This window comes from Lathyrus oleraceus, chromosome 4, assembly GCF_024323335.1.
Source record: "Lathyrus oleraceus cultivar Zhongwan6 chromosome 4, CAAS_Psat_ZW6_1.0, whole genome shotgun sequence".
Taxonomy (NCBI): Eukaryota; Viridiplantae; Streptophyta; class Magnoliopsida; order Fabales; family Fabaceae; genus Lathyrus; species Lathyrus oleraceus.
In genome coordinates this window covers 245,702,857-245,847,035 of record NC_066582.1, presented here as the reverse complement: position 1 = coordinate 245,847,035, position 144,179 = coordinate 245,702,857, and the positions used below count along the sequence as shown (strand labels likewise).

The 144,179-nt window shown below is 36.7% G+C and overlaps 3 protein-coding genes and 1 pseudogene across 3 annotated transcripts; 3 read left to right on the top strand and 1 right to left on the bottom strand.

The window, feature by feature from the left end:
- Positions 1-65,643: 65,643 nt before the first annotated feature.
- On the top strand, positions 65,644-74,697 carry LOC127136892 (uncharacterized). Its single transcript, XM_051063403.1, has 8 exons — positions 65,644-65,699; positions 65,784-65,813; positions 73,373-73,520; positions 73,614-73,771; positions 73,858-73,978; positions 74,072-74,242; positions 74,319-74,381; positions 74,480-74,697. The coding sequence occupies exons 1-8, from the start codon at positions 65,644-65,646 to the stop codon at positions 74,651-74,653; spliced, it is 921 nt and encodes a 306-aa protein (XP_050919360.1). The 3' UTR covers positions 74,654-74,697.
- Positions 74,698-77,246: 2,549 nt separating this feature from the next.
- Positions 77,247-79,828, top strand: LOC127074857 (WPP domain-interacting protein 1). Its single transcript, XM_051016255.1, has 2 exons — positions 77,247-77,897; positions 78,821-79,828. The coding sequence occupies exons 1-2, from the start codon at positions 77,516-77,518 to the stop codon at positions 79,504-79,506; spliced, it is 1,068 nt and encodes a 355-aa protein (XP_050872212.1). The 5' UTR covers positions 77,247-77,515; the 3' UTR covers positions 79,507-79,828.
- Positions 79,829-113,994: 34,166 nt separating this feature from the next.
- LOC127074856 (SUPPRESSOR OF ABI3-5) lies at positions 113,995-122,040 on the top strand. The gene is made up of 16 exons (XM_051016254.1): positions 113,995-114,182; positions 114,518-114,622; positions 114,830-114,870; positions 115,155-115,983; positions 116,065-116,136; positions 116,229-116,321; positions 116,400-116,479; positions 116,601-116,739; positions 116,927-117,014; positions 117,086-117,177; positions 117,288-117,360; positions 117,830-118,005; positions 119,053-119,224; positions 119,767-120,699; positions 121,187-121,365; positions 121,673-122,040. Exons 2-16 carry the CDS (start codon positions 114,575-114,577, stop codon positions 121,847-121,849), a joined length of 3,192 nt encoding a protein of 1,063 aa, XP_050872211.1. The 5' UTR covers positions 113,995-114,182; positions 114,518-114,574; the 3' UTR covers positions 121,850-122,040.
- A 10,529-nt stretch (positions 122,041-132,569) lies between these two features.
- Positions 132,570-133,242, bottom strand: LOC127136891 (uncharacterized; annotated as a pseudogene).
- Between the last annotated feature and the right edge of the window lie 10,937 nt (positions 133,243-144,179).

The window sequence follows — 144,179 nt, the reverse complement described above, 5'->3', positions numbered from 1 at the left end:
CATCTTTCCCACCACCACATCCCTAAATCACAAACTCCATTCACGAATCCTTCTCCATTTTCCGCCCTCTTCCTAACCACGGTTTCAGTTTTCTCTAATCTCTATTTCAAAATTTTAGACATTTTTGCAGGTACGAAAATGCCCCCAAGAAGGATTTTGACAAGAAAGCAACAAAATGGACGAGACCCCGAGGCCATGGAAGACGAGAACCCGAAATCCAAACCCACAACATTGTCTTCGACAATCCAGAGCAAGAGCAAGAGTATTCAGTTTATAGAAAGCAAAAGCTCACCCCTACCAGGTATATGTGCGAACAGACCCTTATTGAGTTAGGCCTTAAAATTGAAGTTGACAGGATGTTCCATGTACGGGGATGTTGGAATTCATGAGCCTCGAAGCGCCGACCTATGAGCGTATCACGCTCGAATTCTTGAGTACACTCGAATTCCAACTGGAGAAGCGGTGGATTAACATGACGAGGTACTACTACGGCACTCTCCGATTCCGCCTTTTTGACAGTTATTGTAAGACCCCAATTTTGAGCCCTAAGATCCCTCATGGCCCATATCATCTCATATCATGGCCTCAAGGATCATTGCATACCCTAGCTGTCCTCCTAGTGGGTGGTTGCCTTGTGGTTGATTTCTTGATCACCAAGCATACTTTGCATTTGTATATCTTTGCTTTCATATGTTTATCATCCAAAAAGTACAAAAATATTGTCAGTCTAACCTTGTTGCTTGCAGTTGAAGCAATCATCAGAAATTAGGTCAAAGTCAGTCAACAGTCAGTCAAAGCAATGGATGGTGGCCATTCTTGCAGAATTTGGGCACCATGATCAATAATCAAGAGTTCATACAACTTGGGACATCATTTGAAATCAAGGTCTCAAGGAATCAGGGTTTGGAATTCATCAGAAGTGGTTCAATCATCCAAAACCCTAGAAAAGTCAAACTTGGTCAACTGTGGATTTAATCAATGATTTGATGGATAGAATTGATTTGAAGGAGTTCATTCATGCTTATACAAGCCTCATCTATCATGTCAAACCTCATCATGGAAGAAAATCAAGTCAAACAGAAAATTTCCAGAAATAGAAAGTGGACCTGTAAATTCAACTGCCAAAAATGGAAACTTCTTGATCCTCAACTTACATCATGATACAAGCTTCAAATGAATTTTTGCCCAACATGAAAGTTGAAGATCTTGTTCTCCCATTTTCAAAAAGTCCAAGAACTCCCAAATCCCATGTGTGGTTGTCAAGATATGATCAAATCAATTTCAGAAATTTGTGAACTTCAAAGAGCCATATCTCATGAACCATAAGGCCAAATTTGGTGGGGTTTTTTCCTACAAACCACATTTTTCCTCCTCTTTCCAAAAATATAAATTTCATCCACCAAAACCTTACCATTCAAAATGGCATTTTTGGACCTATTTCATTTAAAATTCAAGTTTGACTCATAGTTGACTTTTTGATTCTTTGACTTTTTCTCACTTTGGCCAATTGGGAAATGTTTAGAATCATTTTTGAAACTTGCTCCAAGCCCTAAATCATGTTCATACCACCATTACACCACCATTTTGGACCAAAAATGCAAAAGTGGCAAATTGTGCAATTGGCTTCACATAAGCAAATCATGTTAACCAATTGATGTACAGACCCAAAACAGCATAAGTAATGATCATTGGCAGCTGGTTTCAAGGCCCATTCGACCAGCACATACACCTCCATTTTCCACATTTTCCAAATTAGCAAGAATGCAATTACTTCATTTTGAACAACACAAGTTAGCCAATTGACAAACAACAAACAGCAGAAGAAAAAGGTCTGTTTACAGCCTGTTTTCCAAGCCCATTCGTGCCAGCTTGCACCCTCCATATCCACTTTGGTACAAATTAGCAAAATGGCAATTGGTCTTCATTAAACAAAACTAGCTTAGCACATGGATTAGCAAGGATAAACAGTCACATAAAAACTCATTTGCTGCCAGATTCTAACCCTAGACAGCCTCCAACAGACCGAAAATACTCTGATTCTCTCAATTTGCAGTTGAACCAAAAACGATTTTCTGCACAAAATCCTCCAAACCCTCGAGCCTTCTTTGGTTCTCTTCATCATCCATCATCATTGCAAGCTCATTCCAAGTGTGAAATCCCAGCTGGAACTTCATCTTCTCACTCTGTTTTCACCAAGCTCCAACCATGGCCAAACACGATTTGGACCTTCTCAAGCATGGCTGAGCTAAAGGGCTTCAAGCATCCTTCATTATCAACCCTCAACTTCATCTGTTTGCACTCACAACATCAAATCATCCCTGTTTCCTCCCTTTCTTAAAAATCAAGTACTTTAGTTGCTTAAGTTCTTTGAACTTGCTTGCTTTGCTATTTAGCATTTGCTTTGAGGTATAAACCTTTCTTCTTCATGTAGTCTGGAGACCCGGTCTGTTACTTGACCGGGCAAACTGTCTGAAGTCCTCCTTAAGAGGCAATGCCTGTGTGTGTTTAAAATTGTCCCAAGCAGGAAAAGTCCTTCAAGTAAGGCAATTGGTGGAAGGTAGGGATAAGTAATCTATCCCCCACTATTCAGTGTGTCCTCTCCTTGCTCCCATTACATGGTTGAAGCATTGAGATAAATACTCAAGATCTATAGAGTCAATAATGTGGAGAGAGCTCCATCTTTCTGAGCTCCCACACTTTCTTATATGCTCTCCCTGATCAGGGATAGAAGCAATGAGGCACAACCCTCATCTCCTATTCATCTGCTTCACCTTAGCCTCTCAATGGCAAGGTTAAGAGCGACATTTACCTATTACAGTGGACTTTCAAAGTCAAACCCTCTTGTGTGAGCCCCCTTGTCTTGGCTATAGAGTGTGCTGTTTGATATTCATTGATTGATTGATTGCTTCATATGCACATGTTTGTGTAGCGGTGTATTCGTCGCTATATGATCTATCGATTAGACCATAAGCTAAGAGATACAATGAAATTTTCGAGTCGCCACCGCACTTTTATTTATCCAAAGGACTGGCTAAAAAGCGAACAAAAGCCTAAGAAGTTTTACACGTAGAAAACTAATAAAAAGATCAGAGAGTCTGGGTAAGGGGTAAATTACGCAATGGGAAGGTGTTAGGCACCCACCACGTCCTAGGTACTCCTAGGGAGCCCTTTTCACACTTGTTATGCTAAATTGTTATTTGTTATGACATAAAGATTGTGCAAACATGATTGGGATGATGAGAAAAGAATATACATTTTATTGGATTATTGGGTTAATTATTTTTGTGTTCGAACGGATGAACCCGCTGCCTACGTACCTTCCATCAAAGGTAAGGATCAAAACGCCGTAGTTCGGCTAAAAGATTTCCAAAAGTTGGTGGATTCAGTTTTAAACACAAGCACTGAGGCTTTTCATTATCAATGGGAGAACACTCGACCAAAAACAACATCCACCATGCGAGGATAGCTTCGACGTACTAGAGGGGTTAGCCCTGTTTGAAGTACGGAAGTCTTACTGTCGACTCACTAAGGATAGGCAAGATTTACATCAACCACAAAGATAATTGAAACCTATGGCTAATGTGAAAAGATTAACAATGGACAAAGCCAAAACAAGTGAATGAGTGAAGTTTGTGATTATGAAAGTGAAGTCAAAGTATGATTAAGATTGATTCAAAGAAGTATTATGAAATGGAGTTTGAAAAAAGAGTCAAGGACTTGAGTCCAGGTTTTTAGTTTGAAAACATGAAGATGTCTGCACAACACTTATGTCAAGTTTGAAATCAAAGTGTGAAGAAGTCTAGGACATAATGAATGAATGGATGAGGATGGAAAGTAAAAACTTCTTAGAGGGTTCACTTCTTGAAATCATATAGCAAATGATTCAAGTGTGTCCTTTGGAATAGAAAATAACAAACAAACAAAGCAAGCAAAAGCGGATATCGGATGCCAATCACTGGTCTTATACCAATCTCCTAAAACAAAATGGGATATCAGAGGCCACTCAATGGTCTTACACTAATCTCCACAAGCAAATAAATAAAAGCGGATACCGGATACCAATAGATGGATTTACACCAGTCTCCTAAAACAGAAATAGGATATCAGATGCCACTCAATGGACTTACACCAATCTCCTCAAAAGAAAAAACAAGAAATGGGATATGAAATGTGGAAGTCAACTGCCAATCTGTCTGGACTTAGGTTAACCCCACAGTATGGTCCTAGGAAATCCAATGCCACATCACTGGGACTTATAATGGATCCTCACATACAAGAACAAAAGCAACAATATGATCACAGGAATGCAAATGCCAACTTACAGGGACTTATAATTGCAACCTCTCACACAAATAGATAAACAAACTATGATCACAGGAAAGCAGATGCCAACTTACAGGGACTTATAACTGCAACCTCACATACAGAAGCTAAACAGATCAAATTATGATCACAGGACAACAGATGCCAGCTTACAGGGGCTTATAACTGTATCCTCACATACAAACAAATGAAACAGAAGATATGAGTGACCAATGAGGTCTTACACTCTATCCTTCCATGTCATAGGAGCAATGGCCAAAAGAGATGGACTTACAATTGTCCTCCATGGGCAAACAACAATAATAAAAGCCACACAGACAAATGATATGATCATGCACTAATGGCAATTGATGATGATGATAAATGCATAGCATACAGTCAAGCAAGTGCACATGAAGCAATCAATCAACCAATGAATATCAAACAGCACACTCTATAGCCAAACAATGGGGGCTCACACAAGAGGGTTTGACTTTAAAAGTCCACTGTAATGGGTGAAGGTCGCTCTTAACCTGGCCATTGAGGGGCTCAGGTGAAGCAGATGAAAAGGAGATGAGGGGTGTGCCTCATTGCTTCAATCTCAGATCAGAGAGAGCATCAAAGAAAGTGTGGGAGTTCAGAAAGTAGGAACTCTCTCCACATTATTGACTCGATTAGATCTTGGGTATTTATCTCATTGCTTCAACCATGTAATGGGAGCAAAGAGAGGACACACTGAATAGTGGGGGATAGATTACTTATCCCTACCTTCCACCAATTGCCTTACTTGAAGGACTTTTCCTGCTTGGGACAAATATAAACAAACACAGGCATTGCCTCTTAAGGAGGACTTCAGACAGTTTGCCCGGTCAAATAACAGACCGGGTCTCCAGACTACATGAAGAAAAAAGGTTTATACCTCAAAGCAAATGCTAAATAGCAAAGCAAGCAAGTTCAAAGAACTTAGGCAACTAAAGTACCTGAAAAAGTCAAACTTATTAGTAAACAAGTCAACAGTTTAGATCAAAAGGAAATGAATCAAACAGTTAAATCAGAGGGACCAATGTGCAAAGCACAAGACTCAAGTCACATGAGTCACACCTACAAAACAAAGGTTAGCACAATATACAATTCAACTCAAACAAATTTGAATGGTCTTTGAGGCATTGGGGCTTAACCTGAAACAAACAGCTCAATTGTAAGCTTACAAGACCACTAGGACTAGCCTAGGGTCAAAGGTGAAAGAAAAAAGTCAAACAGCAACGGAAAGTCAACCCAATTCATGTTCAAACATTTGATAAGCAATCTCAATTGGATTCATAATCAAATCATGTACCAATGTCATTTCATACACAAGTGAATGCAAAGCATGGCAAGAGAAGCACACAAAAGGTCAACAGCAAGACCTCATTCAAAAGTCAACCCAATCAATTTCAAAAATCATGAAATAAATCACACTCAATCCTAACATCTAACACAGCAAGCATGTCAAATTTCATGGCATTTGGATGAAAGGAAGGCATTCAAGTAAAATCATGAAGTCAAACCCAAATTCAAGTAAGCATGGTGAAAGTCAACAAGCATGGGTCAACTTCAAAAAATCATATCAATTTGAAAACAGAAGAGAAATGAATGAGATTAACACCAATGCAAAGCTCAAAAAGTCTAGTTATCACATATGAAATTTCATGGTCATGTGATAAGATTTGAGAATTTCACAAAAGATTTGGCAAGGCATAGCACAAAAAGTCAACAAATGACCAAGTATGGAAGAAAATTCTCAATCAAATGGAAAACAGCAAGATTAATTCCAAGAAAATTCATACATCAATTAGACATACAAGGGATCATTCATGCAAAATTTGGAGTCATTTGGATGTGGGGAAGTGTGTGAACAAAATTTGTGAAAATACATGATCATGGTATGACACCCAATGCAATACACAACTTCAGAAAATCATAACTCTCAATCCATAAATGATAAATGCACAAACTTTATATGGAAATGAAGGTCAATGTGTCTAGTTTCACCACAAAAAATTTCAAAGGCATTGGATATAACATGAGAATTTCACAAAAGGAATGGTAAGATGTATCATTTTGGCATACATGTTAAGAAAATAATTATCATTAAAAACCCAGCCAATGGAAAATTAATTAAAAATCATGATAAAATAGAGGACACATTCATGGACATGATGCAAAAAATTTCAGAATTTTTGGAGTTGAAATGGATGAGAAATTAATTGTTGAAGTTGAGTGATTAATGAATGGAACATGAACAAAATGGCATGAACAAGTGGTCAAACTAAGGTCAACCGATGGCAAACTTGTAATTCCGGGCTCATTAACCTAAACTACTGCGTTTTGGGGAAAGAAATGAAATGTTCCTATTGGCTCCCAGCCAATGGAACAGTAGCACGGCCAACAAGTTGAAAATTCGGAGTTTCACATGAACCCTTAGGGTTTTAGCAACCACATGGCATTTGCAAGCAATCAGCATTCATCAATTCAAGCAACAACATTCACATAGACAGCAGGAAATTCAAGTGTAAAGCTCATGAACAGCAGGGTTCTTTGGTTTTAAAAACAACAGCAACAACCATCATCATCATTCAAACAGCACCCAAACAACAGCAACATTCATCATTCACATAGATTTTCTGGACAATGTTCATGGTTTAATAGCAGGGCATGTTCATCATCCAACTTCAAAACAAACATTCAAATGCCAAAAGACAAACAGCATGGAAAATCACTGGACAGTTTAAGGTTTAACAGCATGGCAGCTCATGTATTCATCATCAATTTGCAGCATGGTTGATAGCATAACAACATTCATTTTCAAACAGCATCATCCATTGACATGAGCAAAAACATCCAGCATCAAACAATCGAGCATGGCCATAAACATTAACAGCAAAACAACATGATCATGGGAGTTTATCTGGATATAACATCAGGTTGGAACAGCAGCATTGGCATTCAGCATTCAAACTCATGTAACTTCATGCAATTGATCAAAATGAAGTCCAACAAACAAACTCAAAACAGCAGGGCAATGCATCAAGTTCATCATTCAAACAGCACCAGCTCCAAATAGCATACAGTGAAACAAATGATACTCAGGCAATCACCATTCAAACAAACAAAACACAAGAACCTTAAATTTCTGGAAATGAACTTAGGATTCTAAAACCTAACAGCATTCATCTTCATTATTCAAGCATCAATCACCAAATTATGAACCAACACCCACAATAAAACATGGTCATGAGCATTTATCAACAAGCAGCCTTAGCTAACAGCAAGACCACTCAAGCATGAGGAATTTCTGGACAGAAATAGGGTTCAAGCATCACAGCAGGATCATCATCTTCATGTAAGCATGAAAAATCAAAATGCTCAGAACTTAAAATTAAGTGCACCAATAGCATCATCTAGCAATAGGCAGCAAGAATATAGCATCAAAACTCATCAAACTAATGCAAGCATGGCAAATCGAGCAGAAATGCATTTGGATACAAAATAAGAAATTCCAGATTTCTTCAACATAATAGCACCATTTCAAGCAAGGCATAGCATTTCAGAATCAGCATTCAGAGACCTCTCATAAACATAACATAGCAAGGCATATAATGGAAGTCGATTACTTACTTGGTTTTGAAGAAATTGTTGAAACAGTGGTATTTTGAGGTTGCTATACTCGAACAGATGGCCTTTGTGCTTTGCAATGTTGAATACTTGAAGAAGGTAGGTTCAAGGATGCTTAGAAAACCTCGCAGCTCCAACTGCCATGGTTGTGTGCTTTGAAGAACAGGACATGAAGGGAAGGTTCCAGCTAGTGTTTGATGGTGGAAATGTGCTCAGAAATAGGTCTAGGTGAAGAATCAATCAAGGTTTGCTCAAGGGTCTTTGTTGTTTTGAGCAGAAAATCCCAGTATGCAAATTTGCAAGAAGGAGAGGGAGTGTATTTTCTGTCGTGTGGCTGCAGTCTCTAGGGTTGCAATTGGCAGAAGAAAGGTTTTATATGACCTGTTTATCACTACTTAATCAAATGGTAAGTTGGTTTTTGCTTAATGACATGATTTGCAACTTTGCTAATTTTGGACAAAGTGGAAAATGGAGGTGTGTTTGCTGCTTGAGTGGGCTTGGACATAGGCTGTACAGACTATGCAAAATGCTGTTTTGGTTGTACATATGAAATGCTGTACTGGTTTTGCTTTTTGAACCAAAATGCATAAAAATACCAACTTTGTACCTTGGTCCAAAATGGTAGTAACATGGTGATATGATGATGGTTTAAGGCTTGAGGCAAGTCACAAATAGGATATGAAACATTTCCCAATTGGCAAAATCAAGAAAAAGTCAAAGAAACCAAAAGTCAAAGTTTGGTCAAACTTTGAATTTAAATGCAAAAGGTCCAAAAATGCCATTTTGAATGGTAAGGTTTTAGGTCATGAAATTTATATTTTTGGAAAGAGGATGAAAAATGTGGTTTGTAGGAAAAAACCCCACCAAATTTGGCCTTATGGTTTGAGAGATATGGCTTGTTGAAGTTCAAAAATTGATGAAAATGATTTGATCATATCTTGACAACCACACATGGGATTTGAGAGTTCTTGGACTTTTTGAAAATGGGAGAACAAGATCTTCAACTTTCATGTTGGGCATAAATTCATTTGAAGCTTGTATCATGATGTAAGTTTAAGATCAAGAAGTTTCCATTTTTGGCAGTTGAAATTACAGGTCCACTTTCTATTTCTGGAAAATTTCTGATTTCACTTGATTTTCTTCCATGATGAGGTTGAACATGATAGATGAGGCTTATACAAGCATGAATGAACTCCTTCAGATCAATTCTATCCATCAAATCTCTGATTAAATCAACAGTTGACCAAGTTTGACTTTTCTAGGGTTTTGGATGATTGGACCACTTCTGATGATTTCCAAACCCTAATTTCTTGAGAACTTGACTTCAAATGATGTCCCAAGATGTATGAACTTTTGATTATTGATCATGGTGCCCAAATTCTGCAAGAATGGCCACCATCCATTGCTTTGACTGATCAATGACTGACTTTGACCATCTTTGACCTAATTTCTGATGATTGCTTCAACTGCAAGCAACAAGGTTAGACTGACAATATTTTTGTACTTTTTGAATGATAAACATATGAAAGCAAAGATATACAAATGCAAAGTATGCTTGGTGATCAAGAAACAAACCACAAGGCAATCTATCCACTAAGGGGAAAGCAAAGGCATGCATTGATCCTTGAGGTTATGATATGAATGATATGGGCCATGAGGGATCTTAGGGCCCAAAATTGGGGTCTTACAGTTTGCTTGTATGTTATGCATTTATCATCATCAATTGTCATTAGTGCATGATCATACCATTTGTCTGTGAGACTTTTATTATTGTTGTTTGCCCATTGAGGACAATTGTAAGTCCATTGCTTTGGCATTTGCTCCTATGATATGGAAGGATAGAGTGTAAGACCTCATTGGTCACTCATATCTTCTGTTGCTTTGTTTTTATGTGAGGATACAGTTATAAGTCCCTGTAAGTTGGCATCTGTTATCCTATGATCATAATTTGATCTGTTTGATTTGTATGTGAGGTTGCAGTTATAAGTCCCTGTAAGTTGGCATCTGTTTTCCTGTGATCATTGTTTGTTTATCTGTTTGTGTGAGAGGTTGCAATTATAAGTCCCTGTAAGTTGGCATTTGCATTCCTGTGATCATATTGTTGCTTTTGTTCTTGTATGTGAGGATCCATTGTAAGTCCCTGTAATGTGGCATTGGATTTCCTAGGACCATACTGTGGAGTTAACCTAAGTCCAGACAGATTGGCAGTTAACTTCCATTTCTCATCTTTGTTTTTTTTTCTTTTGAGGAGATTGGTGTAAGTCCATTGAGTGGCTTCTGATATCCTGTTCTGTTTTAGGAGACTGGTGTAAATCCATCTATTGGTATCCGGTATCCGCCTTTTATTTCTTTGCCTGTGGAGATTAGTGTAAGACCATTGAGTGGCATCTGATATCCCGTTTTGTTTTAGGAGATTGGTATAAGACCATTGATTGGCATCCGGTATCCGCTTTTCTCCTGCTTTGCTTGTTTGTTATTATTGATTGCTATTCCAAAGGACACACTTGAATCATCTGCTATATGATTTCAAGAAGTGAACCTTCTAAGAAGTTTTACAATCCATCTTCATCCATTCATCATTCATTATGTCCTAGACTTTTTCACACTTTATCTTTCAAATTTGACATAAGTGTTGTGCAAATATTTTCATGTTTTCTAACTAAAAACCTGGACTCAAGTCCTTGACTTTTTTCTCAAACTCCATTTCATAATACTTATTTGAATTGATCTTAATCATACTTTGACTTCATTTTCATAATCACAATCAATTAACTTCACTCATTCACTTGTTTTGGCTTTGTCCATTAATCTTTTCATACATGAGCTTTAGGTTTGATTTATCTTAGTGGTTGATGTTAATCTCACCTTCTGTCTTTAGTGATTGAATTGTAAGTCTTCCTTGCCTATTATAGGGTTAACCCCTCCCTGGCAGGTTGAAGCTGTTCTCACATGGTGGACGTTGTTGTTTGTATAAGGTTGAGTTTTCTCCCGTGGATAACGTAAGACCTGGGGTTTGTGTTTAAAATTGAACCTAACCCACTTTTGGAAATCTTTTAGCCGAACTACGGCGTTTTGATCCTTACCTTTGATGGAAGGTACGTAGGCAGCGGGTTTATCCGTTCAAACCCAATAATAAAAATTGTATATTCTTTTCTCATCATCCCAATCATGTTTGCATAATATTTTTGTCATAACAAATAACGATTTAGCATAACAAGTGTGAAAAGGGCTCCCTAGGAGTACCTAGGACGTAGTGGGTGCCTAACACCTTCCCATTGCGTAATTTACCCCTTACCCAGACTCTCTGATCTTTTTATTAGTTTTCTACGTGTAAAACTTCTTAGGCTTTTGTTCGCTTTTTAGCCAGTCCTTTGGATAAATAAAAGTGCGGTGGCGACTCGAAATTTCAATGTATCTCTTAGCTTATGATTTAATCGATAGATCATATAGCAACGAATACACCGCTACAGAAAAGTGGCGACTCTGCTGGGGATCGAACCTAGAATCCCTGGTTGTATTGCCTACTTTTCACCCTTGTTGTGATATATTATTATTTGTCATATGACGTATTTTTGTACGATTTGGGATAACTGTATTGATTGTAATGTGTGAATTGCTTGGTATACATTTGTTGTTTGCTTTGGTGATCTGTGAGATGAGTTCTGTACCCGAACTCGAGTGCTCTCTAGGATAGGAGAATGGCATAGTCTTGTCGACTGGTGTGGAGTAGTCCTTAGCCAGTTGACTTGCGAGCCCATTCACTTGGTGGAGGTCATGTTGAACTAATAATGTCACACAAGTTATTTGTGGTTAGGCATTATTCTTTCAATCATGTTCCGCAGAAGCCAAGGACCTTAGTTTACCAAACCCATCTTGGCCTATTTTTAGGACCGTAGTGCGGAGGTCGTTCAGATGTCAGTTCTGATACGATTGTTACGCGATACTACACTCATAAGAGTTTCTCTTGAGAATATTCTTGGAATACGAGTATTCGTTCCTCCGATAATATTCGAAAGATGGAACGATGATTATGGGAACCTCTGATAGAACATGTCTGGCAGGTTTAAACCCTAGTACACTCCCTTTGGGTGGTTCTTAACCGAGACTCCATGCTCGTGACTCTCAACAAACCCGTGATTCGTGGTTGAGTCGTTCAGACATTGTTAATATCAATGGATCCCGGATCAGGTGTAAAACCTAAAATCCACCAAAGCGGCTGGTTGATATTAAGAATGTCTGAACCGGTTCATGTACCGTTAATATCAATGGAACTTGGGTGTCGATAAGGTGAAAACCTAAATCCACCAAAATGGATGATTGATATTAGGGATACATAGAGCTTTCCCATGACCTTTGTTTGGTGTGCTTTGCTTGATCCTTGAGTGTGTTTGTTGCATTCACGCATTCATCCGCATTCATGTCATCAAAAAAGAAAATTTTCAAGGAACTCAAAGGAGTTTATCTGCAAAAAAATTCAAGACATGAAAAAACCGGGAAAATTTTTTCACCTGATATATCTGATGAGATATTCTCATGTAGGATCAAAATGCTTAAATGTTTCAAAGTTTGCAAATAAAACCCTCGGGTTCCTTTGATAAAAAACAAGCATATGCATAAACACTTCATGCATCATTTGCATAAGCAGGTGTTTTGTTCCGGTCTCCCGTCCTGTGGTCTGACCCTGCGATCTTCATTTATTTTGAAGACGCACTTTGCCGGTATTATACCAGAGCCATCTCTGCCAGATTTATGGATCGTTCTGAGCAAGAGGATTGTGAACTCGAGGAGGAATTTGCCAGACTAAGCACTGTTGATGGATTTATTCCTGGTTAACCGATCCCGGGCTGGCATTGGCTACTGTTCTGGGGCACTTAATGAGCACGGTTTGTTCACGAGTGGAGGATTCATCCATGATGATCAACCTGAAGAGGAAGCTGCTGCTATCATTGAAGAAGAAGATGCAGAAGATCTGAACAATTTTGTTATTCCTGGTGGTGTCTGCCACAATTGGGTCGCTGTGGATGTTCCTACAGTTATCCATAGATCAGAGTAATTGTTCATTTTGTTTAAAACCCTTCTCCCATGCCAAAAGGAGAAGTGATGACATTGTTGGCAAAGCATATATACAATGATATTTTCATTCAATTTTTGCATTGTTAAACATTTGTTTTTCCTTTGTTTTCACTTTTTGCTTTTCTTTATGAAATCAGTGATCACAAAAAACCACAAAAACAAAAAAAGCAATAAAAGCAAACATTTTTCATCTGCATAATGATTTGTTTGTCTAAATGCTGAAGTTTTTCTTAACCAAAATCACTATGCAGGTTGATCCTAAAACCCATTGAACATAATGATCCAACGCCATCTCCCAATTTTGAATTCCCTGTATTTGAGGCAGAGGAAGATGATGTTGAAGAGATTCCTGATGAGATTACCCGTCTCCTTGAGCACGAAGAGAAGATCATTCAGCCGCATCTCGAAGACTTGGAAACAGTCAACTTGGGGTCTGAAGATTGTGTTCGCCTGGTGAAGATTGGGGCACTTCTTGAAGAGTCTGTTAAGGAAGATTTGATCAGCTTGCTACGAGAATATTCAGATATCTTCGCTTGGTCATATGAAGACATGCCGGGTTTAGATACAGATATTGTGCAACATTTCCTGCCTTTGAAGCCTGAGTGCGTGCCTGTGAAGCAGAAGCTCAGAAGAACTCATCCAGATATGGCAGTGAAGATCAAAGAGGAAGTTCAGAAGCAAATTGATGCGGGGTTTCTGGTGACTTCGACATATCCTCAATGGGTGGCCAATATTGTGCCTGTTCCTAAGAAGGACGGAAAAGTCCGTATGTGCGTTGACTACAGAGATTTGAATAAAGCTAGCCCAAAAGATGATTTTCCTTTACCACACATTGACATGTTGGTAGACAATACAGCTAAATTCAAAGTCTTTTCCTTTATGGACGGATTTTCCGGATATAATCAAATCAAGATGGCACCAGAGGATATGGAGAAGACAACATTCATCACACCTTGGGGAACATTCTGTTATCGAGTGATGCCCTTCGGTTTGAAGAACGCCGGAGCCACGTATCAACGAGCTATGACTACCTTGTTTCATGATATGATGCACAAGGAGATAGAAGTTTATATTGATGATATGATTGCTAAGTCCCGAACGGAAGTTGAGCATATTGAACATTTGTTGAAGCTTTTTCAGCGTTTGAGGAAATTCCAGCTTCGTCTGAATCCGAACAAATGTACTTTTGGAGTCCGTTCCGGCAAGTTGTTGGGTTTTGTGGTAAGCGAAAGAGGTATTGAGGTTGATCCTGCAAAGGTCAAGGCAATACAAGAGATGCCCGCACCCAAAACTGAGAAGCAAGTCCGAGGTTTTCTTGGCCGCTTGAATTACATTTCCAGATTTATATCCCACATGACTGCCACATGTGCGCCGATATTCAAGCTCCTCCGGAAAGATCAGTCTCATGATTGGACCGAGGATTGCCAGAAAGCTTTCGACAGTATCAAAGATTATCTGTCTGAACCTCCGATTTTGTCTCCGCCTGTGGAAGGAAGACCTCTGATTATGTACTTGACAGTTCTTGAAGACTCGATGGGTTGTGTACTCGGTCAACAAGATGAATCAGGGAAGAAGGAGTTTGCTATCTACTACCTCAGTAAGAAGTTTACTGACTGTGAGTCTCGGTACTCTATGCTTGAGAAGACGTGCTGTGCTTTAGCTTGGGCAGCTAAGCGTTTGCGCCAGTACATGATAAATCATACCACTTGGTTGATATCCAGAATGGATCCAATTAAGTATATCTTCGAGAAGCCTGCTTTAACTGGGAGAATTGCCCGTTGGCAGATGTTGTTGTCTGAGTATGATATTGAGTATCGAGCTCAGAAAGCTATCAAAGGTAGTGTCTTGGCTGACCATTTAGCGCACCAGCCGATTGAAGATCATCAGTCTGTTCAGTATGACTTCCCTGACGAGGAAATTCTGTATTTGAAAATGAAAGATTGCGATGAGCCTACACTTGATGAAGGTCTGGAACCTGGTTCCAGATGGACGATGGTGTTTGACGGCGCTGTTAATCAATATGGAAATGGAATTGGGGCAGTAATTGTTAATCCCCAGGGATCGCACATTCCGTTTACAGCAAGGCTAACTTTCAAATGCACGAATAATATGGCGGAGTATGAAGCCTGTATTATGGGACTTGAAGAATGCATTGACTTAAGAATCAAGTATCTTGATGTCTATGGTGATTCAGCCTTGGTTGTCAATCAGATCAAAGGTGAATGGGAGACGAATCAACCAGGTCTCATCCCATACAGAGATTATGCAAGGAGAATTTCAACTTTCTTCACAGAAGTTGAATTTTATCATATTCCTCGAGAGGATAACCGGATGGCAGATGCCCTTGCAACGCTTGCTTCCATGATTGTTGTCAGATGGTGGAATGATGTTCCCAACATTACTGTGATGCGCTTGGATAGACCCGCTCACATATTTGCAATTGAAGAAGTGAAAGATGACAAGCCTTGGTATTTTGATATCAAGAATTTCCTCCAGAACCAGGTTTACCCGCCTGGGGCATCTGTGAAGGATAGGAAAACTTTGAGAAGGTTGTCAGGCAGTTTCTACCTCAGTGGTGAAGTGCTGTACAAGAGAAATTTTGATATGGTTTTGCTCAGATGCGTGGATAGACACGAAGCAAACCTGTTGATGACTGAGGTCCATGAGGGTTCATTTGGTACTCATTCCAATGGACATGCCATGGCTAAGAAGATGTTGAGAGCAGGCTACTATTGGCTGACAATGGAGTCTGACTGTTGCAAGTATGTGAAGAAATGTCACAAGTGTCAAATTTATGCGGATAAGATTCATATTCCTCCGACACTCCTGAATGTGATTTCATCACCATGGCCTTTCTCTATGTGGGGAATTGACATGATCGGCATGATTGAGCCGAAAGCGTCCAACGGACATCGATTTATTCTCGTAGCAATTGATTACTTCACCAAATGGGTTGAAGCCGCTTCATACGCGAATGTGACCAGACAGGTGGTTGTGAAGTTTATCAAGAACCAGCTGATTTGCCGTTATGGTGTGCCAGAGAGGATCATTACTGATAATGGATCTAATCTGAATAACAAGATGATGGATGAGTTGTGCGTTGAATTCAAGATTGCACACCATAATTCCTCTCCTTACAGACCTAAGATGAATGGGGCTGTTGAAGCTGCTAACAAGAATATCAAGAGGATTATCCAGAAGATGACTGTCACGTACAAAGATTGGCATGAGATGCTGCCATTTGCTTTGCATGGATATCGTACGTCTGTACGCACTTCAACAGGGGCAACCCCTTTCTCTCTTGTTTATGGCATGGAAGCCGTTCTCCCAGTAGAGGTGGAGATCCCATCAATGCGAGTCTTGATGGAAGCCAAGTTGACTGATGCTGAATGGATTCAGAGTCGTTATGACCAGCTGAATTTGATTGAAGAGAAACGTTTAATTGCCATGTGCCATGGTCAGTTATATCAACAGAGAATGAAGAAAGCATTCGACAAGAAGGTCAAGCCTCGTGTGTTCCGAGAAGGTGACCTCGTGCTCAAGAAAGTTTTGTCTTTCGCGCCCGATTCCAGGGGCAAGTGGACTCCAAACTACGAGGGTCCATATGTTGTCAAGAGAGCCTTTTCAGGCGGAGCTTTGATGCTTACAACAATGGATGGGGAGGATTTCACTCGTCCTGTGAATTCAGATGCAGTTAAAAGATACTTTGCCTAAAAAAAAAAGTATATGCAAATGAAAAAAAGAAGAATGAAAAAAAACAGAATAGATCGCTAAGTTGAAAACCCGAAAGGGCGGCTTAGGCAAAAATGAGCGTCTCGGTGGAGAACCCGCAAGGGTAATCCAGGCAAAAATTAGAGACTTGAAAAAAAAAGATATATTTGCATCCCGCTAGATTGAGTACCTCACTCTGGGGCAATCTAGGCAAAAATTAGGGATTTGGCAAGTAACTGCATCCTGACAAGACTTTCTGTTCATCAGTCGTCATTTCGTCAGAAGATTCTCGATTCGTCGTCAACTGAAGCTTCGGATACATCGAGATTCAAATTGGTAGAGAAAGGATCATTATGTTCAATGTAGCCCTCTTCCAATATATATCACTGATTTCAAAATTGTACAGATCTATGGAGTCGTGCCATTTGCAGACTACCATTCCATCAAATCAATTTGAGCTTTTTATCCAATTATTTGCACTCTTATTTGTTTCAATTCAACAAATGTTTTGCATGTTTTAAATTGATAAAATGTCATTGTTTTAAACAAATCAAATCTTTTCAAATTTTTTGTTTTAAACAAAAGTGAACGTTCAAAGATTGAAAGGATACTCAAGAATATCTCAGTGCTCTCCCGAGGGTGGCATGATTCCCAACAGGTAAGACATTCGTTCATATTCCTGGTTTGGGTGGTATCTTCTTTCTTCAGATCTTTGTTGAGGTTGTTCCTCAAACAGAGTTGTTGTTGGGGCTGTTCCCCAGTACAGTTGCAAGTGATTTGTTGTTGAAGACTTTGTTTTCTCCAGCAGCAGTTTTCCCCTAGCATGGGTGTTTTCTTGAGAAGTTTCGGCAGTTAATGGTTTGTCATCCTGATGCCCCGTCACTTTCTCCAGTGGGTCGTATACCCCAGACTTTATTTGTCTCCTCAGCACAGTCATGAGTATAACTGATTGATTGATACTCCCCTCGGAGTCGCGAGTAGAGCTGTTATTGATATCCCCACCAGGGTTGCAAGTGGAGTTGTTACCGCTTTTTCCCCCCATGCAGTGTGCCAGCAGGATCTGTCTGTTTCCTCAGCACGATCGCTTTCTCTTTGAAGACTCGGTAAGTCAGTGGTTTGATACCCGGTACTTTACCTTTTCCCCGGCGAAGTCGTCTGCGGAATTATTGATATCTCTCCATCAGAGTTATTCTCTCCAGCAGAGCAGGATTTATTTTCCTACTCGATGTTTGTTTGGGTTGACATCCCAGTATTGCAACCATCTTTTCCTCAGCTTAGTCTGCAGATTGTTTGTTGTGGCAGTTTTGCTTGTTGAATACTCTTTCAATCCCCGGTATGGTCGGATGATGGCTCTAGCCTCCAGTGAACAGATTGGTTTCCTGACTGTTTGTGATCCCCAGTAGAGTGGCTTATATTGCAGAATCTACTTGTTGTGATCAGTTTGCTATGTGTATTTTCCCCAAGTGGAGTGGTTTGTTGCAGAATCTGCTTGTTTGATCTGTCCTCCCTCAGTGGGTTGTTCCCCAAGAGAGTAGCCGACAGTTTTCCCCAGTAGAGTTGCTTATGCAGTTAGATTCTATTTGGATGATATCATTCTCCCTCAGTGGGTTGTTCCCCAGCGGAGTTGTGTGGAGTTGCTTCTACAGCAGCTTGCGCTTGTGCTTACGCACTTTTGTTTCTCAGTTGACACTGGGATCCCCTGCAGATACTTTGGGATTTCTCTTGTTCCCCTACAGATTTGTCTTGGTGGCTGTTTGCCCGTTGTGACTTTCTGTACCCTGTTTGGGTTGTTTCCGGATATTTATGATTCTCTGCTTCTTCAGCAGTACCTGCAGATCTTTGCTTTACAGCATGTAGATCTCCGCAGATTGGCTCTCCAGCTGGTTTTTCCCCTGGAAGTATAATACCGGACGTTTGGTTCCTGAACCTGTTTGTGTTAGAACTGTCTGTTTTGTCAGCATTCATCAAACATCAATCACGCATATTCATGCATATTCATAAACATTCAGATATTCATGTTGCATTTCTCGCCATATATCCTTTGTTTGTCGTGTCTCCTGCTATGGTGATATAGATCTCTTTACAGATCTCCCCAAGCAGATGTCGGGTGTTTAAAATCTCTCCATATAGAGTCAACCCCATAAGCAGAAAATGTGTCTGTCTGTCCTTCTGCAGTTCCCCACTGAGATATATCCTCGTGGATGATGGTTTCTTCCGTTCCCTCCCAACACCTATATTGGGATGGATTTTCCTATTTGAGTTATATCCTCATTAGGACGTGTCTTGATTCAGTTTGTCTTTTCGGATTATTCCCGAATTGGCTATTTGTCAGATATCTTGTGTTTCCCAGTGGGTTGTTCCCCAGTGGAGTAGTTTTGGGCCTCTACCCTCATACCGGTAGTTATAAGTCCTACTTTTCCTGGCTTTCTTAACAGAATTTGTGGTTATGCACCTTTTATTCTCCAGCCAGAGTTTTTGGTTTTCTACCTATTACCCGGTAGTTGTAAATCCTATTTTCCTGCTCTCCAGCAGTTTGTGGTTTGTTATAACCCTATTTTGGTTTCCCGTGCGGATTTGTGATTTGTTCTATCCCCACGCGGAGTTTTTTGGTCTTCTACCCCGTATTCGGTAGATGTAAACCCTAATTTTGTGGTTATTTTCATCTAGTCTTTGATGTTGATTTTCCTTTGCTTGGATAAGTTGCTCAGATCAGCACTTATGTCCCTAGCAAGTCTTTTGCGGATAATTGCCGTATGCTAGCAATTTTATCCCCAGTAGGTCTTTTCACCGTATGCTCGTGATTTGTTCCCCGGATCATTGGTTGTATACCAATACATCCCCAGCTAGTCTTCTGTCGATAATTGCCGGATGCTTGCAATTTATCCTCAGCAGTTCGCCTTTCATTTACCCTTTTGACGGTAATGTATGTGGCTCCTTTTGATTGGTTATCATTATATACCTAATTTGGTATCCCGATGCCTTTCTGTTCGGTTGATTTATCCTTTGTTAACCCAGTAACCGGTTGCGGATAATCTTCCATGCGAGTGTATTATTCACGGTCTGCCGGTAATGAATAATATATCTCATGCACTCTTCAGTCGAAGCCTTTTGTGTTTCCCCAGTCGAGTAAGATTCGTTATTTCCCTTTGCGGAGTCGAATATTTCTTTGTTGTCGGATAATTGCCGGATGCTTGCAATTTATCCTTTGAGTTGTCTTTCGTTTACCCGGATGCTTGGTATCGATTGTCTCTCTTTTTGGTTAGTCACCTATTATATACCCAGTAACCGGTATCTTTGGTGTCTTTTCCTTTCGAGTGTATTATTCACGGTCTGCCGGTAATGAGTAATATATCTCATGCGCTCTTTAGTTGGAATCCTTTGTTGATTTTCCCCAACTGAGCAAGATTCGTATTCTTTGTAGAATCGAATGTCCATCCTTTAACCAGTTTGTGTTTTGGATGATGAGTGTTTTGGAAGTGAAATCCAATTCACGTTTTCGGTGGATCACCTATTATATACCCAGTAACCGGTATCCCTGGTGTTTCTTACCATTCGAGTATATTATCTACGTTCTGACGGTAATAGATAATATATCTCATGCGAGTGTATTATTCACGGTCTGCCGGTAATGAATAGTATATCTCATGCGCTCTTTAGTTGGAATCCTTTGTTGATTTTTCCCAGCTGAGCAAGATTCGTATTCTTTGTAGAATCGAATATCCATCCTTTAACCAGTTTGTGTTTTGGATGATGAGTGTCTTGGAAGTGAAATCCAATTCACGTTTTCGGTAGATCACCTATTATATACCCAGTAACCGGTATCTCTGGTGTTTCTTACCATGCGAGTTTATTATCTACGTTCTGACGGTAATAGATGATATATCTCATGCGAGTATCTTATCCACGGTCTGCCGGTAATGGATATTATACCTCATGCACTCTTTGGGTTTGTGTCCCCAGTTGAGTAAGATTCGTTTTCCCGTTGTGGATTCGAATGTCCATCCTGTAAGTCGATTTGCTTTTTCAAGCCCTCCTTTCGGATGATGAGTGTTTTGGAAGTGAAAACCAATTCACGTCTTCGGATCTTATCCTATAAACAACCCAGTAACCGGTTCAGGATAATGTTCCTTTCGAGTGTATTATTCACGGTCTGCCGGTAATGAATAATATGTCTCATCTGAGTATTCTATCCACGTTCTGACGGTAATGGATATTATATCTCATACGCTCTTGAGTCAATCTTTTGATTGTTTTCCCCTCAGAGTAAGATTCATTTTTCCCTATGGAATTGAATGTTCATCCTATAAACAAGTTTGCTTTTCTAGTTCTCTTCAGGATGATGAGTGTATTGGAAGTGAAATCCAATTCACGCTTTGGTCGGTCACCTATTATATACCCAGTAACCGGTATCCTTGGTGTTCCCTCCTTTTCTGCTCCCTATTATGACCTCGGTCCCCCTGTGGAGTCAGATTTTCCTGAGTTTGTTACCCGTATGCCTGGTAACATCTCATTTCTTTGGTGCTTCCTCAGTGAAGTTTTCCTGTTGCTTCTTCCCAGGAGTCAGCTTGTGTCTCTCCAATGGATTTATTTTCCTTTGGAATTCTTTTCCCCTGTGTGAGTTCTTCACTCCCCAGTGAGTTATCCTGTCTGTTTTCTGTTCTTCTAATCAGAGTCGTGTCTTGCTCACGTTATGTCAGTTTTATCTTCCCCAGTTTGGAGTCGTGTATTGTTCACACATTTCTTTTTCTTTTGTTTATCCCCATAGAGCCTTGTTAGAGTCTCTGTTCCTGGTGAGTGTACTACTCCGATGGATCGTCTTTTCTTCTGTGTGAATCATATTCCCCACAGAATTTGTGTCTTTTGCATACATACATTCGCATCATGAGGTCTCTTAGGGACCAAAATTTGTCTCATTACTGTTATTTAAGCCCATTCTACCGCGTCGAGTTGAAGGTTTCTAAACTTCACTTCTCCGGCTAGAATGACCTTAAATAGGGGCATCTGTAAGACCCCAATTTTGAGCCCTAAGATCCCTCATGGCCCATATCATCTCATATCATGGCCTCAAGGATCATTGCATACCCTAGCTGTCCTCCTAGTGGGTGGTTGCCTTGTGGTTGATTTCTTGATCACCAAGCATACTTTGCATTTGTATATCTTTGCTTTCATATGTTTATCATCCAAAAAGTACAAAAATATTGTCAGTCTAACCTTGTTGCTTGCAGTTGAAGCAATCATCAGAAATTAGGTCAAAGTCAGTCAACAGTCAGTCAAAGCAATGGATGGTGGCCATTCTTGCAGAATTTGGGCACCATGATCAATAATCAAGAGTTCATACAACTTGGGACATCATTTGAAATCAAGGTCTCAAGGAATCAGGGTTTGGAATTCATCAGAAGTGGTTCAATCATCCAAAACCCTAGAAAAGTCAAACTTGGTCAACTGTGGATTTAATCAATGATTTGATGGATAGAATTGATTTGAAGGAGTTCATTCATGCTTATACAAGCCTCATCTATCATGTCAAACCTCATCATGGAAGAAAATCAAGTCAAACAGAAAATTTCCAGAAATAGAAAGTGGACCTGTAAATTCAACTGCCAAAAATGGAAACTTCTTGATCCTCAACTTACATCATGATACAAGCTTCAAATGAATTTTTTCCCAACATGAAAGTTGAAGATCTTGTTCTCCCATTTTCAAAAAGTCCAAGAACTCCCAAATCCCATGTGTGGTTGTCAAGATATGATCAAATCAATTTCAGAAATTTGTGAACTTCAAAGAGCCATATCTCATGAACCATAAGGCCAAATTTGGTGGGGTTTTTTCCTACAAACCACATTTTTCCTCCTCTTTCCAAAAATATAAATTTCATCCACCAAAACCTTACCATTCAAAATGGCATTTTTGGACCTATTTCATTTAAAATTCAAGTTTGACTCATAGTTGACTTTTTGATTCTTTGACTTTTTCTCACTTTGGCCAATTGGGAAATGTTTAGAATCATTTTTGAAACTTGCTCCAAGCCCTAAATCATGTTCATACCACCATTACACCACCATTTTGGACCAAAAATGCAAAAGTGGCAAATTGTGCAATTGGCTTCACATAAGCAAATCATGTTAACCAATTGATGTACAGACCCAAAACAGCATAAGTAATGATCATTGGCAGCTGGTTTCAAGGCCCATTCGACCAGCACATACACCTCCATTTTCCACATTTTCCAAATTAGCAAGAATGCAATTACTTCATTTTGAACAACACAAGTTAGCCAATTGACAAACAACAAACAGCAGAAGAAAAAGGTCTGTTTACAGCCTGTTTTCCAAGCCCATTCGTGCCAGCTTGCACCCTCCATATCCACTTTGGTACAAATTAGCAAAATGGCAATTGGTCTTCATTAAACAAAACTAGCTTAGCACATGGATTAGCAAGGATAAACAGTCACATAAAAACTCATTTGCTGCCAGATTCTAACCCTAGACAGCCTCCAACAGACCGAAAATACTCTGATTCTCTCAATTTGCAGTTGAACCAAAAACGATTTTCTGCACAAAATCCTCCAAACCCTCGAGCCTTCTTTGGTTCTCTTCATCATCCATCATCATTGCAAGCTCATTCCAAGTGTGAAATCCCAGCTGGAACTTCATCTTCTCACTCTGTTTTCACCAAGCTCCAACCATGGCCAAACACGATTTGGACCTTCTCAAGCATGGCTGAGCTAAAGGGCTTCAAGCATCCTTCATTATCAACCCTCAACTTCATCTGTTTGCACTCACAACATCAAATCATCCCTGTTTCCTCCCTTTCTTAAAAATCAAGTACTTTAGTTGCTTAAGTTCTTTGAACTTGCTTGCTTTGCTATTTAGCATTTGCTTTGAGGTATAAACCTTTCTTCTTCATGTAGTCTGGAGACCCGGTCTGTTACTTGACCGGGCAAACTGTCTGAAGTCCTCCTTAAGAGGCAATGCCTGTGTGTGTTTAAAATTGTCCCAAGCAGGAAAAGTCCTTCAAGTAAGGCAATTGGTGGAAGGTAGGGATAAGTAATCTATCCCCCACTATTCAGTGTGTCCTCTCCTTGCTCCCATTACATGGTTGAAGCATTGAGATAAATACTCAAGATCTATAGAGTCAATAATGTGGAGAGAGCTCCATCTTTCTGAGCTCCCACACTTTCTTATATGCTCTCCCTGATCAGGGATAGAAGCAATGAGGCACAACCCTCATCTCCTATTCATCTGCTTCACCTTAGCCTCTCAATGGCAAGGTTAAGAGCGACATTTACCTATTACAGTGGACTTTCAAAGTCAAACCCTCTTGTGTGAGCCCCCTTGTCTTGGCTATAGAGTGTGCTGTTTGATATTCATTGATTGATTGATTGCTTCATATGCACATGTTTGCTTGTATGTTATGCATTTATCATCATCAATTGCCATTAGTGCATGATCATACCATTTGTCTGTGAGACTTTTATTATTGTTGTTTGCCCATTGAGGACAATTGTAAGTCCATTGCTTTGGCATTTGCTCCTATGATATGGAAGGATAGAGTGTAAGACCTCATTGGTCACTCATATCTTCTGTTGCTTTGTTTGTATGTGAGGATACAGTTATAAGTCCCTGTAAGTTGGCATCTGTTATCCTATGATCATAATTTGATCTGTTTGATTTGTATGTGAGGTTGCAGTTATAAGTCCCTGTAAGTTGGCATCTGTTTTCCTGTGATCATTGTTTGTTTATCTGTTTGTGTGAGAGGTTGCAATTATAAGTCCCTGTAAGTTGGCATTTGCATTCCTGTGATCATATTGTTGCTTTTGTTCTTGTATGTGAGGATCCATTGTAAGTCCCTGTAATGTGGCATTGGATTTCCTAGGACCATACTGTGGAGTTAACCTAAGTCCAGACAGATTGGCAGTTAACTTCCATTTCTCATCTTTGTTTTTTTTTCTTTTGAGGAGATTGGTGTAAGTCCATTGAGTGGCTTCTGATATCCTGTTCTGTTTTAGGAGACTGGTGTAAATCCATCTATTGGTATCCGGTATCCGCCTTTTATTTCTTTGCCTGTGGAGATTAGTGTAAGACCATTGAGTGGCATCTGATATCCCGTTTTGTTTTAGGAGATTGGTATAAGACCATTGATTGGCATCCGGTATCCGCTTTTCTCCTGCTTTGCTTGTTTGTTATTATTGATTGCTATTCCAAAGGACACACTTGAATCATCTGCTATATGATTTCAAGAAGTGAACCTTCTAAGAAGTTTTACAATCCATCTTCATCCATTCATCATTCATTATGTCCTAGACTTTTTCACACTTTATCTTTCAAATTTGACATAAGTGTTGTGCAAATATTTTCATGTTTTCTAACTAAAAACCTGGACTCAAGTCCTTGACTTTTTTCTCAAACTCCATTTCATAATACTTATTTGAATTGATCTTAATCATACTTTGACTTCATTTTCATAATCACAATCAATTAACTTCACTCATTCACTTGTTTTGGCTTTGTCCATTAATCTTTTCATACATGAGCTTTAGGTTTGATTTATCTTAGTGGTTGATGTTAATCTCACCTTCTGTCTTTAGTGATTGAATTGTAAGTCTTCCTTGCCTATTATAGGGTTAACCCCTCCCTGGCAGGTTGAAGCTGTTCTCACATGGTGGACGTTGTTGTTTGTATAAGGTTGAGTTTTCTCCCGTGGATAACGTAAGACCTGGGGTTTGTGTTTAAAATTGAACCTAACCCACTTTTGGAAATCTTTTAGCCGAACTACGGCGTTTTGATCCTTACCTTTGATGGAAGGTACGTAGGCAGCGGGTTTATCCGTTCAAACCCAATAATAAAAATTGTATATTCTTTTCTCATCATCCCAATCATGTTTGCACAATATTTTTGTCATAACAAATAACGATTTAGCATAACAAGTGTGAAAAGGGCTCCCTAGGAGTACCTAGGACGTAGTGGGTGCCTAACACCTTCCCATTGCGTAATTTACCCCTTACCCAGACTCTCTGATCTTTTTATTAGTTTTCTACGTGTAAAACTTCTTAGGCTTTTGTTCGCTTTTTAGCCAGTCCTTTGGATAAATAAAAGTGCGGTGGCGACTCGAAATTTCAATGTATCTCTTAGCTTATGATTTAATCGATAGATCATATAGCAACGAATACACCGCTACAGTTATCATGAGCTTTCTGTTGAGGAGTTGGCAGGTATTCTTCGACTCCCACTATATGGACCGGGTGCGGTCCCTAATGGGTTTTGTCCAAAATATTTCTGGACGGCCATCATTGGGAGGACTGCTTACACCTCAAAAGGTGCAAAAGCCTCCGACATCCAGAACCCATGCTTTTGCTAGGCCCAAAAAGGGTTGGCATACACCCTGTTTGGACGGGGTGATAGCACGAGTGTGGCAACTCAACGGGAGTTATTATTCATGTATTCGATGGCATAAAATCGGGCCATCAATATTGTTGCCTTTGCAGCCGATTACTTGGGGAGAGTTGTCTGGGAAGACTCTGAGGGTATTTTTATTGGGGGCATGATTACCCAGATTGCTGAACATTTCGGGTATCATGCGATTTTGCTTAAAGAAACCCTGATCGCAGGTAAGACAAAAGTATATATGGAAGCTCTCATCCAGCAAGGTATGATTTCTGTTGCACATGACTACTACTTTGTTTTGATTCATAAACACTTTATCATTGCGCTGCCTAGTCCTGACAGCGTGAGTATTGCAGATTATGCAAATTGGTTACATGTGAGTGTTGACCCTGATACAGAGGAAGGCTACATAGCTAAGAATTTTGTTGCAGGTGAACATGTTGCAGGTGAACATGTTGCAGGTGAAAAGATAAACGAAGAGGAGGAGCCTCAATAGCAGTTTGTACCCCCGCCTCATGAGCCATTCCATTAGGGCTCCAGATCATCATCCATGAATCACGACCAGTGGGCATGGGTACAAACTGAGCTCGGTGACCTGAGAACCGAGCAATCAAGACAAGGCATCGAGCATGCTCGACAAGGGGTGGTGTTGGATGAGATGAACCTGATGATGCGATAATTGATGTTGCATTTTCCACTCCGCCTCCTCAATAGAGCACTGTGAGTTCCCCTCCTTCTACCTTGTTCTAAAACATTGGGGCCAATGTTTAGTTCAAGTGTGGGGGAGGTGTTATTTTACCATTTGTTTTGTTTATTTTATTGTTTTGCATTTGGTTTGTTTTTATTATTGGGTACTATGTGTTATATGTATTTCAGGTTCTTGGTATTATTGTTGGATTAGGTGATGACCACTAGCGGTGGTGGATGAAATGATCACTTCACTTACTATTGCTTGTTATGAAGGATATTCCCAAGAAGTCGGTACTACTGAAGAAAAGATTGGATGCAACGTCTAAAGCTCAACTAATGCAGGTTCCCTATGCATTTCGAATTGAGTAAGAAGTCACACCATACTCGAAGTACTGTGGATGTTGTCAAACTTTACCTAACATGGTGAGCGCATAAAAAGCCAAACACATTTGTCATCATGAATGATATTCAACTATGTCTTTATCACTCTAACTTTGCGTAGGTTCACTAGGAATATCACTGCATATATACACACACTGAGACACTTTTTTGAATAATAGCCTTGAGCCTTTCTATCCATCCCTTTAATATTATCCATTGTTAACCCCGTTGATCCTGTAGCGGAGTTTTCCTTACCTTTAGGTTTATTGACTAAACCAAAAGTCAACATACAATTCGAGTTGCCACCGCACTTTTATTTGTCCAAGGGAAACGCTAAAAAGCGAACAAAAGCCAAGTAAGAAGTTTTTCAAATCAAAAACTAATAAAATTGTCAGAGATCTGGGTAAGGGGGTTTGTTATGAAATGGGAAGGTTTTACGCACCCAAAACATCCTTAGTACTCTAAGGGAACCCTTTTTGCAAATATGTGTTGTAGGTTGGTATTTGTGAAAATATTTGTACAAAAGATTGAAGGGATGAGAAAAGAATAGATTATATTTACAAATTTTGTTGTTTGAATGGATGAACCCATTGCCTACGTACCATCACAAAGGAGGATCAGAACCTCGTAGTTCGGGGTAAATCTCAAAGATTGGTGAATTGATTTGATCAAAAGCCTTAAGGTCTTTTGTTATCAAAGGGAGAAAACTCAACCTAAACCAACAATCCACCATGTGAGGAAGACTTCAACATGCTAGTGAGGGGTTAACCCTATAATAAGCATGGAAACCTTATAATCCAATCACTAAGGATGAGGTGAGATTTACATCAACCACTATGACAACTCAAACCTATGACTAATGTTTTTGAAAAGTTTTAACAAGTGGCCATTGGAACCACAAAACAACTTGAAATGAGTTATATTTACAAGTTGGACTTATTTACAAAATGAAGTCAAAGTTGGATTAAGATTTATTCACAATGAGTATTGATGAAAATGGTTTTGAAAAATCAAAGGCTTAAAGCCTAGGTTTCTAATTTGAAACAAAGCCAAAGTTTAGAAAAAGATTTTGGCTTGGTTATAGTGGGGAGAAGAAGAGAAGGGCTAGTCCTAAAGCATACAAAGATAAGAGGGGAAAGATAAACCCTTGGAGTTCCTTTTCTTGAAGTCATAGAGATGACTCAAGATGCTCCTTTCCTCTGGACTTAGCACACAAACAAGCAATCAAAAAAATTGAGCTCAAGCTCCTAGGATCTCCATTTGGCTTGTCTCTTAACTTGGCTACTCATGACAATGGTTCTCTTTTCACAATCTCAAGATGGGATCCCTATCACACAAGAGCAAGCATCAAAAAAGTTCACAACACAATAAGGGGAATGGACAAAGAATAAGTTTGAAGGAGAAGTCCTTTGAGATCAACATTGAGTTTTAGCATTCTAAAGGCATGAGGCCTAGTTGCTCTTCAACAAATTTAGCATTCTAAAGGCATGAGGCCTAGTTGCTCTTGGACTCCTTTAAGCATAGGTAAATCCTAATTCTAAGTCCTTTCTCCTTTTTTGCATTTGGTTCACACAAAACAAACACAAAGCAAACACAAGATAGTAATATATTTATATACAATAATGAGCTCAAATGAGCAAAAGAAAAATGACATAAACATAAAATATGTGCTCAAGTGAGCAAAGTGAAAAGCAATATGAATAATGAACAAGAAATAAATGACATTAAAAGTAAATGACAAGAAATTAAATGCTCAAATTAAAGTTAGTAATTAGTGAGGTTATGTTAGCTTGTCATAAGACAATGTAGCGCTATGTTAAGCAATCGTAAGTGGACTAATGTAGTAGTCACACCTATCTGAGTCTGGTCAATAAAAATATAGGCAAAGAACACAAGTTAGAGATCATGACTAGTAAGCCAAGCTCCATAAACTTGCCATGCCAAAACAAAAGGGGAAGGGCCTTGTATTATCTTTAGGTTATTTGCTTGACCAAAAAGCAACCTATCTTGGACACAAAACAACTCACTTGATCATGGATCAAGTTGAGTTTGGTTTGGATCAAAGAAGGTTAAACCTCTCATTTGTCAAGACCAACCATAAGAACTTAACTCATTGGCCATTGATGGAGAGAATGGGATGAAGATGAAAGGGAGGGGAAAAGAATACATCAATCAATTCCAATTGATCAAATATGGATCAAACCAACATCAATCAACACCAAACAGAAAAGAAATGAAGATTACAAGTCAACAAGTCAACAATATTTTTTTGGTATTTTTTTGAATTAAAATAAAATGCAAATAAAAAATAAACAAATAAGGTCAAACCTCAAATTCAATTCAAATCAACTTCAACAAGTCCAATTAAATTCTCATAGGTCCAACATGGTCAAACAAAGTTTGACTAATTTTCTCACAAATTTTTGAAACCAGAAAGTATTTAAAAATAATTAAAAACAATTAAAAATAGCACAAAATGGACTAAAATCTCAAATAAATCTCAAATCAAATAAGAAATTGATGAGACTATTTTTCATTGATTTATCATGATCCATAAATGCTAGGAAAATATTTTTGGATTTTTCAAAAGTCAGAAAGTATTTTAAAATGAATTAAAACTATTAAAAATCAAATAATCCATGAAAAGCATCAAATGAAGTCATAAAAATAATTAAAAATCAAAATATGAAACTAGATTTTTCAAGAAATTTTTTGGAATTGGTCTCATATTTTTATGACTTCAAATAGTTTTTTATGAATTTTTGAAAATAAAAGGAATTAACTGAAAATAAAATGAAAATAGAAATAATGGAAAAAACCAGCGCCATATGATGGATTCATTAATTGACGTGGCAAGGCTGAATGGTTCAGATCATGGAGAACACGCTACATCCAAGTCAAACGCGCCACATAAGGTATTAAATGAAGTAAACACAATGGATGCACACGATTAAAACGTGAAAACCAGATCCAAGGGCCGTGAAGGCGCACACGTGGTGATGGTGGTGGAAACCACCATCTTCTCCGGTGGAACAACAACCTCCGACCACCAGTTGCAGGAAAATGAAATTTAATAAAAATAAAAAACAAAGCCATGGAAATGAAGCTCGTGTGATGGAGATCACCACTGTATCCATGGATCTTCATCACTCTTCCTATATTGAGAGAAATGTGAAGTGGAAGATCATGGTGTTCAAACTGAAAGTTCATGAAATGGAAAATTGAAAGCATCATAAGCTTGCCTCAAGTGTGAGGACTTCAGAAAACCTCACAAACACAAGAATGCTACATTGAAATGAGAGTTCTAAATCCAAAAAGTTTGAAGGTATACCTCTGAATTGAAGCACTTCAGGCCACGAAACCTTCAAGATCTTGGCTCCTCTTTGCTCTAGGGATGCAGTGGAAGTGAAAGGCTAAGGATTTAAGATTTGAAGATCAGCTAATGATGCTGAATTTCAAGCTTGAAAGTGAGAAAACTTATGAAAAATTCCTTTGGTATGGCTATGGTTTCAATGCTGCAGTAATTCAGATCTCCAAAAGGTTGATGAATGAATTAGAGGGAGCTGTTATTTATAGCTGAAGGTGGCTGTGCATCACACTTCCCTCGTGTGCATGAAATTTGAACTTTGCTTGCATGGGCCTGTGCAAGCGTGTAGCAGGCCCAATGATGAATGCAAAAGCTTGTTAAGATCAAGTGAAAAGGATTTGGACGTGCATATTGGACTGAAACAACTCGCATACCAAGTTATAACATGAAATGCCAAAATGCACATAAATGGAAAGGTCTTTGAAACTCCCAAATGGTAAGTCCAAAAGAGCATTGTGAGTAATGGTTGGAAATCCCTTGAAATAAGGAACAAAAGTTATGTTCGGAAAAAATTCATTTGGTGTTTTCAAATTAATGAAAACTGGCCTGGAAGATCCAAGTACAAAACATATTCAAAGTACTTTGAAAAATTTCCCCAAAAGTAAGCTTAATCAAACCCCTATGTTTTCATGATTCAAGCTTCAAATGGAAAAACCTCCAACATAAAAGTTGTATATATTTTCAAGATTATCAATTTAGACTCAAAGTTTGCATCATTTGGATTTTCTATGACAAAGTTATTGGCACTTGAAGTTGGGTACTTTTTCAAATTCAATGAATTAGGTCCAAGATGACCTATAATGTTTTGTATTATCACATGTGTTTATTTTAGGATTATGAAATTTTTTCCAACATAAAATTTGAATTAGACATCTCAAGATTTCCAATTAATTTGGTCTCACCTCAAAATCATAAAAAATAAGGAAGTTATGCCCTTGGTAAGTTGACCCAAAATTAGGGTTTCAGTCAAAATGACCTATAATTCTTTGAAATGAATGATGACCTTAAAAGTTTAAAATGGATTTTTGATGAACATGAACGTTGTTCATATGGTTCTTAGTAACATTTTTTATATTGGGGTCATCTTCATTTGACAAACACATCAAAAGTTATATCTCAATGGTGCTCAGCTTAGTCAGATGACTTGACTGGTCAACCTTTCAAGGCCAAACTTCCAATCTTGATGAATAAATGATTGAGGATCCTCAAACAAGCTCACATATGCATAAAATTATGAATTAGAGAACTTACCTTGATTAAATTTGATCATAGGTTGAGATTACTTCATGGGCAAGGCACAGTCAAAGCATAGTTGAATTAGGGTTTCCTTGGGAAACAATCCTCAAGCCCTTTGGGTTATCTTGATCAAATTGGTAAATTGAGACACTTGGGAGACATATATGATGATTAGGAGCTTTATGGACCATTGTCATGCTTTTTCTCATCTTCATCTAGCCATTTCATTGGGCTTAGGAGCCTCCTAAGAGCATTGGAACACATGATCACTTGAGCTTCAAAACAAAAAGAGTTAGTGACATATTTTTGTGCTTTTGGTTAGTGGATCAAATAAGAAAAGCAATAATATACAATACAAGCATGCTTGGTGGTCTCAAACCACTCACACAAGTCCCAACCCTAGGGTTAAGGAGCCAAACATGCTATGATCCTTGAGGCAATGCACTTGTGCAATAACATGATGCCATGAGGGATCTTAGGGTCAAAATTAGGGTCTTACAGATGCCCCTATTTAAGGTCGTTCTAGCCGGAGATATGAAGGTTAAAATCTTCGTCTCGGCGAGATAGAATGAGCTTAAATAATAACAAAGAGACGAATTTTGGTCCCTAAGAGACCTCATGATGCAAATGTATGTATGCAAAATAAAATCTTCATGGTGAATAATTGCCACAAAGGAAAAGAAATCGGGAGGAACTGAAAAATCCATAGGAGTAACACACTCACTAAGGAGACAGAGACTCTGGGGAGAAATAAAGTGAAAATGCGTGAGCAGGTCACGACTTGAAAACTTGCTGGGAGACACAAAGGGATTCCACGAAAATAAATCGATGGAAAGACTCGGGTTGACGTAAAGACGCATGTATTGGGGAATATGCCAATACAACAAAACTATCCTTAAAGGAAACATCAGATAAAATCCGGACTCAGACGGGGATGCCCACAAAGGACTCAGCTGAGGAAAAACAACAACGAGATATTACCGGTTACTGGGTAATAAACTCAAAGAGGGACATGTTATCAAAACACCGATTACTGGGTGAGAGAACAACATGCTCAGGGAGAAAGAATATCTAAGACCGATATAAGGGTGAGAGATATCAATCGTCCAAAACATCTAAGGAGGATCCAAAAGGCACATCTCAACTCGGGAAAATCTGACTCCACAAGGGACAAAAAGTCATAATAGGGAACAGAAGGAAGGAACACCAGGGATACCGGTTACTGAGCATATAATAGGTGACCAACCAGGCGTGAATTGGGAATAAATCCAAGACACTCATCATCCGAAAGGAGGGCTGAAAAAGCAAACTCGACTTACAGGATGGACATTCGATTCCACGAGGAAATACGAATCTTACTCAACTGAGGAAGAAAAAGACTTCAACTGAAGAGCGCATGAGATATATTATTTATTACCGTCATAACATAGATAACATACTCGCATGGAAGATTATCCACAACCGGTTACTAGGTTAATGAAGGATAAATCGACCGAAAGGAAAGGACATCGGGATACCGATTACTGGGTATAAAATGATGACCAACTGGAAGGAGAAACAATCATTACCAAACAAGGGTAAATGAAAGATGAATCGTCGGGGATAAATTGCCTAACAAAATCAATTATCCAAGAGATATATCACCGGTTACTGGGTGGTATACTCAAAAACGAAGGAATATCAATACCGGTTATTGGGTAAAGATAACCAACAAATAGGGGATTACATCTACCGGCTACTGGGTAGAAAACCACAGAAACAAGACTTACAACTATCGGTTACTGGGTAGAAGGCCACAAAATTCGCTGGGGAAAAGATGGGCAATTACTGGTTACTGAGCAATTGAACAACTGAACCACAGGGAACTGCAGGGGATAACAAGAGAGGGAGTCGGTCTAGGAACAAACTAGAAAGATACAATCAAACAAGACTCAACCCGATGAGGACATAACTCAGGGGAGTAATTCCATCCCGATACACAACTAGGGAGGACACTGAAACAAAAATCATCCACGAGGATATAACTCGGTGGGGAATAAAGAAGGAAAGATAGACACTTTATGCCTCTGGGGCTGACTCTATATGGAGAGATCAGACACAAACATCTGCTTGGGGAAGAACATTTCACCAATAGCAGTGGATAACAAGCAAAGATTTATGGCAAAGAAATGCAATCATGAATATCTGAATGCTATGATTATGCATGTATATGCATGATTTATGTATGATTAATGCTGACAAACAGATATATCTAACACAAACAAGTCTGAGAATCATGGACGGACACCCGACATAACATCTCAACAAGAAAGGCAAAGCCTACTGAAGAACTCAGTTTTGGAACATCCCGAGCAGGATGAAAATAAATCATCAGGGATATCAAACACTATCCCAAAGCTACACTCGCTGAGGATACAAAGAAGATGTATTCAGAAGCAGCGAAAGAGGATGACCAAACAGAGATCTCAAACTCTGGTGGGGATAGGTGGTTGAATAATAGTAAGATCCGTCGGAGAAGAAACTCTACTGGGGAAGCTTATCAAGGAATGATATAAAACTCTGTGGGGAACAACCATCAACCAGATGCACATCAATTAAAACACTCCCTTCTATCTGCTGGAGAGGAAACTCTGCTAAGGGAAGAAATAGCATTTTGCTCCACTGGGGAAGGAAATAAACATCTTCAACACCAGTTCTCAATGCTAGAAGAAATATTCAGACCTAGAGAAGATACCAACATCAAACTCGGATCAGGCAACCCTACCGGGGACAAGCTGCAAACGCTCTCGAAGGAACTACCCTGGCTGAGGAAATTGGAAATGAATCCTTCGTCAACAAACGAGATGTTGGGATGAAAAGGGAGACAAGCCCTTCACCAATTTCTCTAGGCAACTTCCTACTGAGGAGACAATTATTTTGGAAAAATAGCTCTGCAGGGAACTTCTACTCATGCTGGGGAAAGACAAACCTCCTCGTGAGTAGGATAGCATATCAACTTTTATCAATCTATAATGGATATTAGGTCAGTCCACACAAGGGATGACAACCATATAATTAATAAGAAACAAATGCTAGTGCCTGATATAGAGGGATACACGTCTCCAAAAGATCAAGGCAAGAACTGGAACAAAAGGGATCATCCACGGATCAACCACACCACCAACCATGGACTGCTAAGACTCCGCAGGGGAAACAAGCATGCATGCACAAACAAAACTATCCGGGAACGTGTTGGATGAACATCCACAAGTTCTCCTAGGAGAGAACAATCCAATAAGATAGATCAAATATACTTCCATCAAAGAGAACTTCCAAATCATACTCTCTGGGAAACTAATGATGTACTATTCTTTCAGCGCTCGCTGAAGAGGATATAAACATGCCAGAATATGAACCAATGTCTTACCTTTTGGTAATCATACTATCCTTGGGAAAGCACTGAGGACATTCCATTTATCCTTTCAGTCATTGTGAATGTTCATTTTGTTTAAAACAGTTTATAAAAACTTTATTTGTTTAAAACAATGATATTCATCAACATGCAAACATTTGTTAAACAGAAACAAATAAGAGTGCAAAGAATTGGATACAGGCTCAAAATTATTTAATAGAATTGTAGTACGTAAATGGCGAGACTCCATGGATCTTTACAAATTTGAAATTGGTGATATACATGGAAAAAGGGCTACATTTAACATAATGACCATTTCTCCACCAACTCTTAATCCACTGTATTCGAAACTTCAGTTGATGATGACTGAGCGAGAATCTTTGATAGATGACAGTTGTAGAACAAAGTCTTGTCAGGACGCAGTTACTTGCCAAATCCCTAATTTTTGCCTAGATTGCCCCAGGGTGAGGTACTCAATCTAGCGGGATATATATATATATATATATATATATATATATATATATATATATATATATATATATATATATATATATATATATATATATATATATATATATATATATATATATATATATATATATATATATATATATATATATATATATATATATATATATATATATATATATATATATATTCATTTTTTATGTCTCTAACTTTTGCCTGGACCGCCCTTTCGGGTTTTCAATCCACCGAGACGCTCATTTTTGCCTAAGCCGCCCTTTCGGGTTTTCAACTTAGCGAGCTATTCTATTTTTATTTTTAGGCGAAGTATTTCTTGACTGCATCTGAATTCACAGGACGAGTGAAATCCTCCCCATCCATAGTTGTGAGCAACAGAGCACCGCCTGAAAGGCTCTCTTAACAACGTATGGACCTTCATAATTTGGAGTCCACTTGCCCCTGGAATCGGGCGCGAAAGACAAGACTTTCTTGAGCACGAGGTCACCTTCTCAGAACACACGAGGCTTGACCTTCTTATCAAAGGCTTTCTTCATCCTCTGTTGATATAACTGACTATGACACATGGCGGTTAATCTCTTTTCTTCAATCAAATTCAGCTGGTCATAACGACTTTGAACCCATTCAGCCTCAGTCAACTTGGCTTCCATCAAGACTCTCATTGATGGAATCTCAACCTCTACAGGGAGCACAACCTCCATGCCATATACAAGAGAGAAAGGGGTTGCCCCTGTTGAAGATCCAAGGATTATACGTTGGTTTTCTATGTTTATGTCCTCTAGGTCCAGGTAGAAGATCCAAGGATTCAATGCGAGACACTGAGAACTTCCGGCAGTCGAGAAACGAAGAATTCTCAACATATGAGGGTTGACACGACCACCAGTGTCACCTGACACGGGCCGTGTTAGGAAAAAGACAACTTAACCCCAAAAAGGGCCAAGACAATGGCCTGACACGGCCCGTGTCAGGTCACCTGGGGTGTGTCAGGTATGAAGTGGCAAGGCAGAGAGCTGACACGGCCACCCTTGTCAGCTGACACGGGCCGTGTCAGCCCAAACACACATTTTTCCAATTTTGGGGCTTTTCACCAGGCTTGAGTTGCAAGGGCGTTTAAGAGATTTCCACCTTTTGCCAAGGGATTTTTCACTATATTATGAGAGTTTCTACAAGAGAAAAATACATCTTAGAATAAGGAGAACACAAAGAATTGTCAGACGATCGACAATTACAAAGATCAAGGAATTCAAAGAGCGGAAGATTTTCATGAGCGGAAGCAATTGAAGATCCAAGTCACCCAATTACTTGTAATGTGTATTTTTCATCTTGAATCTGTTTTGAACAATATGAGTAGCTAAACCCCCCAATGTTAGGGGGTGTCCCTGATTTAGATATGTAATGAATTTGAGTTTACGATTACATTTATAATATTATTTTTACGGTAATCTTTTGATGTGTTTAATGCTTTCTATTTCAGACCAATTGATATTGCTATATGGTTATCAATTAGGCTGGACTGACATTGATAAGGTTTTCTACAGTAGATATCACCTAGGATCAGGGATACCCTGTATGAATCAGAGCATTCTTGATATAATAAGGCTTAATTTCACCATAATTTCCTATGGACATAGAAATTAGGGTAGAATGATTAAAGGTTTTATCACCAAGGACTTGAAAGAAAATACCCTTGAGAACTGATAGTAATTGATATTTGTTGATGCAATAGTGACTCAAAGTTGTTACAGGGACAAATTATACACCTTTCCTGGCATTGTTCCTCTTCCCTTTCAAACCCTTATTTTTCATTATTATTTTCATTTGCCTTTATTTTTATAATTTTGAATTAAAAAACCCCAACACTAGTTTTTGTTTAATTGAACGATGATTTGAACTCAATATTAACTTGCAGTCCTTGAGATCGACATTCGGGGGATTTCCCCTTTATTACTATAACAGGCAAAATAGTACACTTGTTATTATTCCGATCAGCGAGCATACTCCTAATTATTCCTCCTTCCTCCTTAGGGTACCACTCATATCTTCCATGACCCGTCACCTACCTTCGATCATAAATCCTTCACCTTGTGACATACTATTCCTTTGACACCGAAACACAATTTCCTTTGGATATCCATATACACCCTTTTAGCGGCAGTCCGCATTTATCCCTAGAGTTGTTTGGCTCATACCCAGACATTTAATTCCTTCCTTTTTGGCTAAATATCAGATAGTGGTAGCCATGTTAGTCCACGTATCGATTAACGTTGTTTCCCTCTATGGTACAAATTCCATTTCTCCTATGGATTCCATTACACCTTGACCTTTGGTTTCAAATTACACCTCTTCAGTCACTTGTTACCCAATATTCAATTCTGTGACTTTGGTCACTTCATTCCATTCATCTCCACGATGCATTCGTATTCTACCTGCATTCACTCCATGTGATATACCAGTTATCTCTGAGCCAAATACATTACCTCTTTATGCTCCATCTTGTGTCACCTTATGAACCAAGAGTTGTTTGGACCATTCCCAAACACTTAATTCTCCTCGTTTTTTGCCTTACCCTATAGCGGCAGCCATGCTAGCCCACGTATTGGTAAAAGTCAATTTTACTCTTTGATTCACACTTTCACTCCTTGTTGAAGTTCCAAACACATAATACTTTAGTTCAGACCATACATATTATCACGATTCTTTTCACCTCCTGTCACTAGTTCTTTGAACTACGGTGCTCTGAAATCCTTATTGCACTATGAGGATACGTAGGCATGAGGGCCTCAATCCTCACCGACCACTTTATCTATTTCTTTTCCTTTTCTCCTATTCTTTTGCGATTAATATTTAGATACAACACTTATTCGAGCGAGAACAATCAAAACGGTTCCCATGGAGTACCATGTATGTTTGGGGTGCTAATACCTTCCCATTGCATAACCGACTTCCTTACCCATCATATCTCTTCCCCCCTGGGTTTTATCGATGTTTTCCCTTTCCTTCGGGAATAAATAAAGTTCGATGACGACTCTGTTGTATGTTCGAGCGTGCGATACGTTATGGTATATTTCCGCTAGCTTCAGCTGGCGACTCTGTTGGGGATGCTTCGTTGCTTGGAGTACTTCCTAGTCGCTAAAAGGAGTCGAGCCTAGTTTTGATTGCTTCTCCATTTGCTTGAGTGTTTACCTTTATGTTTTACTCGCTTTATTTATTGCATTATTTATTGCTTTAAATATTGTTTATTATGGATATTATCTGTTATACTCTCTGTTGGGTTAGGGGTTGATACTCAGTTAAATTTATTCAAAAAATTCAAAAAAAAAAAAGGTTGGGTCGAGTAATTGGGTGAATATGAATTTAAAAACTAAAAATTCATTAAATAAAATCGGATTTCGAATAAAATTAAATCTAAAATTAAAAAAACTCATTGATTCACTAATCAAATCTTTATTATTACAATTTTAATGATTTTGATGAATATCACTTTAGTTGTTACAATTTTAATCTTTTAACATTTACTATTTTAATGAACCATGACTTTAATTAATTATGAATGTTTCACTTTTTTAATTATTTTGATGCTAATATAATTTTATGTCATGCAATTTAAGTTTATTATTAGTATTTTATGATAATTTTTATTAGTTGAGGATATCATTTATTATTGTATGATGCTAAAAGATAATAAAAATATATTATCTAACTTTTTTAAGAAGATAAAAATATTGAATTATCTTTATGAAAAAAATATTTTTTTTAAATAATCATTTTAAAAAAAAATCGAAAATAACATATTTTTAAAAAAAAATAATAATAACCACATTTAGAAGAGGATGCGTCAGATGAACCGGCTCATCCCCTAACCATCAAGAGGAGGCGCCCAAGGCATTGGTGCCTGCATTGGGCTCCTCGTGAGGAGGCGCCAATGCTCTTGGCGCATGCATTAACCCTCATGAGGAGGCGTCAATGCCTCTGGCGCCTGCATGATGCCCTTAGTGGAGGCGTCAATGCCTCTGCCGCCTGCATGTTGGGCGCCTAACCTCTTGGCGCATGCATTTTATGTTATTCTGTATAAATACCACACCTCGGATGGAATATTTTTCACACAAAATCATCCCCTAGTACCATATTTTCTCTAATTTAACTTCACTCTCCTTCAAGATTTTGTGTTTTAACCATGTCTGCATACATTCCGAAGCGAAATGCCGATGTAATATTTTTCGTCGTTGCGACTCCGATACAGATTCGGCTCTGGAACACATATATGTTTGAATGTCTTAATCAGACGTTCTACAGTTGGTTAGAGGGAGAAATTGGAGATGCTGAAAGGATTAGAAGAATACAATGGTTTGTGTGCACGTTCAACCACAATGGAGAAGTGCGCGAATGAGTGAATATTAAGACCGACCAAGATTCTCGTAGGATGATGCATTACATGTTCAAAATTGTTTTGATGGCTGTAATTGCATAGTTCTTGTATTCTAGTTATTTTAATTGTCTGTGTTATTGTTTATGTAATGGTATTTTCGTCACAAACGTCTAATATGAAATAAATTTAATTTTTTATATATTACAACTGAGGTACATGTAAATTTATCTGGTTGTGCTCGTTCCAACACTAAGACGGTTATTATGATTGTGATATGGCTGACGGTATGAACTACATAGTCTAACCATTTTGTTCACAGTGTCCATTTCGGTTCGAATCTGGGTGCTATTTGGGCGACCATTTTTCTTCCTTCGCATAACTTCGTTGTGCCAGACGATGTCCCCTTGACATTCTGGCCAATAATCCTCTTTTGCCACTACGAAAAAACTAATTTTATAAACATTTGATAGGTTGGTGTCTTTGTAAACTTCAGATAGCAAGTAAGATGGATCCCTTCGAACCTTTGAGCATGCCGCAATGACATGGGATTAGGGCGTATGAAAGGCTTGGAACTTTCCGCAGTCGCACCAACCTCTATCTAGTTTGACTCTGTACTGTCCCATCGACATACCCTCATTGTGATCCATGGACTCGGCAACATTATAACAACCTTTAGTATGGTCAAACACCGTGACTACATGTGTGTTTGCTTTGGCAGCTTCATGTTTAATGAATTTCATTGAAGCATCACTGAACAACTGCCTAGATTGCAACACTGAACCCCATTTAGAACGTCGTCTCTCAAATAGCGCCCATAGCCTGAAATATGTTGCCTGCACCAAAGCAGTTATAGGTAGGTTACGAATGCCTTTGAAGACATAGTTCATTGATTTCACAAGATTTGTTGTCATGTGGGCACTAATCATGTAATGTTGTGAGGAAAACATTTTTTTAAAAGCTAACTTTCTTTTCTACACTAAAATTGAATGCATTGTTAAGTTGCTCATCTGCATGGACTAAATAGCGTAAACCTTGAATGCATTGATCACCCGGTTCGTCTACACAAACTTGACCATGCATGCAGTGAAAATAATACACATGCAATGACAAGAATGACAAGAACATACATGTGCCCAAAGAATCTATGTGGCAAGGAATCTCTATGCCCTAATATTCCAAATACGCGCTCATTCCCTAAGCGCATAAAGCAACATGGGCGCCAAGAGGAAGGGCGCCCATTCCATACATTTACTCCTAGACGCCAAGAGGAAGGGTGCCTCTTCCTTGCATGTGACTAATCACATGCAGGCGCCAAGAGGAAGGGTGCCTCTTCCTTGCATGTGATTATTCACATGCATGCGCCTAAGACTAAGGCTAGTCTACTTTTGTCATTGCATGCAACCAATGACATGCTTCGTAGGTTGCAAACCTACTAACTAACTCATCTATAAATAGCATTCAAATCACAATATCAAATCATCTCCAACACTGCTCTTCTATACTCTTTCTTTACCATACTATTTATATGCCACACTCAAGCTCTGCAACATCAAATTATGTCTCTGTTAACTATGAGTGATGAACACAGAGGAACACTCGAGAATATCTCGACATTTGTATGTTATCACTCTCTTTTTACTTATTCCATTTTTAAATCGTATACCTTTGTTATCTATGTTTGTATTATGTATTACTTCTTCTTATTGTATTTCTTACTTATGTGTTTTTAGGATCCAAAGCATTTTGGATGTCGTGTACATGAATATGCACCCCACAATCCTTTGATAGAACCATATATTAGAGGATGTGAATTTGGAAATATCCTCAACATTGTCTCATACTCGGTGGACTATGTCGCATCCTGCGAAAAATCAACCGGCGAGCTAAAAATAAAACACACACAGAGCCGCCACTGCGCGTTATTTATCCCAAGATAGGGAAAGGAAACGCTCAGAGAAACCTGGAAAGGAAATGGTCTCGCGACCAAAGAGAAAGGGTAAGGGAGTCGGTTACGCGAGGGGAAGGTATTAGCACCCCTCACGTCCGTCGTACTCGACGGGATCCACGTCCTAGAATAAAGAATAGGTTGCTAAAACATCACACACACACACGGGGAACGCAGGTGGGGTTAAGAGGAACGAGCTCGATAAGGTATCGCACCTTATGCCTACATATCTTGTCTGGAACAAGAATCAGAGCCACTGTAGTTCGGCTTACGCACGCCAAACAACACAAAACATACAAACAAGCAAGGGTGGCAAACATGGAGCCCGACAACCACTTGATGGAATTATGTCGGCACCCGAACCAAAACACACTCAAAAGGGCAAACGTGGAGCCCGACTGCCAATCACTGGGCTTACGTCGGCATCCGAACCCAAACATACAATCAGATAACAAACAAACACAAATAAAAAGAAAAAGGTTGCCCGGAGAGGTCTCGCACGACCCCCTGCCTACATACCTCGTCTAGAACGAGGATCAGGGCGATGTAGTTCCCCTGAAAGGGAAAAAGATTTCAGCCAGAAACCGGGGAACGACACACTACTAGGGAGCTGGACTCGAGCCTAGTGTTGTCATGCATCGTTTACCCTAAGTTCGGTTTTCTATCCTACTTGCATAAGCAAACTACTCCTATCCAGGAAAGAAGCAAGCACACAAGCATACAGAATAATTCAAGCATACATCCAATGAGAACAAGCATCTCAAACAGATATCCACATAGCACGCATTATAACCAAACAAGTGGCTCACACAATAGATTTGACTGCCGAAGCGAGTCGTCTGTACGGGCTGGGTTTGCTCTTAACCTTGCCATTACGAGGCTAAGGTGAAGCAGATGAAAGGTGAAGTGAGGATCAGACCTCACAGCTCTTATCCCTAACCAGGGAGAGCTTCTGACAAATGAGCATGGGTCCAGAATGGGGGAACCCTTCTATACTCAGAGACACTGACACAATGTGCACTGCACGGATCTTGGGCTTGTGATCTCAATGCTACAACCATGTAATGGGAGCAAGGAGAAGACTCACAGAATAGTGGGGGATAGATTGCTTATCCCTAACTTCCACCAATTGCCTTATTTAAAGGACTTTCACCTGCTTGGCACAAAAAAATAAACAACCACAATCATTGCCTCTTAAGGAGGACTTCAGACATTTGCCCGGCCCGGTAACAGCCGGGTCTCCAGACTACATGAAGTTAGGAAGTTATACCTCAATGCAAGTTGCTTAAGCAAAGCCAAGCAAAAGTTCACAAGGAACTGAGCAACTAAAAGTACCTGGAAACAGTCAAACACAGTTAGTATTCAGACAGACAAACATAAACAGCAAGTATTAATCAGTCAGACTATACAAACTAATGCACAACAAAGGCAAGCTATGAGCTCAAGCTTCACCACCTACAAAACCAAGTTATGTTAGTGTACAAACATCAAACAACATCAATTGAATTGACTTGGTTCATTATCCATGTGCATTATGCTTTTGATCCTGAAAAATCAAGCAAACATTAGCAACAAGACCACTAGGCTAAGCCTAGGGTCCGAAGGCAAGAAAAATTCCTAAACAGCAAGGTATTCACCAACCAAAGTCAAATTAATGTCAAACAAGAGCCAACACAATTAATCCCATGTCCATATCATTCATCATGTTCATTTTAAGCACAAAACAATTCAACTTATGTCAAATGGAACACCAAACATCCAAACAGAACTATTGCATTCAAATCCATATCAAAACAAATCCAAAAAATCTCAAATAAATTACACCTAAACAGGACCTAATCCAGGTATGGCACACCAAATTTCAGCTTAATTGGGCAAAGGGAACCATGTCAATGAAAATCAACAAAACAGACACAATTATATGCTCCAAATCACAACATCAACACATGCTTCCACTTTAAAAATTCATAACTCAATGAAAACAATAAAGAAATGGATGGGACCAAAGCAGGGATGTCACATCATGTGTCTATTACAAGCATATCAAATTTCATGATCACACAATACCATATGAGCATTTCACAAAAGATTTGCCAACCTATGTCACATGAACTTGCAATTTCAACCACCAGAGATGAAAAATACCAAACAATTTGAAAATGCAATGTAAAATTCCACAAAAATTCATATAGCATCTCAACATGTTAATCAACCATCATGCAAAATTTCACATTATTCTACCAAGCCTAGGTCACACAATTAAATTCAGCAAATTGACATAATGAGGTGTGACACAAATTGTCACACCTAAGTTCCAAAATTCATAACTCAATGATCAGGTATCAAAAACTCATGAAATTTACATGGAAATAAACATCATCCAGTCCACAATCATCACAAAAATTTTCAAGAATTTCTTTTAGAATATGAGCATTTCACATTGGATTTGGTAAAATGTATCAAAATGAATACATGTGAAACAAGCCTATGTCAAACAATAATCCTACCATGCACAACTTTGACCAATAAGTCAAAAATCATCTACAGTCAACAAGGAAGTCAACATAAAAATTTCCACATTTTTCTGATTTTTCTATGATTTTTTATGAATTTTTTAACATGTTAATGATTTTTTAAGAATTATTTGAATTAATATTGATTAATTAAAAATTCCAGTGGCAAAGTAGTAATTATGTACAAGCGGGGGCGGTAAACGCCTTACTCAAAATTTTAAACAGAATTTCGGATCAAAAGAGCATTTCATCATCGTTTCCATTCAGCAATTTCCAGAAACTCAAGAATTCGAAGAACATGAAATCTCAACCAAAATGAACATGTGGCATATGGTTAGAACCGTCTCAACGTGTACAATCCAAATACGATCATGATTTAACCTAACCATTCCTAAATCTCCTGAATCGATCATGTTAGGGTTTTGGTTCGAAAATTCAAATCCAGATTTCTTAAGCTATAGTTATCCATTTGCTAAACTACTCACATCATTATGACCTATGTTCCTCGCTCTACCAAACGCACATAATCAATGGAAGATTCATGACATTCGAAAAAAATGGATTACCTGGAGTGCAGCGCTGGAATGGATGCTCTTGTGCTTCGATTTCCACAAACAGATGAACTAGAGTGATAAGGAAGATGATTGCTAGGCTTAGGTTCAATTGATTTGGCTCCTAGTGCACACAATCTCGATTTGCCATTGATGAAGCTTGTAGGTGCAGCTGCGATTCCACACTCCTTTCCTTCCAAACTTCACAAACAGATGGAGAGGATGATGATTGAAGATTGATGCAAAAGGAAATTCGAGAATTGGTTGAGATTTGATGAAGTTTGATGAAGTTTTGTGTTTATGGTGTTCTTGAGATTTTGAGAGAATTTGGAAAGTTTGAGATCCAATTTTGGGGAATGTGATTTTCTGTTATGATTAGAATGTGTTTAGGAATATATATGATAGCTTAATCCATGATTAACCATGTTAATTAACCATTTGGAATGTGTAAGTGAAATGTTAATTTCAAGCTTAGGGGCAAAATTGGAATTTCATATGCCAGCTCATTGCCACCTCTTTGACAGCTCACACAACTCCCAAATGCCATGTGTGAGCTGTTGCCACTTGCCTCACTCTCATTGGATGTGTAATTTGCAAAATCACATGTGAATGCCACTTTGTCCATTTTTGCCATTTCATTTTTCAAGCCAAATCTCAAATTACAAGCCTTTTCCATGAAATGATGATTCCAACAAATTTTAAATACCATTCATGAGGTGTTGCAAAAATCCCCACTCAAAAATTTCAATTATTTTGAAAGTTGGACAATTTTGCCCTTGGTCCAATTTAACTGTCCAGTTGAAAATTGACTTTTTGCATTGGCCACTTTTGGAAAAATCCAATTATGCACCATGAAAGTACATGTCAAATGGAGTTTGTGCATATAAAGAACTTGCAATTTGGACAAACCATGTGGAAGTTATGGCCTCCTGATTATGGGTCATTTTTGAAATTCACTGAGCCATAACTTTCCAACCATACATGGGATTTTCAAGTTCTTGGACTTTTTGGAAAGGTGAGAACAAGATCTACAACTTTCATGTTGAACAATTTTTCATTTGAAGCTTCCTTGGACACGTGGTCTTGAGGTCCAAAACTTTCCATTTTTGGAAACTTCAATTACAAGTCACTTTCTATTTTTGGCAGTTTTTGTCCTGACTTGATTTTCTTCATTCTTGAGCTTTGAGATGTCCAATAACACTTGTTCCAACATGAATGAAGTGTATCCAACTCATTTCCACCTCCAAATCCATCAGATCATGTACAGTTGACCACAGTTGACTTTTCCAACTGACAGATGACTTTGGCCATGCATAGATCAAATTAAGCCCCAATCTCCAACTGAAATGGCTCAAGGGTGACACCCTAGCCTCAATAAGCACAATATAATCATATTATGAACCCCATAACCATCACAAACCCCATCTCCTGATTATGCCCTGATTGGCCCAATACAACTGATTAGGGTTGACCAGTGGTCAAAACCCTAATCTCAAGGAATCTGCTTCAACACTTGATTCTTCTGATGATAACCAACCATGATGATGATGATGCATCATTGCAATCAAGATGAAAACCAACATCCATTGAGAACCATGAAACCCTAATTTGACAGCCCAATCCTCAGATGGCCCATGATCAGTCAATAAAACCCTAGCTTGCACTTTGACTTCCTCATCTTCTGATCAAGACTTGAGAGGATAGCTTGCACAATGTAACCACATGATATGCAATATGCAATGCCTAATGACTTAAAAATGATATGCAATATGATTAGCTAGTCCCAAGAGAGGAGGGCAAATTTTGAGGTGTTACAGCTGCCCCTATTCAATCCACTGTGAACCTGTTGATACGAATAGCCTCGGCTTTCGGATGATCAGGATGAAGAGTGATTGAATACCAAGAACAGACGAACAATTTGCACTCTGATGGGAAAATAATTAACGACGCCTGTCAGAATCGGCGAAGAAACACGATCTTGAAACAGAAATCCGTCTGGTACGGCAAAAGTCGGCCTGATCACCGGAAAACGTCGACCTGGATACCAAAATAAATGGTAACGCAGGGATAGCCATGGCCTGAACACCACTCATCCACTCGGGATTATTATTCTTTTTCTTTTTATGCTTTTCTTGAACCCCGACATTTTCTCTATTTTTCATTTTCTTGAACCCCGGAACTTTCCTTTTCTTGGTCTGAAAACCACTTCGATCTGAATACCGCTTCGGTCTGAATACCGGTGCACTGGTCTGAACACCACTTCGGTCTGAATACCGGAAAATTGGCCTGAATGCCACTTCGGTCTGAATACCGGCATACTGGTCTGAACACCACTTCGGTCTGAATACCGGAAAATTGGCCTGAATGCCACTTCGGTCTGAATACCGGCATACTGGTCTGAACACCACTTCGGTCTGAATACCGGAAAATTGGCCTGAATGCCACAAGCTGCATCGATCTACATGTCGGAAGCTTCTTCGATCTGAAAATCGGAACATTGGCCTGAACACCACTCCGGTCTGGACACCGCCTCGGCCTGAACACCGGAAAACTGGCCTGATTGCCATAAGTGCTTCGACCTGATCGTCGGAAACTTCCTCGATCTGAGAATCAGAAACTGGCCTGAATGCCACATCGGTCTGAATACCGGAAAAATTCTTTGGATTATCGCTCCCATCTTCGCTTGACAGAAACTTTGATGCAACATCACCTCTCAAACGGTAACCACAGCTTGAGACTAGCTTATGCCTGTAATATGATGCATGATTGATTTTTTCTGTGTAATGCTCCATAAACATGGAAATGCTACGCGATCATTTATTTTTCTATGCAATATGCCATGTTATTTTTTCATGATGAATGCATAAAAAGAAATATCCCCCTCAAGGGACTCTTCTGGGGAATACGAGACACTCCGCTGAGGAACTCGTCACCGCTCCAATTCCACCCTGCTGGGGAATAATACTGCTGCTGGGGATAAGGCAACCCTTGCTGGGGAAGAACCTCCTTTGCACCCAATCCACTTGAGAAACTGCTGGGGATAAGCTCCACCAACACTCTGTGGGGATACACCAATCTTGACTTGCCAGGGATATCAATCCTGACTCTGCTTCGGGAAACCCTCACAGATACCTGACGACTTCGCTGGGGAAATGCTCACAGATACTTCGCTGGGGAAATAGCAATCTCCAGGATTGTCGACTGGGGAAGCATCACTCTATCACCTGCTGGGGATAACCACCCTGACCCTGCTAGGGAAGCGAATGCCACTCCGCTGGGGACAACCCATGCAATCCATAGGTAGAATCATCTCAGCTGGAGATGCAAAATCCGTCCTCTACGGGAACTTGTCCAACCCACTGGTAGGATGAACACTGCTGGAGATATAATTCATTGAAACCCGCTCCACTCGGGGAGTAGCAACCTTCTGGCCTGGCTGCTGAGGAACCATCATTTTAAACCTGCCGGGATAATCATTCTGACTCGGCTGGGAGAAACCACAGACCTTGGATCTGCTGGGGATTTGGTCCTCTAATTCTGCTTGGGGACCTCGCTGGGGAATGAGAAAAGTTGGTTCAGAACACCCGTCGACTAGTCGAACCATGGTATCTACTTCATAATCTCGTATCAGCTTTCCACTTTCGAGAATTCCCAGACTCATCTGGACCTTTTCTGCTCCATCATCTTACATTCCAAATCGCCTCGCGCTCGACGAGAAACGTACTCTTGGAACTTATACAGAAACTTCAATTTTCCGACTTTGAAGAGTCTTCTTGATTAATTCCAAAGGTCATCGGACGTCTCGCGTCGTCTCTTCCTACCGTCCTCCTCTGGGGAATTTCTACAAACTTTCAAGTCTTCCGACTTTGAAGAGTCTTCTTGATTATCATCAAGGATCGTCGTACGTCTCAACGTCTTCGTCATTTCTTTCATTCCTGAGCAAACTCTCTGGGGATCTATTACAAAGCTTCCACATCACAACCTGCAAGTGAGTGAAAATATCCAACAGTTCCTGCAAAATAGATCATTAGGTAAAACCGTGCCCCAGGCGTGTCAAGATTTCAACACTTGGGTCACTCAACCTTCCAAATAAGATTTCAAGCCTTCAATCTTATAAACATGCATTGGAAGGAACCTGTATGTCTTAAAATGCAAGATTCTTCATCAAAATAATCAGATGTTTTTGCAATCAAAGCGGTAATGAAAAACAAAAACAAAATTTTTTTTGACTGAATTTGCATTTTATTGATTTGAAAATGGGTGGCTCAAGTTGAGCAATACAAAGGAAGCAATTCCTGAAAAGAGGTAATTGCGCTCAAAAGGAAAAATCTATCCTAACGGCAATGTGAAACCCGTGATCTCATCGAGTTCCAACTCGGTTACACCCCATATGTCCTCAGACTCTCCATGCTTTCTGCCTTCTGAACAAGATGATTCCGACTGATCCCTACCGGGTATTATCCGTGATGCTTTAACCAAAGCGCAAACGATCATGCTGGACGCAGTTGTTCGTTTCAATCCCTCTTTTGCCTGGACCGCCCTTTCGGGTTTTCAGTCCACCGGGATACCCTTTTTTGCCCAAGTCGCCTTCTCAGGTTTTCGACTTGCCGGGTGTACATTTTTTTCATCTTTATCCCTAACTTTTGCCCGAACCTTTCTTTCGTTTTTTTGGTTCGCCGGGATGCCCATTTTTGCCTGGACTATTTTATTCTTTTCGTCCAGCGGGTCAATTTATACGAAGTATTTTTTAACTGCGTCCGCATTCACAAGGGATGGAAAATCTTTACCATCCATGGTCGTTAACAATAGGGCTCCACCAGAGAAAACCTTCTTGACCACGAATGGACCTTCATAATTCGGTGTCCATTTGCCCCTTCGATCGTTTTGAGGAGGAAGGATCCTTTTCAACACCATATCACCTACGTGATATACCCGAGGTCGCACCTTCTTGTCAAAAGCACGCTTCATTCTCTGCTGGTATAACTGCCCATGACAAATGGCTGCTAGCCTCTTTTCCTCAATCAGGCTCAACTCTTCATACCGGGTCCTTACCCATTCAGCCTCTTGCAATTTCACGTCCATCAGGACTCTCAAAGAGGGAATCTGAACCTCAACAGGTAATACCGCCTCCATCCCATATACCAATGAGAAAGGAGTTGCCCCAGTAGATGTATGTACCGACGTTCGATACCCATGCAACGCAAACGGCAACATCTCATGCCAATCCTTGTAGGTCACCACCATTTTCTGCACAATCTTCTTAATATTCTTATTGGCTGCCTCAACCGCCCCATTCATCTTCGGACGATAGGGAGAAGAATTGTGATGCTCGATCTTGAATTCCCGGCAAAGTTCTGCCATCATCTTATTGTTCAGATTAGAACCATTATCAGTAATGATTCTCTCGGGAACCCCATATCGGCAAATGATGTCTCTCTTGAGAAATCGGGCAACGACCTGCTTCGTCACATTCGTATAAGAGGCTGCTTCTACCCACTTGGTGAAGTAATCAATAGCCACTAATATGAATCGATGCCCATTCGAAGCTGTAGGTTCAATCTTTCCGATCATATCAATGCCCCACATAGCAAACGGCCATGGAGACGACATTAAGCTCAACGGATTTGGAGGCACGTGCACCTTGTCTGCATAAATCTGGCATTTATGACACTTCCGCACGAAATTAAAACATTGGGCCTTCATTGTCATCCAGTAATAACCTGCTCTCAACAGCTTCTTCACCATTGCATTCCCACCGGCATGGGTACCGAACGATCCCTCATGAACCTCTTTCATCAATTGGCTTGCTTCCGCATCATCAACACATCTGAGCAAGACCCAATCAAAATTCCTCTTATACAAAACCCCATCCTTATTCAGATAGAACACCATGGCTAATCTCCGCAGAGTCTTTCGATCCTTCTTCGACGCTCCCTCAGGATACTCTTGCGTCTCAAGATAGCGCTTGATATCGTAATACCACGGCTTCTCATCATCAGGTGCCGTATCAACAGCAAACACATAAGCCGGTCGATCCAGACGTCCCACTTCAACATTGGGGAACTGATTCCACCTCTGGACCTTAATCAAGGCAGCCAGAGTAGCCAAAGCATCTGCCAAAGGATTCTCCTCTCTGGGCACATGATGCAACTTCACTTTGGTGAAAAACGTCAACAATCTCCTCGTATAATCTCGATACGGAACCAAATGAGACTGATGCGTATACCATTTCCCGTTAACCTGATTTATCACCAGAGCTGAATCTCCATATATGACAAGGTTTTTGATTCTCAAATCAATCGCCTCCTCAATACCCAGTATACAAGCTTCATATTCAGCCACGTTGTTGGTGCACTCAAATGTTAGTCGGGCAGCAAAAGGAATGTGGGACCCTTTCGGCGTAACCAAAACAGCACCAACACCGCTTCCATTCACATTAACGGCCCCATCAAACATCAGAATCCATTCGGATTCAGGGTCAGGCCCCTCCTCCGGGATCGGTTCCTCGCAATCTTTCGATTTGAGAAACATGATGTCCTCATCAGGGAATTCAAACTTCATCGGTTGATAATCATCAATGGGTTGCTGGGCGAGGTAATCAGACAATACACTCCCCTTGATCGCTTTCTGAGAGGTATACTGTATATCATATTCAGTCAAAATCATTTGCCACCTCGCAACCCGTCCGGTCAATGCTGGCTTCTCAAAAATGTACTTGATTGGATCCATCTTGGAAATCAACAAAGTGGTATGAACCAGCATGTACTGCCTTAGTCGGCGAGCAGCCCAGACCAAAGCACAGCAAGTTTTCTCGAGCAGTGAATATCTTGTTTCACAGTCGGTAAACTTTTTGCTAAGGTAGTATATGGCATGCTCTTTTCGACCAGACTCGTCATGCTGCCCCAATACACACCCCATAGACCCCTCGAGGACTGTCAGGTACAGAATTAATGGTCTTCCCTCCACAGGAGGCATCAGAATCGGAGGCTCCTGCAAATATTCTTTTATTCTTTCAAATGCCGCTTGGCAATCATCATTCCACCTGACCGTTTGATCTTTTCTTAACAATTTGAAAATCGGTTCACACGTGGCTGTTAGATGAGATATGAACCGCGAAATGTAGTTCAATCTACCTAAGAAACCACGAACCTCCTTCTCTGTTCTCGGTTCAGGCATTTCTTTTATTGCTTTTACTTTTGCAGGATCAACCTCGATTCCTTTCTCACTTACAATGAACCCCAGCAATTTACCGGACCGCACTCCGAATGTGCACTTGTTCGGATTCAACCTCAGTCTGAACTGTCTCAGCCGGTCGAACAACTTGGCCAGATCTACCAAATGCCCCTCTTCCGTTTGGGACTTTGCTATCATGTCATCAACATAGCATTCAATTTCATGATGAATCATATCATGAAACAAAGTCACCATGGCTCTCTGATAAGTAGCACCGGCGTTCTTGAGACCAAATGGCATCACCTTGTAACAAAAGGTACCCCATGGTGTAATGAACGTTGTTTTCTCCATATCATCTGGCGACATTTTGATTTGATTATAGCCAGAAAAGCCATCCATGAAGGAAAACACCGAGAATTGAGCTGTATTATCTACCAACACATCGATGTGAGGTAATGGAAAATCATCCTTTGGACTAGCTCTATTCAGATCTCGGTAGTCCACACACATTCTCACTTTTCCATCTTTCTTCGGGACTGGCACGATGTTCGCAACCCATGGCGGATAATTAGTGACAGCAAGGAAACCAGCATCCCACTGCTTCTGCACTTCTTCCTTAATCTTCATCGCCATGTCAGGTCGAGTTCTGCGCAACTTCTGCTTCACTGGAGGACAATCTTCTCTCAACGGTAGCTTGTGCACCATAATATCGGTATCCAACCCTGGCATATCTTGATAAGACCAGGCAAAGATGTCGACATACTCTTTCAACAATGCCACCATTCTGCCCTTTACACTTTCCTCCAAAGCAGCCCCGATTTTCACCTCTTTCTTAGCCTCGTCGGTACCCAAATTCACGACCTCAATCTGTTCTTCATGCGGCTGAATCACCTTCTCCTCTTGTTTTAACAACCTGGCTAATTCCCCTGGCAGTTCACAATCTTCTTCGTCTTCTTCCTCAGCAAGATAGATCGGATTGTCGAAGTCATACAAGGGTGTAACAGGATTGTTATCAATGAGATCCGGGGAAGAATCGCATCTGCATGAATGTTGATTCATGCATTGCTTTAGAACCGGTGCGAGAAAACAAAAAGAAAAATGAAAACATTGCCATTTTTATTTTGTTTTTATTTTTAAACTGCAAAAATAAATGAAAAACAGGGAACACCGCTTTTAATTGAAAAACATCCTTTATTTATGATGCAAAATTCTGCAAATATGAACATGAGGTGGCCCTTACAACGGACCATTACGTGTCGGGCAACACGCATGGCTTTCATGCATATAAAAAGGAAAACAAGAAAAATATTACTCTTCGAGGAGAGTGACCCGGATGATCTCTTCGGCCTTCCAGTTCTGGATTTCCATCCCTGGTACGCACGGCTTTATCCATTGGTCAATGTCGCAGTCACTATCAGAATCTTCACTCATCATACAGATGTGATCCGGATCCAGCATTCCGGCGCTTGTGAAGGTGACCGACGTACGACGTCCTCTTCCCCGTCCTGAGCCTCGGCCAGGCTGATATCCAACCCCAAATCTGTCCTTCTTCTCAGGAACCTCCATCATTCTCCCCCAACCAGGAGCCTCTCCACTTTTGACCACCTCAGCAGCCTGTTTGTAGGAAGCGATGGATGGTTTCTCTTCTTCTTGCTTCGCGAACATAGCATTCTCCACCTTAACGGTTTCGAAAGCCTGGCTAGGCGTCTCCCAGATTTCACCATCCATCTCCACATACTTGAACGAAGACAGGTGGCTGACGAAGATATCCTCCTCTCCGCAGACGGTGACGTCTTGACCTCCCCAGACATATTTCAGCTTCTGGTGCAAAGTCGAAGTAACTGCCCCTGCAGCATGAATCCATGGGCGACCCAACAGGCAACTGTATGCTGGTTGGATGTCCATGACATAGAACGTGGACTTAAACACCTCAGGGCCAATCTTTACCGGCAATTCCACCTCTCCAAACACAGCCCGTTTTGACCCATCAAATGCCCGCACAATCAAATCAGTCGGGGTCAAAATCAGCCCATCACAGTTCAGCTTCGCCAAGGCTTTCTTTGGCAACACATTCAATGAGGAGCCGATATCAACCAGCACATGCGAAAGCACGGCTCCTTTACACTCCATAGCTATGTGTAGTGCCCTGTTGTGGTTCCTGCCATCCACTGTCAAGTCCATATCCGTAAAGCCCAGCCCATGGCTAGCATGCACATTGGATACGACCGTCTCCAGTTGATTGATAGTGATCTCCTGAGGAACATAAGCCCTTTTCAGAATTTTCAATAAGGCCTCCCTATGCCCCTTTGAGCTCAGCAACAATGACAGAATTGAGATCTTAGAAGGAGTCTGCTGCAAATGATCGACCAATTTATACTCTGACTTCTTGATTATTCACAGGAATTCTTCCGCCTCATCATCAAATTTATTATCCGACCCCGCAGGCGCCAGTGTCACCACAGGAGTACTTCCCCTATCCACCACAGCCTTTCCCTTTGCCCTGGCTAAAGCCTCGGCCTTTTCTTTTTTATCTTTTTCTTCCTCCCCTCTTCTCAAAGCATCAGGAGCAAACAGCCTACCGCTGCGAGTGAAACCGCTGGGACCGGCATTATCCACCTTTAGCACGGTGTTTCCACTAGCAGATTGCTCCTCAATCCTCTCCCCATTGCAATACACCTCCCCACCATAATGCCATGGCACGGCATCATCTTTGTCATAAGGAATCGGCCCAGGTACCGTGATGGTAACTGGAGCTTCTTCAGTAAGATTTGACAAATCAACCGGGTCATAATAAATCGTTATGGTGGAGACCTCCTCCTTCTCTTCTTCAGCCCTCTCAATCATAATATCACCACTGTCCATCAGACCCTGGACACACTTCCGCAGAAGCTCACAACCATTCACAGAAACAGTGCACTCAGCACACACACGACCGCAGCCCGGATAAACCCCATTTTTCAACAACTGCCTCTTGACCTCAGCCAGAGGCGTCTTCAGCTGACCAACATCAGACAGCCCAACTCTATTCTCCACAGAAATAGCGTTCACCCCCCTCTGACCATGCGCGGCCATGGGATTTGCATTGACATTGGGAGATGGCGCGAAATTGATGGCCTTTGAATCCACCAGGTCTTGGACTACGTGCTTAAAAGCTTTGCAGTCCTCCACATTATGCCCAGGCGCACCCGAATGGAATTCACACTTGGCATTCTCATTATAACTGGCTGGCCTCTGATCAGGTCTCAAAGGCGCCAGCGTCCTCAGTTGCACCAGCCCAAGGTCCACAAGTTTCTTCAACAGAAATGAATACGTCACGGGAGGCCTATCAAATTGTCGATCACTTGCTCTGCCCCTGACTTGGTATCCAGCCCTCTGCTGCCTCTGTTGGAAAGGTTGTCTCTGTTGTTGCTGTTGTTGCTGTTGCGGTTGTGTTGACTGAGGCTCAGCGGGAATCGTTACCGCAGCATTGTGCTGGAAGTAACGGTCCCTGCCGGGTCCTCGTTGAGTGTACACGGCGCTGGTATCGCCTTCTTTTTTCCTCTGCCCACCGTTATTACCGAATGGCTTTTTCGAACCGGAAGAAGATGCAGAAGCGTTACCCTGAATTTTGCCCAACTTCAACCAACTCTCTATCCGCTCTCCCGCCACTACAATATCGGAGAAATTGGTGACAGGACAGCCCACCATTCTCTCAGCAAACGGCCCCTGCAGGGTCCCCATAAATAGATCTGACATCTCACGATCAACGAGCGGAGGTTGCACCCTCGCAGCCAGCTCTCTCCATCTTTGAGCATACTCCTTAAAGCCCTCATTGTGCTTTTGAGACATACCCTGCAGCTGGGTACGGCTCGGAGCCATATCTGCGTTGAATTGGTATTGCTTGAAGAACGCATCCCCAAGATCCTGCCAGCTTTTTATATCAGAAGACTTCAGCTTAGTATACCATTCCAGGGAGCCTCCAGACAGGCTGTCCTGGAAAAAGTACATCCACAGTTTCTGATCTGCCGTATACGCAGAGATCTTGCGGACGAATGCCTGGAGATGAGTTTCCGGGCAGGAACTACCGTTATACTTGTCAAATGCCGGCGCTTTGAATTTCTGCGGAATAACGATTCCCTCTACCAGCCCCATATTTGACATATTCACCACCCCGGGAGTGGCATAACTCTCAAGCACTTTTATTTTCTCAGCCAGCAGCTGGATTTCCTTGTTCTGAGGAGGAATGTTGTAAGGCACAAAAGGCTCGTTTTGCATAGAAAATTGATCAGCCTCTCTATCCTCTTCCTGATCTTCGTCAAACCCATAAAACGGAGGCACAAAGTTGTCTTTCATATTCTGCCCCGGTTGGCCACCAACACCACCAGCATTATTCACCAGACCAACAGTTGTCCTCTTTCCACCGTCTCTGGATCCTTGCCCCTGGTTGGAGACTCCATCCAGGTTAACCCCACTGTTCGCCGCAGAAACCCGCTCGAGTTTCTCAACTTTGTCCGCCAGAGCCTTCTGACCAATTGCAAAGCCTTGCATTATATTGATCAGCTCATTCATTTTATCTTTTAGCTCAAGCATATCTGCACTGGGAAGCTCCATGAGTCTGGGCGTATTTCTTCTGGTGTAATATCTGTGAGGGCGTGTTGAGCGCAGAGGTACTGTTCTTCGAGCGCGAGCAATGATTCCTGTCACAAACAAGCACGTTAGTAACAAATACCTGCAAAATAAAGCACAGTTATTATGATCAATGCATGGATGCAGTGTCTATCCATATGAAGGACACTTTGTCTCTCGACCCTGGCATTATTGAGACAAATAATAATCCGGCATCAATATTTGGTCGTTCAGCATTTGATTTATCGTGCAGATCGGAGATATGTGATTTAGCATGATACCCCCAACCATGTGTGTGCTTGTGAGAGTGCATACGGCAAAGCAAATAAAGATTGAAAACCAATCACTGAATGAAAAATCACCATCACATAACCAAAAGTGCACAATCAGTGCCATAGTCATACATCAACCAGATAAAATCAAATACAATCCTCCAGAATAGGAAAGAAATACAGACAAGTGAATTCCGTCAACAAGCCTGACGGTAATCCAACACAAATGAAAGATCTAACTGGATGAGGGTCCCACAGATGGCCCTATCTCATCTTCCATCCTCGCGAACTCTGCGGCGAACCTGAGCTCGGTGTTCTCCTGTTGTAGTCTCCCAACTTCCTTCTGATGAATCTTCATCTGCCTGAAGTAGTGGTCTCTCTCTGCCATGTAGTGATCTCTCTCAGCCCTGATCTTTGCTTTCTCCGCTTCCCACTCTGTAGCGAGGACTCTGGCTCGGTCATCCCTCTGATCCTTCACCAAGATTTGCCTTCTCTTCTCATCTTCAATAACCTTCGATGCTCTGAACAGCTTATCCTTCGTGATGTCGTGCTCCCGGTTGGACGATGCTAAAGCTTGGCTGATCTTCCCATAGTAGGCCGTATCCATCTCAAAGCGCTTGGCTTCCAAGGCATGTCGCTTGTCTTGATCTTCCATCTTCATTTTGATCTCCTGATTAGCTGCCTGAAAACGAGCAACACTTCTCTCCAACTCAGCTTTCTCTGCAAGTAACTGATCTCTAGCCCTCTTCATCTCAAGGAATTCCTCCATGCTGACAGAAGAACTTGGACCCTCAATCATAGGACACACAGGATCACCTCCAGGAAATGGTAGAAATGTAACCTCAATCCTCTTCCGCAACCAATCTTCAAACAAAGGAAAATACCGACTGTTGACTTTGCCAAACGGAACCTTACCCTTCCTCTGAATATCTCGCCACTCGTCCAATACCTGCCTCAGCTTGGTCTGGTTACCATCAATCAGGAAATAGAAGGACTCCTGAATCTCTCGCCCGAGAGGAGGACCCTCTATAGCAAACCCCATCTGTCTCCTGAGAAGCGTTGGGTTGTAATTGACGCAACCCTGAACTCCCACCAAAGGCACATTAGGTAAACTCCCACAACTGCATATAAAGTCTCGACCAGCCAGACCATTATGAGTCCAAGCAATGTCATCAGCCCGCAGACCCATCAATCTGAAGGACCACTTGACACTGGGATCAATCTGAACAAAGGCACCCCGAGAAGGCAAATACCCCATAAACCATCGGAAGAGCAACTGAGAACAGCATCTGATCAAGCCACCACGCCTCTTCTCATTCCTATTATGCACTGAGTAGTAAACATCTCCGATCAGAGTAGGAATAGGGTTCCTCTGTATAAACAATCTGATAGCATTATGGTCCACAAAATTCTTCTGATTAGGAAACAGAACAATCCCATAAATGCTCACAGCAATCAATGCGCAAACCGTCTTCCAGTTACCCATAGCAGCGTGTTCCTTGGCATTAGCCTTCAAGAAACTCAAATGAAAACCGGGTAGCTTTCCCTTTTCCTTCAACCCTTCCTTGACCATTTCCGGACTCAAATAAAGAGCACGTGAAATTCCAAGGATATCTGGCTCTGCTCTGGTGACATGAAAAGGAATCTGATCACGGATCTGAATACCCAGGATGCTGACATAATCCTCCATCAGAGGTCCCAACAGATAGTCTGGAAACACAAAGCACCTCAGCCCCGGGTCATAGAACTGGAGAAGAGTATGAATGGCACTCCTATCACTGTCAGTGAGTCTGAAAACCATCTTCAAGATACTACCGTATGCCTCTCTAAACATCCCCACATGGTCGGGAGTAATCAATGCTATCATCTCCTTCAGCACACCAATCTCAGGATCGAAGAAACTGTAGACGACATCGGGCTTCAAACCGGTCCTCATCTCTGAGTAAAGAAATCTCTCAACCAGGATCTTGATCAAAATGTCCCTGCATATGGGTAAACATGTGTTAGATGCAATTAATGCAAGATGTAATGATGCTGATGAATGAATGCAATGCGTTGCCATCCTCCAAGCCATCTGATCATCTACACTGAATTTGGTCTCTGAACTGATCATAACCATCTGAGGAGTGTACAATCATCAATCAGACCCACGGGTTCCAAAATAAACGGAAGAAGGATACATCATCATCATCATCAGTCTCTGAGCAGACATACCACCACCATCTGAATCGGCCCGGGGAATCCTGAAATAAACGGATTCCCACTGATAAATACCTCGGCCCGGGGAATCCTGAAATAAACGGATCCCCACTGATAAATCACGGACAGCACTCCGGTGTCTCTAAAATAAACGGCCATAAATCCGACTTATAAATAAGACCCACGGAACAAAAAGTCACCATCTGAGTCACCATCTGAACATGCATCTGAAAGAATCTCCCTCCCCTCACAGGTAAATTCTAATCAGGTCATCCTAAGGCGGATAATAGTCTCGACAATCGGGCAGAGATACTCAATGGGTTTGCCCTTTCGGGTGTGCCATTGCAGCTCTCCTGAGATCGTCTAAACCAAAGATCCGGGAAATGATCGGCCACCAGAGTCAACAGCTTAGATGAAGTAACTAAGCCAAAGTGGATACTCCACAGAGGAAAGCACTATCAAATGAACCTCGTCCGGCTTGTGGTACATCACGCCGCCAGGCACATGTTAACCTAACACGAAAGAGGCGACATGAGACCACACTAGTCCTAGGTGTATACTCGGGCCTGGGTTTTAGCCCCACTCAGAACACCCATCCCAAAACAGAGAAACCACCTGCACAGAGGACGGCAACAACATGATAGTATGATGCATGCAAATATTAATGCAAATATAGATACACACTGGTTAGAATAATAAATGCAATAAATCACACAACAAGCAACCTAAACTAATCCTAGAACGCTAGGAGAGACTCGCTTAGGGAAGATGGACCAGCACAGGTCTACATCTGTAAATCCCCAGCAGAGTCGCCAGTTGTCGCATCCTGCGAAAAATCAACCGGCGAGCTAAAAATAAAACACACACAGAGCCGCCACTGCGCGTTATTTATCCCAAGATAGGGAAAGGAAACGCTCAGAGAAACCTGGAAAGGAAATGGTCTCGCGACCAAAGAGAAAGGGTAAGGGAGTCGGTTACGCGAGGGGAAGGTATTAGCACCCCTCACGTCCGTCGTACTCGACGGGATCCACGTCCTAGAATAAAGAATAGGTTGCTAAAACATCACACACACACACGGGGAACGCAGGTGGGGTTAAGAGGAACGAGCTCGATAAGGTATCGCACCTTATGCCTACATATCTTGTCTGGAACAAGAATCAGAGCCACTGTAGTTCGGCTTACGCACGCCAAACAACACAAAACATACAAACAAGCAAGGGTGGCAAACATGGAGCCCGACAACCACTTGATGGAATTATGTCGGCACCCGAACCAAAACACACTCAAAAGGGCAAACGTGGAGCCCGACTGCCAATCACTGGGCTTACGTCGGCATCCGAACCCAAACATACAATCAGATAACAAACAAACACAAATAAAAAGAAAAAGGTTGCCCGGAGAGGTCTCGCACGACCCCCTGCCTACATACCTCGTCTAGAACGAGGATCAGGGCGATGTAGTTCCCCTGAAAGGGAAAAAGATTTCAGCCAGAAACCGGGGAACGACACACTACTAGGGAGCTGGACTCGAGCCTAGTGTTGTCATGCATCGTTTACCCTAAGTTCGGTTTTCTATCCTACTTGCATAAGCAAACTACTCCTATCCAGGAAAGAAGCAAGCACACAAGCATACAGAATAATTCAAGCATACATCCAATGAGAACAAGCATCTCAAACAGATATCCACATAGCACGCACTATAACCAAACAAGTGGCTCACACAATAGGTTTGACTGCCGAAGCGAGTCGTCTGTACGGGCTGGGTTTGCTCTTAACCTTGCCATTACGAGGCTAAGGTGAAGCAAATGAAAGGTGAAGTGAGGATCAGACCTCACAGCTCTTATCCCTAACCAGGGAGAGCTTCTGACAAATGAGCATGGGTCCAGAATGGGGGAAACCTTCTATACTCAGAGACACTGACACAATGTGCACTGCACGGATCTTGGGCTTGTGATCTCAATGCTACAACCATGTAATGGGAGCAAGGAGAAGACTCACAGAATAGTGGGGGATAGATTGCTTATCCCTAACTTCCACCAATTGCCTTATTTAAAGGACTTTCACCTGCTTGGCACAAAAAAATAAACAACCACAATCATTGCCTCTTAAGGAGGACTTCAGACATTTGCCCGGCCCGGTAACAGCCGGGTCTCCAGACTACATGAAGTTAGGAAGTTATACCTCAATGCAAGTTGCTTAAGCAAAGCCAAGCAAAAGTTCACAAGGAACTGAGCAACTAAAAGTACCTGGAAACAGTCAAACACAGTTAGTATTCAGACAGACAAACATAAACAGCAAGTATTAATCAGTCAGACTATACAAACTAATGCACAACAAAGGCAAGCTATGAGCTCAAGCTTCACCACCTACAAAACCAAGTTATGTTAGTGTACAAACATCAAACAACATCAATTGAATTGACTTGGTTCATTATCCATGTGCATTATGCTTTTGATCCTGAAAAATCAAGCAAACATTAGCAACAAGACCACTAGGCTAAGCCTAGGGTCCAAAGGCAAGAAAAATTCCTAAACAGCAAGGTATTCACCAACCAAAGTCAAATTAATGTCAAACAAGAGCCAACACAATTAATCCCATGTCCATATCATTCATCATGTTCATTTTAAGCACAAAACAATTCAACTTATGTCAAATGGAACACCAAACATCCAATCAGAACTATTGCATTCAAATCCATATCAAAACAAATCCAAAAAATCTCAAATAAATTACACCTAAACAGGACCTAATCCAGGTATGGCACACCAAATTTCAGCTTAATTGGGCAAAGGGAACCATGTCAATGAAAATCAACAAAACAGACACAATTATATGCTCCAAATCACAACATCAACACATGCTTCCACTTTAAAAATTCATAACTCAATGAAAACAATAAAGAAATGGATGGGACCAAAGCAGGGATGTCACATCATGTGTCTATTACAAGCATATCAAATTTCATGATCACACAATACCATATGAGCATTTCACAAAAGATTTGCCAACCTATGTCACATGAACTTGCAATTTCAACCACCAGAGATGAAAAATACCAAACAATTTGAAAATGCAATGTAAAATTCCACAAAAATTCATATAGCATCTCAACATGTTAATCAACCATCATGCAAAATTTCACATTATTCTACCAAGCCTAGGTCACACAATTAAATTCAGCAAATTGACATAATGAGGTGTGACACAAATTGTCACACCTAAGTTCCAAAATTCATAACTCAATGATCAGGTATCAAAAACTCATGAAATTTACATGGAAATAAACATCATCCAGTCCACAATCATCACAAAAATTTTCAAGAATTTCTTTTAGAATATGAGCATTTCACATTGGATTTGGTAAAATGTATCAAAATGAATACATGTGAAACAAGCCTATGTCAAACAATAATCCTACCATGCACAACTTTGACCAATAAGTCAAAAATCATCTACAGTCAACAAGGAAGTCAACATAAAAATTTCCACATTTTTCTGATTTTTCTATGATTTTTTATGAATTTTTTAACATGTTAATGATTTTTTAAGAATTATTTGAATTAATATTGATTAATTAAAAATTCCAGTGGCAAAGTAGTAATTATGTACAGGCGGGGGCGGTAAACGCCTTACTCAAAATTTTAAACAGAATTTCGGATCAAAAGAGCATTTCATCATCGTTTCCATTCAGCAATTTCCAGAAACTCAAGAATTCGAAGAACATGAAATCTCAACCAAAATGAACATGTGGCATATGGTTAGAACCGTCTCAACGTGTACAATCCAAATACGATCATGATTTAACCTAACCATTCCTAAATCTCCTGAATCGATCATGTTAGGGTTTTGGTTCGAAAATTCAAATCCAGATTTCTTAAGCTATAGTTATCCATTTGCTAAACTACTCACATCATTATGACCTATGTTCCTCGCTCTACCAAACGCACATAATCAATGGAAGATTCATGACATTCGAAAAAAATGGATTACCTGGAGTGCAGCGCTGGAATGGATGCTCTTGTGCTTCGATTTCCACAAACAGATGAACTAGAGTGATAAGGAAGATGATTGCTAGGCTTAGGTTCAATTGATTTGGCTCCTAGTGCACACAATCTCGATTTGCCATTGATGAAGCTTGTAGGTGCAGCTGCGATTCCACACTCCTTTCCTTCCAAACTTCACAAACAGATGGAGAGGATGATGATTGAAGATTGATGCAAAAGGAAATTCGAGAATTGGTTGAGATTTGATGAAGTTTGATGAAGTTTTGTGTTTATGGTGTTCTTGAGATTTTGAGAGAATTTGGAAAGTTTGAGATCCAATTTTGGGGAATGTGATTTTCTGTTATGATTAGAATGTGTTTAGGAATATATATGATAGCTTAATCCATGATTAACCATGTTAATTAACCATTTGGAATGTGTAAGTGAAATGTTAATTTCAAGCTTAGGGGCAAAATTGGAATTTCATATGCCAGCTCATTGCCACCTCTTTGACAGCTCACACAACTCCCAAATGCCATGTGTGAGCTGTTGCCACTTGCCTCACTCTCATTGGATGTGTAATTTGCAAAATCACATGTGAATGCCACTTTGTCCATTTTTGCCATTTCATTTTTCAAGCCAAATCTCAAATTACAAGCCTTTTCCATGAAATGATGATTCCAACAAATTTTAAATACCATTCATGAGGTGTTGCAAAAATCCCCACTCAAAAATTTCAATTATTTTGAAAGTTGGACAATTTTGCCCTTGGTCCAATTTAACTGTCCAGTTGAAAATTGACTTTTTGCATTGGCCACTTTTGGAAAAATCCAATTATGCACCATGAAAGTACATGTCAAATGGAGTTTGTGCATATAAAGAACTTGCAATTTGGACAAACCATGTGGAAGTTATGGCCTCCTGATTATGGGTCATTTTTGAAGTTCACTGAGCCATAACTTTCCAACCATACATGGGATTTTCAAGTTCTTGGACTTTTTGGAAAGGTGAGAACAAGATCTACAACTTTCATGTTGAACAATTTTTCATTTGAAGCTTCCTTGGACACGTGGTCTTGAGGTCCAAAACTTTCCATTTTTGGAAACTTCAATTACAAGTCACTTTCTATTTTTGGCAGTTTTTGTCCTGACTTGATTTTCTTCATTCTTGAGCTTTGAGATGTCCAATAACACTTGTTCCAACATGAATGAAGTGTATCCAACTCATTTCCACCTCCAAATCCATCAGATCATGTACAGTTGACCACAATTGACTTTTCCAACTGACAGATGACTTTGGCCATGCATAGATCAAATTAAGCCCCAATCTCCAACTGAAATGGCTCAAGGGTGACACCCTAGCCTCAATAAGCACAATATAATCATATTATGAACCCCATAACCATCACAAACCCCATCTCCTGATTATGCCCTGATTGGCCCAATACAACTGATTAGGGTTGACCAGTGGTCAAAACCCTAATCTCAAGGAATCTGCTTCAACACTTGATTCTTCTGATGATAACCAACCATGATGATGATGATGCATCATTGCAATCAAGATGAAAACCAACATCCATTGAGAACCATGAAACCCTAATTTGACAGCCCAATCCTCAGATGGCCCATGATCAGTCAATAAAACCCTAGCTTGCACTTTGACTTCCTCATCTTCTGATCAAGACTTGAGAGGATAGCTTGCACAATGTAACCACATGATATGCAATATGCAATGCCTAATGACCTAAAAATGATATGCAATATGATTAGCTAGTCCCAAGAGAGGAGGGCAAATTTTGAGGTGTTACAGACTACAAGTTCATTCTTGCTTTGTTGGAGAGGTGGAGACCCGAGACCCACACATTTCACCTTCCTATTGGCGAGTGTGCCGTCACACTTGAGGATGTATACATGTTATTGGGTCTCCGTATAGATGGAAATGCCGTGAACGGTAGATTTAACCAAGACAACTCTATCTGCAATGATTATTGGGTACCCCTTTGTGCGACGACCAAACTGAGGGAGAATCATCTGGTCAAGCAAGGGGACAAAGTATAAATTTAAAATACCTTAAACAATAATATGCGAGTATAGTATTGTCCAAAGAATCAACCGAGTACGAGAAAATAATTAAAGCTCGGTGTTATATTATGACTTTATTTGGTATTTTTTATTTCCAAAAAGTACAGGTAATTCAGTCAATATTATGTATTTACCTTTGTTACGCAACATTAATAAGGTAAGCACATATAATTGGGGTTCAACAGTGTTGACCGATCTATATAGTGCAATGTATAAAACTGTAAAAAAGAATACCTGAACATTTTTTCATGTGCGTATTTGCTACAAGCATGAGGTTGGTCAAGAATGCCGTCACTCGCCGCGATAAACGAGAACTCATTCATGTTCCCGTTTGCAACTAAGTAAGTCTAACACTTTACCATTTAATTAATTATATTTTATATTACAATTAACTGTAAATAATATTTTTCACTTTTTTTTCTAAGGTGGTCAGTAATGGGAATGAACTACAATAGGTATCTGAAACACGTTATTGTAGTCTATCGCAATAGGACTTAGGTACCTGTGTAAACAACTAAACAAATCAGTATAGTGTTCAGACAAACAGACACCAGTCAATATCAAACAGACAATCCTAATGTACAACAAATAAACCATAAGGAAAACTCAAGTGAGTTATCATCAACCTACAAAACAGCAAATGTTAGCAATCAATAGCAAATATCAACATTCAAATGATGAAGCAACATCAACCATGGAGATTAAGTGCTTGATCCTGAAATTCAAAGCTCACATGTAAGTACAAACCACTAGGCCAAAGCCTAGGGTCAAAGGTGAAGAAAAAAAATTCAAAACAGGAGCTGAAATTCAACACAATGCAACTTCAAACACATATTAACATGTCATAAAAAGTGCCACATCAAAATCATCAAGCAAAGGCATTTCATGTGCAAAGGAAGTCAAAGACAATTTCAAAGCATTCAAATGGACATCGAGAATGAAAAATCTAAATCAAAACAAAAATGATTCAAATAATTCTGGAAAAATTCATGAGCATTCAACACATCCATTACATTCACCATACAAAAAATCAGAATCAACAAAGATCATTTGGCATGGAAATTAAATTTCACAAGTTGATCATCCAATGGTGTGACACAAATTGTGACACCATGCTAACATGTACACAAAACAGAAATGACACATGGAAAAAATGTCAAACCAAAACCAAAATGTCAATTAACATGTTAAGAACAATCATGCAAAATTTCAATACATTTGGATCAATATCAAGCATTTCATGATAAGATGAATGGAGCAAGGTCACAAATGTACACATGTTCAATCATTCTGACACAAACAGAAATCCAGCCATGTACAACTTCCAAATTTAACATCATCAAATTCTAGACATTCTAAGGAACAGGTAGCAAAAAACCAGGCATTTTTTGGAGCATTTTTCAATTTTATATGAATTTTGGAAGTTTGGAAAAAAAAATGGAATCAAATGAAGCAAAACATGTGAAATTAGGAGGGAAAAGGCTTATGAGGAAAATATTTGAAAACATGGAGCCAGGGGGATTCGAACTGGAACACGCGCTGGCCAATCAGAAGGCACGCTTCACACGAAACGGTGGCGTTTTTGCGCTAAACCCTAGCTGCAAGCTAGCGACGGTCCAAACCGACGCAAAGCGAAGCAAAACCGACGCAAAGTGAAGATCTTCATCTTCCTCACGAAGGCGGTGAAGAACAGTGATGAAGTTCATCACAAATTTCCAGATTTTTTCAAAATGTCCAGAATTTCAAAATTCATATATCAATGGAACGGCCATGCAATGAGGAGTATAAATCAATCATTATTTCATGCGAATTCATCATGAATTTCAAGAATCGAACAAAATAAGTTTCACATGCAAAATTTCAATCAAGCATATCTCCCTCAATTCTTATCCAAATCGCACGAAATTTAGCTCAGAATCATCAGCAAGAAGAGATCTACATGAATATACACATGGATTTGAGGATTATGAAGGTCGAAAAACCTACCTCTTGAAGAGCAGGTTCTGATTTTGCACGATCCAAAGCTCCAAATGATCCAAATCTCCTTCTGAATACTTGTAGTGATGATTGATGAAGAATTTGAGGCTTAGAAACGTGTAGATCTGGCTTAATAATCAACTTCCATGGTAAGGTTCTTGAACTTCAACTGCACGAATATGGCTCCAATTCTCCAAACAAATGATGAATTCACACTCAATCACACTCACTGATCATGAATCTTCAACAAAAACAAGGTGTTATGTTGAAGAATTTTGAAATTTGATTATGAGAAAATTTTGGAGGGAGAGAAAAATGTGAGATCTAGATCCAGAAAAACTGTGCAAATCTGTTATGATTAGGAATATATATTCTTCACTAATCACATACTAATCAACATTAGGCATGGCTTAGTTCAAAATAAACAAGATAAGGTGTTATGACCAAAACTTGAAAGTTGGAGGGTGCATGGCTATTTCCACGTGAACAGTGCCATATAGCTCATTATTTTCACTCAAAATCAATTTTTAAACACAATGGCAATAGTGGAAAGCTCTCATGATGCACCATTTTTAAATTTATGATTTTCCCTCCAAAATCTTCATGAATAAGCAAGTGATCATATGTTCAAATTTCATGCAATGTGATGGATGTTTTGGAAACTACATGTCATGAGAAGCAAAATGCAAAAAGAACCACCAAATTTGGAGTTATGAATCAAAAGTTATGTCCTTTTGAAGTTCCATGTACACTTGGCAATGATTTGATCATATCTCCTCAACCATTCATCATAAATTCATGATCTTAGACTTTTTGGAAATGGGAGAGAGAGATCTTCAACTTTCATGTTGGACAAAATTTCATTTTAAGCTTCTTTGATGATGTACAATCAAGTTGAATTTGAACCAAAACCTTTCCATTTTTGGAAACTTTCAATTACAGGTCACTTTCCATTTTTGGAAACTTTTGATCTGGCCTCAAATTCTTCAAGATATGCATTTGTAATGTCAAATAAGCCTCTTTGGAACATGAATGAGATGTTGAAACTCATTTCTCCACTTCCAAGCCCTCAATTGACTTGCAGTTGACTTTTATAGTTGACAGATGACTTGAACATGCTCTGATCAGCTTGAGCCTCAACCACTTGATGAAATGGCTCCAAAATGAAACCCTAGCTCTTGTAAGCCCAAGATAATGACCATATGATCTCCATCCAAGAAATAAACCCCATATCCTTGAGAAACCCTGACTAGTAGAATGCAACTGATTAGGGTTAACTAGAGGTCAAAACCCCAATCCCAAGGAATCTGAGCATGGATTCTGAAACCTTTGATAAGGACATAACCATGATGATGATGATGTACCCTTGCAATAAAGATAATACTCAACCTCCTTGAGGAACCAAGAAACCCTAGTTGAAGCATAAACCCTCAGATGGCTAGTGATCAATCCATGAGACCCTCAGGCTTGAATCTCTTGACCTCTCTATCTTCTGAGAAAGACTTAGGAGGATGACTTGCTTGTTTCACATGATATGCAATATGAAATGACTAACGCCCTAAAACATGAAATGCAATATGCTAAGCTAGTCCCAAGAGAGGAGGGCAAATTTTGAGGTGTTACAGAAGTGGGACAGTATATCGATGGATTTTGTGACTGGGTTACCGAATACACATAGAGGTTTTTATGCGATTTGGATGATCGTGGATAGATGAATAAATCGGCGCATTTCATCTCGATTAAGATTAGTTTTTCATTACAAAAGATGGTTGAGATTTATATTGTTGTGATTATGAAGCTTCATGGTATTCCATCGAGTATTGTGTCTGGCACAAACCCAAGATTGACGTCTAGATTTTGGGATAGTCTATAGAAGGCTTTGGGTATTAAGTTAAGGCTAAGTTCTGCTTATCATCCGCAGATAAATGGGCAGACTAAGAGGATTATCCAGTCTCTAGATGATTTGTTGAGGTCTTGTGTCTTAGAGCAATAAGGTGCTTGGAACGATTTTCTTCCATTAATCAAGTTTACATACAATAATAACTATCATTCTAGTATTGGAATGAAATTATTTGAAGCTTTGTATGGGAGGAGGTGTAAGACTCCTCTGTGTTGGTGTGAGTCTGGAGAAAGTGTTGTAATTGGACCAAATATTATGCAGCAGACTACTGAAAAGGCGAAGATGGTCCAAGAGAAGATGAATACATCTCAGAGTAGACAAAAGAGTTATCATGATAAGCGAAAGAAGACTCTAGAGTTCCGAGAAGGTGATCATGTCTTTCTGAGACTCACTCATGTGACTAGTGTTGGACATGCGCTGAAGTCCAATCAGCTTATTCATTGCTTCATTATTATGTATCAGATTATCCAGTGAGTTGGATATATTGCCTACAGAGTGGCCTTGCCACTATCCCTTTCGAATTTGCATGATATTTTTCATGTATCTCAACTTCGAAAGTATATTTTTGATCTGTCTCATATAATCCAAATGGATGATGTGCAAGTGAGGAATAATCTAACTATTGAGGTATCACCCATAAGGATCAAGGATCGAAAAGTGAAGCAACTCGGAGGTAAAGAGACTTCTTTAGTCAAAGTGGCATGGGGAGGACCTGTTGGAGGGAGCTTGACGTAGGAGCTGGAGAGTCGGATGAAAGAATCATATCTAAATATGTTTTCGTTAGATAATTTTTGAGGATAAAAATCTTTTTAAGTGAGAGAGAGTTGTAATACATTCATTTTAGTTAAATATTGTATTTAATTATTGGCATATTTATATGTATGTTATTAGATATATTTGAATTATTTTTGTTAGAGAAAAAGACTATGCACTGACCGTGTAAAATATTTTTACACTGTCAATCAATCAGAGACGTGCATCCTGCCAAATCATCTACTTTTAATATATAAAAATTAATTACCACCATAATTACTTAATTACCCTAATTACAATCCATAATACAGCTACTTTCATGTTCCTATAAGTAATTTCGTACTAAACTCTATTTATACTACTAAAAAATATTACCCTTATTTTATTGTTGTTGCAATCTTATCATTCCAAAATGAAATCAATATTCTGAAATCAAATTAATTATTATTGTAGTTTTTTTGCCAAATATTATCGTTACTTGATTTTCTTTAAATGACAAAATGAATATTTAATTGTATAATTATATGTTATTAAATTATAACTTTAAAATTAAAAATAACTATTTAATATAGTTGATTAATATTAATTGAGTAATTTAATATTATTGTTAATTTACCTACCAATTAATTATTATTATTGTTATTATTATTATTGATATTTACCCGTCATATATGATAAGAATATTTTTAAAATTTAAATAGTATATTTATTATTTGATTTGATTTGATTTGATTTAAATAGTATATTCTATTTAAAATTTAAATAGAATATTTTATTAATGTTATTCTATATTTTTATTTACGGTAAACAGTTTTATTGCTTTTGATTTTAATACATTTTTATTATAATTCGGTATACAGAATGTACGTATTTACTATAATTATTCTGTTGAAAGGATAAAATATGTTAGTGCAAAGATAACAGCGGTATAAGATTCAATATGCCAGTGTGTTATTGCAAAATTACATATATGTAAAATTCAATTAATAATAGATTGACATTGGAATGACCCTATATTATTGTTCATAATAAGTAACCGATTTTAATTTATAGAGTTTGGATCTCAATTAAATCAAATCAAATCAAATAATAAATATACTATTTAAAATTTAAAAATATTCTTATCATATATGGCGGGTAAATATCAATAATAATAATAACAATAATAATAATTAATTGGTAGGTAAATTAACAATAATAATTAATTATTATTGTAGTTTTTTTGCCAAATATTATCGTTACTTGATTTTATTTAAATGACAAAATGAATATTTAATTGTATAATTATATGTTATTAAATTATAACTTTAAAATTAAAAATAACTATTTAATATAGTTGATTAATATTAATTGAGTAATTTAATATTATTGTTAATTTACCTACCAATTAATTATTATTATTGTTATTATTATTATTGATATTTACCCGCCATATATGATAAGAATATTTTTAAAATTTAAATAGTATATTTATTATTTGATTTGATTTGATTTAAATAGTATATTCTATTTAAAATTTAAATAGAATATTTTATTAATGTTATTCTATATTTTTATTTACTGTAAACAGTTTTATTGCTTTTGATTTTAATACATTTTTATTATAATTCGGTATACAGAATGTACGTATTTACTATAATTATTCTGTTGAAAGGATAAAATATGTTAGTGCAAAGATAACAGCGGTATAAGATTCAATATGTCAGCGTGTTATTGCAAAATTACATCTATGTAAAATTCAATTAATAATAGATTGACATTTGAATGACCCTATATTATTGTTCATAATAAGTAACCGATTTTAATTTATAGAGTTTGGATCTCAATTAAATCAAATCAAATCAAATAATAAATATACTATTTAAATTTTAAAAATATTCTTATCATATATGGCGGGTAAATATCAATAATAATAATAACAATAATAATAATTAATTGGTAGGTAAATTAACAATAATATTAAATTACTCAATTAATATTAATCAACTATATTAAATAGTTATTTTTAATTTAAAGTTATAATTTAATAACATATAATTATACAATCAAAACGATGTTATATATGTGTAACATCAAAGGTTGGATCCTTTTCAGCATTTTGCCACACACCTCTATCAAATTTATATACTCTTTTTTTTTCCAGGTTATTAGGTTTGTAATTTTATAGTCATCTAAATTTGCAGTTACATTAATTTTTGAATTTTTTTTCAGTGAAAATGAGTAGAAAGGTTGATTCTGTGAAAGACATCAATAACTCAAAAGAAACTTGGCGTCTTGCTGTTCGAATAATGGATGTTTGGAGTGTTGTGAATAATAAGGGTATTGAACATTTGGAGATGACTGTTATGGATTCCTTGGTAAATTGCTTTTCTTTTTTTAAGTATAGATTTTTGTATGATAGTTAGTAATTACAACAAAATGCTTTTTTGTATAACATATAAAAAGAAGATTATTTTCATTTTGTTAGGGTGATCGGATTCAGGTCCTTATTCGTCATGACCATTTACTGAAATGGAAAGAGGTCATTAAGGAGAATATGATCTGCATTATAAACAATGGCAGTGTCTATAACAATGATTTTCAGTGGAAGGTATGTGATCATTCAAAAAAAATTGTGTTTCTTGGTGGTACTACAATGAAGGCAATCGAACTTCAAAATATTCCACCTAAAGGATATTTCTTTAAAGATTTTGGTGAGATACTTCAAGGCAAATGCAAAACCGATAGACTGGAAGGTAATTTAAATTCTATTATAACTTATATAACTTATATAACTTATATATTTGCAAACACATTCAATAATGAACCTTACTTTAATGTAGATATTATTGGTGCTGTTAGTGAGATAAACCATATCCAATCCAACACTCCGGGGAAGAAAGTTGTTGTTTCTGTTGTGCTGAAAGATTTGAAGTAATGCGCATTGTTTTCATAACTTATGTGTTTGATAAATTTATATATTTTGCATCACTGAATCCCATCATATAATATTGTTTATTTATATTGCAAAATAGGGGTAATTGCATAAATTGCAATTTATGGAAAATCTATGGATCAAAATTTTTGGCTTACTACAATGATCCTAAAAACAATGGAGCTATTGTAATTCTGCTCACTCATGCAATGGTAAAAGATGGCCAAGGTATTACACTATCAGACTTTATAAATACATAGTTGATTTGTATTTTTCATTATACGTTCAATAATTTTTATATTAATTATACAATTTATAGTGTCAAATGCATGGAGTGGTTCCAAATTGTTGATAAATGAAGACATCCCTGAAATTCAAGATTTTATGTCTAAGTATGGATTTTATTTATTTATTTATATTCAGGTTATTATACATAATTTTTAATTTCAAAAACAATCTTATTTCTATAGGTTGCCTACTAATGAACAGAAGGAGAAACCTACTCAATCTGCAAAATCTCTTTCTAATTGGTCTGGTGGTTCTCAGTATTCGTCAGTAGAAACGTTTGTTCATAATGCGAAATGTATGTCCTTAAGTCAGTTCTGCAAAATCAAACATGTAAGTTGAATACTATAGAGCCGAATTTATCTTTACTATTACAATTATATTGTTTGCTTTTTGAAATTAATATCATTTTTGATTTGCTTTTAGGAAACTTTATGTGTTACTGTAGCAACCACATTGAAATTTGTTGTCTCAAAGTATGGATGGTTTTATTATGGCTGCACAAGGTGTTCTTCGAAGGCACCTAATCCTGAAAAAGCTTATGAATGTTCATGTGGGCAAAAAGTCGAACAGCCTATACCAAGGTACATATAATCTAGATGAATTGCAAATAAATTTGGTAATGGATTTGTTATTAATCATATTATTTTCTTCGTTTAAAATACTATAGGTACAAGATTGAGATATATGTTAGCAATGGTGAATCAAAATATCAATTTGTATTCTGGGATTCCGAATGTGCTGCTATACTTGGAATGACTGCTGAATTTATGCATAACTCTATGGTGGAGGTACATTGTTATACATAAGTTAAAATGTTAATAGTTTATCGAGTTGTAAAGTTCAGATTATCACTCATGGTTGATATTTTATTTTTCCATTAGAATGGAGAAGATGATCCAATGGTTTATCCTGATGAGCTTGAAATGTTGTTGAATAAGAAAATGGCTTTTAGAGTTAAGGTGCATCCAACGTTTTCCCAAGCGTCTGTTTGGAAGCTTTGTGATGATGAAGCCTTTGTTAAAGAGATTGAAAATGACTACATAGTAGAAGACGTATAATATTCACTTAATTCATGTATTATTTAAATATTTAACAAGTATAATAAATATTCGATATTTCAATGTGCAGAATCAGTCTAAAACTGAATATGCAAAGTTGGTCCCTAACAAAGAAAATTTGGAAACTTCCGCAGTAAGTATCTTCATTTGTTAACATAATAATTTTCTATGATAAATATTGTATTATTATAATTCATTTTATATCTGACAATTAATTTTTTATATTGCAAGCAAACATTATCTGCATCTGGTGAAAATGATCCAGAATCAATCATTCTAATGACTCCGGCTAAGGATGTTGTAATTGCTGACAAGGGTGAAGAAGTTGATTTTGAAGCGTCTGGCGCTACGCAATTATCAGGCACCAAACCATCCAAGAAATTAAAGATAGAACCATCTTCTTAATTAGAATTTTCGGAAATTTGATATTGAAATATATTTTATGAACTTTTTAGCACAAAAATGAGTTTAAGTATGAAGTTGTTAAGAACATGATATGTTTTGGTTGTAGGATGTGTTCTTACTTTTTTGAAGTGTTTATTTTGTGGGATTACAATTGACATTTATATTTCATGTATGGTTTAAAGGATGATAATGAGTATTTAATTCATGTGTGTGAAATTATTCAAAATCCTATGTTGTTATGTTGAACATTGTGTTTTGTGTGTTCTTTCAACTACAAAATTTATATGAGTATCATATCTTCAAATGTTAATAAGTATTTTAGATTGATAACAAAATACGTTGTCATCTTATGAAATATGTGTATACGACTAAATTATAAATAGATTATTGCATGGCATGTTTGGTTTTAGCATGCTTAATGGTGTTAGAAATTAAAAAAACAATTACATAAAAATTTATTATGAAATCCTTCAAAACTAATTATAGAAAACACATAGAAACACATTTTTTTACAATTTTTTTCAAAGTCTAATACATATGTTAAAATTGCAGGTAGTTCAGAAATGTTGGAGCAATGTTTGAATCTTGCATTCAACTGAATTAAGGATTTATAAAAAAAACAAGGTATAATTATCATATACAGTGAATTGTCTTTTGATTGGTAATAGAAAATCTACATTCTTTGTTTGAAATGATTAAGTTAAGCATGCAACTATACTTTTTACCAATCTCACGTCATCATATATAGTATTATAACTCAACATATTTAAATTATTTATTTGCCAAAATATAGTTGGGGGTTGAAATGAATAATTATGTCCACCGCCTCCTTTCTATTGGCTGGATCAGTGGAGTATTAAAATAATTCAGCCGTAAGATAATTAATGTTATGCATGATTTGTAATAAATCAATAAGAATATCAATTCTTTATATATTTAGTTGTACAAGAAAATGATTGTAAATAATTAAAGTGGGCTAAGAAAATGGGCCCCACTAAATCCCACTATATATTATATAAAATATAATTAAAAAATTGATTCAAATATATCAAAATACATTAAAAGAGAGTTTTTCATTGGGTAAGGTGATGTATGATATGAGTAATTTCTAATGGGTGAATTATTTTATGGATTTGGGATAAAAAGAGAATTTTGAAATCTTGAATTATGGTGTGGATTTGGAATAAGAGGTGGATTTCCAAAATATGGGGTGTTTTGTTGATTTGGGGTACAAAGAGGACTTCCATCATTTTGCATAAAATTGAAGCATGTGTTATGTTGATTGAGGTTCATTTTCAAATGAAATGTGTACACACAAAAATTAAAATTAAATAAAATAAATTGGTCAAATTTAGACTAGATGTGAGTGGAAAATGTGATAAAATAAATTACCTATTTATACTATTAAAAAATATTACCGTTATTTTATTGTTGTTGCAATCTTATCATTCCAAAATGAAATCAATATCCTGAAATCAAATTAGTTATTATTGTAGTTTTTTAAGGTTGCGGTCAGGTTTTGAATCATCACTTCCTAAAAGGTTGCGGACAGGTTTTGTATAAACCCAGTTTTCTAAGGACCAAAGAATTGTACGAAGTTAAATCATTTTTGTTGCTGGACTTATTTCTCACAATTTTAACTAAAATTGTGAACCTTTTGTTTCAATATCTTTTGTTGCATTAAACCTTACTGGATCAATTGCAATTAATTTCAACATTTGGTAGTATTCATTACTATATTTTAAAACAAATGAGGTTCTGGTATTTCTTTTACATGGTTTATGTATTTTGGTTAAATAATCATTTATTATGATTAATATTTGCGCTTTTATACCTCAAATTAGTAACAGATTGGAAAATTTCATCCATTACTAAATAAATATATTTTTATTTCTTATGTCCAAAATCTCAATGATAAATGGAATGTTTATTCATAACATTAACAATGGAATGTTTATTATATATCAATATATCAATAAATTGTAAAAATATTTTTGTATTATATTTTTTGATTATTTCCTTAATATAGTATACAAAAAAATTAAGCAAATTATATTACTATAAATTAATAATGTTTTACTTTATTATGTCCCAAACTGGAAAAAGTTATTTGTGGAAATTTTTTGAACCCATTTATTGATCATTTAACATCCATTACATTAAAAAAAAACTCTTATGCAATAAATTTGTGTACGTTGATCCAACCATATATATATATATATATATATATATATATATATATAAACAAAAATATATATTATATTTTAATTTTTTTAAAATAAATTATTGCACTTGCGCGACTCGTGCGAACGCACGGGTCCTTTACTAATATATTTAATTTTAAAATACTGGTATGACATGATAGAACGTTATAATTCGATTGGATGATGGTGTAAAAAAAGTTTACATTGAACTACCTTTAATATCTTTTTGTTATTTGGTGTTCATGAGTATTTTAATAATTTAATAGTTACATAGGTTTAGGGTTTTCCATTTTTAATGGGGCAACATATGTCTCATCTTAAATTTAGTCATTTATTAATCTTCAAACTTTAATTTTTGGATTACAAGACTAAAAAGTAGATGAGTCAAAATGAACAAATTACACAAGTAAATAGAAGGTATATGCGATGTGAATTGCACAAATGTGACTAAGCTCCAATGGAGAAGAAATGTGAATCGGGAGGTTATTATTAGAAGAGACGCCAAAACTTGGCCAACAAACAATAAACCGCTTTTACTTTCCAAATTAAAATTCCAATTCTCATTCTACAGCTCAATTGAACTCTCACACCACATTCATTCCTTTCTTGAATAAACCGTTTTTTCCGATCAAGATCTGAGTTCGTTATAGTTTTCGTTATGGCTAACTCCGAAGGAAACAATCGTCAAGAAAACGGAACTGAGAATGACGACGGTGGTTCCTGCACCGCCGAAACCTCGCCGTCGAATCAATCAAGAAGAAGCGTTAGGTTAAAGAAATGTAAGACAAATTCTAAGCGAGGTGATTCTGGTAGCGACGGTGATGAATCTGTAGGGAATAGAATCAATTGGAGTTGCAATTCGGATTCTAGGGATTTGAGTGTGCCTGAATTAGAGAGCTGTGATGATTGTTGTGATGAAGATTTGAATAGTGATGCACGTGACACAGAGGTTCAGCACGTGACTGAAAATGACGATGATGAGGATCCTTTGACTGAGTCTGTTGATACTCTTAAGGTTTTGGAGAGAGATCTTCAACAAGGTTTCTATATCTCAATTCTCATGATAGCTTTGGTTTTTGATATTAATAATTGTATAGAATAATAATGTGAAGATATTATGTATCTAGGTTATTTGGTTGCTTAGTTTAGGCGAATTGAAACAAGATTTTGAATAACATTCACTGCCGTCACGGCCATGTCGCGATTCTTGATTTCGCGGTTGTGGTCGCATTTGCGTTGCGGTTTTGTTGTTTTGGCAGAAAAAAGAACAGATATGGCGCGACCCATGTTGCTGTTGTATGAAACCCTTATTGTAACTGATATACAATTTAAATTATGACTCTCCAGAGCATGATATCGGTAGCTATAGGAACATGTCATGGAAGATTGATTATCGAATTCAAGTTAATATCAGTGTTATTGAATATCCGCAATGGCGGTGCTATGGTGGATATACGTGGCGGTTTTTGGACTCGCCGCAATGGTAAATATTGCGGATTTTTCCACCACAATACACTATAACGGTGCCACAAAGCGTCCTGTATGGTGGGGTTTTTTGGCTCTCCACCATGGACAACACTGGTTAATGTCTAGCTGCTTAACCCTGTTTGGATGCACAATAGTGTGATAGCATATTGGAAAGCCCTTTAGTGAGACGATTCTGATTGTGAAAAAATAGGTCTTGTTGGAGAGAGGCTGTTCCTTGTTACTAGTGGTGTCGGAACATGACTGTTTTTGTTAGAAGGATAGTAGTGGATTTCATCTAAAATGAATGTTATTTTATGCTAAAATAACTAACCAAAATGAGCTGAAGATGATTTTAATCATTGTTGTAATTGATTCACAAGCTTTATGAAAAGAAATGTAGAATAAATTTATGGCCGCTGAAAATAGTAACTTCAATGGTGTGGTGTGTTTCATTGTATTCTGTGAGCTCTTAGTAACTAATTTGTGTTTCTTGCAGAAATTAAAAAAATCAGGGAGATTGGGAATGAATCTTTCTCACCTGATGACTCAACCATGTTTAGAAGTGCTGCTGAAGCAAGTGTTGTTGAAACAAGTTCTGCTGATCTAAGATTCCATGACTCATGCTCATCTAGCCATTCTCGTATACAAATTTCATCAAGTTTCATGAAGCTTCAGGTACTGCACCTAACAGAAAAACTATACATTTTGGAAAGGCAATTAGAAGAATTGCAGGGTGAGCTTGCCCTTAAGGATTCCAGGATTGCTGAACTTGAATTAGCCCTTATTTGTGAAGAGATTCCTAAGGAAGAATCTACTAGCACCATATGTTTATTAGACCAAAAATTTAAAGAGCTGGAGTCTGAGCTTGAGAGTCTTTTTCGGCAAAAGATTGAAGCCGAGGTCAAATACCTGACCATCAAAAACATGATGCAAAAGTTGAAGGTTGCATCATCTTTAATAGAAAAACAAGAAACAATGCATGACAGTGAAGTGCAGGTTCTAAATAAGGTTGAAGTGGCAGGTAATGAGGATCCAAACAGAACAGAGGAGCCTTTTATGATTCAGAGGAGATTATGCAAGCTGACATGTTACTTTTTCTTTCAGCTCATCATGTTGTTAATGTTGGTTCTTTGGCTTGTGTCAAAGTTAGTGCCTAATTCTGAGGGGGTTGTGCCTACATAATAAATCTGCAAAATTGTGCTCTCTTTGTACAGTCACAGAAGTTTCTTCACTCATACATGATATACACATGATGTAAATTTTCATTGTCATCCCACATTATTGACCTTTCTTTCTCTAGGTTGTTAGAGATAGGTGCTATATTGTTTTCATACCATTTTTTGCACTTCTGTAACTCATTCTTTGTAATATTGGCTCAATAAAAGCAGTGTATTCTTTGTAATATTGGCTCAATAAAAGCAGTGTATTCTTTGTAATATTGGCTCAATAAAAACAGTGTATTCTTTGTAATATTGGCTCAATAAAAGCAGTGTATTCTTTGTAATATTGGCTCAATAAAAACATTTATATTAAAAAATTTAGAAATGACTTGCTTTTAGAAATTACTTAATTTAGACGCCCATGAATGAAGTGCCTAATTTGTGTACCTTGTTATAATTTTTCAATTTATTAAAAAATATGGAACTTTTTTCCAATGGATTTTTTTTTATACATAATATATGGAATTTGTTTACTCTATAAAATAAGCGAAAGGAGCCGTAAGAAAAAAGTGAAAGTATCATGGCAATTTAGGTTATTATTATTTAAGAATGAATTAATAGTAAAATATTGTATTTTCGTAAAACAAATACGTAATTTAACTATTAGTACATCTATTTTTCTGTAATGAGAAGTACACTTGACGAACAAAAAAAAGAACAATTTCGTTATATGAGAAGAAAAAAACAAAGAAAAAAGAGCTAAATAGAAAACTAAGTCCTAATCCCGTCAAAAAAGAAAAACTTAAGTCCTAATAAATGATATTCTTTAAGCACCAAGGACAAAACAATAAGAAATTCATTAACTATATCCTTAACTGAAAATATGCTTCAAAACAAAATTACAACTTTTTAACATATCCTTAATTGAAAATATGCTTCAAAACAAAATTACATTTTTTTTAATATAATCTTTAATAATTTCCAACATATTAGTTGGATATGAAAGTGTTAAGGGCAGGCCACGAAGGCATAGTAGGGCGATATGCCCAACATCTTAGGAAGACATAGCATTAGTATTGTAAAGACATAAAGATAATTTTAAGTCTTTATACGTGACTCATCTCACTACGCTATCTTTTCATATTTTAGTTACAAAGAAACTCTCCTATGAAATGAGATTTAGTGTGCCATTTTCAGGTAGATTCACTTTCATTTGAAAGTTTACTATTCATTTCATGCACTAACTTGAATGTTCGAGTGTTACCTTGCAAGTTAGCTTCACCCGCCGTATTGGAATCGAAGATCAACCGCAACGTGATGACCAATTTAGCTTATCCAATCATCATCTTGTTCTCACGTAGAACATTGACGTCGTCTCGTCTATGGAATTCGATATCAGATTTGTACCATTATCACGATCTTTTCACCTCAAATTTAAGTCTTGTCTCTCCATATCTTAGATATACATTCCAAGCCAATCTCACTGAATTTGCAGGAGAATTTATCTCACTAGAATCATCAGCAAATGACACTATCAAAAGCTACTTGTTCTGGCACTCAACGACAAGTCGCCGCAGCCATTTGAGTCGCAGGAAATCGTCCTATGTCTACTCACCTTGCTCCGCAACCAACCCAACGCAGCCAGAGACGGTAAAAGCTCTTCATCTTCCTCCATTCATAGTAAATGCCTCCTAGTTTCAATTAGGCGACCAAAGGCGATCAAATGAGCTCTTCGTCTTCCTCCACTCGTAGTAAATGCCTTGTAGTTCCAATTAGGAAGACCATCCGTCCAACCATATGCATCTCCCGTAGCCATTAAACGTGAAACACTTCCTATTTTCCAACTTCTGGAAGCCAATTTAAGACCAGAGGCAGCTCATGAATTGTTGAATTGCATGTTCAGGATTATCCAACAACAAAACTCTCGGGTCTTGGAAGACAAACTCACTAGGATAAAAGAGAGTTTACAGAACTCCGCACCCAAAAACCACATAGTCGAAGAAGTAGCTTCGCAAAAAATGATGGAACCAACGAAATATTGGGAAAAGCTCAAAAACCATCTTGTCGTCGAGAACGTAGACAACACACACATTCTCCTAGTCCCAAGGGGAGAAAGGGAAGTCACACCCCTAGAAGCCCATCGGTCGGAGAGGAAAGAAAGAAAGGAAGAAGCCATTTTGGCTCTACGAAAGAAAAAAGAATCCTCTAAGAGCTTGCATTCTAGAAGGAAAGATCCTGAGATCCTTGGAAAAACCTCTCAAACTGCGAGATTACAACAGAAACAAAGACCCCCAAAGATCATGTCGAATAAGTAGACAATCGTCTAGATTATTACCACGCAGATTGAGACATAAAATCAAAACTATTCACACTTACTTCGACATAATCCTCAAGGACGGGTCACAATGTCATGGAAGGATTGTAGATTTGACTGTTCATATAGAAGCATATTTTATTTCTTTAATCTCATATTTTAAAAGAGGTCGACATACATGATATTACAAGAACTTCCTCCGTCGATCAGAACTCGGGAGACATCAAAATTGGCTATGGTCACCATTATTACCAAAGAACATATTTCGTTTGAAATTCCTCCTCCTTCTCACTATCTCGAATTCTAAGGATCAATCTTTCTAGACTGGCGATTATGGTGTTTCTCTCCTTTTTGCTTATAGATATTAACTCGACAATCTTCCTCTTTATAGTACATGTGGATGGCACACTTAACTTGGGGGCTCCCCGGTTATAGAGGATATGTACCAGCCTTTGCCTTTGCGTTCTTCTCTATCTTAGCTACATGTTTCTTTACCCTTTTCCCCTAGTTACAACCCCGATTTCCTTCTTAGGGAATTGTCTCTTCTTTAGAGATTCTTCCCTACTCTTCTTACAATCTTAAGTATATTTAGATAGTTGCCATTTATTGATAAGACCTTCGATTGCGTCATTGAAACGAATGTAATATTTGGTATTATGGTCATAGCTTTTATGAAGACGAAAATACTTTTATATATCAGTTCAGGCAAATTCCCCGACTAGATACATTTTTTTTTTATTTTGGCCTATTTAAATTATGTGTTAACACATTCTATAAGGATTCTTTCAAGGGAGATGTTTAATGGGATGTATGAGTCAAATTTTGAGTGACGCCATCGCTCGTGCTCTTCTTTGGGTTTCCCAAAGTCTTTTTCAGCTGCTCAGAAAAATTTGGGGAGACTCAGTCCTCGGCCTCCCCCATCAGCCAACAAATTTCCTTGGATTTGTCCTTGATCCAAAACATCTTAAATTCAAATATGTATAGAATAATACCATTGTTAATTATCCTGAATAACTTGATACTCAGCCTATTCAAATTCATATTGTGAATGAAGATGATGAAATGTTCATCCTTTAATGGTTCCTCAAATGGAGGTTGAGCAAGCTCCTCCTAAAACTAATCTTAACTTTGTTTCCCACCCATCATAAGATTTAAACTATCAACTATATATGTTCCTGACAGCCTCTCAAAACATTGTTAATTCATCTATAGTTAAAGTTAATGGCACATGTGATCCCTCCCTTCTTGATAAAAGATTTATAAAAAATTATTGGCCAACATTAGCAAAATGTAGAAAAGGAAGATTCTCTGAAAGTTATCCCTGAGTCTGGTGTTTTCTCTTTGGCAGTGTCTAAACTCAAGAAGAAACAAAAGACCATTACTTCAAAATCCAACAAAAAATAAGGTACAAGGTCTCAAGCATGCCTCAAACCATATTCCTTATAAAGAGCCTCTTTTGGAATATAAGAGGATTTACTAATTCTCCTTAAAAGTTAGCTCTAAAATGAGTAATTCTCTTACATAACCCTGACTTCATTTTTATTGCAGAACTCAAGATGAGTTATGCCAATTTCCCCGCCAATTTGTTTTCCAAGTTAAGTTTTAAACCTTTTTAATACACTATTAAACCCCATCCCTCCCTTTGCCTCTTTTTCTGGAGTAATGTTAATTCAACCCTCATTGATGTCGTTGACCAAATGGTGGCTTTCTCCTCCATTGTTTATCCTCCATTGTTAAGTCAACAGTTGCGATATGTAGTAGTCTACATAGTTTATCATAATGATTGCACGCCCATGGTTGAAAACAACAAACTTACAACCGCATCCTACTTCACCATAGTTGGTCAAACGTGATGGTATCCCTTTTCCAACCGTGGTGAAAGGTTTTTTCCGCAGTAGTGAAAAATTCTTGACCAAATTCAATCTCTTATTCAATGTATTGATGGATATGATGCTCTCAATATGCGCGAATTGGAGGATTAAGTCGCTCTATCGAAAGCTCTAGATATGGAATAAAATTTTGGGAGAGAGAAATCCAAAACTAATTGGCATTTGGAGGGGGGTCATAATACGAATTTCTTTCATATAATTTATAAGATCAAGTACACTTTCAAACCTATCACCATCATAAAAAATGGAAATGATATTTTGATAGAACCAAAGCAAATAGTCGTTCATATAGTTGATTACTTTCAAAATCTTTTTTCCTCTAACTCTTCTATTTTATAGGATTTTCCATAATGGAGGAGACTATCCCTAGTCAGGTGGATGATAGGATGAACACTCTTCTTACGATTTTTTCTTATATTGAAGAGATATATATTGTTGTGTTTTAGGATGTATATAAGTGTTTATACATCATAAACACATCTTACCTCTTTCCAAAATATATTTTCATATCAATTCAAACAAACTTTTATAAGTATTCATCATTATTTAAGTTGAAACTTTATGCATCAATTTCAAATCATTCAAAAGTTTCTTTAATCATTCTAAGCACTTGAAGTACATTAGTTTGGATTGTAACATTGTGAAAGATAAGATCAAAGGATTAAACTTGGATTCAAGAAAATAGCAAAATTATTCAAAGTGTTTGTTGTATCTTGATCACTGAGTTTATGGTGATAAGATATTGTAAATAGAGTAGGGTATTTCTTGGGTTTGTGTTTATAAAATTGTAAGAAGGTCTTGTTGAATACTCGTACAAAGATCAAACCATATTAAAAAATCCTCCAAAGAGTGGAAGGACGGGATGTACTATTGATTAATAAGGGGAACTAGTATAAATCTTGTGTGTCTTTTACATTCTTGATTTTAATTTTCTGTATTTTACATTCAATTTCAAGATAAACTTTATTACTCAATTCTAGAAAAATTAAAAGATAGATACTTTATATAAAATCAAGAAAAATCCAACAAATTTGATTCACCCCCTCTTAGACTACTTCTCATACTTACAAGGTTTAGAGAAACGATTGAGTAAAAAGATGAAAAAATTCATTATTATCTTCTTTAACCTCGCCGTTTTCCTTACTTCAATCCAAGTTTTGCAAAATCACATGCACCCACCTACATGTTTCCCCTACAACCACAACCATTGATGCCTCATCCTTCTATGGTATATGCAATGTTGTTAGTAACAACATCAATACTGATTAGATCATCCTTGCTAAACATCTCACATTTGTCCTTTCCAAACCAGGTGAGTACGAGAAACTTACTCCATTCACGTTAATCAGACTTCCCAAATGATACACATTTGATTTGTTGAACCTGGTGAGACTAAACCTAAATACTCCATCAGGGTCGGTCCTTTGAATTTTGGTGCCTTGGGCGAATCAAAATAGTGGTGTCCCAATAATTTTTTTAACAATAAATACATAAGGATAAAAGAAATGGTTGGATAAAAAATACATTTTATTTGATATTGTGCAAAAAGAATACAAATATGGATATTTGATCGGTGTTTGTACTACATCAAAACATAAATCATTATAAAGAGACTTCTTCTTCTTCTTCTTCTTTTTCTTCTTATTCTTCTTCTTGATCCGATATTTTTTCCGATAAAAAAAATTGACCAAACATTTAAATTATTAAAATATTATCCTTTTAGCATTTTTTTGTTGCAAAATCATTAATAATTCGTTCATAATCAAAGTTCTTCAAAAAAATATTTTCAATTGAAATCAACGCAAAACTATTTAATTTATCTTGTGACATAGTAGATCTTAAATAATATTTTAATAATTTTAATTTAGAAAAACTTCTTTCAACGGATGCAATACTGATAGAAATAGTCAATATTATTCTATAAGTTATGCATGTATTAGGAAAACAATTAAAAGTCTTTAAAGAACTCAATATCATATAGCTTGATTTTGATTCAACTTTTAAAACTTCTATAATAACTTTCAAAATTTAACCATCAAGATCAAGAGAATCATCATGTTTTAAACAAGTTTCAAGATGATTACAACATGCTTTCAAGTCCCTGTCAGATAATGATCTAAGTCTTTCAATACTAAACAAGAATCCAAAAATATTTTCATATGTGTTATACTGCTCAAATCTTCTATCAAGTGAGTCAATTATTTGATCTACAATGTATAAGAAATAGTGATTTCGAAAAGACTCTCCAATAGACTCAAGATTCAGTTGTGTAGGTTAAGATGATTTTTCATCATAGTGTTGTTTTCTACGAATTTTACGCTTTTGAATAACACACATTCAATCTCCATTTCATTCCCAATCTTTTCAAAACTTGCCTTAGCATTTATAAATTCAGATTCTCTACATATTTTCAAATACTTGATCAAACTTTTTACTAGTTCTATAGTCACATCAATGTGCTTGTCTTTTTTTTTGTTGCAAACTTTTTCTAATTTCATTAACAACAGTTAACAATTCAAACTAAATAATCATAGTTACTAAAAATTCAAAGTTTCTAATTTCATGAGTTGCTAAAGATTCAGCTTCACTCTTAATTTTGGGATCATTATCTTGTTCAGCTAGTTGAAGTAGTATTTCTCTTACATTTGAAGCTTGAGATTTAATTGCATATACATTACTCACATGACTTTTCCAACGTGTTTGTGACAATGGTTTAATAGTTAAACTTTTCACATTGTCTCTAAGAATTTTCTAACATTTTGTCGAATGAGAAAATACAGTATAAATATGTTATAATACTCCAAGAAAATCTTTAGCTTTAGTACAAGAATTTGTAATATCACAAAGTATCAAGTTAAATCTATGGCAACCACATGGTGTATATAATGATCTAAGGTTAACATCTAATAATTTTCTTTGTACACCTTGATATTTACCTTTCATGTTTGATCCATTATCATATCTTTGTCCTCTCACATTATTAATATCTAAACCAAGAGTTTCCAATACATTTTGTAATTCCTCAAATAATCATTTTGAATCTTATGACTAAGACAATGATAATGAATTTCATTATTTTTAATACGTTCAAAATATTTTTGCATGACAGGATCCCATTCAACAATGATTTCAACAAGAGAAATAAAGTTTCCATTGTTTTCCACATTAATCCTCTCATTTTTTTTCATGAAATGCTAAATTTTGCTTAGCTAGATATCTAGTAACAAAAACTATCCTAAGTAAAACATCCTTCCAATGCCTTTTTTCATTTCTTATAAGCTCTTGAAGATGATTATCAATTGTTATATTTTTCTTAAATCTAATTTGTAATTCAACCCATTTACTCATGAAGACATGCTTGAACCGCTTGATGCATGTTCTTTAAGCCTTTCATAATTATGTTTCCAATCATTAAAACTTTCATTTGCTAAGCGATTCATTCTACAACTTGTATCAAATAACTTATAATAAAAACAAAAAAACTCTATCCAATTCTTTTGAGTAAACTCGTCAATTTCTATCTTGCTCTTCTCCATTAGAACAATAATGGATATAACATGATGATGAGAAATGCCTACCAGAAGTATCTTTAGGATCATTCACAATTAATACGTCTATTTTAGGATCATTTCTTAGTCATTCATCTCTTAAGTTATTGTTAAGGTTATTCCGTGTTCTTGGATCATAAATGTTCAATAGAATATACTCGTTAGGTTATTCATCAATAAAAACATGGATATGTTCATTTTCATTATTATAACCTTCATCGTCTTCTTCATTTTCATTGTTTTCAACCAAAATATTTTGCTCTTCAACAATCTTATTTAGTTGTTCATTCTCTAAACTCTTAGCTTCAAGGTTCAATTTACCTATATTTGCATCATTTGAAATAGAAATTATAGGGTATTTTCCAAAAAAAAAATCATGAATAGCACCCTTTTGAGATTTATTATCAATTTCAATAGTTTCTTTCTTTTTCGTTTTAGATGACCAGACAATTATTTTCTAGACAACATTTTAAGTAATCAAAGAGATGAAACAATAGTATTTGCTGTTGATTTTTAACCTTCAATTTAAATTATGGTCAATTTGTTCCAAAAATCTTTGAACACCAAATCAAACTTGATCCTGAAAAGTGAAAATCAACATGAAAATTAGCATTTTATAAAAGAAAATTTTGATTTTTGACTAATAAGTAATAACCATATATATATAACTTTTTGTTTCATTCATTGTTTGACACTTAAGGTAGACACTTATGTTTTTTCAATTTTCTTGTTAAACTGACGGTCAACACTTATGCTTTTCCAGAGAGATTGAGAGATTATAATTAGATTGAGATTTGAGATTTAGAAAAAACACAAATTCATAAACTATGGTAAAGAGTCTGTGACTTTTGAGTCTTAATAAAGAGTTAGAAGTTTTTATAAATTGAAAATCAAATAAAATGATTTAATAATAAAACTTTTTTTATAAATTTAAAACCAAGAATGAAATCACAAAAATAAGATTTTAATTCAATATTTATTTTTCCCAAATAATTGACACAAATATATATTTCTAAATATATACTCTCTTGCCACAAATAAAATGTTGAAAATAAAAATCTTTGTTAAAAAATTATTTTTATGATTCTCAATCATCAATAATAACCATATATATGATTCCAAATATATTTAGCATAATATATATTAAATAAAATCCCTTTTAAAGAAAACCAAAATTTTAATAAATACTTTTCTTAAAAAAACATAAAGATATTATTGTGAATTAAAACTTTATAATATAATTTTCAAGTCAAATTCAAAACTTTATTTGATGACAACAAATTATATATGATCAAATCTAAAATTTGTGATATATATCACAATAAAATATTTAATTTCAAATAAAAAAACTTAATTTCTAATATATTTCTTTGGTTTTTATTTTATACAAAATCATGATCAAAACAAATATTTAAGATTATAATGCAATTAAGAACCAAACAGTTGCAATCATCCATGAAAAAATATTTATATACAGAATATGTATAATTTTTTATTTGAAAGAACATAAAAGAACATGCACACATATTAATTTATATGAAAGAACTTAAACCATACAAATTGTTTCAAAATAAATACACATACAATAATAAATTCCGTACTATCACAATGATTTAATAAGTAAAAGAAAACCTCCTCAAATATTATGATAAAAAATTCATGTCTTGAAAAATAAAATTCACATAATCATGAATTTCAAATATATGTTTTGTAATCGCATATTCACAAAAAAAAAATTGAAGTTTATGGACAAATCTCAATAAATTTAACATGTAGACTTGCTCTGATACCACATGTTAGAATTAAATCAATAACAATTAATCACATATACATGTTCTACATATTATGTCATATACTTTAGTGCGGAGTAAAATAGATAATACGAACATGTATATAATTACAGGATCTACGACATGCTAGTATGCGAGAGAAGAGATCGTAGGAATACATGGATCTATTGAAAATGTTTTTTTGTTGGCGTTAATCCTGAAAACTAAAAGACAAACAACGAACATCTAGTGACTTGTATGGTTCTTCGGTACTTCTAATGTCTTAAACACTCTTCAGATTTTAGAGAAGAGATAATAGGTTTGTTTACGGTATATTGGACACTATATCCTATATATAAGGTGATGACCAATTAGGGTTCCCATTATTCCGAAATGGGTCATCCTGACCTCCACTCATATTTGAGTCCATATCCAATTAATTAATTAATTACTAAATAAAAATCTAATTAGTTTTTTAAATTTATTTGACCACTTAATCAACTAAGGCTTTTAATTGAATAAATAACTAATATAATTAAAATATATATGCTCACATAATAATTATTGGAATATAATAATTAAATAATATTTAAATTATAAAATATTCCAACACATAATATATATATATATATATATATATATATATATATATATATATATATATATATATATATATATATATATATATATATATATATATATATATATATATATATATATATATATATATTGCCCTCGTATTCTAATTTTTCTAGCTCCATTCCTTATCTTATTAAGTCAAAATAGTTAAAAGATACTGTAAACATATTATTCTTTTTTATAGAAAAACATATTAAAATTATTCTAATTTTTTTATCCCTAAATGACAACTATGAACAACATAACTCTATTTTTTAGAAGACATCTTGAAATCATGATATTAATTGATTTTGTTAAATGTATCGTAAATCCTAAAAAAAAGTAATTATTATTTTAGAAAATAAAATTATATGTAAATATGAAAAACCAAAATATAAAATATATTAAAAATCATAATAAAATCTCACTCATTTAGCCAACAACAAATAAAAGGAAATGATAGCTTTTAATATATCATATGAATCCATAAAAAGCTCAAAGAAATGTGAAGCAAGTCCTTTGTCAAAGATAATTGTTTGTTGTTTCCCTAATGATATAAAACGAGGATGCAGTCACTTTTTTCTTTGTTCAAAATAGAGAGTAATGAGTGCGAGGATTGAAATATCTTTTGCAATAAGGTGGAGAGAGAATGCAATAAAGAGTCTCTCAATTTTAAATTTTAAAATTAAATATAAGAGTCAAGTAGTACGATGTTGTCAAGTAAGTCAAAATTTTGAAATCAAAATTGTAGAAACATGAATTTTGAAATATTGTTTGAAGGAAAAAGTTAAAGATCTACAAAGCAAACAAACACAACCAAAAACTATGATGATAAAAAGTTGAAGACTTGCACAACCACAAATAAATAATGTGAGTGCAATTTCCGTTAAATGTATTTTGTATGATATCAAAATTAGGATACTTTATGGTTAATGTATATTGGACGGTATTCTCTGAATCTCTATGTGAATCTTAGCATTAGGAAGCATACAAGTTTTTGAAAACAATGTGGAAAAGGTCTCATGCATCAAACATGCATGTAACATCATTTTTTTTGTGAAAAATAGTATTACAGGTCACCACATGCAACTACATGTCAACCTATGGAAACATTTTCCTGGCTATAGGTTGAAACATGCAATCTATAAGTCGACATGTATGTTATTGTATTAAATCTTATAGCCTCTGTCTCATATGCCGAGTCTTCAGGTCGACACATAGGGAGCGCATAACAGTCATAGGTCGACACATGACTTTAGACAAGTCGATTTATGCATCGAACAGGTTGACACATAACTTTTATAGGTCGACCTATCCGATGTAACTTTTCAAAAATTCATATTTTTTAAGTCTTTTGCATTTCCTTTTGCCATAAATCACCCATGCATATAAATACTTCATATATGCATCATTCTCTAGTAAGATTTCTAGAGTGAGTAAAACCTATATGAATCCAGGATTTTAAAGCATCTCATCAACTTCAATTCAATTTATGCATACACACAATCAAACTACATATAATCACTTTTTGATTGGGTGTCATCTAGATTAGGATTGATAATATCCAATTATGTTTGTTGTACCGAGAATATTAATTGTGATCTTTGAGGGATTCAAATAAGAAAACTGCGGTGGGTTTTCCTTCAAGATCTTTAGGGTTTGAAGGTTTTGGACAAGATAGTGCAATTCAGATTTGATCGAGTGAAAGTCTTGGGACTAGGTGTGTCGTATAAGGAATTAGCGTGGAATGGTGGATCGGGTTGACAAATCTTAGGTTTAACAAGTATGCACTTGGGATTAGTCCAATCTAGTGAAAGCCTTGAGATAATGAGGTAGTGCAAGGAAGTAGCAACAACATGTGAATTGAAGCGAAACAGTTGGTGTCTTGATCAATCTTTGATCAAGGGTTTTGGAGGTGCTGGAGTCAAGAACAAACTTAGGGTTTATGGGATTTTATTTCTCATCTCTTGTATACATACATTTGCAAAGTAAAATTTATTATATTAATATCTCAATTCGAATTCGAATTAAGGGCAGACGTATACATAGCAAGGTAGATTAGGGAACTGCCTAAACAAATCCTTTGGTACTCTCTCTATCTCTATCTCTATCTATCTATCTATCTATCTATCTATCTATCTTTTTTATTTTTCAGTTTGCAGATTATCGATTACTTTGATCTCTTAATCAACATTTTTTGGATAATAAGTTTTGAATTATCATGAAATTTGTGTTGTTGTAGTAATCACATATCTTTTGGTAGTGATTGGATTTATAAGAACTACAAACACTATACAAACATCCAAACTTTGTTCATCGCATGCAAAGTGTTCGACAAATTGTTCCAACTAGTTTTCTGTGTGTTTTTATCATTGGAGATAGACTGTTACTATAATAGAGTATTCAATTTAGTGTTTGAAGTGTTGATTAATCAACTTGTGGATTATTATCATACAATTGTCACTCTTACACATATCCAGGCTTTTCAATAGTAGGTTTGGTTAGACGATTTTGAATCCAGGAAATATTTGAAAGTTGCTTCCGCGCCATAAATCTTTTTAAATCAAATTTTTGAATAAATTTTAACTTGGGATCTATTCACCCCCCCTTTTAGATCTAAACATATCATTTAACAAGTGGTATCATAAGCTCCCGTTATTTCCGGTCTTAAGATTTTCTTATTAGATAATGGCTTCCGAACCTAAATGGGAGTATAATAGAGCATATATTTTCACCAATGAAAATTATGACTATTGAAAAGCTTGTATGCGTATCCATATCAACTTCGTTGATAAGGGTGTATGGGACGTTATCATCAATGGTCCTAATGAAATTATAATGACCAATGATGAAAGTGTCATCGTACCAAAACCGGAAAATCGATGGAATGATAATGATAAGAAGTCGCGGTCTCATGATTGGAAAGCACAAAGTGTTCTCATATACGCATTAGGTGTTGATGAGTATTATCGTGTCTCTTATTGTGAAACTGCCAAAGATATGTGAGACGCATTAGAAGTTGCCCATGATGGAACTAATGAGGTCAAACAAGCTAGAATCAACACCTTAAACCAAGAGTTTGAACTCTTTAGTATGAAGCATGGTGAAACCATTGCCAACATGCAAAAGAGATTCAAACATATTATTAATAGATTTAATGCTCTAGGTAATCCCATATCCAATACCATTGCTACTAACAAGGTTTTAAGATTTCTTAACAAGGAATGACAACCCAAGGTCACTGTAATTAAAGTAGCGAATGGTCTTAAAGCACTTGATCTTACTGATTTGTTTGGTAAATTGGAAGAACATCAGCAAGAACTCACTTGCTTGGAAAAACAAAAAAGAACATGAAAAGATGATGAAGAAAGAGAAAGGTATAGACAAGTAAGAGGTAAATAAATCTATTGCTCTAAAGACTTATAATTTTAAGTCCTCAAAGAATGAGCCTAGTGAGTGTGAAGAAAGGGATGACAGGAACTCCAATGATGATGATGTTGGGTTATTTGTCAAGAGATACCAAAGGTATATTCGGAAGAACAAAGTCAAGCATTCCGAAGAAAACTTAGCCAAATTTAGAAGGAAGTCCAAGTCTTCAAAAGATGGTGAAAATAAGAAATGTAAATTTAGAAACTCTTGTTATAATTATGGTGAAATTGGTCATTATAGACCAGAATGTTCTATGATTAAGAAAGACAAAGAAAAAGGGCATCACAAGAAGTCTAGTAAATCTAGAAGAGCTTATGTAGCTTGCGAAAGTGCAGGTAATTCCTCAAGCGATGAAAGCTCAACTTCAAGTGTAGAATTGATCCAGATTTGTTTCATGGCAAGTGGAAGGAAAAAGAAACAAGTAAGTTATTCTAAACTTGAGCTTACTAGTGATTTATCTTATTCTAAATTGCAAGACGCTTTTAACAATCTTTATAGAGAAGAATTAAATGCTTCTAAGAAATTTGCTTCACATGAAAATATATTTTTGCAATTAGAAGATAAAATGTTAGAATCCAAACGGAAGTTTAAAGCTATTAAGAGATCTATGATAGATATTCAAAATGACAAGAATATCAGTTAAGAACCTTCTAGGTTTGGTTGTGAATCTTGTCATAATTAGCAAAAAGAGATAAATGATCTTCAAGCCAAATTAGACAAAGCTTTACAACCTAAAAGTGCATTTGTTATTAATCCTTCTAAGTATGAAAGATCTTTGAATCATTCATACAAAAAGCATAAAAATTTCAAAAAGGATTCAAATGGTAAAAGCATATCTCATTGTTATCTATCTTGTCATTATTATTGCAAAAAGGGTCATACCGCTAAAAAGTGAAAATTTAGGAAGATGTTAGTTCTTAAAGGATTCTCTCAATGGTTGCCTAAATACAACCTTGATTTCACTCATTTCTAAGGATCCAATGAAAATTAGATACATATTTCCTTTGTTTAATTCTATAGGTTGAATGTCTTGAATATATCGAAAAGACGTGGCATCTTGATAGCGGATGTTCAAGGCATATCATAGGTGACATGTCGCTTTTCATTGACTTTGTGCCAAAGAAAAAGAGGTTCGTTCGTCACTTATGGAGATAACGACAAAGGAGCTATTATTGGAAAAGTTAGTGTAGGTAATCCCTCATCTACTACTATCTCCAATGTAATGCTTGTTGATGGTCTTAAACATAACCTTCTTAGCATTAGCCAACTTTGTGACAAGGATTTTAAAGTCACTTTCACTAATACTTGTTGTTTAGTTGAGCATAATAAGAAGAAGAATTCTTTGTTTAAGGGCTTGAGAGTAAATAATACTTATATGCTAAATTTAGATAATGTGTTCGTTGTTGATACTAAGTGCCTTGCTACCATGAGTGAAAACTCTTGGTTGTGGCATAAACGCTTAGCTCATATTAACTTTGACTTATTAAACAAGGTAACCTCAAAGGATCTAGTAATTGGTCTTCCTAAAATAAAGTTCACAAAAGACCACCTATGTGAAGCATGTCAAATGGAGAAGTAAACAAAGGTTTATTTTAAATCAAAAAATGTTATTTCAACATCTAGACCTCTCAAACTTCTTCATATGGACCTCTTTGGTCCTTCTAGGACCAAAAGCATAGCTGGAAACTATTATGGCTTTGTTATAGTTGATGATTATTCTAGATTTTATTGAGTTATATTTTTGTCTAGTAAGAATGAGACCTACCCAATTTTTAAACAATTTGCTAGATTGTTCCAAAATAAAATGAATTTGAAAATTGTTTCCATTCGAAGTGATCACGGAGGAGAGTTGAAAATATTCTCTTTGAAAGGTATTATGAGAAACATGGTATTAAGCATAACTTTTCAGCTCATAGAACTCCACAACAAAATGGGGTTATGGAACGTAAAAACGGAGTTTTAGAGAAGTTAGTGAGGATGATGCTTAATGAAGGTAATTTACCAAAGTACTTATGGGTTGATGCTATTAGCATAAAATGTTATGTTTTGAATAGGATATTGATACATCATATTCTAAACACACCCCCCCCCCCCAATGAATTACTTAGAGGTAGAAAACCTAATGTTTCTCACCTTCATGTCTTTGGATGTAAATGTTTTATTTTGAAGAATGGAAGGGACAATCTAGGTAAATTCGATGCTAAAGCCGATGAGGGTGTTTTCCTCGGATACTCACAATCGAGTAAGGCATATAGGGTCTATAACAAGAGGCTACTTATTGTTGAAGAGTCCGTTCATGTTTCTTTTGATGGGTCTTTTCCAAAAAATATTGGGAAAGGTATGTCTTTTCATGATATATATATATATATATATATATATATATATATATATATATATATATATATATATATATATATATATATATATATATATATATATCTGTGTATGTGTGTCTTCGCATAACATTCTCAATGAAGTCAATGAAGGAATTGATCAACCTCAAACGAATGAAAATGAGAAAGTAAAAGATGATAATCACGAAAAGGAAAAGGAGGAGAGTCCGACTTCAGTGGACAACCTTCCTTTGACTTAGAGAACATCTAAAGATCACCCTATTGATAATATTCTTAGAGATATCATAAGAGGCGTGACAACATTCTATAAGATAAGTAACTTTTGTTATCACTTTGCTTTTGTGTCACAGGTTAAGGCTAAAAATGCTAAAGATGCATTACTTGATGAGCATTGACTCATGGCAATGTAAGATGAGCTAAATAAATTTAAAATGAATGACGTTTGGGACCTTGTCCTGCGTCCAAAACATCATCAAGTATTAGCCATAAGATGGGTTTTTAGGAACAAGCTTGACGAAGATGGAGTGATAACCTGAAATAAGGCCCGGTTAGTCGCTCAAGGGTATAACCAAGAGGAGGGTATTAAATATGAGGAGACTCGTGCTCCGGTCGTCCGACTTAAGGCCATACGTCTTCTTCTTGCTTTTGCTTGCTCTAAGAATTTCAAATTATTTCAAATGGATATGAAAAGTGCATTTCTAAATGGTTACATTAATGAAGAGGTGTATGTTGCTCAACCTCCCGCCTCTAAAAATCACGAGTATCCCAATCATGTTTTTAAATTAAAACGCGTTTTGTATGGTCTCAAACAACCACCTAGGGCTTGGTATGAGTGACTAAGCAAATTTTTTATAAATTAAGGGTACTTAAGGGGAAAGGTTGACACTACTCTTTTTATTAAGCACCATGGAAATGATACTCTTCTTGTACAAGTATATTTTGATGACATTATTTTTTGATCTACTAATATGCAACTTGTCAAAGAATTTTTTAAGCTTATGCAGGGAGAGTTTGAAATGATCCTTATGGGAGAGCTAAATTACTTCATAGGTCTTCAAATCAAATAACTAAATGAAGGAATATCTGTTTGTCAAACCAAGTATTGCAAAGTCGATTGACACTCCGATGGCTACGAATGATAACTTGGAAAGGAACGAAAAATGGAAGGATGTGGAAGTGAATATATATATATAGGTATGATAGATTCTCTTCTATATCTCACTGCATCTAGGCCAAATATCATGTTTAGTGTATGTATGTATGCACGATATCAATCCGCTCCTAAGGAATCTCACCTAAAAGTCGTCAAACGTATTTTTAGGTATGTTCACGGTACTTCAAATTATAGGCTTTGGTATTCCAAAGGGAGTGATTGTAGCTTTGTTAGTTACACCAATTCTGATTTTTCAGTTGCAAATCGGATAGGAAAAGTACTAGTGGGACTTGTAACATATTTTCAAATTCCTTAGTTAGTTGCATAACAAGAAATAAGTTTCAGTTGCAGTGTCAACTGCCGAGGTGGAATACATAGTGGTCGGTAGGTGTTATGCTCAATTTTTTGGCTTAAACAATAATTACTTGATTTTGATATAAAACTAAGTCGTATTCCAATTATGTGTGACAACACAAGTGCCATTAACCTAACTCAGAACCCGATGCTACATTCTCGTAATAAGCATATTGAGATATGTCATCACTTCCTACACGATCATGTTGAGAAAGGTGACGTCGTTTTTTAGCATGTTGATAGTAAATATCAACTTGTCGATATTTTTACCAATGACATATGTCACATAATCGTGTCGCTTTTGTAACATGTCAAGTATTTTGTGTTCACTTTGTATCCTTCATTTTTCATGATTGTGTTGTGATTATTTGACATAAGTTGTGACAATTATGTTCTATTGTTGAATTATTATCTTTTATTTATGTTTAGGAATTCTTTTTCAATATGTAAAGCATTCTATGTGAGTGATATCATATTGATGCTCTTACCTTTGCAAATCGCCTATGTGCGTTATATTGGATTATGCATGTTTTAAGATTCTTCTCATAACTTGCTTCGTTTCTTTTTGATGTTGTCAAAGGGGGAGAAGCAATATGAAATTATGAGGCACATATATTCAGGGGGAGCTTTTTATTACAAACACATCGTTTCAAGTTTTGCCATCATAAAAAATGGGGAGTATGTGAATGCAACTTCCGTTAGATGTGTTTTGTATGATGTCAAAACTAGGATACTTTAGCGTTAATCTATATTAGATGGTATCATCTGAATCTCTATGTGCATGTTAGCATTAAGAAGCATAAAAGTTTTTGGAAATAATGTAGAAAAGGTCTTATGCATCAAACATGCATGAAACATCAATTTTTGTGAAAAATAACATTACAGGTCAACACATGCAACTACAGGTCGACCTATGGAATTTTTTTCCTGGCTATAGGTCGACACATGTAGTGTATAAGTTAACACGTATGCTACTGTATTAAAGCCTGTAGCCTCTGTGTCATGTGCCGAGTCTTCAGGTCGACACATAGGGACCGCGTAACAATCATAGGTCAACACATGATTTTAAACAGGTCGACCTATGCATCAAACAGGTCGACACATAACTTTTATAGGTCGACCTATCTGATGTGATTTTTCAAAAATTCATATTTTTTCAAGTCCTTTGCATTTCCACGTGTCCTAAATCACCCATGCATCTAAATACTTCATATATGCATCATTCTCTAGTAAGGTTTCTAGAGTGAGTAAAACCTACATAAATCCAGGATTTCAAAACATCTCATCATCTTTAATTCAATCTATGCATATACACAATCATACTACACATAATCATTTTTTGATTGGGTGTCATATAGTTTATGATTTATAATGTCTAATTAGGTTTGTTGTACTTAGAATATTGGGTTGAGATCTTTGAAGGATTCAAATAAGAAAACCGAGGTGGAGTTTTCCTTTAAGATCTTTAGGGTTTGAAGGTTTTGGACAAGATTGCACAATTCAGATTCGATCGAGTGAAAGCCTTGGTACTAGGTGTGTCGTGCAAGAGAGTAGAGCGAAATGGTGGATCATGTTGGCAAATCTTATGTTCAACAAGTGTGCGCTTGGAATTAATTCAGTCGGGTGAAAGGCTTGAGACAAGGAGGTCATGCAAGGAAGTAGCAACAACATTTGAATTGAAGCGACATTATTGGTGTCTTGATGAATATTTGATCAAGGGTTTTGGATTTGCTAGAGTCAAGAATAAACTTTGGGTTTGTGAGATTTGATTTCTCATCTTTGATTCCTTATATAATGGAAATGGGATGCAAGGTGTTCTCCCCACTCAAGTCACGTCACTGTATTGTAACTAACTAGCCACCAATTCCCTTCTTACCCTTCCTTCTAGAATAAACTTTCCAAGCTTGGGGTCCACTTGGTTCCTTGTACATCATCTGCTCACGTGGCAATTCTTTCTCAATTAACTGGGGCCTATCAATATCCTCTCCTTCCGCAATGACCTTGTCCTCAAGGCCAAACTTTGGAAATTGGCTTCTGATCATTATCTCATCCTCCCAAGTTACTTCTTCTAATGTCTTGCCCTTCCAATGTACTAGAATTTGTCTGATTTCTTCATCTTGTTTTTTCACCTTCCAAGTAGCTAGTATCGCCTCTAGTTCATACACTTCAGTATATTCCTCCAGTAGATCCGGTAACTCATCCTCTTCATGATAACGACCCACAACTTTCTTCAGTAATGATACATGAAAAAGAGGGTGCACCCTGGACCCCTCGGGCAGCTTTAGTCTGTATGTCACTACTCCTATCTTCTCAATAATGGGATAAAGACCGTAGTATCTTGCTACTAATTTAGCATTAATTTTGGTCACTACTGACTGTTGCCTATGAGCTTTAAGCTTGACAAACACCCACTCCCACATGTAAAACTCCTGTTAGTGTGTTTCTTATCAGCTTGACTTTTCATTTTCTCCTGTGCTCTCAACAATTGGTTCCTTAATTGTCTCAAAGCCTTGTCTTTGTCCAACAAGTCCCTTTGCACAACTTCTACTATAGTCTCTCCTTGAGTCCATTGAATTAGTTTTAGAGGTGCCCTCCCATAAACTACCTTAAATGGTGTTCTCTCGGTAGTAGCATGAAACGTTGTGTTGAACCAATACTCGACCCAGTGAATACAAGTTACCCATGTCCTAGGTTGATCCGCAATGAAACACCTCAAATAGGTCTCCAAACACCTATTAACCACTTCTGTCTGACCATCCGATTCGGGGTGATATGCGATACTCATTTTCAGCCTAGTTCCTTGCAATTTGAATAACTCATTCCAAAAACTGTTCATAAAAATGGGATCCTTGTCACTCACTATGGAAAGAGGTATGCCATGGAGTTTGACTACCTCCTTACCAAATACTTCGGCAATACTCCTAGTAGTATATGGATGCCGCAAAGGAATAAAATGAGAGTACTTGGACAATCTGTCTACCACCACCAAAATAGATTCAAAGCCTTTTGATTTTGGCAACCCGATGATGAAGTCAATCGATATATCTTCCCAAATTTGATGAGGGATTGAGAGTAAATAATACTTATATGCTGAATTTAGATAATGTGTCCTTTGTTGGTACTAAGTGCCTTGCTACCATGAGTGAAAACTCTTGGTTGTGGCATAAACGCTTAGCTCATATTAACTTTGACTTATTAAACAAGGTAACCTCAAAGGATCTAGTAATTGGTCTTCCTAAAATAAAGTTCACAAAAGACCACCTATGTGAAGCATGTCAAATGGGGAATCAATCAAAGGTTTATTTTAAATCAAAAAATGTTATTTCAACATCTAGACCTCTCAAACTTCTTCATATGGACCTCTTTGGACCTTCTAGGACCAAAAGCTTAGCTGGAAACTAAGATGGATTTGTTATAGTTGATGATTATTCTAGATTTTATTGGGTTATGTTTTTGTCTAGTAAAAATGAGACCTACCCGGTTTTTAAGAAAAATTTGCTAGATTTTTCCAAAATAAAATGAATTTGAAAATTGTTTCCATTCAAAGTGATCACGGAGGAGAGTTGAAAATATTCTCTTTGAAAGGTATTGTGAGAAACATGGTATTAAACATAACTTCTCAGCTCATAGAACTCCACAACAAAATGGGGTCATGGAGCGTAAAAATTGAGTTTTAGAGGAGTTAGCGAGGATGATGCTTAATGAAGGTAATTTACCAAAGTACTTATAAGATGATGCTATTAGCACAAAATGTTTTGTTTTGAATAGGATATTGATACATCATATTCTAAAAAAAAACACACATGAATTACTTAGAGGTAGAAAACCTAATGTTTCTCAGCTTCATGTCTTTGGATGTAAATGTTTTATTTTGAACAATGGAAAGGACAATCTAGGTAAATTCGATGCTAAAGTCAATGACGGTATTTTCCTCGGATACACACAATCTAGTAAGGCATATAGGATCTATAACAAGAGGCTACTTATTGTTGAAGAGTCCATTCATGTTTATTTTGATGAGTCTTTTCCAAAAAATGTTGGAAAAGGTATGTCTTTTCATGATATATGTGTGTCTTCGCATAACATTCTCAATAAAGTCGATGAAGGAATTGATCAACCTCAAACGAATGAAAATGAGAAAGTAGAAAATGATGATCACGAAAAGGAAAAGGAGGAGAGTCCGACTTCAGTGGACAACCTTCCTTTGACTTGGAGAACATCCCAAAATCACCCTGTTGATAATATTCTTAAAGATATCATAAGAGGCGTGACAACACGCTCTAAGATAAGTAACTTTTGTTATCACTTTGCTTTTGTGTCACAGGTTAAGCCTAAAAATGCTAAAGATGCATTACTTGATGAGCATTGGCTCATGGCAATGCAAGATGAGCTAAATAAATTTAAAAGGAATGACGTTTGGGACCTTGTCCTGCGTCCAAAACATCATCAAGTAATAGCCATAAGATGAGTTTTTAGGAACAAGCTTGACGAAGATGGAGTGATAACCTGAAATAAGGCCCGATTAGTCACTTAAAGGTATAACCAAGAGGAGGGTATTGAATATGAGGAGACTCGTGCTCCAGTCGCCCAACTTGAGGCCATACGTCTTCTTCTTGCCTTTGCTTGCTCTAAGAATTTCAAATTATTTCAAATGGATGTGAAAAGTGCATTTCTAAATGGTTACATTAATGAAGAGGTGTATGTTGCTCAACTTCCCGCCTCTGAAAATCACGAGTATCCCAATCATGTTTTTAAATTAAAATGCGTTTTTTATGGTCTCAAACAAGCACCTTGGGCTTGGTATGAGCGACTAAGCAAATTTTTGATAAATTAAGGGTACTTAAGGGGAAAGGTTGACACTACTCTTTTTATTAAGCACCATGGAAATGATACTCTTCTTGTACAAGTATATTTTGATGACATTATTTTTTGATCTACTAATATGCAACTTGTCAAAGAATTTTTTAAGCTTATGCAGGGAGAGTTTGAAATGATCCTTATGGGAGAGCTAAATTACTTCATAGGTCTTCAAATCAAATAACTAAATGAAGGAATATCTGTTTGTCAAACCAAGTATTGCAAAGTCGATTGACACTCCGATGGCTACGAATGATAACTTGGAAAGGAACGAAAAATGGAAGGATGTGGAAGTGAATATATATATATATAGGTATGATAAATTCTCTTCTATATCTCACTGCATCTAGGCCAAATATCATGTTTAGTGTATGTATGTATGCCCGATATCAATCTGCTCCTAAGGAATCTCATCTCAAAGCCGTCAAACATATTTTTTGGTATCTTCATGGTACTTTGAATTATGGGCTTTAGTATTCTAAAGGGAGTGATTGTAGCTTCGTTGGTTACACCGATTCCGATTTTTTAGTTGCAAATTGGATAGGAAAAGTACTAGTGGGACTTGTCACATATTTTCAAATTCCTTAGTTAGTTGGCATAACAAGAAACAAGTTTCAGTTGCATTGTCAACTGCCGAGGTGGAATACATAGTGGTCGGTAGTTGTTATGCTCAATTTTTGTGGCTTAAACAATAATTACTTGATTTTGATATAAAACTAAGTCGTATTCCAATTATGTGTGACAACACTAGTGCCATTAACCTAACTAAGAACCTGATGCTACATTCTTGTAGTAAGCATATTGAGATACGTCATCACTTCATAGGCGATCATGTTGAGAAACGTGACGTCATTTTTGAGCATGTTGATAGTAAAAATCAACTTATCGATATTTTTACCAAAGGCATATGTCACGTAATCGTGTCTCTTTTGTAACATGTCAAGTGTTTTGTGTTCACTTTGTATCCTTTATTTTTTCATGATTGTGTTGTGATTATTGGACATAAATTGTGACAATTATGTTCTATTGTTGCATTATTGTCTTTTATTTATGTTTAGGAATTCTTTTTCAATATGCAAATCATTCTACGTGAGTGCTATCATATTGATGCTCTTACCTTTGCAAATCTCCTATGTGTGTTACATTGGTTTACGTGTGATTTAAGATTCCTCTCATAGTCTGCTTCGTTTCTTTTTGATGTTGTCAGTGAGGGAGAAGCAATATGAAGTTGTGGGGTGCATATATTCAAGGGGGGGAGCTTTTCATTGCAAACACATCGTTTCAAGTTTTGCCATCATAAAAAATGGGGAGTATGTGAATGCAACTTTCGTTAGATGTGTTTTGTATGATGTCAAAACTAGGATACTTTAGCGTTAATGTATATTAGACGGTATCCCTTAAATCGCTATGTGCATTTTAGCATTAAGAAGCATAAAAGTTTTTTGAAACAATATGGAAAAGGTCTTATGCATCAAACATGCATGAAACATCAATTTTTGTGAAAAATAACATTACCGGTCGACACATGCAACTACAGGTCGACCTATGCAATTTTTTTTCTGGCTATAGGTTGACACATGTAGTGTATAGGTTAACACATATCCTGTTGTATTAAAGTCTGTAGCCTCTATGTCATGTGCCGAGTCTTCAGGTCGACACATATGGAGCGTGCAACAGTCACAGGTCAACACATGATTTTAGACAAGTCGACCCATGCATCAAACATGTCGACACATAACTTTTATAGGTCGACCCATCTGATGTGATTTTTCAAAAATTCATATTTTTTTCAAGTCCCTTGCATTTCCTTTTGCCCTAAATCACCCATGCATATAAATACTTCATATATGCATCATTCTCTAGTAAGGTTTCTAGAGTGAGTAAAACCTACATGAATCCAGGATTTCAAAGCATCTCAACATCTTCAATTCAATCTATGCATACACACAATCATACTACACATAATCATTTTTTGATTGGGTGCCATATAGTTTATGATTTATAACGTCCAATTAGGTTTGTTGTACCGAGAATATTGGATTGAGATCTTTGAAGGATTCAAATAAGAAAACCGAGGTGGAGTTTTCCTTTAAGATCTTTAGGGTTTGAAGGTTTTGGATAAGATTGTGCAATTCAGATTCGACCGAGTGAAAGCCTTGGGACTAGGTGTGTCGTGCAAGAGAGTAACGTAAAATGGTGGATGGTGTTGGCAAATCTTAGGTTCAACAAGTGTGCGCTTAGGATTACTTTAGCCAGGTGAAAGCCTTGAGATAAGGAGGCCGTGCAAGGAAGTAACAACAACATGTGAATTGAAGCGACATTGTTGGTGTCTTGATCAATATTTGATCAAGAGTTTTGGATGTGCTAGAGTCAAGAACAAACTTAGGGTTTGTGGGATTTGATTTCTCATCTCTTGTATACATACATTTGCAAAGTAAGATTTATTATATTAATATCTCAATTCTAATTCGAATTGAGGGCAAACGTACCCATAGCGAGGTCGATTAGGGAACTGCCTAAACAAATCCTTACGTACTCTCTCTATCTCTTTTATTTTTTGGTTTGGAAATTATCGATTACTTTGTTCTCTTGATCAACATTATTTGGATAATAAGTTTTGAATTATCGTGAAATTTGTGTTGTTGTAGTAATTGTAACACCCCTCTAAATACCCCAAAATATTTAATTAGAATAATAACATATCAATCAGAGTAATTATGCCCCGAAGGGTGTCACACAATTCTTTTCACAACAATTATCAAAATATCCTGTCATGCTCATTCATTTAATTAAAATAAGATTCTTTGCATAATTCGCAGCGGAATAAATTCAACATCAATGTAAAACATGTAACACAATACATGTAAATCATTCAACAACCAATATCAACTTAGTTAAAACATCCCCTCCCGATGTTACATCTATCAGAGCATGACCCATAAGAAACTACTCTAGACTCCAAGCATTAGCTTCTACTCGACTCATTTCTCGTTACCTGAAAAATAGGTGTAAGGGTGAGTTCCTCAATCAATATAATAAGCATTATAGAACAACATGTAATGCCAAGTAATTAACACATTAATTCACCCTAATCATACTACGCATTCAGCAACAGCAATATCCGTTCAAACATCATACTCAACAGTAGATTCTCAACCATAATCAACATCAACAACACAACACACAACACACATATAATACTGGAATACATCCATTCATATTATATGCCATACATTCATTATGCAATGAGACTCTATGCATGCGGCACCGACTATTTGTGAACATATAGTTCAACCTCACCGTCCAAATCCAGGCACGGCTACCAAGCTCACTAGTCCCACTCATTTGAGACATAGTGACTCACTCACTAATTCCTCACCATGGGAATTAGCTACCACCCCAAATGGGCCATGAAATGCACGCTAATCACCTAGCATGCAAACATTAACAACAACAATCAAAATGATTTACTCACTAATTCCTCACCATGGGAATTAGCTACCACCCGAAGGCCACAATATGCATGCTAATCACCTAGCAATGCAACATCAACAATAATCAAGAATAGACACATGCTCACACTCTAAGCCATAATACAGTCTATTCACAAATGCATACATTCACAACATCATGTATACCATCATATATCATCAACAAAAGCGTCTCATGTCATGCCACATAATCAATCATAGTATTAGTACACTCTACTAATACCTATACTACTCAAAACAACGGGAAATGATCCCTACAACCTCATATCTCAGCTAAGTACATCACTCAGCCTAAACAACCAAAAACTGCACAACCACATTTCAGGAAAATCACAAATCTGCCCATACGCGTACTGCCTATGCCCATACGCGTATTGCCCAAACCTGACCAAGTCCATACGCGTACTGCCCACTCTCATACGCGTATTGCGCATTTCCTCGCTCAACTCATACGCGTATCACCTGTCTCATACGCGTATGCTACGCGTAACAATCTCCCATTACGCGTACCAACAGAGACCAATTCACGTTCAAAATGTCATCTTTTCCACCCATACGCGTAAAGCCTCCTCCATACGCGTACCAGCCAGCTCATACGCGTATTGCCTAGTGCCATACGCGTATGACCAGAAACCAGAACTCTCAGATCTGCTATGGCTTTCTCTGTTACGAAACCTATCCGATCCAACCTTCCACAGTCCAAATTACACAAAATAATCGTCCATATCATCTACACGAATCATATCCTATTCGTCTTCACCGTTCCTAACATTATCCCTACTAATTCCTACGAATTCTTTTCAATTATCATTCAATTTCGTTCATCAATATATTTCACAAATTCATCACATATCATTCAATCAGAGGCAATTTCAATGGTTTCTCACTACCCATCACATACTATCCCATAATACCCGTTAATCGATGATAAACCCCCCTTACCTGAGTAAATCCGGCAGTCTCTGAGCTCCAAGCTTTCCCTTCCTTCAACCTTCGTTCTTTTGCTTTTTGCCCTTTCTGCCTCTTTTCCCTTTTCACGTGAAAAATAACTTTTTTACCACAAAATGGGATTTTTCTAACTTCCAACTTATATATTTTCCAAATTATATTATTATTCCAATAATAATAATAATTCGATAATCCCAAAAAATAATAATAATAATTATAATCCAATTATCTAATTAAATTAATAAATCTATTATTAACTTAATTTAAATAATAATTATATTATTATCGGGGTGTTACAACTCTCCCCCACTAAAAGAGTTTTCGTCCTCGAAAACATACCTCAAGCGAACAGCTCCGGATAAGACTCTTTCATCTGACTCTCAAGTTCCCAAGTCACATTGCCACCTGCTGGTCCTCCCCAAGCTACCTTCACCAAGGCAATCTCTTTACCCCGCAATTGCTTCAATTCTCGATCCTCGATCCTCATAGGTGATGTTTCAACAGTCAGGTTATCTCTCACCTGTACATCATCTACTTGGACTACATGTGACGGATCATGAATGTACCTCCTCAACTGAGACACATGAAAGACCTCATGCAAATTCGCAAGCGACGGCGGTAAAGCGATACGATAGGCTACCTCTCCTATCCTCGCCAAAATCTGATAAGGATCAATAAATCGAGGTGTCAACTTCTTCGACTTCAAAGCTCGACCAACACCAGTTATCGGAGTAACACGAAGAAACACATGATCTCCCTCTTGAAACTCAAGTGACTTCCTCCTCTTATCATGATAACTCTTCTGACGACTCTGAGCAATTCTCATCTTATCCTGAATCATCTTAATCTTTTCCGTAGTTTGTTGAACAATCTCCGGTCCAACCACAGCACTCTCACCGGACTCATACCAACATAAAGGTGTCCGACATCTCCTACCATACAAAGCTTCAAACGGTGCCATCCCAATACTCGAATGAAAACTATTGTTGTAGGTAAACTCAATCAAAGGCAAATAACAATCCCAAGCACCTCCTTTTTCCAAAACACAAGCTCTCAAAAGATCCTCCAGTGACTGAATAGTCCTCTCAGTCTGACCATCAGTCTGCGGATGATATGCAGAACTCAATCTCAACTTAGTTCCCAAAGCTCTCTGCAAACCTTCCCAAAATTTCGATGTAAATCTAGGATCTCTGTCCGAAACAATACTAGACGGAATACCATGCAAACTTACAATCTTCTCAATATACAACTCAGCTAATCTCTCTAACGGATAATCCATTCTAATCGGAATGAAATGAGCCGACTTCGTCAATCTATCCACAATCACCCAAATACCTTCAAAATTCTTATTTGTCCTCGGTAACCCAGAAACGAAATCCATACTGATACTATCCCACTTCCACTCTGGAATAGCCAACGGTTGCATTAGCCCAGACGGCTTCTGATGCTCAATCTTCGACTTCTGACAAGTCAAACAGGAATAAACAAAACTCGCAATTTCTTTCTTCATTCCCGGCCACCAAAATAACTTTTTCAAATCATGATACATCTTCGTAGCTCCAGGATGAATACTCAAGCCACTACGATGTCCTTCCTCCAGAATACTCTTCTTAAGTTCGGTAACATCCGGAATACACACCCGATTACCAAATTTCAAAACACCATTCTCATTAACTCTGAATTCGCCACCTTGACCTTGATTCACTAAAGTCAACTTATCAACCAAAAGCATATCGGATTTCTGACCCTCTCTGATCTCATCCAGAATACCACTTGTTAGCTTCAACACTCCCAATTTAACACTATTGTGAGTACTCTCACACACCAAACTCAAATCTCTAAACTGCTCAATTAAATCCAATTCTCTAACCATTAACATAGACATATGTAATGATTTCCGACTCAATGCATCAGCCACTACATTTGCTTTACCCGGATGGTAATTCAACCCAAAATCATAATCCTTCAGGAATTCTAACCATCTCCTCTGTCTCATATTCAGCTCTTTCTGATCAAATAAATACTTTAAACTTTTATGGTCACTGAAAACTTCAAATCTTGACCCGTACAAGTAATGCCTCCATAACTTCAGAACAAACACCACGGCTGCCAACTCTAAATCATGTGTCGGATAGTTCCTCTCATGAACCCTTAGCTGTCTCGAAGCATAAGCTATAACCTGCTTATTCTGCATCAACACACCACCTAAACCCAATAATGAAGCATCACAATAAACCTCGAATAGTTCCGACGAACTCGGTAATATCAGGATAGGAGCAGTAGTTAACCTTCTCTTTAACTCTTGGAAACCTTCTTCACATTTTGAATCCCAAACAAACGCTTGCCCCTTTCTAGTCAACATTGTCAACGGTAACGCCAACTTGGAAAATCCCTCAATGAATTTTCTATAATAACCTGCAAGTCCAAGAAAACTCCTTATCTCAGAAACTGACTTCGGAGCTTCCCACTTAGACACCGCTTCTATCTTAGAAGGATCAACGGCAACACCACCTCTTGAAACCACATGCCCAAGAAAACTAACTTCTTCTAACCAAAATTCACACTTAGACAGTTTAGCAAATAACTTCTTTTCTCGGAGGACTTCTAAAACCACTCTCAAATGCTCAGCATGCTCTTCTTCAGATTTCGAGTACACCAAAATGTCATCAATAAACACTACTACAAACTTGTCCAGGTACGGATGGAAAATCCTATTCATATACTCCATGAATACTCCAGGCGCATTAGTCACACCAAAAGGCATTACAGAATACTCATAATGTCCATACCTTGTTCTGAAAGCAGTCTTCTGAATATCCTCAGTTTTCACACGTATCTGATGATACCCAGATCTCAAATCTATTTTGCTGAACACACTAGCACCAACCAATTGATCCATTAAATCATCAATCCTCGGCAAAGGATACCGATTCTTGATCGTCACTTTATTCAGTTGCCTGTAGTCCACACACAACCTCATAGTACCTTCTTTCTTCTTAACCAACAACACTGGTGCACCCCACGGTGACACACTCGGACGAATGAATTTCTTATCCAACAAATCTTCCAACTGACTCTTCAATTCAGCTAACTCAACGGCAGACATACGGTACGGAGCCATCGATATTGGTCTAGTGCCAGGTACTAAATCAATTGAGAACTCAACTTCACGCTCTGGTGGCAATTCATTCACTTCTTCCGGAAACACATCAGGAAAATCACACACCACAGCGAGATCGCCAATCACCAGTTTATCTTTAGCTTCCAAAGTCGCTAACAGCATAAACAACTCCGCTCCATCTGCTACTTCCTCATTCACCTGCCTGGCTGATAGAAACAAACTCTTTCCTTCTCCAATCTCAGGAAATATCACAGTCTTATCAAAACAGTTGATATAGGCTCGGTTAAACACCAACCAATTCATACCCAGAATAACATCAACCTGTACTATTGGAAGACACACAAGGTCTATCCCAAAGTCTCTACCAAAAATACTCAAGGGACAACTTAGACCAACTGAAGTAGTAGTTACTGAACCCTTCGCAGGAGTATCAATCACCATACTTCCAAGCATCTTAGATATCTCTAACTTAAGTTTCACAGCACAATCCAAAGATATAAAGGAATGAGTAGCACCGGTGTCAATAATAGCTACAAGAGGAGAGCCATTAATATAACACGTACCTCGGATCAAACGATCATCTGCAGAAGTCTCGGAACCTGATAAAGCAAAGACCTTGCCTCCTGACTGATTCTCTTTCTTCGGCTTAGGACACTGTGGACTGATATGACCCACCTCTCCACAGTTGAAGCAAGTCACAGTCTTCAACCGGCAATCTGCAGCCAAATGACCACCTTTTCCACATTTGAAACACTTCTTCTCATTACTGGTACACTCATGGATACGATGTCCAGCCTGACCACATCTGTAACACTTAACAGGAGCACTAGAGTCTCCCCCACTAGGCCTCTTCATCCCACTCTGCCTCTGAAAACCTTTGCCAGCTGCATACGGTTTTCCACGATCATTCTGACTCTTACCTTTCCTATCAACCCTTTGCTGATAACTCTCTGCTCTGGCTTTGGAATCCTGCTCAAAAATCCTGCAACAGTCAACCAAGTCAGAAAACACTCTGATCCGCTGATATCCAAACTTCACACACTTAGAAAATTCTCCAGCAGCCTCACTATAGGGAGTATAATACTTTGACAGCTCTGTGAACTTAGCAGCATACTCAGTAACAGACTTGTTACCCTGCTTCAATTCCAAGAACTCTATCTCTTTCTTCCCTCTGACATCCTCTGGAAAGTACTTCCTCAGAAATCTCTCTCTGAACACTGCCCAAGTAATCTCAGCATTCCCAGCGGTTTCCAACTCAGTGCGGGTAGCAACCCACCAATCATCAGCTTCTTCTGACAGCATATGTGTACCGAACCTGACCTTCTGGTTATCAGCACACTCAGTTACTCTGAAGATCCTCTCTATCTCCTTCAACCACTTCTGAGCACCATCTGGATCGTATGCTCCTTTGAACATTGGAGGATTGTTCTTCTGGAACTCACTCAGTTGACGAGCAGCTCCCATTCCCACAACATTTGGATTCCCTCCAAGTACTCCAGCTAGCATACCCAGAGCCTCAGCAATTGCAGCATCATCTCTACCTCTTCCAGCCATCTCTATTCTGAAAACCCAACAAGCTAAAACAATAAGTACTGATAGGGTTAAACAACACCTATCCCGTACAGGGGAAACAGAATAATTACGACTCGACACGACCGACTATGCTCTGATACCACTAATGTAACACCCATCTAAATACCCCAAAATATTTAATTAGAATAATAACATATCAATCAGAGTAATTATGCCCCGAAGGGTGTCACACAATTCTTTTCACAACAATTATCAAAATGTCCTGTCATGCTCATTCATTTAATTAAAATAAGATTCTTTCCATAATTCGCAGCGGAATAAATTCAACATCAATGTAAAACATGTAACACAATACATGTAAATCATTCAACAACCAATATCAACTTAGTTAAAACATCCCCTCCCGATGTTACATCTATCAGAGCATGACCCATAAGAAACTACTCTAGACTCCAAGCATTAGCTTCTACTCGACTCATTTCTCGTTACCTGAAAAATAGGTGTAAGGGTGAGTTCCTCAATCAATATAATAAGCATTATAGAACAACATGTAATGCCAAGTAATTAACACATTAATTCACCCTAATCATACTACGCATTCAGCAACAGCAATATCCGTTCAAACATCATACTCAACAGTAGATTCTCAACCATAATCAACATCAACAACACAACACACAACACACATATAATACTGGAATACATCCATTCATATTATATGCCATACATTCATTATGCAATGAGACTCTATGCATGCGGCACCGACTATTTGTGAACATATAGTTCAACCTCACCGTCCAAATCCAGGCACGGCTACCAAGCTCACTAGTCCCACTCATTTGAGACATAGTGACTCACTCACTAATTCCTCACCATGGGAATTAGCTACCACCCCAAATGGGCCATGAAATGCACGCTAATCACCTAGCATGCAAACATTAACAACAACAATCAAAATGATTTACTCACTAATTCCTCACCATGGGAATTAGCTACCACCCGAAGGCCACAATATGCATGCTAATCACCTAGCAATGCAACATCAACAATAATCAAGAATAGACACATGCTCACACTCTAAGCCATAATACAGTCTATTCACAAATGCATACATTCACAACATCATGTATACCATCATATATCATCAACAAAAGCGTCTCATGTCATGCCACATAATCAATCATAGTATTAGTACACTCTACTAATACCTATACTACTCAAAACAACGGGAAATGATCCCTACAACCTCATATCTCAGCTAAGTACATCACTCAGCCTAAACAACCAAAAACTGCACAACCACATTTCAGGAAAATCACAAATCTGCCCATACGCGTACTGCCTATGCCCATACGCGTATTGCCCAAACCTGACCAAGTCCATACGCGTACTGCCCACTCTCATACGCGTATTGCGCATTTCCTCGCTCAACTCATACGCGTATCACCTGTCTCATACGCGTATGCTACGCGTAACAATCTCCCATTACGCGTACCAACAGAGACCAATTCACGTTCAAAATGTCATCTTTTCCACCCATACGCGTAAAGCCTCCTCCATACGCGTACCAGCCAGCTCATACGCGTATTGCCTAGTGCCATACGCGTATGACCAGAAACCAGAACTCTCAGATCTGCTATGGCTTTCTCTGTTACGAAACCTATCCGATCCAACCTTCCACAGTCCAAATTACACAAAATAATCGTCCATATCATCTACACGAATCATATCCTATTCGTCTTCACCGTTCCTAACATTATCCCTACTAATTCCTACGAATTCTTTTCAATTATCATTCAATTTCGTTCATCAATATATTTCACAAATTCATCACATATCATTCAATCAGAGGCAATTTCAATGGTTTCTCACTACCCATCACATACTATCCCATAATACCCGTTAATCGATGATAAACCCCCCTTACCTGAGTAAATCCGGCAGTCTCTGAGCTCCAAGCTTTCCCTTCCTTCAACCTTCGTTCTTTTGCTTTTTGCCCTTTCTGCCTCTTTTCCCTTTTCACGTGAAAAATAACTTTTTTACCACAAAATGGGATTTTTCTAACTTCCAACTTATATATTTTCCAAATTATATTATTATTCCAATAATAATAATAATTCGATAATCCCAAAAAATAATAATAATAATTATAATCCAATTATCTAATTAAATTAATAAATCTATTATTAACTTAATTTAAATAATAATTATATTATTATCGGGGTGTTACAGTAATCACATACCTTTTGGTAGTGATTGGATTTCTAAGAACTACAAACACTATACAAACATCCAAACACCCAAACATCCAAACTTTGTTAATCGCACGCAAAATGTTTGACAAATTATTTCAACTAGTATTTTGTGTATCATTGGAGATAAACTGTTACTATAGTAGAGTATTCAATTTAGTATTTGAAGTGTTGATTAATAAACTATAATAGAGATAAATCTTTTTAAATCAAATTTTTGAATAAATTTTAACTTGAGATCTTTCACCCCCTCTAGATCAAAGTCTATCGTCTAACAAACAAAACCAAAGACTATGATGAGAAAATTAAAGAAAACAAATCATATGAAAAAAGTTAAACTTTAAAACAATTTTGATTGAAACACTTTGAACACAATCCACAAACATTATTCAAAATAAAACACAGAGAACATATAAAAAGAAATGGTTTGAAGTGGTCAAGACTAAAGTGACGACATACCTTAAATGAGAAGAAGGTTGTTGAATACGAAGTTGTGCAAAAAAATAAACAAAATATATATAGAGAGAAAAGGAGAAAAAATATTTGTAATAGGTAGTCGAAAAATAATTGACATTTAACCGTTTGGTTAAAATTAATGTTGGAATTTGATGATTACCATAATGTCTAATGTCCAATTAGTGTTAGTTTAAAAAAATGGAAGGAATGAAATAAAATTTGAAGGGTTGATAATAAATATTCAACCTTATTAATAAGAAATACATGATAAAATAAAATATTGGACGTGGATAAATAAAAATGAAGTGGTTATTATTTGGAATTAAATATAAAATAAATTTACGTGGCAATTTAAGTTTTTATTGGACTTTGATGTAAAATAAATTTCCTGTACATCATAATTAAACTGTTTTCTAAAAATTAAACTAAAAAACACATTTCATATCGAGTCAAAAGTTGTTCTGAATAAACTTCGAACACTGCATTCTTTCTGCCTCAATTGTTCCAATTCTCTCTCACGCGGCGCGCTCTTCGTGTCTTCTCCCTGCGAGCGACAACAACCCTAGATCTCTCAATCGTGACATTCACACATCACAATCTCCAGAACCATCGGTAAAAACCCTAATTGTCGTATGTGTCCTTTGTTTTTCACAGGTCTTTTGCATGCTGATTGAAATTTTGATTTTCCCATTAGGATTATAATTTTCTGGTTAAAATCGTTTTTGATTGATTGATTGATTGATTTGGGAATTTTACATTAATTTGCGAAATTGGCTATAGAGCTAATGGATTTATTGTGTGTGTAAAGGGAGGATTTGGAAGACGGTATGTATGTTGTATTTGAGGATTACATTCGAATTGGGAGGGCAAGAAGGTCCAAAAATCATGGGAGTTATTGGTTGTTGGTTTATGGTAGATAACTCTATCTGTTTGTGCATATATTACAGGGGAGAAAGGTTTTGAGACCAATTTTGCTTCCAGGGGGGCTATTGCTGGGCAAAGAAATGGATCCTGGTCGCTATGCACTGCATCAAGGCTGGGATAATAACAGCGTAATTGTGGTTTCCTCCTTAGTAAATAAATTCACCTATGTGATGTGGGGATGATCATTATTCAAAGAAAACTATTAGGGCCCATCCTTAGAGAATTATGAAAGAAAGCTACCTGTGGGGGCAGTGAGGATAAGGACTCCATTTGCCTAACCTCGTCTCATCATTCATTATTTGTTGCTGACATAACTTATTGTCTTGAATCCACAGGCTCTGGAGGGTTATGGTGCGGTCCATGAGCCAAATTTTCGGTGAGTGCAACTGCTGCTTGTTGCTTACTTATCATCATTCCCCTATGGTAATAACCCATGGGTAAAAATCTGTTTTTTCAAGTTTATGTTTCATTTTCTAATAAAAAATGTTTGTAGTTAGATGGTAGTGTATTGTGGATCTCTTGACTCGTGTATGTGATCGGACTATTAAGATAAACCTTTCTTTTTCCATGATGTTTGTTTAGAATTATGAGCGCAGGATATTCATTTTCATGCAGTGTCAGTTTATTTTCTTTCCTCCCACTTTACCCCTTTTTTGGCAGGGTCGGCGACTCTTATGACGAAAGAAGGTTTATAGATGAAAGATATCCCAGGGATGCTGTATACCAGAGAAATAATCTCCATCGTGATGTTTTGGATCGGGAGGCCTATTTGCCACCAGGACCTGCTGTTGGTCAATGGAGTCAATCCAAACGGAGGGGTTATGATGAAGATTATCCCCTTGAAAGGGAATCTAGACGTTTTCAAAGACCTTACCACGAACCATACAATCAAATGGATGGGTTCAGGGATCGTGAGATTGACATTTACCCAGAGTATGATAAGTTTCGAGACGGTTATACCAACATTGAAAACTATGGTGATCGAGGATATGTCAAACCTGCTAGGTTTGCAGGGCATGACCGTGACAATTACGCGTATGATGATTATGGCCACAAGTCCCGTGTTTCACATCATCGAAGGGAGGATAGCCATGAGAGGGATTATGATCATGGTCGGCATAGTTATGATTCTGATTATGAAAGAGATGGCAGAAAAGATAGTAATTGGAAGCGACGTGAATCACGCGATCGAGAACGAGACAAGAGATGTCTCAGTAAGGAAAAAGATCCGAGTCCCCAAAGGAAACATGAGCGTTCTCGATCGCGTTCACGATCCCATTCTCGGTCCCGATCACACTCCCGTTCTCATTCTCACTCTCGCTCCCGTTCCCAATCTCGTGGTTATGATGATAATCCAAAATCTAGGTCTCCTCGAGGTCGAAGCCGTAGTCGGAGTTATCGGGAAGACAGCTATGTTGATAGCCGATATGATAGAAGTGAAAGACGCAGGGACCGTGATGATAAACGTCAGCGGGAACATTATTCTGTGGTATGTGTTGAATGGTGCTTTTCTGTTTTAGGTGATTACCACACCACTGCTGGATAATTTGACGTGAAAGCTTTTTTCCAGGCACCATCTGCAACTGTTGTTGTGAAAGGTCTTTCGCAGAAGACGACTGAAGAAGATCTGTACCAAATCCTTGTATGTTCTCTACATAAATTCTTTTGTTAAGCATCTCATTTACTCCTTCATATTTAGATAGTCTTCTGACATAATCATTTATATATGTTTAGGCGGAATGGGGTCCCCTTCGTCATGTCCGTGTTATAAAGGAGAGACATTCTGGCATCTCCCGTGGATTTGCATTTATTGATTTTCCTTCTGTGGTATTAATCCTTTTGATTTTCCAATATTGTATATTTTGGTTTCAAGAATGTTATACTAAGATTGATATTATGGATTAGGGAGCTGCACAAGGAATGATGGACAAGCTAGGAGATGATGGTCTTGTTGTGGATGGCAGAAAGCTTTTCTTTGAATATAGGTAGTTTTTATTTTTTAGGGCTTTGTTAATTAAGTATTTTTAGGTTAGTTATATTCTGACGCTTTTAAGACCCGTTCTTTCAAGTTTATTGATTACAGTTCTGTGCTATATATTGTTGCAGTAGCAAGCCAACCGGAAGTGCAGGTCCAGACGGAGCTATGAAATCAGGTCATAGTCATAAGAGCATCACAGTACCATCTGATTGGATGTGCATAATATGTAGCTACATCAATTTTGCACGCCGGACTTCTTGCTATCAGGTTCATATTCTATCATCAATTTTGCATCTGTGTTGCTATTATTGTACCAATGTTTTTTCATTATGCCTATTTCTGTCGATTATCATGTCTAAATTAGTTGGGGCATTGTGCCATTTTTCAATCGAGTTAAGTGTATCCATTTACATGTGTATATGAACTGGTTCCAATTTTGTTCTCATTGGTGCAGTGTAATGAACCACGCACTGATGATGCTCCTGCAGCAGACATTTCTTTATCGAATTCCTCATCTTTAGGAAAGAAAGGTTTGGAGGCAGGTTAGTATAACTGCTTTATCTGGCAGACTGTTTGTTTATGTTCTGCAATTAATAAGTTTGCATGTAATTAGGTCCAACTCATGTATTGGTTGTCCGGGGATTGGATGAAAATGCGGATGAGGAAATGCTCCGATATGAGTTTTCCAAACATGCTCCAATCAAGGTTTAATAAAATATTTGTGCAAATTAATTTATCTTTTTTACTTAGAGCAGGGGTTGTTCTCGATTGTTTTGCCATTTATGTGCTTAAAAATGTTGTGTTATCAATTACAGGATCTACGTCTCGTTAGAGACAAGTTTACTCATGTCTCAAGGGGATTTGCATTTGTACATTTTTATTCGGTAGGTACATCTTATTCTAATGTTTGAGCAATTGTTATTGGCAATTGCATACATTTGTTCTCGTTTTGGTTTTCTGGTCTGATGTTCATAATAAAACGTCTGCGTTTTTCCTATCTTATTTCATTGTTTGGTTAACGAAAGGGCATGCTTTAAATCATTTGGTGATATCTGTTTCAAATATTATCTAGTGTATTTGTACTTGCGAAAGGGTTTAAAGGGTGAATGCATACTCAGTTTTGGTAGACATTATTTATCTATTCGATGGAAAATTTAAAATGACCTGTATTTGAAGGAATTCTTCCAGTTTTGCTGCTTAGATAATACTTTGATAGTTATATTTTTTTATGTCTATTAATTATTAATTAATAGCTTTCTGTTGCCATTCAAAGTCATTTAGGGGTGACGCCGTCTGTTACACTTTTGTATAAGGTTTTTCATCAGTATTTACATGATATGTACTTATGTGTAGGTAGAGGATGCTACCAAAGCTCTTGACTTAACAAATGGAACGGCCCTTGAGAAGAATGGACAGATTCTAAGGGTAGCGTATGCAAAAAGCATACTGGGCCCTGGATCAGGAGCGTCAGGAACTTCACAATCAAGCAGTCTTGCAGCTGCAGCTATTGAGGCTGCAACATTTTCCCAGCAGGTGTTTTATTCTTTTTCAAATTGTTGTAGTTATGGAATTTTAGATAATGAGAGAAATAATTAAAGCTTGAATATTATTGATAATAGTTTGATAGTAAGTTGATACAAAAGACTAAAATATTAATTCCTATTTATAGGAATACATAGACACAGTCCTAAGTAATGTAAAATCTGATCCTAAGAGACACTTCAATAGAATCTTAAGTTATATAAAAAAATTCAACGTTTTAATATTCTATCACGTATATATGATGAATTTGTTTCATAGTTTTCGTAATGCTAAAGACATTATGTATTGTTGCAGACTTGCAGTTAAATACTGTCAATTTCAAATCATTTCATGCATTTTAGCCATGCTCTCATTTGTGTTTCCTGTAGAGCAGTGATTTTGTGTTAACTTCTTGACTTGGTTGATGAACAAAAGTAAGTTATAATAACTAGAGGCAATCTGGTGGAAAATAACCGAGACTCTACCTAGACATTTTCTAGAGGAAGACATTGTAAAGACTTAGAATAAATGTTTGCTTCATAAGAAATGTGTTGGGAAAGACTTAAATTTGGTTTGAAAAGCGTTAGAAACATGGAGTTATTTCAATTTTTTAAAGCAGGAAACTAAACAATGCATTATTGTAGAGATCAGTTATCTTATAAGTAAAACATTGCTGTAATGTTTTGGTCAAATTACTTCGTAATTTGCTTACAAAGCTTTTGTTATTCTTTCTTGCTATTCTGTTTGATGGGGGAAAAAGGTGATATGTGAAACAATATAGTATTAAACTAGTTTAAAATATAATCTTATAAAATCTTAACATAATGGCAACCTTTTTTAATCAATAGAAGTGAATGGAAGTATATTTACCATAAATATTTTTGTAGTTGGTTTTCTAATTTGACATACAGCCTCTAGGTGATTTATTTTTCTTGTGTTCTTGGAGCTTCTCCATATCTGTACTTTTACAATCGATATGGAAATTCCCACTATAGTTCTGATATATCATTAAGTTGTCATACATGTGATAGATGTCTTGTGCTTTTCTCTTATCTTCAGTATGATTCTGTCGGATGGGCTCCCAAAGAATACAATCCAGATGACAAACAATCTAATGGTCCTGAGCAGACTGGTACTGATGCTGGTGCACCACAATCAGGCTTCGTTTGGGATGAAGCATCTGGTTATTACTATGATGCTACTTCTGGGTTTTATTATGATGGGAATACTGGTATGTTTCTTGGTTGAGTTGATCCAAAAAGCTTATATTGAGGAACTTGTTAAAACTTTCCTAGAACACTTTTAAGGCCTGTATTAACTGTATTTCTGAAGTTGTTCCATTTAATTTTAGACATTTAAGACCTCTTTTTCTTTATTTGGATATTTTTTTTTGGAATGAGCCAATGCTCTAAAGCAAGTTTGTTGAGTACCCAAAACATTCATGTTGGTTCTTCACTTATAGTTGGTCTAGGAGTGCGCCAGTAATTTTCATGTTTCCTTTTTTTTCTTCATTGACTCTTTTATTTGCATATAATTTGGTTCTGTTAGAAAGCAGGAGCCTGCAGAATTTTGCAGAACTCCCTGTATTTGCAGTATGTGTGCACACACTCACAATACATGCTAGTACTATTCTCTGGAAACGTTTGCATATAGGGCCTATTTTTTTTACCTGCATACACTTGATACTTGAAACACCGATATACTTGTTAAAATGTTACTTTTTTTTCTCTTTCTCTTATTATTTTTTCATATTCTGCATTGTTTGTGACCTAGGTCTTTACTATGATGGTAATAATGGGATTTGGTATTCATATGACCACCATACTCAACAGTATATCCCTTGCACCGATCAAAATCAGAATAAATCATCTAATAATGAGTCTGAACCTTCTAAGGCACCTGATGGTTCGAGCACTAAAAAAGTAGTGATTTCTGCACCAGCTACTACTGTTGCTTCAAATGAGAAGCCAGCTTCACTGGCAGATGCTGTCCAGGCTGCTGCAGCAGCTGCTTTAGCTGCTGAGAAGAAAGAGAAAGAAAAATCAAAGGAGATAAAACTTGCTTCAAAAAGCAGTATTCTGGCAAATAAGAAAAAAATGAACAATGTGCTGACAATGTGGAAGCAGAGGAGTCATGAGGGACAAGCTACTCGAGTGGCACTGGAGGACAATCAGTTAACTGGTTCTGTTGAGGATAAGTCATATTCTTCTGCACAATCTGCGAAGAACAAGTTAAAAACCGAGGCATCACCAAGGGAAATTAGCGCGTCTAATCTCGGTGGTCACGCAACTGCACAGGTTGCTGCTATTGATTCTCAACCACAGCCACGTCCCTTCAGTAATAGCCTAGGGGGAACTCTGATGGGGGTTATAAGGGGCTCAGGACGAGGGGTTGTTAAATCAGATACTTCTTATTCTGGCTCTACGTCTACCACACCATCTATGTCCGCTTCTTCAGCAAATGTTGATGCCCAGGCATTTGCTACTCCTTTTAAAACAGACGTGTCTTCCCTGGGTTCATATACACCATCTGCGTCTGTTGGAAGTGGACGAAGAAGGTTCTCAGAAATGCCACTCTCTGCTTCAACTCATAAGGAACAATCTCAAACAACAACGTACAGGGACCGGGCAGCTGAGAGAAGAAGTTTGTATGGCTCATCATCTTCAGTTGGCAATGATTTGTCTGACCTTGAAATTGGGGATTCAAGTAAGATTGCTTAATTTGTGTAGGGTTTCTTTTCTTGAGTTAAAGTATTTTGAAAATTTGCTGAGGTGTACAGGAAATATTTGTTTCACAGTTATTAGTTGTTCATAGTTAAAAATTTGTCTGTTGCCTGATGAAAAGGCTTGATGGATAGAGAAAGCTTTAGTTTTGCATTAGGTTTTCAGTACTATCAAGTTTTTATGGGAAATTGAAGAGATCTTTATGGTAGAGAAATCAAATGGTTTTCTGTGTAATTGATGTTTTATCTCCCTGTCTCTTTTCCTATAGTTGTAGGTTTATGTATTTATGAAGAAAAAAATAGAAGTAGCTATTTTTTCTGCTGAATCCCAAATTTTACATGCTGAATGCAAGTTCTAAATACCCAAATAGTAGGTTTGCAAACCAAGAGGTTTGCTGGTATATTTTCAGCTCAGATGTGTATATTGACTTTTGAGAAAACATTTTGTTTCTATCAATTGTGTCCTTGAAGCTCGAGATTTTGCATCAAGGAGGGGTGACACAATGCCATTCCCTCCTGGGGTTGGTGGAGGACGCACCGTTGGAGATGTCAACCTTGATACCTTTGAGGTGATTACGGCAGATAAAGCGATTGATGAAAACAATGTTGGTAATCGGATGCTTCGCAACATGGGATGGCAGGAAGGCTTGGTATCAATTCATTCCCTCTGTACTAAATGAGTTTTTTAATTTATATTGGAGTTGTTTGGTGGAGCTTGAATGGTCCTTTGTTTACATTTGCAATCAGCTCCAGCTTTTAAAATTTTCCATTTTTGGGGCTGTGCTTGAGTAGTGTGGTTAAATCCTAGAACTAGAATTTCCTTTTTCTTCAAGAAGCACACCCCAATAATTTGGACTGGATAATCTCGGACATTTGGTGTTCTCAAATTATATTCTGAATGATTCTAACATTTTCACAATATTTTGTTCCTTGTACTATGGATAATTTGATACACAGGGACTAGGCAAAGATGGAAGTGGAATGATAGAGCCTGTCCAGACACAAGCCATGGAAAATAGAGCAGGTCTAGGTAGTCAGCAGAAAAAGTTGGATCCTAGCCTCGAGGTTCAAGCCGGTGATAGCTATAAGATGCTTATTCATAAAAAAGCACTTGCCAGGTTTCGAGAAATGTAATACTCAATTGAGGTTTGAGCCCAGATTCTAGGATTTTAGCTTTTGAAATATAGTTTTTAGGCGTCATTTGACATACTTATAAGTTAATACTAGTTTGCCATGACTTGAATTTCAAATTCATTTTTGAAATTTAGTTAACATTTTCATTTGTGCTCCAATTATCTATTAGAAAATTATGCGTGAATTTCTCATGATCTTTGCCTTGTTTGAACACTTATACTAAGTTCTATCTTAAACATCATTGAAACCTTTTTTAGGCTTTGGGTGTGAGTTTGGGGAGAGATATGAAGAAATAAATAGGGACATTTAAACATTTTTGAGATGGTGTTTTTGTATAAAACATTTATCAGGTGATATATTTTTAATTTTTGGAATATTATAATAAAATTGATTATATTTGAAGAATTTATTTTAGTCTTCTAAAATCTTCAAAACTCCTCTAATACAATTTTGAATTCTCTCAAATTAGAAGAATTTTATATTATGTACTAAAATAAACCTTTCAAAACTCTCCATCAAGAGAAAGAAGGCGAGAGAGAAGTTGAACAGAGATTGACATCTCTCTATTGGCAATGAGAAAAGTTAAGAAGAGATTAAAAAAGAATAGGTCCAACAACTTTGCATTTCTCGTCAATGATAATAAATGAACTAAGAGGAGGAAGTGACTATATTTTCTATTGAACTATAATTTTTTTTTTTAAAATCATATTTTACTTAAAAAAAAAATATTAATTCACGTTAAGTTGTTAAATTATATTATTATTTAATTTAGTTAAATAAATAATGAAAGAAATTAAGTATGTCTTTTTAAAAGGATAAACTAAGTTTGTCAAATATTAAATTTGAAATATATTAAACATAAATTATAGTATATGTTGTCTAATAAGGATTTTTTGTCTTTAGGAAAATGGTATTACTTTATACATTCTATGAAGTGCTAGTTCACTTTCAATTTTTTAAAGATTTTATAGAGATGTATCTCCGGACACATTTAAATTACATATTCTAAAGATTTGAGTGAGTAATCTATCTTTATTTTGTCCGAAAATATGTTTGGAGATGCATCTTCCTAATAATATTTAATTCAAAACATTGAGTTTTATGTTAGTGAGTTTTATGTTAATGAGTTTTACAGAGATTTATCTTCGGACGGGCTATAATTCATATATCTCGCGCTAGAACTTCACATCTTTCTCTTTCATTTATTACATTTTCACAAATCCTTTTAAAAGAGTTTTTAGAAAAATTCAATAGTCATTTTTCAAGCTTCTAACACTATGTCAATTACATCGCAATCAATCCCAATAGATTTCATTCACTTCATTCAAACTTTCGTACAACAACTCTTAATCGGTAAGTCTTTTATTTTCTTTTCATTTTTGAGTTGTGATGCATGTATTATGTAAAATAGGTTGTTTAAAATGCCTTAGTTTGTAGTTACATTCAAAAAAGGTTTTTTGTTTAGACACCCATACAAATTTGTTGGTGTTTATAGGACATTGACTGCATTTTTTGGAATTTAAGCTATCACAACATTTTTATGGAGATACATTTCTGAATTTTTCGTTTCAATTTTACAAAGATGCTTTTTCGAATTTTTTTCTCTAGATTTTGCTTTTCTGTTTTACGAAGATGCATCCTCGAAATTGAGTTGTTTTGATTTTGATATTGTTTTTTGTTTTGTATTATAGGAACAATGACTCAAAATAGGATAAGTTAAGGCACATTAGTGTACCCCAACATGCGTTCGTTCGTAGGAAGATGACAATACGCTCGAGGCCACGAGTTAGTGCTAGTTCATTTGATGCGAATGCGTCAACTTCACAGTTCCCGTGTCTAAAATTTCACAAGGTTACATGTCTCATACCTCTTGAGGGCACGTCTTTCATGTTGACCCTCTGACTTATGAAGTCTCTGAAGCCCCTGAAACCTAATAAGAGGAACTTGTTGCTCCTGCTGATCCTGATCTTTATAGTTTTCCAGGAGGTTCTTATGACACATACTTACTTCCTCTCTATGCAGAACGTGCTGCTAGGCATGTGTGAGAAAGGTATGCATATTTATTTACTTTTATGTTACACCTGTCTCATACTAATTGAGTTGCAACTGATGATATATTTATTTTTACAGGAGCATGAAACAGTAAAATCTGTAAATCATACCAGGAAGATTTTGAACTTGTAACATAATGCAGACACATGGTTTCAAGATTGTGTTTGTTACTCTGGGCTTGCAGGTTTATGCGCAAACTATGACATGTTGGAGGATTTTGTGGAGAGATGACACAAGAAAATGTCATTTTCCACATCCCTCATGGTGAGATGTCCATCACCCTTGATGATGTTTCATGCCTTTTGCATCTTCTAATTACAGAAATATTACTAAACTATTTCTAGATCAATAAATCTGAGGCACTTGAATTGATGGTAAACTACTTCAGAGCTGACCTATATAAGGTTCAAGAGGAGCTTGATGCCACGAGAGATACTCATGCCCAATTTTCATACATGGCTGAACTGTACAAATACCACCTGGTTGCGGAAGGTGATGACGACCAGGTTTTGTTCCACAAACAATGTGCATTGAGACCCTAATTTCTATACTTGGTTGACACGACAATATTTGTGAAAAAAAGTGCAACCTACGTCGATGTAGTCTACATGACATACTTCATTGATTTAGAGCGGATTCATGTGTACAACTGGGGGACTGCGCGTCTAACTTATGTGTATTCCAAACTAGGTGAAGCTTGTCTTTTGAAGACAAGATAAATGAATGGAAGTTGCAAATTGTTTACGATAATTTATATGCAACCTTTACTATTACTAATATTTTAGCAACGCTTGTGTTACACTTGTTACTAATATTTTATCTAAACCATTTTTAAGTGTGGATTTTCTCTCACTTTCCTCACATACTCGGGTGGGAACCTGAGATGGACAACACAAATGATTGGCCACGTGCTTGCACCTTTGCCCCGTACAGAGGGGATTAGGCCATCAAGCAGTTGTGAATGTTTATTGAACGCACTATAGCAAATGACATATGCTTATGCCTGTATGAAGGTCACCATGAGACATATCCCTTGGACGACATAACCTTATACTTTTTATGGTTGACTTGTGGGCAATGCCTAGTATATCCACATCTTCCTGAGCGGGTCATGCGTCAGTTCCGATTTTTTCCAGATAATTCCAAGACCTATCTCTGTGTCTGCTCCTCTGATAGTCCGCCACAAGATCTTGATGCCATACTCAATGATTTTTATAGTTATTTGGTACTAGATGAGGTAAGCAGTGTGCCAGTGGGTGAACCATGGACAAATGCACATGACTAAATCAATTGTTTATTTGAGTGTCACATCCTTAGATAGCACCAGATGTCGCGGGAGCACCACATAAACCTTCTCATAAGGAAATATTGGAAGAGGAGAGGGTTAGGGATGACAATAAAACAAACATGTTGCTGATCTATCAGCATATTACGACGATTGCGAGAGATGCCATAGAGAGAGAAGACATTATGGAATGAAGTTTTGGTATGGTTGTCTTACAAACCATCTTACTCTAGGCACAAAATGATGCCATAGAGAGAGAGAAGACATTATGGAATGAAGTTTTGGTATGGTTGCCTTACAAACCATCTTACTCTAGGCACAAAATACCTTCGGGTACAGGCTGTGACAGAGAAGTTAGGGGTTAGAAATACACAATAATTTATTTTTATTTGTATTTTAGTAACAATTGTATTTTTTAAAACAAATTATGCACTGTGGCAACGCTTTCGATAATTGGTTAATGTTTGAATTTGAATTTACTAGGACACTTGTTGTCTAATGTTAATAACTCCCAAATTCTTTTAGGGGTTATTTCAAAGATGCATCTATGAAATCACCCCTAAAAATTTACGAAGATGCATATTTGACAAATTGTGGTGAAGCACAAAGTACTTTTAGGGGCTAATCCGAAGATGCATCTCCATAATTTTTTGGGGTGATTCCGTAGATACTCTCCGAACCACTTTTTGACAAATATGGAGTGGATGACTCACTTATAAAGTGTTACGTGTAGTTTAGATGCATTCATAGATGCACCTGTAGATTATTTTTGGACAAAGATGGAATGGATGACTAACTTATGAAGTGTTGTGTATATTTTAGGTGCGTTCAGAAATATATATCTAAAATATGAAAGATTTTTTTTTTAATTTTTCAGTTTGTTCACCCTCATCCTATGGGATAGGTAAAGTAATATCTTAGGAAAAAAATACTTATTAAACTCTTCTTTTTCATATAATACTAAATTAGCTAAAACCCTTAAGGCACAAATGAATTAATTTATAAAAAATAAACTTGTATAATCTTTTAAAGTATTAAGAATACTGATTTATATCACAAAGATAAAAAATAATAATAAGAGAAATGTCAAATATCCCCCAAAACAATTATGATATATAAGTAAAGTGGCTGTTCATTACACTTTAAGTATTTTTCTCGAATTTCATAAATGCTCGAAAATGCTCTTGTTTAAAAGTTGATTTTTGGACGCATCCTATATACTATGTTGTTCATATGATTTTATTTATAAAAAAAAATGTGTCAGAAGTTGACATTTGGATACTATCACTTATGAAAAAATAACATATATATTTAGAAGAAATGGTAAATTTTTGGTATTGTTGCAAAATTTTCTGAGAAATAACAACCGTAAAACATTTCAGAGTGAAATCTCCCATATAAATTAAAAAAAACAAAGCTTGAAAGTCAGCTTTTGGACGCAACATGTTTTATATAAATTAATTATAAATTAAATTAAATGACATGCACAATACATAAATCAAACATGCACAATGAATTTGGTCTCCAAAATATTATGATCTTTTAGCTTTTAACATAAACAAACAAATTGACATGCATAGTAAGAAAATGAAACTTGTCGGAGAAACTATAAATTGGAATAAGTGTTATCAGAGCTAAAAGGTAAAACACCTTTTTAATATGAATTAGTTTCTTTTCTCAAATAAGATTTTAATAGTATAAAATTAGTAGATCATGTATGATTAATCAAAGTTAAGAATAAATCAGAAAAAAACAAGATCAAGCCAAATCAAATGAAATTTTAAATATTGCAATATACTTAATCATGTTCAACTTAGAGTGTAAATTGTATAAAGAATATGTTTAAATCACGATAATTTCATCCCATACCCCGATAATTAATCTCTTATCCCTGTAATTCATTCAATTTGATTAAGATACCTTAAATAAATAATTTATTTTTGAAAAATAAAGTTACATTTTGGATAGCTTTTGGTAACACTAGAAAAACGTGGTCTAAAATTGATCAATTATACATCATTTAGCAACACTTTTAAGCGTTTTCTAAAGTAATAAATTTTAATTGGATTTTTTTTATTAAGTCATCCGTAGAGCACAAAAGAGAACGAGTTTACTCAACACAACGTGGCCTAAAGTGATTGACTAAAGCATTCTAGATTCAGTCCAAGCTATTTTTACAAACTAAACAAGTTTTAGCCACGATTTAAACCATTGTCTAAAATCTATAATTTTCAAAGATTAAACCACCAGAACATCTAAATTAAGTTGTCCGATGAATAATTTGAAAATTACCAGAACACTTTAATTTAATTATCCGATGAACATTTTAAAAATTACCGGAACATTTTAATTTAGTTATTCGGCGAACATTTTAAAAACTATTAGAGCTCTTTTGTTAACTGTTGCGGTACATTAAAAATTAAAATTTTATCTACTAGAATTTTTTTGTCAAGTGTTCTAATATATTAAAAAGTAAAAATTTGATTATCAGAACTCTTTTATCAAATATTCTGATAAGTTAATAAATGGATATAAAAATTTTCAATTTTAAAAATTTTAATAATAAATAAAAAGGATATAATTGAAATATTTTGATAAATATTGGGGTATAGAGATAATGGTAGGGATATATTATAAAGTTTTCTTAAATCATAACTTATATAAATTAACGGTAAGCAAAACTATTTTGAACGATAACTTACTATTATTATTAACTTCCTTTGCCTTGTTTGAACACTTATATTGGATTGCCATTTTGGCCCCATATCCTAAGTTCTATCTTAAACATCATTGACACTTTTTTAGACTTTGGTTGTGAGTTTGGGGGAGAGATACGAAGAAAAGAAAAATTGAGAAATCTTAATATTTTTTGAGATGATGTTTTTGTATTAAACGATAAATGAATGTTTATCGTTGATATATTTTTAATTTTTAAAATATTATAATAAAATTGATTATATTTGAAGAATTTATTTTAGTCTTCTAAAATCTTCAAAACTCTTCTAATACAATTTTGAATATTCTCAAATTAGGAGAGTTTTGTATTATGAATTACAAATTAAACCTTCCAAACCTCTCCATCCAAATTTCTCGTTTTTGCCCACACCATTTTTTTAGGGTAAGTGTGATTAGAAGAGTAGAAGTAGAAAAAAGAGAGAGTTGAGAGAGAAGTAGAAGAGAGATCGACCACTTCTCTGTGTTGGGAATAAATAAATAAAATATAGAGAAAAAAGAGGAACACAATCACAACACAAGAATATAACATAGAAACTCCAAAACCGAAGAAAGAATCACGACCGTTGTTAATAGACAACTAGAGAATAACACTATATAAAAATTGTTACAACACATAATATACCCTCAATTAACCCAGACTCCCAGTACACCCACTCTCCAATACAAATATTTAACTTCATTTCACAACACTCTAATACAAGAGTATAAGAGAGCAAAGAAAGTCAAATACAAGCTTAAAGTGCTTTTGACTGGTGCATCTTGGAATGAAGAACTTGAATCCTATATATAGTCTTGAACTCCCTTTTCCTTCACAAAACTAAGCGATGAGAGAGTTCAAAGAACTTGTATCCTATATATAGCCTTGAACTATTTTTTCATTCACAAAACTAAGCATTCTGGAACTTCTTCAACATATATATTTTCAACCAACCCCAACAATCTTCACATTGATTGAAAATAATACATAAGCTTTCATTGTCTTCACCGAAAATCATACTCCACCATAAAGAGTATCAATATGTATATTTTCAACCAATATCAACAATATCCACCTTGATTTAACATAGTACATCAACTTTCATTATCTTCACCGACAATCATACTCCACCATAAAAAGTATAGTCACTTGAAGCTACACCACTCCAAGAATTTCACATTGTCTTCACTTGTAGTCATAGTTTTAAAAACTATCATACTCTCTCGTGAGGAATATATTTAACTTGAAGATAAATCACTTCAAGAACTTCACATTGTCATCATCGACAATCATATATTTTATAATGAAGAAATTTTTTTACTTGAAGCTAAACCGCTCCAAGAATTTCACACTGTATTCACCGACAATCATAGTCTTAAAAAACTACCATACTCCACCTAAAGAAGAGTATACTTCACTTGAAGGTAAACAATTTCAAGAATTTTCACATGTTGAAACTTTATGGTGCAACTTCCATGATGGTCAGAAGCTCTTCAAATCTTGTGTAATCTTGATTGTATCAACCAATCTTTGACTTGAACTTCCACATGTAAAAAAAATTCTTCCATCAATTTTCTCTAGCCCAAACTGCAAAGTAAAAATAGGAACACAATTACAACACAAGAATATAACACGGAAGCTCCAAAATTGGAGAAAAAACCATGATCATTGTCAATAGAAAACCAGAGAATAATACTATATGAAAATTGTTACAACATATAATATACCCCCAACTAACCTAGGCCCCCAGTACACCCACACCCTCCAAAAAAATATTTAACTTCATCTCACAACACTCTAATACAAGAGTACAAAAGAACAAAGAAATTCAAATACAAGATTAAAGAGCTTTTGACTGATGCATCTTGGAATGAAAAACTTGAATCCTATATATAGCCTTGGACTCACCCTTCCTTCACAAAACTAAACGATGTCGGACTTCAAAGAACTTATATCCTATATATAGCCGTGAACTCTCTCTTCATTCATAAAACTAAGCAATGTGAGACATCTTCAACATGTATATTTCAACCAACCCCAACAATCTCGCCTTGATTGAAAATAATAGATAAGCTTTCATTGTCTTCACCGACAATCATACTCCACCATAAAGAGTATCAACATGTATATTTTCAACCAATCTAAAAAATTTGAGATTTTGGGTTGAGATGTGGTGTCTCCCTCTCTTGTGGTCATAGATCATTAGTTCCATTGATACTTCAAACTTTCCTGGGCTCCTCAACAGTGGTATCAGAGCTGTGATTTGACTTTGTGGGGGGAACAGAAGCTGAATCTGGTGTTGGATCCTGTTATAGGATGTGGGAGACCCACACTTGTGGCGTAGAATGTTAAGTGCAAGTGTGAGTGATTAAAAGTCCCACATTATCTATGAATGAGTTGAATGTAGGATTTATAAGAGATATGATCCATTTATCTAACACCTTAAAGTTTTGGATTAATATGTGGTGTCTCCCTCTCTTGTGGTCCTGAAGCATTAGTTCTATTTGTGCTTTTGACTCTCCTGAACTCCCTAACACTCTGTTGGCAACGAGAAAAGTTGAGAAGAAATTAAAAAAGAGTAGGTCTCACAAATTTGCATTTCTAGTCAATGATACTGAAAAATGAGAAAGTGAAAAGAAATGAACTCAAAGGAGAAAGTGACTATATTTTCTATTTAATTATAAAAACATTCTTTTTTTCCTAATATTTTTTTTTGGATTTTAGAAATTTTATTTTTAAAAAAAATTAAATCACCTTAAGTTTTTAAATTAAATTATTATTTTATTTAGTTAAATAAATAATGAAAGAAATTAAGTTTGTATTTTTAAAGGATAAACTAAGTTTGTCAAATATTAAATTTGAAGTATATTAAACATAAATTATAGTATATGTTTATTAATTAAGGATGTTTTTTTCTTTAGAAAAAGGATATTGTTTTATTCATCCTATGAGGTGCTAGTTCACTACGGTGAAAAATCTCCAAAACCCATAGATTTCAGAGATACATCTTTGGACACATCCAAATTACACACTCTCAAGACTTGAGTGAGTAAACCACCTCATTTTGCAAGAAAATGTGTCTGGGGTATCATCTCCGCAATCACCCTTAATTCAAAACACTGAGTTTTACACTCAACGAATTTTACCGAGATGCATCTTTGGACGAGTTATAATTCATATACTTCACGCTAAAACCTTCGTTCTTACCTTTTCATTTGTTACATTTTCACAAACCCTTTTTAACGAGCTTTGAGAAAAATTCAAGTACATTGCAATCAATCCCAATAGATTCCATTCAAGCTTTCACACTACAACTCTGAATCGGTAAATTTCTCATTTTCTTTCTATTTTTGAGTTGTGATGCATGTATTAGGTAAAATAGATTGTTTAAAATGCATTAGTTTGCAGTTACATTCAAAATAGGTACTTTGTTTAGACATGCATACAAATTTGTGGGTGTTTATAGGGCACTATCTCCATTTTTTGAAATTTCAGCTATCACATTTTTACAGAGATACATTTCTGGAATTGATAGAACATTGTACACTTATGAGATAATAGTCAAAGAATATTTACATTGATTAGGCATAAATAGTTTTCCTATTATGTAATTGGAACTCATGTATATATTACAGGTTCATAATCACTATGTAATATATCAAATGGCATAAAAGTAGAGTTATGTGAATCAAAAAATGGCATTTTAACATGTTTACCAAGAGGACAAGAATGACAAAAAGTTGAATTTATGTTTGAATTAGGAATACAATCAATCATTTTATTTTTTCTAAGAGAATCTAAAATAGATGCTCCCGGGTGACCCAAACGGTCGTGCCAAATAGAAGTGGATAAAGCTGCAAACTCGGAAGGAAACACAGTCTTATTTTTGGTGATGTTGGTGATAGGATATAGCTGACCTTGACTCTCACATCTCATTAGAACCATCCCCGTCTGAAAATCCTTCACAGAAAAGCCAAACGGATCAAATTCAACAGAAACATGGTTATCAATAGTGAATTTACGAACGGAAATTAAATTTTTAATTAATTTCGGTGTATGAAGGACATTTGATAAGGCTAGTGGAGGATGAGGGGGAGGTAAGTTAGCATTTCCAAAACCATGAATCGGAACAGAATGACCATTTCCTACGATAATACTATTATTTTTGCTCAAATTAAAATAAGATGAGAGATTACCATTCATAGCTGTCATGTGCGATGTTGCTCCAATGTCCATATACTAGGATGGGTCAGACTGAGTAAGATGTAGAGTGTGAAGAGCCGCTTCAATATCTGTCGGGCTTGGTCCAGTGGCAGTAAAGGTAACAGGTTGGGGTTTTGGTCCAAGAATACCAAATTGTTGTTGTTTTGGGCCAGCATTGGGTTTAGCCCAATAAGATGGGTAAGGGCATGGAGGAAGAGCCCAAGGGTATTGTTGTTGCCAAGGAAATTATTGCTGCCACCATTGAGGATACTGACCACGTCCACCACCTGAGCCACCGCCGCCGTTGTTACCGCGACCACCTCTACCGGAGTTCTTCCCCTTGTTACCGCGGTTACCGTTTCTACCCCGATTGTTGTTGTTGCCGTGATTGCTATTGTTGTTGTTGAGAGGGTATCGCACGGGATTGGCAGAAGAGGCAGAGGGAGATGCGTTCGCATCTTCTGATTTCATGAGTAAGGTCGTCGGAGATGATTGGTTGCCGAATTCGCGTGAAACGCGTTGAATCATGGTGGATTCTTCTAATTCCAACCGGGATTTTGCCGTTTCAAACGTCGACAAGGGATCGTGTTGCTGGATGTATGTAACGAATCCAGCATACGAATCTGTCAGTCCAGAAATCATCTTCAACACAAGACGAGTGTTGTTGACGGGAGAATCAACATTTGCAAGTTGATCTGCGAGGAGTTTCAGGCGATTGCAATATGCTTTTGTTGACGAGAAATCTTCCAAGTGCATGTTGGCGAATTGATGTTCGAGGTGGACTGCTCTTGAATGCTTGTTATCTTTAAACATGGCAGCAATTCTGTTCCAACAACTTTCAGCAGTATCATTGATTACCAGAATGGAACTGAGAATATCCTGAGTTACGGTGGCATACATCCACTGCAAAACGACCGTGTCGAGACGTTTCCAGAGACTGGGGTCGTTTTTCTTTGTTGCTTCTGCTGTTTGTTTTTCTTTTTCATCGATGGGAGGGATGATATGATCAAGCACGTTATGAACACAAGCTTGAACTTGAAACAACGTAGACCATGAGAGATAGAGGCTTGAATCATTGTCCAACGTGATTGGAATGATGGATTTCACGTTGGTGATTCCAAAAGCAGTGTGGAATTTGGGTTTTTAGGTTGTTGTTTCAGGTGTTGCGGCTGCCATGGCTGCAGGTAAGGGATAGTTTGAGTGGTGCGGAAGAATTTGAGTGGTGGCTAGGAAAGAAGGTTGATCGAAAACCTAACTGCTGATACCATATAGAAAAATATTTCCGTGATTTTTATTGATTATGAACCTGTAATATATACATGAATTCCAATTACATAATAGGAAAACTATTTATGCCTAATTATGCCTAATCAATGTAAATATTCTTTGACTATTATCTCATAAATATTCTTTCAAAAACTCTGTGAAGCAAATGGAATTTCATTTCTCTTCTCGTGTCCTCATACTTCTCAAAATGGCAAAGCTGAACGAAAAATCCGTTCTATTAATAATATAATTCGGACTTTACTAATTCATGCTTCTTTACCGCCAAATTTTTGGCACCATGCCCTACAAATGGCAACATATCTACTGAATATTTTACCAAATAAAAAGTTGAAATATCAATCACCTCTCAAAATTCTTTTTAAAAAAGATCCATCCTACAGTTATCTACGAGTTTTCGGTTGTTTATGTTACCCTCTTTTTCCATCAACCACTATAAATAAACTCCAATCTCGTTCCACCCCATGTGTCTTCTTAGGATATCCTTCAAATCATCGAGGGTACAAATGCTATAACTTATCCCTAAATAAAATCATTGTTTGTCGCCATGTCATATTTGATGAATCAAAATTTCCTTTTTCAAAGATGCACACTCTCAATCCAACCAATTATCAATTTCTTGATGATGAAGTGTCACCTTACATAAACCACTTTATCACACAACCTAGACCAGGTCCAACAATACCAAACATCACTGAACAAAACTCTCCACCACCTGCTCAACTAGGACCGACCCCAACTCCCCCTCAACCGGCCCAAACTTTGCCTTCCACATCTACTCCACCAAATATACCACTTCCTGCTATTTACCAATCTACCGTTAGCTCTGAAAACAAACCAGTTACAAGGAGCCAACATGGCACTTTTAAACCCAACCAAAAATACATCAATCTCCACACCGAAATCACAAAATCTCCTCTCCCTCGTAACCCTGTGTTAGCACTAAAAGACCCGAATTGGAAAATGGCCATGGATGATGAATACAATGCTCTAATTCAAAATAAGACGTGGGATTTAGTACCCCGCCCACCTGATGCAAATGTTATTCGTTCTATGTGGATTTTTAGGCATAAAGAAAAATCTGATGGTTCTTTTGAGAGGCATAAAGCCCGACTTGTAGGTAACGGTGTAGGTCAACAGGTTGGCATAGATTGTGGAGAGACTTTTAGTCCGGTTGTCAAACCAGCCACCATCCGAACAGTACTCAGTATTTCCTTATCTAAAGCATGGAAAATTCATCAGTTAGAGAAACAGTGTATATGCATCAACCTTTGGGCTTTAAGGATCCAAATCTTCCTCATCATGTCTGCCGTCTGCGAAAATCTTTGTATGGGCTCAAGCAAGCTCCAAGAGCGTGGTACAAACGATTTGCAGATTATGTATATTCTATCGGATTCTCTCAAAGCAAGTCAGACAACTCCCTTTTCATCTACCGGAAAGATACACACATGGCCTATCTTCTTCTTTATGTGGACGACATCATTCTCACTGCGTCTTCTGATAATCTTCGCCAGTCTATAATATCACGACTCAGCTCTGAATTTGGTATGAAAGACTTGGGACCACTAATTTATTTTTTGGGTATTGCAGTTACTCGACATGATGGTGGTTTGTTCTTATCTCAGAAAAAGTATGCAGATGAAATTCTTGAGCGAGCAGGCATGTCATCATGCAAATCATGTCCCACTCCGGTTGACAATAAACCGAAGCTTAGTGCCAAGACTAGCACTCCCTATGAAGACCCATCAGTATACCGTAGCCTTGCCGATGCTCTCCAATACCTCACTTTCACGAGACCCGACATCACATATGCGGTACAACAGATATGTCTTTTTATGCATGACCCCATGGACGATCACATGCACCCTCTTCGACGCATTTTGCGTTACATTCAGGGAACCAGTCACTATGGTTTACATCTCTATCCATCATCCACTACATCGTTGGTCTCTTACACAGATGCTGATTGGGGAGGATGTCCCGACACTAGACGCTCTACCTCAAGATATTGTGTTTTTCTTGGAGATAACTTACTATCATGGTCGTCCAAACGTCAACCCACATTGTCTCGATCCAGTGCTGAAGCTGAATATCGTGGAGTTGCCAATGTCGTCTCTGAGTCATGTTGGTTACGTAACCTACTTCTCGAACTACATTGTCCGATACACAAAGCTATTATGGTGTACTGTGACAACATTAGTGCCATATATCTTTTTGGTAATCCTGTTCAACATCAACGTGCAAAACACATCGAGATGGATATTCACTTTGTACGTGAAAAAGTAGCTCGTGGACAAATACGCGTCTTGCATGTTCCCTCGCGCTATCAAATTGCAGATATATTCACCAAGGGACTTCCCTTAATACTCTTTCAAGATTTCCGAGACAGTTTAAGCGTACGCCAACCTCCCACTTCAACTGCGGGGGTGTGACAGAACATTGTACACTTATGAGATGATAGTCAAAGAATATTTACATTGATTAGGCATAATTAGGCATAAATAGTTTTCCTATTATGTAATTGGAATTCATGTATATATTACAGGTTCATAATCAATAAAAATCACGGAAATATTTTCCTATAGGAATTATCTGGATTTTTTTCTTACTAGTTTTACGGAGATGCTTTTTAAATTTTTTTATAGATTTTTCTTTTCTATTTTACAGAGATGCATCTTCGAAATTTACTTGCCTTGATTTTGATATTGTTTTCTGTTTTGTATTATAGGAACAATGGCTAAAAATCAGAATAGGTTAAAGCATAGTCGTGTATCCCAACCTGCTTTCGTTCATAGGGAGAGCGCAATACGCTCGGGCCCACGATTTAGTTCTAATTTGTTAGATGCAGAGGCATTAACTTCATATGCCGTGTATCTCAAACTTCACAAGGTTGAATGTCTCATACGTCGACCTCCCGATGGCACGTGTTTCCTGCTGACCCTCCAACTAGAAGTCCCTAAAGCCCCTGAAGCCCTACAAGAGGAACCTGCTGCTAGTGATCCCAATCTTGATAGTTTTCCAGGACCCCCATATGATACCACCTTACATCCTCTATATGAATAAAATTCTATTAGGCAAATGTGGGAAGGATAAGTATATTATTTACTTTTACGTTACATTTGTTTCATCCTAATTGAGTTGCGACTGATGTTGATATATTATTTTTTATAGGAGCATGAAACGATAAAAGCTATAAATCATGCCATCAATATTTTGAACCTAGAACATAATGTAGACACATGGTTTTCAGATTGTGTCTGTTACTCTGGGCTTGTAGATTTATGCCCAACCACTGAATACAAGACCATTAACCATGACACGTTGACAGTTTTTTTGGAAAGATGGAACAAAGAGACATCAAATTTCCTTATCCGTCATGGTGAGATGTCCATCCCCTTTGATGATGTATCATGCCTTATGCATATTTTGGTTAAGGGAGGATTACTAAACTATTTCTGGATTAAGAAATTTGAGACACTTGAATTGATTGTAAACTATTTTGGAAGCTGACTCAGATAAGGCTCAAGAGGTTGATGCCATGAGAGGCGCTCATTCCCGATTTTCATACCTAACTGACCTGTACAAATACACCTTGGTTGCGGCATTGGAGGCTGAAGGCGATTACAAGCATTTTTTTTCCACAGACAATGTGCATTGAGATCACACTTCCTATACGTGGTTGACACGATAATTTTAATGGACAAAAGTGCAATCTACATTGATGCAGTCTACATGACATACTTCACCGATTTAGAATGGATCCACCAGTACAATCGGGGGTCGCATGTTTGGTTTATCTGTACTCAAAAATAGGTGAAGCTTGTATTTGGACAGATGATTGGAAGTTACAAACTATTTATGGTAATTTAAATGCAACCTTTATTGTTACTAATATTTTCACAACACTTGTGTTACACTTGTTATTAATATTTATCTGAATCATTTTCAAGTGTGGATCATCTCTCACTTTCCTCGCATATCCGGGTGGGAATCTCAAATATACAACACTGATGATTAGCCAAGTGCTTGCGCCTTTGCCCTGTACTTAGGGAATCAAGCCATAAAGCCATTATTCCAAGACCTCCCTCTGTGTATGCTTCTCCGATATTCCGCCGCGGAGATTTTGATGCAATACTCGATGGTTTCTATAGTTATCTGGTATTAGATGAGGCACACAGTGTGCCAACAGGTGAACCAGGGGCTTATGCGTAAGGCTAAATCAGTTTGCGATATCGAGTGTCACATCCTTACGTGACACCAGATATTATGGGAGCACTGCATATACCTGTTCATCAGAAGATATTGGAAGAGAAACAGACTAGGGATGACCATACATCGGACATGTTACCGGTCTGTCAGCATATTACGACGATTACGAGAGATGCCATAGAGAGAGAATATGTTGTGGAAGGAAGTTCTAATATGGCTGCCTTATAGACCATCTTACTCGAGGTACGAAATGCCTTGGGGTACAGGCGACGACAGAGAAGTAGGGGGTTAAAAATACAAAATCATTTATTTTTATTTGTATTTTGGTAACAATTGTATTTTCTGAACAAATTATATCGTGGTAATATTTACGATTAATTGATTAATGTTTGGATTTGAATTTATTAAGACACTTGCTATCAAATGTTAAGAACTCCCAACCTTTTTTAGGGATTATTCTAGAGATGCATCTACGAAACACTTATGACATATAAGTAAGGTGGTTGTTCATTACACTTTAAGTATTTTTTTCGAATCTTATAAATGCTCAAAAATTCTTTTACTCGAAAGTTAATTTTTGGACACATTCTTTAGCATGTTGTTCATATGATTTCACTTAAAAATGATTAAAAAAAAACGTGTTTGAAAGTTGACATTTGGATACTATCACTTACGGAAAAAACAACATATATATTTATAAGAAATGGTAAATTTTTGGTATTACTACAAAATTTGTTGGGAAATAACAACCTGCAAGAAATTTTGGAGTGAATTCTCAAGGAATTACAGTAGAAAATTTCACATAAAATCATGCCTGAAAGTCCGCTTTTGGACGCATCATATTCTATATAAATCAATTGTAAGTTAAATTAAATGACATGTCCAGTCCATAATAATGCATAATGAATACTAAATGACTTTGGTCTCCAAAATGTTACGATATTTTAGTTTTTAACATATAGAAGACAAAATGACATGCATAGCAAGGAACTTAAACTTGCCGGAAAAACTATAAGTTAAAGGAAGTTACCCCGTCTATCTTAAAATAAGGGTCATACTTGACACTTTCACACTAAAAAAATGTAATAAATGAAAGAGATAATAATAATTTTAACAAATTATTCTGATCATCTATTGGTGTATTTGAATTAGCATTAATGTAAAGTGAGAAAACAATGAATTAAGTGTATTAGTTAGATGATACAATTGAAATATAAAAATTAAAATTGTATTAGTAAGGTAAAGTGACAAATATTTTGGCACAAATAATTTTTTTAAATGTGACACTTACTTTGGGACGAAGGGAATAACCTTTTTCGAGATGGTGTTTTTGTATAAAACGATAAATGAATGTTTATTATTGATATGTTTTTAATTTTTAGAATACAAAAATAAAATTAATTATATAGAATTTATTTTAGTCTTCTAAAATTTTCAAAACTTCTCTGATACAGTTTTGAATTCTCTCAAATTAGGAGAATTTTGTATTATAAATTATAATAAACCTTCCAAACCCCTCTCCATCCAAATTCCTCATTTTTTTCCCGCACAATATTTTTCTTTTTTAGGATGGGTGTGATTCGAAGAGTAATAGTAGAAAAAAGAGAAAGTGTGAGAGATAAGTTTGAGAGATTGACAACTTTTCTTTTTTGCCAATGAAAAAGTTGAGAAAGGAGATTAAAAAGGAGTAAGTCTCACAACTTTGCATTTTTCTCGTCAATGATAATGAGAAAGTGAAAATAAATGAACTAAGAGTAAAAGTAGGAAGTAACTATATTGTAAATTGAATTATAAAAGAGTTATTTTTTCTTGATTGGGATTTCCCCACGGGTGGGATTGAGGACCAAATGTTTTACTGTGAGGCAGACAACTCTCAAAACCGCTTCAAATAAAGTAGTCAAGCATGAGAAAACATGTACCATTTGCCCTTGACATTTTTAGTTTTCTAGCACCATAAACAATTAATTTTTAATAAAAAGTGAAAGATTTATGCATAACAATGTTTTATCTCCTAAGACAATGAATGTAGTTTTTAAGAGGTATGGTTTTGCCATCCAAAAAGGGATAGCGACACAACTTGTTGTCCGTTTGCATGCTCTTTATGTATAATTTTGACTATATTAAATATGAATATAAATTTCAATATAAATTTTATTTTATTTACTTTTTTATTTTTTATTTCTTTAATATATTTTAATGTTTTAAAAAATAACAAAAAATTAATTAAAAAATAAAAAATAAAGAAGAAAATTATTTTTTACTTTTTAAATATATTTTAATATTGTTGTTTTTTTATAATTAATTATATTTTAATTATTAAAAATAAAACAAAATAAGTAAAAATTAAAAAGAAAAATTTTAGTCCAGTATTTTTCCGCCCACAAAGTACGGTAGAAGGGTTCTGCCATTTGGGTTATGATAATGCCTTCTATAAGTAGACGCGTGTAAGAAGGTAATATTATAATTTTTCCTTGTACTCATTTCACATATTTGTTAATCACGTATGTTTGATCTATTGTTTTTTTTGAACAAGATAAGCAGATGAGCGTTTGCTTATATCCAGATTTGAATTTCAGAACACTGGCTATAACCATCAACACTAGTTTTCGACAGTTAGGTGGTCGAATTAGAAATGTTAGAAAGTTGAATATCATTGTTCATACATAACCCTGACGGATGATAACCCATATGGTATCTACCTATATTATTGAGATTGTATACAAAATGATTTGATATCTATTGTATGTTTGAAATCCATAGAGGAAAAGTTAGTAGAGGAGTTGAAGATTCACTTGTTTTATGTGTCATTGTTGATTAGTTTAATAAGATGTATGTTAGACTTTATTGGATGTAACTTTAATTTAAGTTTATGTGTTGTTGTAGTTGTTATTGTACTGTAACTGAAAGATTTAAATTTTAAATATATTTTATTTATGTTGGAACAATGAAATTACATTTGAGTAACTAATAATTTAATTATAAAATGAACTAAAACAACAAACATAATTATTTAGAAGTTCCTGTCTTGTCTGGATAGTTTATGCACACATGGCTGGTTTGGCGACAAATACTACATTTTCTTTTCTGTTTTTCAACATTATCCATTTCAGTTCTAATGCGGATAATGTTTGGGAGACCTTTCTATTTTCGTTGCATATAGTCATTGCGTACAAGAGTGTCGCCTTCATATTGACACCAATTTACTTCACTCAGAACCCTGAAGAAGCTTTCTTCGTAGACCTTAAAGACACTAACAACTTTGTACACATAATATATATACACAAAATAGTCTTTTCGTATGCTTGAATACGCTGCAATAACACGTCTGATTCTGGAGGTCAATGTTGAAATGACTAGTAGGTCGACTCTTATTATGATTCACCGTCTCTTGGACCAGGAAATAAAACCGTTGGAGATCAAATTACATGACATTATGATTGTTGGATTTAATTACCTCTTCTTCAATCCCTTTGATGCAATTATCATTGTACATTTTCCCTGAAGCCAACATTTTTGTCCAGTCATGTCCTCGTTTACCAAACAGTGTACCCTACCTAAAGTATGTTGATCTAACCAAAGCTGTAATAGGTAGGTTAGAAGTGGCCTTCAAAACAGAGTTCATTGATTCATCGAGGTTGGTAGTCATATGGCCCAATCGTTGCCCTTCATCAAACACTCAAAACCACTATTCTCTCGGAATATTGTTTACCCACCTTAAAGCTTGTTTGTTTGCCTTACATATCTCTTCATCAAAATTTAGTTGAAGAGGTTTAAATAAGGATAAACATAGATTATTACCCATGTTAACCAATTTTTTGTGAAGGTCTTTGTCTCTGATTTCTCATATAAAGTTTTATGTTATGTGTCTGATACAATATACATGTGAAGACGAAGGATATTTCTAATAATTTTTTGGGTTATTATAAGCACTCTTTATGGATTCATGTCAGTATAATATCAAACATAGGTTCGGCTAGGGTGTAACGTGCATTCTCAAATTCTTTAGAAAAAAAACTCCAAATACCACCAGTTTCACCCTTAACCAATGCAAAAGCTATTGGAAATATGTTATTGTTCCCATCTTGTGCAACAACCATTAACAAGTTTCTTATGTACTTTCCATACAACCATGCTCTATCAACTTGAACGTCTGGTTTGCAGTATGCAAAACCTTTGATACAAGGTTGGAAGGCCCAAAATAGATGATGGAAAATTCTATCACCAGCAATACGTGTTCCATCATCTGATAGTGCATGAACTGTCTCTAGTTCTATTATAGTACCACGTAGAAACGTTTTCATGACCAACAACCATTGTGACAATTTATTGTATGAGGTCTCTCAGTTTTCATAGATAGATGCGATCACTTTGTTCATTGCAATTCAGACCTTTTTGTAATAGACTGTGTAATTGTATTTCTCACAAATATGAGGGATTATATGTTTCACTTTAAGTGAATCATCACTGTTAACAAGACTTTTGATGCTCTCACAAATAATATTGGAGTTAAGCTTTCGATGATCTTGAAACATTGCAGAAGATGTGCAACTGTGTGGTCCATTGTCTTTATTAATAACCCACCTACCACTCTTCTTTCCCAAAAAGGCTCTAAATTTGAACTTGCATCCTTGGTTTACACACTTGATTATGTATCGTTTAGTATCATATTTATAAATCGATTAGTCAAGAGAATGTTTGATGTGATATCTTGAGATGGAAAACACACATGCTTCTTTGTTTTCAAATTTCATACCAAGCAAACCTCCTTCTAACTAATGCATTTGTATGGTTTCAAATATTGAACAGTCTTTGATAGATAAGAACATGAGATTTCTCATGTGGAGCGGTGGATTGTACAAAACAAGTATATTTTGGAAGGGTCTAATATCCATCACCAATTTTTACTATAAATATCCATAAATCCCTTTCATTTTTCACACTCACTCAATATCGCCACTCAATATCTCTCACTCTCTCACTCAATATCTCCTACTACAATTTCTAAAATGTCTTTTTTTAAGGGTCAAATACATAGAGGAACACCAAAAAAAATATCATTGCATTAGTAAGTTTTATTAATTAAATATGTATTATTTAAGATTTCATTATTATTTTTTTAAATGCGTATTTAATGTGTTTTATTTACTAAATGTGTATGTTGTGCATCACTTTTATTTTTACACATGTATTATTCAAATTTTTATTTTTATTTATTAAATATGTATAATTTAAACTTTCATTGTTATTTGCCTTAATTATTATTGTGTATTTATATTTCAGCAAGGTGACCACAAGCATAATTTTAGAACAATAAATCATAAGAAATATTACTTTATTTGGAAATGATCGGTTTCACAAAAATAATCACACTTAAAAATATTATAATTGATCCAGGCTTTATATTATCATTACTAGAGCCATGGAGACTGAAATATATATATATATATATATTATTTTTCAACTGGTGAATGTACTATTACATTGGAAAATATCAGTATGTTTTTGGGTTTTTGCATTAATGGTAAAGTTGTAATTGATTCTACCGAAACTAGTAAGGATGATTGGATGAGTCTTTTGAACGGTCAACCACCAACCAATCAAACAAAGGGTATAAGTGAAATACAACATGACTTAAAAATATATTAAAAGACAATCTATTATCATAAACTTCAACCATATATGAAATAATGCTTCATTCTAGGATTTACACCCTACTCCTCTTCGAGAAATTTTTATCCAAATAACTCATTTTTTTCAAAAAATTTGCAAAATAATCCAATTTTCAAATAAATTCTCAAACTACCCCACTTTGAAGAGGAGGTAATGTGCCAGATGAATTGGCGCATGCTCTTAAACTTAGAGAGGAGGTGCCAACTAGGTTGGCTAGTCCACCTTGTGTTGCCAATCCAATTGGCGCCTATGTGTTAAGTTTTAAAGGAGGTGCCAATTGGTCTGACATCTGTGTGTGTTTCATAGTTTTTTTTGAAAAACATTGTACATGATAGGTAAAGTTGAAATCAGACCAATTCATATTAATATAAATACTCATTTACACAAAAAAAGACTAATGTCGATGACCGGGATCACCTAACCGACCTCCGATGCCACATCCCATAGCTACCCGAACTCATGACCCTAACCCACATTGATGATTCACCCCAGGTGTTTGCGTATCTGAGGGCCCAGGAACATCACCACCAACTGTAGGAGATTGCCTGAGATAGTCAGACAAATCAACATAGTCTTGTGTATGCATCGAAGGGGTACCGCCATAGCTGAGTTCATGATCCATGTCAGAGTAGTTGGGTTGTGTTTGAGTTGTTGAAGGGCGACCGGGACGATGGAAGGGAGACATTGGTGTGAATGATGCATTGAGGAAATGGTCAAATGATTGTTGTGGTGTTTGGTAGAGATATGGTTGTTGAAGGTTTTGATTTTGAGATGTTTGGGCTTTTTAGATATGGTAGGAGGATGGCCGATTGGTGTTAAATGATTGTTGAGTGTTTTGGCCAAGGCTGCTATGATAGGGTGATGTGTTGGGTGCATAGCGATGTTGGATGTGTTGATGATGATCTAGTTGTTGG

What these genes read in the sequence shown, in the direction of transcription:
- LOC127136892 (XM_051063403.1), top strand. Translation starts at nt 65,644, where the DNA reads ATGCCGTCACTCGCCGCGATAAACGAGAACTCATTCATGTTCCCGTTT. An exon ending in ATGGGAATGAACTACAATAG is followed by an intron (nt 65,814 to 73,372) that starts GTATCTGAAACA and finishes TTATTTCTATAG; the next exon opens with GTTGCCTACTAATGAACAGA. An exon ending in AAAATTTGGAAACTTCCGCA is followed by an intron (nt 74,382 to 74,479) that starts GTAAGTATCTTC and finishes TTATATTGCAAG; the next exon opens with CAAACATTATCTGCATCTGG.
- LOC127074857 (XM_051016255.1), top strand. Translation starts at nt 77,516, where the DNA reads ATGGCTAACTCCGAAGGAAACAATCGTCAAGAAAACGGAACTGAGAAT. An exon ending in GGAGAGAGATCTTCAACAAG is followed by an intron (nt 77,898 to 78,820) that starts GTTTCTATATCT and finishes TGTTTCTTGCAG; the next exon opens with AAATTAAAAAAATCAGGGAG.
- LOC127074856 (XM_051016254.1), top strand. Translation starts at nt 114,575, where the DNA reads ATGGATCCTGGTCGCTATGCACTGCATCAAGGCTGGGATAATAACAGC. An exon ending in AGCGGGAACATTATTCTGTG is followed by an intron (nt 115,984 to 116,064) that starts GTATGTGTTGAA and finishes GCTTTTTTCCAG; the next exon opens with GCACCATCTGCAACTGTTGT. An exon ending in CCTTGAAATTGGGGATTCAA is followed by an intron (nt 120,700 to 121,186) that starts GTAAGATTGCTT and finishes GTGTCCTTGAAG; the next exon opens with CTCGAGATTTTGCATCAAGG.